At 45.8% G+C, this 144,179-nt stretch overlaps 1 protein-coding gene across 1 annotated transcript; it reads left to right on the top strand.

The window, feature by feature from the left end:
• The first annotated feature begins 36,928 nt into the window (after window positions 1-36,928).
• LOC146206780 (uncharacterized) lies at window positions 36,929-114,492 on the top strand. Its single transcript, XM_084575621.1, has 4 exons — window positions 36,929-36,991; window positions 37,110-37,235; window positions 38,071-38,140; window positions 112,813-114,492. Exons 1-4 carry the CDS (start codon window positions 36,929-36,931, stop codon window positions 113,769-113,771), a joined length of 1,218 nt encoding a protein of 405 aa, XP_084431747.1. The 3' UTR covers window positions 113,772-114,492.
• Window positions 114,493-144,179: the final 29,687 nt, after the last annotated feature.

The raw sequence follows: 144,179 nt of genomic DNA, 5'->3' as shown, positions 1-144,179 counted from the left end.
TTGGAAAGAGCTAAGTCCGTCCCCACAGCGGGTTTGACGCTGTCGATGCGTCAGTCTACTCTCCCGAACAGCCGATGAGCTCTTATCCCACCGCTGCCCATGCACGTTATATCGCTGCCAGGAACTGCCGAAGATCACGCGTGAGGGACTGGTGATCGTGCTATCCATGGTCACAAGGCCCACGAACTTGAGTAGGCAAGGCTCGCATTCGTCGACACAAAGAGAGCTGGCGTTTCGCAGGGCACTATAGTGCTTTTCCGTCTACGCAGGATCGTTTGCATCGTAAAGAGTCCGTGCTTGAGGCCCTTTCACCGCGCTTTCGTGCAGGGACGGTACAAAGAGGGGAAACCGGCAAATTGTAACGATAGCGAGGAAACGTTTTCGAGCTGTGGTGGGTGTCATTAACCGTGGCCGTGAAAAGCGCATGAACAAAGGCTCTTGCAGCTAGGCGCATTCTCGGACAAGCGCACGACCCAAATACGCGCCAAGATTTCCCTGCTGTTCTTCTTCCTGGCGAAAGCCGCGCTTATGAATAGATAGCCAACAAGGATGCTGGCCGCGATCAATAACTGCCGCTTTTCTTCCTCGCGTGCTCACTTTGGGGCAGGAGGCTTGGCTGGGGCTATCGTGTTTGCCAAAAGGCGACGTTAGCCGAATGTCTTTCAAATAATTATTTCGCTCACTCCTCATCGCATTCTGTGGGTAAGCGGCCCTATTTTTTTTTCGCTATGTGTATGTGTTTCTAAGCATTCTTTCTGAGCTTTCAGTGTTTTAAAACTGCTGTCTAGAAATTACCCGTTTTCAAAAGCGATATGAATGTACTCAGACTGCCTATCATTTCTTGCTAACAGATACATAAGTTGTATTTACCTTGAGCTCATTGTATCGGAACAATAGCGTCTCGCTCATGCAGATCCTGCGTTGACACCTGAAGCACATTCTGAAAAAAAAAATTATATATATATTTATAATACATACGCAAAAATATAAGAGGTTTGTCGTTCGGAACAATTTAATGACGGTCGAAACGTCTTATGTTTTTGCGGATATCAGTAACCGAGCTCAAGGTAGTTTCTCAGCATGTATGCATAATATATATATATATATATATATATATATATATATATATATATATATATATATATATATATATATGAAGGAAAGAAGCCAACAGTCGGCGAGGCCAAAGAAAGCGTTGGGGATGGTACTTTGTCTTTTTTTTTTTTAATGTTTACTTGGATAATCACAGAAATTAGTAGTGTAATCTGTTTAGGGGAAAGATAATTAAACACAAAGTAGAAGAAAAAACAACGTGCCGATGGTGGGAGCCGAACCCACGACCTCCGAATATCGCGTCCGGTGCTCTACCAACTGAGCTACATCGGCCGCTGTCCCCCCTGCTACTTGCTTGGGTATTTATGTTGTCTGTATACGAACCTTGAGAGTGTTCACCAGCGCCACCCTCAGCCAAAGCGGCGGACGTCGAACGTCCTTTGTTACCGCCAGCGTCACGTAGAACGTGATCAAGAGCGAGGGCGAAAGCTGTGCTATAGAACCCTCTTACGCTACCTATGGCTTCAAGACTGCCAGAACCGAGACCCTCGTAAGCTACAAGCAGATCAATTAAGGGGAAATGAGGGTGCTCGTTATAATACATGAAGGAAAGAAGCCAACAGTCGGCGAGGCCAAAGAAAGCGTTGGGGATGGTACTTTGTCTTTTTTTTTTTAATGTTTACTTGGATAATCACAGAAATTAGTAGTGTAATCTGTTTAGGGGAAAGATAATTAAACACAAAGTAGAAGAAAAAACAACGTGCCGACGGCTCCCACCATCGGCACGTTGTTTTTTCTTCTACTTTGTGTTTAATTATCTTTCCCCTAAACAGATTACACTACTAATTTCTGTGATTATCCAAGTAAACATTAAAAAAAAAAAGAAAGCGAGGCCAACGCTTTCTTTGGCCTCGCCGACTGTTGGCTTCTTTCCTTCATGTATTATAACGAGCACCCTCATTTCCCCTTAATTGATCTGCTTGTAGCTTACGAGGGTCTCGGTTCTGGCAGTCTTGAAGCCATAGGTAGCGTAAGAGGGTTCTATAGCACAGCTTTCGCCCTCGCTCTTGATCACGTTCTACGTGACGCTGGCGGTAACAAAGGACGTTCGACGTCCGCCGCTTTGGCTGAGGGTGGCGCTGGTGAACACTCTCAAGGTTCGTATACAGACAACATAAATACCCAAGCAAGTAGCAGGGGGGACAGCGGCCGATGTAGCTCAGTTGGTAGAGCACCGGACGCGATATTCGGAGGTCGTGGGTTCGGCTCCCACCATCGGCACGTTGTTTTTTCTTCTACTTTGTGTTTAATTATCTTTCCCCTAAACAGATTACACTACTAATTTCTGTGATTATCCAAGTAAACATTAAAAAAAAAAAAGACAAAGTACCATCCCCAACGCTTTCTTTGGCCTCGCCGACTGTTGGCTTCTTTCCTTCATGTATTATAACGAGCACCCTCATTTCCCCTTTATATATATATATATATATATATATATATATATATATATATATATATATATATATATATATATATATATATATATATATATATATATATATATTACCATCATCAGCAGCCTGACTATACCCACTGCAGGGCGAAGGCCTCTCCCATGTTTCTCCAATTAACCCGGTTCTGTGCTAGCTGCATCCACTTGACCCCTGCGAACTTCTTAACCTCATCCGCCCACCTAACTTTCTGCCGCCCCCTGCTACGCTTTCCTTCCCTTGGAATCGAGTTTGTTGCCCTAAGAGACCATCGGTTATCCTCTCTTCGCACTACATGTCCTGCCCATGCCGATTTCTTCTTCTTAATTTCCACTAAAATGTCGGTAACTTGAGTTATTTCTCTGACCGACTCTGCACGCTTCCTATCTCTAAATGTTACCCCTGCCATTTTTCGTTCCATAGCCCTCTGGGTTGTCCTCAACCTAAGTAGAACCCTCTTGGTTAGCCTCCACGTTTCAGCCCCATAGGTGAGTACAGGTAAGATGCAACTGTTGTATACTTTCCTCTTGAGCGATACCGGTAAGCTGCTAGTCATAATCTGCGAGTGCGTGCCAAATGCGCTCCACCCCAACCTTATTCTTCTTGTTATTTTCATTTCATGGTCCGGATCTGCGGTTACTACCTGTCCTAAGTAGACATATTCACCTACTACTTCCAGTACGTCGCTACCTAATGTAAACTGCTGTTCCTTCCAGAGGCTGTTGAACATTACCTTAGTCTTCTACATATTGATTTTCAAGGCTACCTTTCTACTTTTCCTGTCTAGGTCATCAATCATTATTTGCAGTTCATCCCCCGAGTTGCTTAGCGAGGCAATGTCATCAGCAAATCGCAGATTGCTGAGGTATTCTCCATCTACCCTTATCCCTAACTGCTCCCATTCCAAGTCCCTGAATACTTCCTCTAAGCAAGCTCTGAATAGTACTAGGGAGATTGTGTCTCCTTGCCTAACTCCTTCCCTTATGGGAATTTAGTTACTTTCTTTATGCAGAGATATGGTTACTGTGCAGCCACTATATATATATATTTCAGCACTTTCACGTACAACTCGTCTACCCTCTGATTTCGCAACGCCTGCATCACCGCCGAGGTCTCAACTGAGTCAAATGCTTTTTCGTAATCAATGAATGCTATATATAAGGGCTGGTTATATTCCGAGCATTTTTCTATCACCTGATTGATGGTATGGATACGATCGATAGTAGCGTACCGTTTCCGAAAACCTGCTTGATCCTTTGCTTGGTTGCTGTCTAAAGTTATCCTGATTCTATTAGCAATTACCTTAGTAAATACCTTATACGTAACAGACAGTAAGCTGATTGGCTTGTAATTTTTAAGGTCCTTAGAGTCCCTTTTCTTATGAATGGGGAAAATGTTTGCATTCTTCCATGATTCCGGTACCGTCGATGACACCAGGCACTGCGTGTACAGGGTGGCCAGTTTTTCTAGCACAATATCTCCCCCGTGCTTCAACAAATCTGTAGTTATCTTATCCTCTTCAGCTGATTTCCCCCTTTTCATAGTTTCTAATGCTTTCTTGACCTCGTCCTTCGTCACTGGTGGAACGTCTGACTGTTTTTCCCTACTGCCAATCTCATTACGGTCCTGACTACTTTGGCTACTGCAGAGATCTGTATAGAACTCCTCGGCTACTTTGACTATCTTGTCCATATTCGTGATGACGTTGCCCGCCTTGTTCCTTTTCGGATACATCTGGTTTTTGTCTATGCCCAGTTTCTTCTTTACCGCTTTAAGGCTTCCCCCGTTCTTTACAGCATGCACAATTTTCTCCATGTTATACTTATATCGGCCAGCTTGCGCTTATTGATTAGCTTTGATATCTCTGACAATTCTATCTGGTCTGTTTTATTGGAAGCTTTCATACTCTGGCGTTTCTTAATAAAATCTCTCGTCTCCTTAGACAGCTTACCGGTATCCTCTCCAACTATCCTACCGCCTACTTCTACCGCGCGCTCAGTAATGATATCTATGAAATTATTGTTAATGGCTTCTAGGGTATATTTATATATTGTCACGCACGTCCCGCAGTGGTCCTGTATTGGAGGAAGATGAGGGGTGGCAGGAGAAGCTGAAGAGGAGGAGGAAGCCGGTTTGGTTCGATCTGTGTGTGCTAACGACCAGCGCATCTAATACCCGCCGTGTAAATTAACCACGTAACAACTTTGGTGGAGGTGCTGGGTATCGATCACCACGGAACCTCTCCTACCCCGTCGAAGCAGAAGAATAGCTGGGCTACCCCCTCTGCTGACGGAGATGGCACAAGCAGATGTTCCAACGCAGCCAATGCCAACAGCTCAACCGACCACCACACAGCCCTATCGGGAACCCCGGCACTTCGATGGCAAGCCCTGGGAAGACGTGGATGACTGGCTCACCCACTGCAATCGAGTGAGCAAATACAACCTCTGGGATGCAAAGACCAAGTTGGCGAACGTAGTATTCTTTCTTGAAGAAACGGCGCTAACATGGTTTGATAATCATGAAGCATCCCTTATCACTTGGGATCGCTTCATGGAAGAAATGACAGCGAGATTTCGCAATGTCGATGCTCGAAAAAGGAGCGCCGAACAGACTCGGGCTCAGCGAGCGATATTACCGGGGGAGACCTGCACAGCTTACATAGAAGAAGTCCTCAAGCTGTGTAGAATAGTTGATGCTCGCCTGACTGAGGAAGATAAAGTGGGCCACCTCCTCAAAGGAATAGCGGTAGACGTATACAGGTTTCTCATCTGCAAGGATAATTTGAATACCACCGCTGATGTTACCCGACACTGCCGCACGTTTGAAGGTTGCCGTATCATCCCGAAGTTTGGTCGGCTGCCAAATGTCATAACTGTCGCCAGTGTGGATGTGCCTGAAGCGACGTGTATGGCAGAGACAAATCGACAGATTGTCCGCGAAGAGCTTCGGAGGCATCAATATATTGCGGGTCATGGTAGACCCGTCTACAGTGGAATCTCTTCGGCAGACGATCGTCCACCTTCTGCCTGTTATCCTCCCTCTGATACATCTCCTTGGGATATCCGAAGCTCTGCTGCTCAGGGCCTGAACATCCATCCACCTGCCACCATCAACGCGTGCAACAGCCAGCACGCTCGTCCTCCTCGTCGACATCCATCCACACCATGAAACGTTCGACCCAAGCCACGATGAGCCTTACTCATCGCGTGAATGTGAGCCGCCGGTGTGCTATACCTGTGAAATGATGGGCCACATTTCGCGTTTTTGCCGCAATCGCCGTGCATACCGGCAGTATTGCCGACAGTGGGTGAACTCCCGTACAAGGTTTCCCGCTGACAATGCTGATACATATAAAGGAACACCTGGTCGTAATGAGTACCGAGCAACACCTAGCCGACAAGAGAACAGAACGGCGCTAAAACGAAATGAATCACCGGCCTCTGACCGCAGCCTGACACCCCTATCTCAGCGCTTACGACGCTCACCTTCTCCCCTACGATAGTCACCACTTCCGGGAAACTAGTCAGTGCGACCGATGGAGGTGAGGCCGCAAATTATTCTAGCTTACCTATGCCTCTACCCGTTTCAATGTTAAAGAACAGAATTGAAGTTTTTGTGGACAGTGTACGTGCTATGGCGTTGGTGGACACAGGTGCAACTATTTCTATTATAAGCCTCGCTTTTAAAAACTGCCTTGGTCGTAAAGTTATGTTTGGTTGGGATAGAGCGATGACACTGTGTGGTGTTGGTGGCGAACCGCTCAACCCAGTTGGAGTCTGTTCCGTGAACCACGTAATCGCCGGCCGCACATTCCGAACTGAATTTGCAGTACTTGGTCGATCAACACATAATGTGATTCTTGGTCTCGATTTTCTGGAACAGTGTGGGGCCACCCTTGACTTTCGCAATGGGGACATTTCTGAGGACACTCGCTTTGAATCTGCTTTGTGTGAAAATTCGCCGACCAATCCTAGCACGCTTTCGGTTTCGGACGACATAGTCATTCCTGCAATGTCAGCAGAGTTTATACAAGTTGTTTGTTCAAGCTGTACCAGTGATGCCTTCGACGCTGTAGTTGAACCACTCACTCTCAACTGCGCGAAGAAAAATGTTCTGATTCCCCGTTGCATCATTTCAGTCAGGAATTGCCATTCTTCTTTGTGGACGACTAATTGCTCTAATGAACCTGTTGTATTACCACGTGGCCTAAAGCTTGCCAACTTTGACGAAGACGCTGTTGAATCAGTGGCAGTGCTCAGCACAGACAATTCCCAGCCTACCGCATGCTCAGAAGTATATAAAACAAAATTTCTTACCAATATTAACAACTCCCTGCCAACAAGTGACCGTTACAGTTTAGTGGAAGTTCTGTCGAAACATGCTGCGGCTTTCGATTTCTCTCTAGACTCGCCACCACGGTTTCCCCATTTCCCGTACTCAGCACAGAATAAATACTGAGACAGCTGATCCAATCCGTTAGAAGCCCTATCGTGTATCCCCATCAGAGCGTCAGACGATCGAAGAACAAGTTCGTGATATGCTGCATAAGGGCATCATTCAAGAATCATCTTGTCCGTGGGCTGCCCCTGTGATATTAGTCAAAAAGAAAGATGGCACATAGCGATTTTGTGTCGATTATCGAAGGCTGAACGCTGTTACTAAGAAGGACGTGAATCCTCTGCCACGAATTGATGACGCCATCGATTGTTTGCATTCTGCCTCCTATTTTTTCTCAGTTGATTTGCTATCAGGCTATTGGAAGATTCCCATGCACCCGGAAGACAAAGAATAGACGGCATTCATTACCCCAGACGGACTATATGAATTTAATGTGATGCCGTTTGGATTATGCAACGCTCCAGCCCCCTTCGAAAGATTCATTGATACAGTTTTGCGCGGACCGAAGTGGAACATTTGTATGTGCTATTTGGACGATGTTGTAATATTCGGAACTACCTTTCGTGAACACAACAGTCGATTAGAGGTTGTCTTGGAGTGTATTGAGAAATCTGGTCTGGTACTCAATTCCAAGAAATGTCGTTTTGGAGAGCGCCAGACAGTGGTACTTGGAGATCTTGTAGACAAGGATGGAGTAAGGCCTGATCCGAAAAAATTGAAGCAGTCGCTTGTTTTAAACCACCGAAATCATTAAAACAGCTCAGGAGGTTTTTGGGGCTTTGCTCCTACTTCCGGCGTTTTGTTCCGAAGTTTGCTGATCTAACACATCCACTTACTTGTCTTCTGCAAAAAGATGTGCCTTTCAAGTGGACTACTGATTGTGACTCCGCCTTTCGCCAGCTAAAATTTATTTTGCCATCAGGACCTATACTACGCCACTTCTGCCCATCAGCTCGAACAGAACTTCACACTGACGCTAGCGCAGTCGGAGTTAATGCGGTCCTGATGCAGCGCCACAATGGCAATGAACATGTCGTTGCATATGCAAGCCGTTTTTTAAGCAAGGCTGAGCGCAATTACACAGTAACTGAATAGGAATGCTTAGCTGTTGTTTTCGGTGTGCAACGGTTTTGGTCATATCTTTATGGATGTGCATTTAAAATTGTGACGGACCATCATTCCTTATGTTGGCTTGTAAACCTCCGTGACCCCTGTGAACGCCTTGCGCGGTGGGCTTTGCGCCTCCAAGAATTCACTTTTACTGTGTTTTTAAGAGTGGTCGTAGGCACGGTGTTGCTGACTGCCTGTCACGGTTGCCTCTTGAAAGTACGGATTGCGAGGGTGAGATCTTGGATGAATATATAGCTGCTACCTCTATAAGCTTCGCCGATGTTGGTGAATTCAAGATTGCACAGCGGAACGACAGCCAGTTGGCGCTGCTTTTTGATGCGGCAAGTTCCCCGAACCCTGCGACCTCATTCTGCATTCGTGATGGTCTACTATACCAGCAGAACTACTCGTCAGTAGGTGCACGGTTTCTTCTGGTAGTTCCTACAAATCTTCGGTGTCAGGTTCTTCGTGTAATGCACGACGATCCCACGGCTGGACACTTGGGTTTTGCCAGGACATTGCACAGGACTAAGGAACGTTTTTATTGGCCGAAGATGAGTCAAACTACTCAACATTATGTGGCCAGCTGCCTCCAGTGCCAGCGTTTCAAACACCCAACCTGCTCTCCGCCGGGTCATCTTCAGCCTATAACGCCACCACGAACTCCATTCGAACCGGCGGGAATTGACCTTTCTAGGACCATTTCCCCGTTCCACCAACGGAACCGCTGGATCATCGTGTGCGTAGATTACCTCCCGCGGTACTGTGAAACTGCTGCCATACCGTCAGCCACTGCTTCTGAGGTCTCAGCCTTCCTCCTACGGTCCATCATTCTTCGACATGGGCCTCCTCGTGTGCTAATAAGTGACCGGTGGCGACAATTTACGGCAGAAGTTGTAGAAGAACTTCTTCGTCTCTGCTCATGTCATTTTGGCCATTGAACTCCTTATCACCCACAAACAAATGGCCTTACCGAATGCACCAATCGTATGCTTAGCAATATTCTCGCAATGTAGGTCGATTCCCGCCACAGAAACTGGGATGAAGTCCTTCCGTTTATAACGTATGCATTTACCACTGCTAAGCACGAAACGACAGGCTACTGTCATCTTTTTCTTATTTACGCTCAACTTCCACGAAGTACTCTGGACACATTTTTACCTTTCTCGCTCCCAGCTGAAACTTCATTAGCGTATACTCTCTCTTTAGCTGAAGAAGCTCGCCGACTAGCTATACTTCGTACTTTAGCCTCCCAAGAACGCTACAAGCAACGCTACGACAAGCGTTACCAAGATGTTAATTATGCCCCTGGTGACTTGGTGTGGCTTTGGACGTCGTTGCGTAAGCGCGACCTGTCCCAGAAACTGTTGCACCAGTATACTGGTCCTTTCGTTGTGCTGGAACGCATTAGCGCAGTCAACTTTGTAGTCTCTCGCTTGACCACCCATGGTCGTCGTTCTCAGAAGACTCAAGTAGTTCACGTGGCCCGCATGAAGCACTGCTATCAGCGTGACGAACCGTGACTCGCCCGGCGGGCTTCGTCTGCGAAGGGGGCAGTGTCACGCACGTCCCGCGGTGGTCCTGTATTGGAGGAAGATGAGGAGTTGCAGGAGAAGCTGAAGAGGAGGAGGAAGCTGGTTTGGCTCGATCTGGGTGTGCTAACGTCCAGCGCATCTAACACCCGCCGTGTAAATAAACCATGCAACAAGATATATATATTGTTGTGAACCGGGAATCAGCTGGCAGGCGGTGTTATACGGCAACGAAAGACCCGTCCCATAGAACGCGAACGTGCTGTGCAAGAGTTTCGCGACCCCACCCAGGCAATGCGCTAAATCTGAGTTACAAAAAGAGCGCGACTGCATACTGATCTGTGTAGTGCAGAGCATCTCTATTGCAAAATCCTGTATAAAATTCATACAAGAAATTTTATACAGGTTTATTCTACAGGATTTGGGATTGAGGATTGTGGGCTATTTCAGGAAATTCATGTACCTCCAGGAAAGTGCGGAATGAAACCGCGCGGAGCTCTGGTACCGAAATGTTCTGTATGGTTTATGGCCCTAGTTTCCGAAAAACAGAACGCGCCGCCAGGCTGAAAAAAGCATGCAACAATATAAACACGACTACATTTAAAAAGTAAATAAAAATAATATAACAAAAAATATTAAGACAGAAAATAAACTTCCAGCGACAAGTCTGGATTCAAACGTATGTCTTTTCGCGCTTGGACCGGAAGCTCGAACCATTACTCCACGGCGGGTTATTGTTGCAGTGGCTATGATTCGGTATTGTAGCTAATTTTGCTCTTTCGTACTTTGTATATCTTCGTTGGCTGTAGTTCATCGATCGCCTTTTAAACACGCTGAATCTTTTTCCAGGCTATCACGAGGGTTAACAAATGCCCCGTATCTTTATAATGCGTCGCTTGATTGCACGAAAACCTGAAGATAGCATAATTTACTAGCGCTGATGTATTTTGTCATCGTCTACGAACGCTTGTAAGTTGTTCTACATACAGAGATATCCGGTGCACTAATACTTGCAATACTGTGCGTTTTAGCTTCACGTGCTACCAGCGGAGCAGCGACGTCAATGAATGCGCTTCCGACTGTTTTTTTTTAATATGTAAACATTCGAGAACGCGTCGCCCGGTGTGCGGCTATCTGCGCATCTTTCGACGGTCCGCGATGTTTGTTTATTTTTTCTCGAGCAGTTTTTTGTCATCGCTAGCGAAACGATACGTTCGTGCTTGCACTTTCGCGTTAAAGGCGGCAGATGTTCAGTCTCAGATATGAAGACGCACCGCAAGATCGTACGAGCTGCAGCGACTGTTGTACGCGCAAAAGCGATGCGATGCGCGTATGCTTGCTAGCGCACACTTCGACGGCTTCATATTTTCGAGGTATTTTTGAATGCACGCGTGTTCTTTATATAGAGAAAAGTTGGACAATATGTTTGGTTTCAGGCTTATTTAGTGCGCTGGCGTATCCGGCATGGTCATTCTGGTTGAGCTTCATCGATCGGCCCGGCTTCTGTTCAGAAGCGGAAATACTCTGCCCGGTATCAGTTGCACAAATGACGGGTTCGTCTTGTGTCTGGTTAATTGATACAGGATGAACCGCCGTGAAACCGCGCGGAGCTCTGATTCCGGAAATTCCTGTATGGTCCGTCGCCCGCGTTTCAGAAAAACAAAAACTGGAAGTGGAAAAAGCATGCAGAGCTATAAAACAATGCGACTGCATAACACAAAAACTAGGAAAAAACGTCCTTCGGTCTGCGCATGCACGCACTCTAACCACCACAGCTTTTTGTTTCTTTCTTTATTGCATAATTTATTATCAGTTTTTACACATAGAGAACATTACTCCACACACACACACACACACACACACACACACACACACACACACACACACACACACACACACACACACACACACACACACACACACACACACACACACACACACACACACACACACACACACACACACACACACACACACACACACACACACACACACACACACACACACACACACACACACACACACACACACACACACACACACACACACACACACAGAATATTACGCGACAAATTTGCTGCAACACTTCCATTCTCGGAAGCCACTCAGGCACTTCGTCTTGTGTCTTGAGAACTTCAATAACACTCGCAACGGCTTCGAGAAAATACTCCCGTATTTTCCTCGCATCAACGTCTGCATACCTAAACGCCATTTTGGATCGCCAGATACTGTGCAGGCCCAATAACACGATCATGTCCAGCGGTAGCCCATCATCGTCTTCAATTGGTAAAAATCGAATTCCAAATGCATCCACGGGTAGGCCTTTTTTAATTGTTCGTTGTAGAATGTCCCAGAAGAAAAAGGCTGCCCAACAGTCAAAGGAAACGTGTTCGATAGTTTCCGGTTTGCGGCATATGAAACAGTGATTTTCTCAAGGTACAAAAAAAAAAAAAACCTTTCATTTTTAAATCAGTCCTAACTTCTAGTCTATTGCTATGGAGCTTGAAAAAGAAAGTTTCTGCTCCCCCTGGTAGTGCAATATTTTTTACTCGTTTATGAACTGACTTCCATGGACCTGCACAGTGCAACGATCTGTGCAATGCGATCGGGAGAAAGACATCGCACAAGGCCTTGTAAAGTTTCTTTCGCATCATAGTTGATAAATATTCAAATGAAAAACGGGCTTGCAATACACGAGATGGCATGTACACTTCTTTAAGGACCCCGCCGGTGTGTCGCAGTGGTTACGGCGCTCGACTACTGTTCCCAAGGACGCGGGATCGAATCCCGGCCTCGGCGGCAGCTTTTCGATGGAGGCGAAAAGCAAGGCGCCCGTGTGCTGTGCGTTGTCAGTGCACGTTAAAGAACCCCAGGTGGTCGAAATTTCCGGAGTCCTCCACTACGGCGTCTCTCATAGCCTGAGTTGCTTTGGGACGTTAAACCCCACAAACCAAAACCGAACCAACTTCTTTAAGGATTCCGAAAATCCTCCCTTGCATGCTCGCTGAACTTACAACAAAATTTGGTAGCACTTTGTTCAATCTAACCTGACGCACAGTTCGTAAAAATGGGTCCTTTGTATCACGAAAGAACATAAAACGGTTAACCACTTGGCGCAAATACAAATGCGCCAAACTAACTCCTCCAAGGCGGACGCGATGAAACGGGATATGGTTATGGCGGTTATATTTTTCTTTTGTAGTCGACATTGCTCTTTCGTACTTTGTGTATTTTTATGGGGTGTAGAATTTGGGGTCTTGAATCATCGCTCGCCCTTTAAACACGCTGAATCTTCTTCCTGACTATCTCGAAGGGTTATCCGTGTCCCGCATCTTTACAATGTATCGCTTTCTTGCAGACAAACCTCAGAATGTCACAATTTACTAATGCTGATGTGTTTTGTCATCGTCTTCGAACACATGCAATTTTTGCTACATATAGATATATGCGGTCTACCAACACTTGTAATACTGCTTGTTTTAGCTTCACCTGCTGCCAGCGGAGCCGCGACGTCAATGAATTTACTTCTGACCAAGTGTTTTGCATACGTAAACACTCGAGGAAGCGACTCCCGATGTCCGGCTGACCTGTGGATATTTCGATTGTCAGCGATGTTTTTCATTTATTCTAGAGCGTATTTTTATCCTCGGTAACAAAGCGCTACGTTCTTGCTTTCACTTTCGCGTTGAAGGTGGCAGATCGTCATTCGCAAATATGAAGATGCACCGCAAGATCGTACAAGCTGCAGCGACTGTTGCACGCGCAAAAGGAACGCGATGCGCATATGTACTTTGCTAGCGCACACATACACGGCTTCATATATTCTAGGTATTTGAGAAACGACGCGTACCCAACATACACAGAAAATTTTTAACGCATTATATTGTTACGGGGCGGCAAGCCGATGAAGAAGGGAGACAGAACATGAGCGATGGCGATGGTAGATGACGTTTTAAAGAATGATGGCGGACCTAGCACGAGCGCGCCTGCCCACGCCATTGCCCGCTTCTTCTTCTTCGCCCGTAACAATATGTATGGTGTCATGCTTATTTAGCGCGCAGGCATCTTCGGATGTGGTCATTCTGGTTGAGCTTCACGATCCGCCCGAATTGTGTTGAGAAGCGGAAATACTCTGTCCCGTATCAGTTCCATTCATGACCGCTTTGTCCGGTTTCAGTTAAACTGGGTATGACCTGTCCTGTATATGAGCTCAATACAGGAATGGTCCGCCCTAATTTCATGCACCATCCTACTTGAGATGTCCTGTTTGAGATTTATAGTGGAAATGGCCTGTTTTGTATTAGCCATACTGGTCGGACCGTCCGGATTGAGATTCATACCGGACACGACCTTTCGTTGTAAACTGTTTAAGCTTTACACAGGACTGGTCACGCCAGTATGAAATTTGTATGGGAAAATACACGACCCAATAAACCCGTTTGGCACGATACGGGATTTTTCACTAGGGATAATTTGAAAGTTCATATATATATATATATATATATATATATATATATATATATATATATATATATATATATATATATATATATAAACGCCATGGGCTGCACAAAATAACGGCCAACCATCTTACAACAACGGTGCGGAGCGGACCCTGCAACCAACATCGCACCCTTATTTCCAGCAGCGTCCAGCCCATCCGGATGAAGTGCCTCGTGGTGCTCCTCGTCGCGCTTCTTTCGCGCCACCTGGGCCTCCAAGGGATCCCGAAGTTAACTACCAGAGCCGCCAGCCACCCGTATGTTACGGCTGTGGGGGCAGCGGACATATCGCCCGCTTTTGCCCGCGTCGTCAAATTACCCGACCCCCTGTCCAACGAGCACCGCGCTTCACGAATGGTGCCCAGTGGGAGCAGCAGCCACCCGCTACCCTCTATCGGCCCTCTTCCCCTCAACGCCACGCACGGAATGACTCCCCTGCGTCCGATCGCAGCATCACTCCCCCACCGCAGCGACAACCCCGTTCGCCATCCCCACGTCGCCGCTTTGTTTCTGCACCGCTGGGAAACTAGGTGGTGCGACCGATGGAGGTAAGGTCGCTGGACGGTCAATTTCACGCATACCTCTACCTATCGTCATGCTAAAGAACAAAGTGTCAGTGTGTGTAGGCAATGTTAAAACGGATGCTTTTGTTGACACTGGTGCCGCTGTTTCAGTTATGAGCCTTTCGTTTAAGAACCGCCTTCGACAGAAAGTGATGTTTGTGTGGGACAAAAACACTACGTTTTTTGGAGTTGTGGGTGAAACTTTAGTTCCGGTCGGCCTGTGCTCAGTTTCAGTTGTAATTGGTGACGAGTGCTATAGGACAGAATTCGTTGTATTGAGACGTGCCACGTATGACGTATCTTGGGTGTTGACTTTTTGCGCGAGTGGGGTGCGACTTTAGACTTTAGTGCCGGTGAAATTTGTTTACAGCCGAACATTATCCCCGCATTAGTAGATAACATGTCTCAAAGTCATCAAGGAGTTCTCGCCTTGAAGGAAGATGTGCTGCTGCCTGTGATGACGGCGACGTTTCTCCCCGTGAAGTCATCTGAATCTTTTATGGGTAAACATTCAATAGTCGTCGAGCCAGATGTCTCGAATGGAGCGAAGAAAATATTTTGGTGCCACGCTCCGTCGTGGAGACGGAGGATGGTCGCACATACCTCTGGGCTGTGAACGTGTCAGAAGACCCTGTTCGTCTTCCTTCTGGTTTGACACTCGCGAGATTTGAGAATTATGTGACTCATACCGTTGGAATTATTTCCGATTGCAGAGGAGCCGAGAAAGACAAGTCTGAATATTGTGCTGAGTTTGAGGGCATGGTCAACAAATCGCTCCCATCTAGTGAACGTCGTATTCTGCAAGACAGTTTGACAACTCATGTCCAAGTGTTCGACTTTGCCTCAAATGAATCGGGTAGCCATTTCCCAGCTTCTCGGCTACAGCACAAAATTAACACAGGAAGCGCACCCCCTATTCGCCAAAAACCTTACAGAGTCTCCCCGGCAGAGCGCAAGATAATTCAAGAACAGGTGGACGAAATGCTGCACAAAGGAATCATCCGAGAATCTTCCAGTCCGTGGGCCGCACCTGTGATCCTGGGGCGAAAAAAAGACAATTCTTGGCGATTTTGTGTAGCCTACCGTCGTTTGAATGCGGTAACAAAGAAAGACGCATACCCGTTACCTCGCATTGATGACGCTGTCGACTGTCTGCATTCGGCGTAATATTTCTCCTATGTTGATTTGCGATCTGGCTATTGGCAAATTCCTCTACATCCATCCGACCGTGAGAAGACTGCTTTTGTAACACCAGATGGTTTATACGAATTTAATGTAATGCTTTTTGGATTATGCAACGCTCCCGCGACGTTCGAGCGATTTACGGACACTGTTCTTCGTGGTCTCAAATGGGAAATATGCCTGTGTTACCTTGATGATGTTATCATTTTTGGAAAGACATTTCAAGAGCACAATGAGAGGCTCCATAAAGTTCGTGAATGCATTGGCAAAGCGGGCCTCATTTTGAATTCGAAGGAGTGCAATTTTGGAGAGCGACAAACTTTAGTTCTTGGGTTCCTCGTCAACGAGGATGGTATCAGGCCGGATCCACAGAAGATTGCTGCAGTACGCGACTTCGAAACTCCACGCACCCTGAAAAGTCTTCGGAGCTTTCTTGGCCTCTCTTCTTATTTTCGTCGCTTCATTGCTGGTTTTGCACAACTTGCCCACCCCCTTACTTCTCTACTGCACAGGGATTCGCAATTTGTGTGAACCCCAGAGTGCGAATCCTCTTTCAATCTGTTCAAGTTTTCTCCTCTAAATTCAGCACCACTGCGGCGCCACTTCGACCCTTCTGCTGTGACTGAGGTCCACACTGACGCCAGTGGCGTCGGTCTTGGGGCGGTGCTTGTGCAGCTGCATAGTGGGGCTGAACACGTTACTGCATATGCTAGCCGCACGTTGACAAAATGTGAACGGAACTACACAGTTACCGAATTGAAGTGCCTCACAGTTGTGTTCGCTGTGCACAAGTTCCGACCATACCTATAAGGACGCTACTTCACCATAGTTACTGACTACCATTCGCTATGCTGGCTAATCGGACTTCGCGATCCATCTGGTCGTCTGGCGCGCTGGGCATTACGCCTACAAGAATACAACTTTGGTGTCGCGTACAAGAGTGGACGACATCACAGTGATGCAGACTGCTTGTCACGGCACCCATTGCCGACCTCCGTTAACAATGAACACGGCTTCTACGGGTGTTTAGCCTCAATCGCGTCGACGTTTCCTAGTATGGCGACCTTTAGGCGAGAACAACACAACGACTGATCACTACAGCTTCTTATACAAGAAGCAGAAAGAAGAGCAGAGTCAGCACAGTTTACTATCGAAGATGGTGTTTTTTTAAGAAGAACTAACTATTCAGTTAACGGTGCCGCCCTCCTTTTGGTCAGTCCAAAAAGTCTCCGTGCACAAGTTTTGCATGCCACGCACGATGATATTACCTCTAGACATCTAGGCTTCTGTCGCACCAGCACCTCCACCAAATGTAACGGATGAAATGGTTTTAATACAGGTGAACTTCGTATGAAGGACGGGCGCACATGGCTCAGAAAAAACAGGCTCAGTCTGCGCGCGCCTCGCTTCCTCCGCTTCTTCGTCGGCTGCTTCTGCAGCGCTCAGTGCGCCGCTACGCGGCGTAGCAATATATATATATATATACATATATATATATATATATATATATATATATATATATATATATATATATATATATATATATATATATATATATATATATATATATATATATATATATATATATATATATATTGTTGCTGACAAGAGAGAAAGCAGAGGGCAGGGGCGCGGGCAGAAGCGTGCGCGCTAGGCCCGCACACAGATTCATAAAGTTATCTCACGACCATCGAGCATCTTCTCTTCTCTCTGTCCTCTGTTCTCCTGTTGCCATCGCTTGCCGCCACGTAACATTTGGTTGGAGGTGCTGGGTACGTCATCCCCATCCTCGCCTTGGAGCATCGACACCATCTGTAAGCCGGGACCATCAACCGAGGTCCCAGGGACATCGCTGAGCAGCTTCGCCCCAGCCTTTCAAAGCCAGAACTGACCAACTACCACCGCCCAGCCCCCAGCCCGGACTTGAAGACAAGGAGAACAAGCAGGCCAATCAGAACCGAGACGAAGGACCCGAAAGACCCGAACGACCCGAAGGAACTGATGGACACGAACACGCAACCCTCGCCCAAGCTGCCCCACGTGACCTCGAGCCATCGGTCCCATGGACTCTGGTGACGGATAGTTGACAGATCCAGGGGAGGCGGATCACCCACGCATCCGACATTGTACCTGCAAGCCGTTCTATTCTTACTTTTTCCTCTTCTTCAGGCATCCAGATACGCCCATCATCATGCCATGGAATCATCATGGGTAAACTTCCTCGTCTACGATCGGGACGATCGCTCGGTGGCCCCGGGTCATGTTGCTGACGAGGAAGGAAGAGGAGGACAGTGGTGCGGGCAAGAGCGCGCGCGCTAGGCCCGCACAGATTCATAAAACGTCATCTCACGACCATCGAGCATCTTCTCTCTGTCCTCTGTTCTCCTGTTGTCATCGTTTGCCTCCACGTAACAATATATATATATATATATATATTGTTACGTGGCGGCAAACGATGACAACAGGAGAACAGAAGACAGAGAGAAGATGCTCGATGGTCGTGAGATGACGTTTTATGAATCTGTGCGGGATATATATATATATATATATATATATATATATATATATATATATATATATATATATATATATATATATATGAAGAGTTTCCTACCTAACTTGGATCAAGATACAAAAACGGTTAGCTCAGCACAGTAAAGCCAATTCAGAGCTGTTCAGAGTTGCCTATGCTAACCTCTGATATTTTTGAGATTGAGAAATAAAGTGTTAATATCAAGGTTGTAGATCTCAATCTTTTTCTCTCAAGCCAATAATTACAAAGTATCTAATTAGTTTTCACTAATTAAATAGCTTTAGTGAACGAAAAAAATACTAGAGGTTACCGTAGACGACTCTGAACAGCTCTGCATTGGTTCCACTGTGCTAGAGTTAACCGTATATTTTAAAAATATTGGTCCAAGTTAGCTGGGACACCCTATATATTGTACAGGCCGAATCATCATTGACGTCATCTTGCGCACATTCAGTTCGCTGTGCCATCATCCTGTGTCCATCCACTCATCCTCTGCTGGGATTTTCTTCGCAATGCATCAGCAGTCATTACATGTTCCCCTCCCGCTCTTCAAGTCACTGAATGCAACACTGCTGCAGATTCATAACCCACTTGTTCCCGCTTGGCTATGGTCGCCGATCCCATCCTGTATCCTGGCTGCGAAGATATTCTTTCTGTGACTTCTGAGGCCGTGACTGATGGGCGCGTCTTAATTACACCCAGCTCCCGTCTCCTGTCGAGGGGTATTATAATCAGCATGTCACTACTTCGGATTCTTTTCTTATCGGCGCCTTCAACAGGACATCGGAGCCCATTCTTCTGTGCCGCGGCTCTACTGTTGCTTCAGTCACTCCCGCCCAGCCTGTCAGCCTTCTTCCTATTTCAACCTCCGGTCACTCCGATACATCACCTATTTCGCTTAGTACAGAACTTCCTAACACGATTAGCACCGACCTCACATCACACAAACAGAAGCATCGCTGAGTGTATTAACCAAGCATGCAGCCTCATTTGACGTGAGTTCTCGAGCATTGGGTCAAACCGCTGCAGCAGCGCATCGCATCCACACCGACACATCGGGCTCGTTCGACGCCTACCGTAACGTGTGTCTTCAATCGAGCGCAAGGTTATCCAGGAAAACGTTGCTGATATGCTCGCCGAATGAGGTAGATGAAGAATACCTCAGTAACCTGCGATTTGGTGAGGACATCGCCTTGCTAAGTAACTCGGGGGATAAACTGCAAATAATGATTGATGACCTCCCTCTTGCAAAAACCAGCGTCTCCCAGCGTCTTCCAGTGCGAAACCAGTAAGATTTTCGCGCTGGTTTTGCCCTGGATCTGCTGGGCACACTGGAGGTCTGCGATATTCACTGGAGCAGTAACGGGAAAACACTGGTTACACTGCTACGATGGGAGAAAAACGCTGGGATTAGCTTTTTGACGCTGGTTGTGTCGCTGGCATCCGCGATGCACTGGGAGAAGCGCTGTATGTGCGCTGGGGCCGCACTGGTGCCAGTGCCCCAGTATAGCCGGTGCGGCCTGCGGCGTCAGCCGGAGTAGCATCCCTCAGGGGCCAACATGGCAACAGCGTACTCGCAATCGACCATTGGGGCGCATATGAAAAATACGGTTCAAGCAAGCGCCTTTTACTGCGAAGTTGTTGCGCACCTGTAACAAAACAAATGCGGTATCTTTTTTCTAGAGTTTCCATGTTTCGATAGGTCGTTTCGAGCGTTTCGAGAGAGACCACGACCGCCGCGCCTCTGATATTTCATGACACACTGACGATTAACGCACAACTGAAACTGGAATTGAATAATGTGGGCTACCATGCATAACAAACTTCACAGCTGATCTTAAGGGTACGCTAACACAATGATTACTGCCAAAATGTTCAATGCAGGCTCAATCGCAGGCGAGCGTAGCCTGCACCACGGCCCAGTATAAACAGCAGAAAGAAAATATAAAACGAAGAAGAGAGTAGTTTACCGAGCGATGGGCCCATGAGAGAAAAAACATTAACATACAGCGCTTGTAATGCATAATATTTTGCGTGTTTATCAAGCTTTTGCGCTCCTTCTTACACTGCGTATAAAGCAGCCGAGCCCTAGGTCATCGCAATGCTTCCCGAAATGTTTACATACAAATAAGGTTTAGTTACACGGAAAATAGTGTCGTCGCTGCGGCGCTTGCCGGTATTGAAGCTTGGTCGCACGTTTTTCCTTGAAGGTTTGTACTAAAGCTCCGTGTTCAGCGAAAATTACGCCCACGGTAGCAGAGCACCACCGAAGAGCCGGAATTGGTAAATTTGCCAGCGATGTCAAACTTAAAATGATCCCAGTGCACAAAATAGCGCGCATAGGCACCCAGAACATTAGTTGCAAGTCGTGAGAGCAGGCAACTAGCTCCAATGATCAAGAAGTTGTAATTGTGAGAGCAGCAGCAATGGCCTGTAGACTGCGAAACATGAAGTCCCAACCTTATAAATGCGGGTCATGACATAAAATGCAGAAATGTTTAAAAAAAATCCAGTTCTCCGCGTGGCTGAGTGGTTAGCGTGTTGAGCTAGTGATTGAATAGGTACCTCGGGACGGAGTTGGATGCGCGCTTGGTGCACTCTTTTTTTTAATTCTTTAGGGTTTTTTTATGTACCTAACTTGTTTCGTTACTTTTTATTTTTTGATTTTTATCCCACGCCTTTTTTTCGCCAGGCGAACAGTGCCGCCAGTGGGGAGCACGCCATTATGCCGCGTCCCAGTGCGCCCAGTATCCAGCGTCATACTGGGCCCATAATCAGGTACGGCGCTGGAGCGCTGGGACCCAGTGGCACTTGGTTTTTGCAATAGGGCTAGACAGGCTTAAAAATCAATATTCAGAAGGCTAAGGTAATGTTCAACAGCCTCGGGAAGGAACAACAGTTTACGTTAGGTAGCGAAGCACTGGAAGTAGTAGGCGAATATGTCTATTTAGGATAGATAGTAACCGCAGATCCGGACCATGAAAAGGAAATAACATGAAGAATAAGATTGGGAGGGAGCGCATTTGGCGAGCACTCGCAGATTATGACTAGCAGCCTACCGGTATCGCTCAAAAGGAAAGTATACAACAGTTGCATCTTACCTGTACTCACCTATGGGGCTGTAACGTGGAGGCTAACCAAGAGGGTTCTACTTAAGTTGAGGACAACCCAGGGGGCTATGGAACGAAAAATGGTAGGGGTAACATTAAGAGATAGGAAGCGTGCAGAGTGGGTCAGAGAAATAACTCAAATTACTGACATTATAGTGGAAATTAAAAAGAAGAAATCGGCATGGGCAGGACATGTAGTGCGAAGAGAGGATAACCGATGGTCGCTTCGGGTAACAAACTGGATTCCAAGGGAAGGAAAGCGTAGCAGGGGGCGGCAGAAAGTTAGGTGGGCGGATGAGGTTAAGAAGTTCGCAGGGGTCAAGTGGATGCAGTAAGCACTGAACCGGGTTAATTGGAGAAATATGGGAGAGGCCTTCGCCCTGAAGTGGGTAGTCAGGTTGATGATGATGATGATGCTCGCCAATATAAGCATATGTTGCTGGTATGTTCTCAATGGAAGATCGGAGTAAGTAGTACACACTCTGCGTAGTCCTAAGCACAAGTCAAGCTGCATGACGGAAATAGCGGTGCCTGTATCAGTTAATACATCTAGTACATTGCCTCCAACGATTACAGTCAATATGTTGAATGGGGGCAGAGGAGAAATAGTAGCGACGGTAGGCGGTGCAGTTTTACCTCCGGAAACTGCACAAGTGAGTTTTCCGCTCGGCGGCCAGAGGTCGAAGAAGGCGAGCGAAGATGATGGTGGTGACAAACTTTATTAAGGTGAGCCTTAGCTGTAACATCCTAGTGATGGGAGCGCTCTTGGATTCGTGTCGCGGCCGGCAGGTGATGCTTCCTGGCGACTTACAAAGCCTAGTCCAGCAGCTGTCATTGGGCAGCCGGGCCAGACCTGGACACCGTAGCCTCCCATCGCTCGAGGTCTGTGAGTTGCCATTCGGCTGGTGGAAGATGCTCAGAGCAAGAATAAAGAATGTGAGCAAAATCCGCTTTGGGAGCACCACAGAGGGTGCATACCGGCGTGAACACTCCCGGGTGAACAAGGGCTAAGTAGGCAGGAGAGAGGAAAGTGCGGGATTGAAGCTGGCTCCACGTCACCTGCTGTAATTTATTGAGATACTTGTGTGGAGGGGGATAGGCAAGATGTTGTTCACGGTAGTGCATAATGATCTCATGGTAAGCGACCATATGATCTTGAGCCTCTTCCCAGGTGTTGGCAGCTCCTGCTCGGCGGTCGAAACCTCGAGCTAAAGAATGAGCCACGTCGTTACCTGGGTGGCTGGCATGGGCGGACACCCAGAGAAGCTGAATAGGTTGGATAGGGATGGGAGACCGGCTAAGCCGGAACGCGGGTTCAGAGATACGGCCTTTCGCGAAGTTAGTTTCGTACCACTGTCTTCGAATTAGTGAACATGAGGGTCGCCGATGTAGTAGCGATTGCTAACGCTATTGCCGCCTCCTCCGCTTGCACGGAAGGGGAAGCGATGACAGTACCTGCTCTAAGAGGGGTGGAGGAGTTTGACACTACCGCCAAGGCAAAAACGGAAGAAGAGGTGCAAGAGGCAGCATCAACGTAGACGGTCTCCGCCTGTGTGCCATAGTTTTTGTGTAGGGCTGCACCCCTAGCAGCACGACGAGCCGCGTGATGTTCGGGGTGCATGTTCTTTGGGAGGGGGCGAGTGGTGAGAAGGTCTCGTGTGCGGCGTGGGAGGGAGAAGGTGTGGGAGTAATATACAGGGGGATATAGGCCAATAGCATCAAGAATGTGACGGCCAGCTAGGGTGGCGGATAGCCGATCAAGTTGAGCAGATCGATGAGCCTCGGTGAGTTGGCCGAAGGTATTGTGTACGCCCATCTTAAGAAGGCGCTCATTCGACGTGTGGCGGGAAAGATTGAGGGCCGTCTTGTACACCTGATGGATAAGGCAGTTGACCTTGTTCTCCTCTACTCGAGAGAGGAAGAGAGGGTAATGAATAGACTACTCGACTAAGGACGAAAGCCTGGATCAGGCGACGCAACGCGTGTTCCTGCATGCCATGGTGTTTATTAGCGATTCGTCTAATTAGGCGGACTGTTTGCTGAACTGTAACAGTGAGCTCAGTGATCGCGGTAGTGTTCCTCCCATTGTGCCGGAGAATCATCCCCGGGATGCGAACTCTCTCCACCTCCGAGATGCGGACGGCACCAATGGTGACCTCGATGCTAGGCAGGGGAGCTTTGTCTATCCTTGCGCGATGCGGATGAAGGACCAAATATTCAGATTTAGTAGGTGAGCATGCAAGACCGACCCTATGAGCATGAGAGGCCACCACGTCTACGCCAGCTTGCAGCGTCTCTTCAATGGTTCCCACATTACCCGTGGAGGTCCATAGGGTGATGTTGTCAGGGGAAGCATATCACTAGTTACCTTGACCAAGAGAGCACACTGTCACCCGTCCAACATGGGTTCCGGAGAGGACTTTCCACCATCACTCAATTACTAGAATTAACACATGATTCGTCCCAAAGCATTGATAATCAAAAACAAATTGACTTAATTGCATTAGACTTTTCTACAGCTTTCGATAAAGTAACTCATAAAAACATGACGATTTTATTTCGCAGGTCGATAACGGCACCGTACTCCCGCAGAAAGTCAATGCCGGGAATAAGGTCACGGGAGGAGTCACCTAAAATGACACAACTGACGACGAACGTGCTTTCGTTAATCTGCACGCGAGCCGTGCACTTCCCCTTCGTTATAACGAGATGACCACCGGCAGTCCGAAGATATGCACCTGGTCATGCAGTAAGCACTTTTCTGAAAGTAGTCGCCATGCGACCACAGAAAATTGAATAGTAAGCGCCGGTGTCCACTAATGCACGGACGGTGATGCGACTGTCTAAAAGAACACATGTCCAAAGAAAAGCGGTCGTCTTCCTTAGTCTTCGGTACCAGCAGTTCTCGATGAGATTGGTGAGGCGACGACGGGAGGTCTTCAACGCAGCGACTAACAGCGGACTCACCCCCGTAGGTCGCTGTTTTCAGTTTCCCCGGCGATGGCTAGTCGAGCAGCCCTGCTCTGCACGCGAGGAGCCACGAGTAGACGGAGAAGAGCGCCTTGGCGATGGAGAGCGGTACTGACTCTGCGGAGAGGATGAGGAACGCTGCTCCGCCAGATACTCCTCAATAACTCGAGGTCGTTGGCCATACCGGGGAGGAGGGGAGTCGATACGGAAGCTCCGAAGACCGATGCGCCGATACGAGCAATCATGGCATAGATGGCCCGGTTCTCCTCCATAAAAGCGAAGCCGACGGCGGTCAGGCGAGCGCCGAACATCTGCTTTCCGTCGGGGTGGAGAGCGACCGTCGTAATACTGCACTGGATGCGCCGAAGGAAGGGGGAATGTTGACAGCACGAGAATAGGCGGTGGTGAAGGTGAAGCCGGACGCTGCAGAACTTGCACATAGGTGGGACGGGTGTAAGCTTCCGTCAACGATGGTGATTGCGTATCGGCAAGCGAGAAAGGGCTCTTGACGCCTGTGCCCCTCCTCACGCAAAAGGGTAGAAATGAAAGCTAGCGACGGCTGCGATGGGCTCCAGAACGTGTTAAGTTCTTCACGCACGACGCTGCGAATCAGCTCGCTCAAATATTCAGTATACCGCTCGAAAGATGGACACGATTCCGTGACTGCAGCTGCATGTAAAGGCCGGTCGTAAATCACGGCAATCTGCTAGCACCCTTACCATTGTGGTGGAAAAGAAATCCAGTGACAGTAGACTGTGCGTTGCGAACAAGGCATGCGAATAACTGCTCTTTGAAGCCCCGCATTAAGTGCTGCCCTTTCTCTTCGGCCATGGCGGGGTTAGCTCGCCTGAAGAGTCGTGCCATGTCTTCCATGTATGCCTGGACACTCTCGTTTGGCATCTCGACACGAGAGGGGAGGGCCCGTTCAGCCCCTTCGCGGCGATCTGCGCTGGTGCACGCCTCAAGCAGTTGACGACGGAATTCTCGCCATGATGTTAGAATTTGCTCGCGGTTTTCGAACTAAGTACGAGCGCCATCCTCCGGACTGAAGTAGCGTCGTCCCACTGGTTGAAATGGTATTACGCTGGAATCAAATCTGTCATGACCAAACTGAAATTAAGTTCTGCCTGCGGAGTTGATCTCATCAGTACGAAATACAAAAAAACACACTGTTGAGTACAGCTTCATAACTCTCCAGCGCATTTTTACTCAACATCACATTTCTGCATCATTACCTAAATACTGGAAGACAGGAAAGATAGTCCCCACTTATAAATCTGGTGAAACGCATGATCCATACCACTATCACTTACCTCAGCACCCTTCAAACTAATGGAGTATGCAATATTAAACACCTTGTTAACTTTTTAGAAGTTACGATTTTTTTTCACCATTTCAACATGGATTCCGAAAATCATTCTCATGTGATACACAACTTTTTGCATTTACCCATAACGTGAGCTTGCTTCTGGATTCAGGCATCCTAATTGACTGCATCTTTTTGTTTTTTCTAAAGTTTTTGACAAGGTTAACCACAGTCTTCTACTACATAAGCTATGGTGCCTTAGCACTGACACAATTGTATATGAGCGGATCGATGCCTTTCTTTCTAACCGCATGGAATACGTTACTGCTAACGACACTGATTCTCTTCTTGCATCCGTCAAATCCGGGGTGCCTCAAGGATGAGTTCTCGGCCCTCTCTTGTTTTTAATCTACATAAACGACTTACCCGATGTAATTTCTTCCCAGTTATGCTTGTTTGCAAATGATTGCGTATTATACAGCAAAGTAACCAACGGTCCTAACACGACAGAAAGTAGTCTGCTTCAAGCTGATCTGAATAATGGGATTAACTGGTGCCATACATGGCGAATGCATGAAACTGAAAATTAAAAATGTAAATCAATGCGTATTTCCCGCTCTAACACTCCATGTCCAACATACGTACTAAAGAATTAATGTTATAATCTGTAAAATCATACCACTACCTTGGTGTTCAGATAAATAACACAATGTACTAGAAACCACACATAGAAACCATCACATCCAAAGCCAATATAATTCTAGGTTAGCTGTAGCGTAATTTCTTTGTGGCACCATCTTCGCTAAAAATGCAACTTTACAAAACATTTGTTCGACCACAGTTAAAGTACGCTCCATCAATATGGAACCCACATCAGACTACATTAACTGAATCATTAGCAGCTATACAAAATCGATCAGTCCGTTTCATATTCGCCAACTATAACCGCGCTGCAAGTCTAACACAAATGAAAGCAGCTCTAAACATTCAACCTCTAGTAGTCCGCAGGGAGATAGCGCGCATTTGTCTCTATCCGGGTTAAGTGGAGAAATATGGGAGAGGCCTTCGCCCTGCAGTGGGTATAATCAGGCTGATGATGATGATGATGATGATGTCTCTATCACAAAATTTATTATCACAACGCGACACTGCGATCATCTTGGATTCCCCCACCTTCTTTTTTCTCTGCTCGCTATGACCACCAACACATAGTTCACATTTCATCTTGCAAAACGGTTACTTTCGCCAAATCATTTCTGCCGAAAGCTTCATCTGAATGGAATAATTTGCTTGCATCACTAGTTAATACAAAGACCTCAACCTTTTTAAATATACGTTAAATAATTCGGTAAACTGCTCCTGAATGACATCATAGCTGTTCACATTCCAGTTGTACTCAGCCCCATTTACCTTCCCTTTTTATCAATTTGTTTTTCATCCTTGCTCCTTTAGGTTTTGCGTTTTCTATCCATTAGTTCATACAATTTTTCATACTTTTAGTTTGGTACGTTTGCCAAACCTTTTCAAATTGTACTTCTAGTATTATTCTATGCTTTTATTATTTGTTATTTCTTCTATGTTTTTGTTCGCCCCTCCCTCTATAATTATTTTTACCCTGAGGGTACTGTAAATAAATAAATAAAAATCAGCGACTTGTTCCAACTGAAGCAACCAGTCCTGAAAAACATCACCGTGGAACTCGCGGTGTCTGCAAGGTGTAGTTACCAGCCGATACAACGCCGGCTGAGCAGGTGGACTACAGATATCATGGCGGTGGCGAAGGGCTGAAACAGGTAGTCCCTGGACTGAAGCGGTGCACCAGCGTGTCAAGTACTACAGGGCTGGCGCGACGTATTCCGGGTGGTGTATCTTGCATAGGCGAGTGCTTCACCCAACACCTCCAACTGCATGTCACGTACTCTGTGACCAGGGGACAAGACGCGAAAGCACAGAACTGCAAGCCAGGGAGTTTTAACCCAGGACGAACGTTGTAGGCGGCACACACGCTTAATCGCGACACACTTCTCTTCGTCCCCTCTCGGTCTTAGAGGCGTCACCTGGTAACGCTAAATGAGAATATATATATATATATATATATATATATATATATATATATATATATATATATATATATATATATATATATATATATACAACTGAAAAATTGCTTCATACTGTTTCCAAGTTTATTTGTAGTCGACGTTTCGGCAGGAGCCCTGCCTTTCTCAAGACTGAGGGTACATGTTTCTTTTTTGTCTTCTTATAGCGTTGGAAAGAGGTGATACAAACAGAATATGGGCACATACAGGCGAATCAACTGCGCACGCACAACACACACATACACACACACGCGCGGAGAGCAGGGTAAGCACAAAGGGTCATCCACCCAAGGCGCCGGCCGGGAGTCAGCTGTATACAATACAGGCAGCGGCGGAACAACCTCGGGAGAAAAAAAAATGAAGAGGTGGGGGACGGTGTTTGCTGCAGATAGTGAAAAAATGTTTGCGGTTCTCACTAAATGATGGGAGCGCCAAGCGTGAAGGAAGTTTTTGCGAGAAGTGGCCGACTATGAATTTTTTTTTCTCTCCTCCTTCCCTTTCCCTTTTCTTTCCCCTCTTCCTTTCCCCTTTTCGCTGTATCTGTTATCTTCCCCTCCCTTGCTCGGATCCGCTGGCCCAACAGAATGAAAAAAAAAATAATACGGGTAGACATTGCGAGGAACCTGTCAGCGGCGAGTGAAGTTCGTGCCTGCGGTAAGCAACTTGCGACGAGAGATCAACCTCAAAGGAGGAAAAGAAAAAAAAAATCTGGGGAACAGTAGAATGCGGAAATATTTTGAGGTTTTCGCTAAAAGATGTGAGCGCCAAGCATGAAGGAGGTTTTTGCGAGAAGTGGGGTATGAAGGGTCTCAAAGAAGCGGAGAAAAAAAAAGGGGGGCGTGGGGAGAAAACAACCCGAGGGAAACGACAACGACAAGGGACAATGATTGATATATGAGCTTAGCATTCAACTTGCAGGGCTCGTATAGAAGACATTGCCCCAATGTTTTCGTTTATTCCATTATTAATTGTCCTAAACTTATAAACGAAGTATGACTCACGCTGCTCCCGTTCCCGAGTATTATTGAATCCCCTCTGAAGACCTGAGTCGAATGAGTGCTTTTTCTGGTTGATATGTTTTCGGAAAGGAAGGTTGGGCAGAGAGCGGACATGAGCACGGTGATTATTAAACCGCATTCGTAGAGGGGTAGCCGTCTGGCCAATATACTGCATGCGGCATACACCGCATTCTAGGAGATATATAACGTTTGAGGCATCGCAATCAAAGTTACCATCTATTCTCCACTTAAAATTTGACGCTGTGCTTGTTGCGCAACTTGATGTCTGCATGTGCCTGCACACCTGGCATCTACTCTTTCCGCAAGGCCGGCACCCCAACCGCGGGTTATTACCTATTTTTGAGTGGACTAGGATGTTGCGGATGTTTTTCGGTCGTCGGTAGGCAACTTGGGGAGGAGTCGTGAAAATATTGGAGAGACGTTCGCTCTGTTCTAGAATGTTGAAATGTTTCTTTAGGATATTGTTCACGTTGGGGGGATTACTCGTGAAGGTGAGTACCAGGGTTGTTGGATGGTCTATGTTTTCCTTTCGTGGACGTCCCTCCAGTATTTCCTCTCGGTTGAGTTCATATCAAGATACTTTGTTGGGCGAGTTGGTACTTATTCATTATTGATATAAACAGCGCGAACACGAAAACAAGGGACAAGAAACACGAAAGCCACAGTACATGCGCTGACTCACAACTAAGCCTAAGCCGTTTACTGCAAGGCCCAGAAAAACAAACATGAAGAAAACGAAACAGTCACGTGAAAAACCCCTGGGTTCACCTGCTGCATAAAAATTACTTTAAAAAATCACTTAAAAAAGACACTTCTTTCCTTGAAAGAGCAAGAGACGTCTTGCTGATACACTTATTGTCCGTTGAAATAAAATACGCTTCCACTATCTCTCTCGTTATCTTCTGTTTGTGGCGATATAAAATCTTAACACTGTCAAACTTAGGAGTGCATTTCTTCTTCTCCTTCTTCATTATTTCACATGACTGGCAGTGGGATACAAGAAACGTTTTGTCCTTTCCAATTTCCAAGTTGTTACAGTGTTCCTGTAGTCTCTTATTTACACACCGTCCGGTTTGTCCTATATAACTGGCCCCACAAGAGAGTGGAAGCCTATAGACAACACCTGTCTTGCATCCAACATAGGGGTTTCTATGTTTCACCCCACATTCTTGCTTCTTCTCTTCTCTTTCCCTTTGAACAGCCGGGCAGATCCTCTTCATCTTGAGCGGGGCGGTCAGTGCGACGTCCACATTATACCTCTTGCCTACATTTTTGAGGCCATGCGAAATCCTGTGCACATACGGTACCACGGCAACCTTCCTCTTCCTCTCACCCATGCTAGGCAGGGATTTCAGTCTGTGCGTTCTTTTAAGGTTCTTCAGTACCCGGCAACTGGCCTCAATAATAACTGACTCGCGATAACCGGCCTTTGCAATTCTCTTCACTTGTCTTTCAAAACTCTTGGCCATGCCGTGGTAACAAGATTTCGTCAACGCACTTAACAAGCAAGTGTTTATCATCCCATTCTTCACTAACTTGGAATGTCCTGAATTGGCGCCTAGCAACGGCTTCATCGATCTCGGGTTGTATTCCCAACAAACATGATCATCACCGAATTGAATCAAAATATCTAAATACTGTAACTGATCGTCCACTGGTTTCTCAACAGTAAATTCCAGGCCGGATCCACACTCAGTAAAAACATCCATAATGTCCTTCATTCTTTGATTGAATCCCTCACGGCCTGTTAATACTAAAAAGTCGTCCACATACCTGAAGGTGGAATAATGCAAGCCCTCCAAGTTATCCTTCAGGTGTCTGTCCACGTACATTAAGAAGATGTCACTCAAGACCGGTGCAACACTCGATCCAATGCACACTCCAGCCTTCTGTGTATATAGCTTGTTCTTCCATCCTATGAAGGTGGATTCCAGGTAGAACCTCAAAAGTTCAAGGAAACTTTCAACACTAACACCTGAGGCGTCAATGAAGTCACATTCATTATTGTCTTCTGTAATGCACATTTGTACTCGCTTAAGGAGGCAGTCATGGGGAAGGCTATAATATAAATCCTTGACATCCATGCTGAAGCCGACACAATTTCTTGGGTTGTGTTCTTTGAGGAACACGACAAGGGCTTCAGAGTTAGGTAGCCTTAGAGGGTCTGATAAAGTCAACGAGGAAAGGTGCTTCTGCAAATATTTGGACACCAGGTGCTGCCACGTGCTCTTCTCAGATACGATGGCTCTGAATGGAACATCTGGTTTGTGGGTTTTTGCCGAAAAGAATACTTCCAAATGTAGTTGCTTGCATTTCTTCACCTGTTCACGTGTTCGTTCAAGCCCCAGATCATCTAGAAGAGCCATAGCCCTCTACAGGAACACTGTAACAACTTGGAAATTGGAAAGGACAAAACGTTTCTAGTATCCCACTGCCAGTCATGTGAAATAATGAAGAAGGAGAAGAAGAAATGCACTCCTAAGTTTGACAGTGTTAAGATTTTATATCGCCACAAACAGAAGATAACGAGAGAGATAGTGGAAGCGTATTTTATTTCAACGGACAATAAGTGTATCAGCAAGACGTCTCTTGCTCTTTCAAGGAAAGAAGTGTCTTTTTTAAGTGATTTTTTAAAGTAATTTTTATGCAGCAGGTGAACCCAGGGGTTTTTCACGTGACTGTTTCGTTTTCTTCATGTTTGTTTTTCTGGGCCTTGCAGTAAACGGCTTAGGCTTAGTTGTGAGTCAGCGCATGTACTGTGGCTTTCGTGTTTCTTGTCCCTTGTTTTCGTGTTCGCACTGTTTATATCAATAATGAATAAGTACCAACTCGCCCAACAAAGTATCTTGGTAAGCCATATTTCTTGTGCAACGGGCTCTTCGTGTGTCCTACAGAACCTTTCGTTTAATGACCCTGAGGTGTTAGCGCCTGCCATCGCAGTTTGTATCTGCCAAGCAAGAAAGGCCTCTTGGTACCTCAAGCTCGGCACAGTGCCTCCGGAGTTCCTGAAGACCTTTGGGTTCCTGAGGCCGTCTACTGGTCATTGCAGGAGACTCTGCCGTATAATGGTGTCTGAGATATGGAGGCAAGCCCGCCATTTCAAGGATTGTCTACGACTCGTGTGTGAGTGCATGTATAGCAAGCAGCGTGCGTTTCGCAAGTACACAGAGTGGTGTGCCCTGAGTGAAAGATTGACGGAATTCCTTTGGAAGGTGGTTCTACCTCTGCTTCCAAGGAAGAAGAAGATGAACAAAGATCAGCAAAGCAAGGTATTGAATTTCGCTGATGAAGATATACCTCTAGGTATTGATAAGATGCTGAGGCTGGGTCCTAAACATGCTTTTGAACCTAGAGTTGACGAGGCTGAACAGGTGACCATGTCACGCTGTATTGCAAATAGAGTTGAAGATTCTGAAAGGTCGCGGTGCATCCATGAGTGCATGGAAGTGCTAGAGCACACAAAAGAAGGATTAAAGGGGAAACGGTGCCCTATTAACTATATTGCTAAATGGATGGCCTCAAGAGACCTCAGAGTTATACTATCAGATAAAGAAGGGTATTTTACTATTTTTTCTGAGAATCAGTTTCAAGAAAAAGCCGAGGCTGCTGTTGAGAAGAATTTCAAAAGGTTTCCTATGGAAGCGACCAAGATAAAAGAGAGGGCTATGGCTCTTCTAGATGATCTGGGGCTTGAACGAACACGTGAACAGGTGAAGAAATGCAAGCAACTACATTTGGAAGTATTCTTTTCGGCAAAAACCCACAAACCAGATGTTCCATTCAGAGCCATCGTATCTGAGAAGAGCACGTGGCAGCACCTGGTGTCCAAATATTTGCAGAAGCACCTTTCCTCGTTGACTTTATCAGACCCTCTAAGGCTACCTAACTCTGAAGCCCTTGTCGTGTTCCTCAAAGAACACAACCCAAGAAATTGTGTCGGCTTCAGCATGGATGTCAAGGATTTATATTATAGCCTTCCCCATGACTGCCTCCTTAAGCGAGTACAAATGTGCATTACAGAAGACAATAATGAATGTGACTTCATTGACGCCTCAGGTGTTAGTGTTGAAAGTTTCCTTGAACTTTTGAGGTTCTACCTGGAATCCACCTTCATAGGATGGAAGAACAAGCTATATACACAGAAGGCTGGAGTGTGCATTGGATCGAGTGTTGCACCGGTCTTGAGTGACATCTTCTTAATGTACGTGGACAGACACCTGAAGGATAACTTGGAGGGCTTGCATTATTCCACCTTCAGGTATGTGGACGACTTTTTAGTATTAACAGGCCGTGAGGGATTCAATCAAAGAATGAAGGACATTATGGATGTTTTTACTGAGTGTGGATCCGGCCTGGAATTTACTGTTGAGAAACCAGTGGACGATCAGTTACAGTATTTAGATATTTTGATTCAATTCGGTGATGATCATGTTTGTTGGGAATACAACCCGAGATCGATGAAGCCGTTGCTAGGCGCCAATTCAGGACATTCCAAGTTAGTGAAGAATGGGATGATAAACACTTGCTTGTTAAGTGCGTTGACGAAATCTTGTTACCACGGCATGGCCAAGAGTCTTGAAAGACAAGTGAAGAGAATTGCAAAGGCCGGTTATCACGAGTCAGTTATTATTGAGGCCAGTTGCCGGGTACTGAAGAACCTTAAAAGAACGCACAGACTGAAATCCCTGCCTAGCATGGGTGAGAGGAAGAGGAAGGTTGCCGTGGTACCGTATGTGCACAGGATTTCGCATGGCCTCAAAAATGTAGGCAAGAGGTATAATGTGGACGTCGCACTGACCGCCCCGCTCAAGATGAAGAGGATCTGCCCGGCTGTTCAAAGGGAAAGAGAAGAGAAGAAGCAAGAATGTGGGGTGAAACATAGAAACCCCTATGTTGGATGCAAGACAGGTGTTGTCTATAGGCTTCCACTCTCTTGTGGGGCCAGTTATATAGGACAAACCGGACGGTGTATAAATAAGAGACTACAGGAACACTGTAACAACTTGGAAATTGGAAAGGACAAAACGTTTCTAGTATCCCACTGCCAGTCATGTGAAATAATGAAGAAGGAGAAGAAGAAATGCACTCCTAAGTTTGACAGTGTTAAGATTTTATATCGCCACAAACAGAAGATAACGAGAGAGATAGTGGAAACGTATTTTATTTCAACGGACAATAAGTGTATCAGCAAGACGTCTCTTGCTCTTTCAAGGAAAGAAGTGTCTTTTTTAAGTGATTTTTTAAAGTAATTTTTATGCAGCAGGTGAACCCAGGGGTTTTTCACGTGACTGTTTCGTTTTCTTCATGTTTGTTTTTCTGGGCCTTGCAGTAAACGGCTTAGGCTTAGTTGTGAGTCAGCGCATGTACTGTGGCTTTCGTGTTTCTTGTCCCTTGTTTTCGTGTTCGCGCTGTTTATATCAATAATGAATTGAGTTCATATGCCTTTTTTATGGCGTCGTCGACAATATCTGGCGGGTACCGTTGTTTAGTCAGGACTTCCCGCATACGTTTTGCGTTTCGTGCGAAGTCTTGATCTTGGGAACAAATTCCTTTGAATCGATGAGCCTGAGAATACGGAATGCTTGTATTTGAGTGATGAGGATGACAGCTTTGAAAATGTAGGTATTGTTGCCGATCCGTGGGTTTTGTGTATACGCTGGGGGTAAGCGAACCTTCATGAACCGCACTTTCTCCGCCCAGAAAGTTAATTTTGTTTCGGGAATATGTGTGCGCGAAGAATATGCTAGGATGGAGGAGATTAAATTTTTCAATGAAATGCAGGAGGGATTGCTCTGTGTCAGTCCAAATTAAGAAAATATCATCTAAGTAGCGTTTGTATAGGGTGTGGTTATTAGGGGAAGTAAGTAACAATTCAGATTCAATGCTATGCATGAAGATGTTAGCATAAGTAGGGGCCACTTTTCTATCCATGGCGGTGCCTTTAATTTGTAAGTAGTGTTCATAGTCGAATTCAAAGTTGTTGTATTCTAGTACTAGTTTCGTCAATATCTCTATGACTTCTGGAGTGGGGGATCCTTCCTTCCTTCTTATTCTGATTATAGGCCTCAATCAGAGCTTTGATCCCGTCGGAATGCGGGATATTTGTATATAGGGAGACTACATCTAAGGCTGCAAGGAAGGCCCCCTGAGGAAGATTTAGACCTGCTATTTCGCGAAGGAAGTGGTTTGTGTCACGTATGTGGGATGGGTGTGTTTCAGGTATGTGTCCAATTAATGTGTCAATGTAACCGGAGATTCGTTCTGTGATTGTGCCGATGCCGGATACTATCGGGCTGCCAGGGTTACCCCTTTTATGAATTTTGGGAAGCATGTAGAATCGGCCCGGCGACGGGTGTGAGGCGGTCAGGGCTTGAAGATTTGGCTGAGAACAGGTGCGAGCATAGATCGGATAATGTTCCCGTGTTTTCCATGAATGTTCTCAATGCTGGGACCTGTCATCTTTAGGTTATTAATTGCGGATATAATTTCTTCTGGGCAAGTGGGGGTAAGAAGGAAGGAATGGGGGCAGCGCTCAAGAGAAGGTGTGCACGACGAAGAGGAAGAATAATGAGGTGAGTTACAAAAATAATTACAAAATGTGTTCGCTATTACTTCAGGATTAGTTAAAATAGCCCCATCGTGGAAAATAGATTTAACTACATTGGGTCTCTTTCCAATGTTCAAAAATTCTTCAAGAAGCTGCCATTTTTGTTTAGAATTATTAGATTGCTTGGATAATTGGTTTTTAATAGCTTCGTTTAGCTTTTTTTAGAAGAGGTGACAGTATACTAGAATACCTGATGTATCGCGATTTAAGACGAAGATTAAATGGCTGGCGTTTAGTTTTCTTATACATGTTTTCTTTTTTCCGCAGTGAGTTTAAGAGAGCAGTAGTTATCCATGGGGCTTTCATACTTTCATATAGGGGTATCATACTTTCCCGAGGATGAACGAAGTTACGAGCATTTATTAATTGCTTATACGATTATTGTCGACAGCTCGTAAAGAGCCACTTCTGGATTCGAGATACCCAAAATGAATGAAAGATCGGCGTTAGCTATGGTTTCAATGTATTTATCACTATTGAAAACTAATTTATGTGTAGACTTATGGTTAATACCATGAGATGATAGGACGTAAAGAAATTCCGGAAAATGATCAGTGATATCACACTATCGTGCCAGCCTGAGGAGCGTGGGAAAATTGGAGAGAATGTGATCAAGTAAGGAATGCGAGCCGTGGTCAGTACACGTGTAGGGGTGTTAATCAAATTTGTGTAACCATAACTGTAGAAACAGGTCGTGTAGTCGATACTGAATGCATTGGTCATGTCAAGCAGATTAATGTTAAAGTCACCCATGATGAATGCATTACTATTTTCGAGAGATAGTTTATGAAGTGCTTGGTCAAAAGCTCGGCAGAATTCAGACGCAATATTGGACAGGGATCAGTAAATAGCGCCGCATATAATATTCTATGTGTGACCAGTAGATCGACAATCAAGTTCGATCCAAACAGACTCGCATTTGGGAACATTCAAGCACAAATCAAAGCGTCTTTTGTAGGCGATGCGCTTTGGAACGTAGATAGCAGAGCCGCCATAGGCATTATCAACACGGTTTGCATATTCGCATGAAAAAACAGGAAAAGCATACAAGTCTTAATCAAGGGAAGATAGCCAAGTTTCAGAAAATGATATGATGGAAAATTGATGTTGAATGGAATTAAGCAAAGCAGTTATGCTATCGTAATTCTTCCGTAAACTACGGGCATTGATGTGGATGGCAGATAGACTGCTTGATTCGGACAGGATCGAGAAAACATCTTTCGGTGAAAATGAAGCCATGGTGGTTTGAAAAAGTGTAGAACGTCAGCAGCGGTAGCAGTGTTCATTCACGGAAAATGTTCAGATCGTCTACCTTACTTATGCGATAGATCGTGCCGTTCTGCTCCTTCCTAGCCAGAATAGCGCCGTTTGATGTCCACAAGAAGGACCACTTTTTTTTCCTTCTTGAGCTTATGCGCCTTTGAAAAAAGGTCTTTGTTGTCGGAGGAGAGATGCTCATTGACATAAACGGGAGCATCGTGCGCTTCAGGGAAACCCAGGCATGTCGTGGTAGGGTGCGTTTTCCGAGCCTTGGCAAGGAATTCCGCCTACTTGTTTCGCGAGAGGAAATGAACAATTATGTTTTTTTTTTTCATTCTTGTTGCGGGTGGGAACTTTCTGCACTGTATCTAGATCCTCTACGTTCACGGGGCAGTCAAGCTCACTGCCGAGAGCCTCAACCATCTTGGTGCAATCCTCGCCCTGCGTCACTGGGACACCTCCGATTTCAAGGTTGCTCAGGCGCGAATATTGTTCCAGGTGGGCAACCTTGCGCACGAGGACCTCATTGCTCTCTAAGAGTCTCTTGTTTTTGGCAGCAAGACCGGCGTTCCGATATTTTATGGTTTCAAACTCATCGCTCATGAATTATAGAGATTTTTTGAACTCAACGACCTCATTTTGAAGTTCCTTGATGACATCAACACTACATAAGGCCATGGAAGATTTTACAGTAACAAGAGCATTAGTGAGCGTTTGAAGGTTTGCTTCAAAAAACAATTTACTTCTAGTTCCTTAGCGACAACAGCAACAGTTGGAGCCATAACGCAAGGAGCGATCTGAGACTTGCAGCCCAAAATTGGTATGTGCTGAAAAATGAGTACAAAGATATGCCTTTTACCTGGGCAAAAGATAGTTTGCTGGTTAGCACAGGAAGCCAGCCAGACCACAGACACAGATCGCTCCCCGCTAAATGACTTGAGACGCCGATGGGAGCCAGCTTAAGTAGCAGCCAGGCAGAGCTTCCGGTGGCGCTGAGCAGCAGCGGTGACACTTGCGTATGCTGACGCTGGCAGTCCGAATGCACGTGCAACAGTGTTGCGCGTTCCCGCAGCCACGGACTCAGTTGATGCGCAAGATGGGAAGCGCGCAGCAGGACAATCTCGCCAAAAGATGGGTTGCTGGTTAGCACAGCAAGCCAGCCAGACCGCAGTCACAGATCGCTTCCCGCTAAATGACTTGAGACGCCGATGAGAGCCAGCTTAAGTAGCAGCCAGACAGAGCTTGCGGTGGCGCTGAGCAGCAGCGGTGACACTTGCGTATGCTGGCGCTGGCCGTTCGAATGCACGTGCAACAGTGTTGCGCGTTCCCGCAGCCACGGACTCAGTTGATGCGCAAGATGCGAAGCTTGCAGCAGGACAATCTGGGCAAAAGATGGGTTGCTGGTTAGCACAGGAAGCCAGCCAGACCGCAGTCACAGATCGCTTCCCGCTAAATGACTTGAGACGCCGATGAGAGCCAGCTTAATTAGCAGCCAGACAGAGTTTGCGGTGGCGCTGAGCAGCAGCGGTGACACTTGCGTATGCTGACGCTGGCCGTCCGAATGCACGTGCAGCAGTGTTGCGCGTTCCCGCAGCCACGCACTCAGTTGATGCGCAAGATGCGAAGCTTGCAGCAGGGCAATCTGGGCAAACGATGGGTTGCTTGTTAGCACAGGAAGCCAGCCAGACCGCAGTCACAGATCGCTCCCCGCTAAATGACTTGAGACACCGATGGGAGCCAGCTTAAGTAGCAGCCAGACAGAGTTTGCGGTGGCGCTGAGCAGCAGCGGTGACACTTGCGTATGCTGACGCTGGCCGTCTGAATGCACGTGCAGCAGTGTTGCGCGTTCCCGCAGCCACGCACTCAGTTGATGCGCAAGATGCGAAGCTTGCAGCAGGGCAATCTGGGCAAACGATGGGTTGCTTGTTAGCACAGGAAGCCAGCCAGACCGCAGTCACAGATCGCTCCCCGCTAAATGACTTGAGACACCGATGGGAGCCAGCTTAAGTAGCAGCCAGGCAGAGCTTGCGGTGGCGCTGAGCAGCAGCGGTGACACTTGCGTATGCTGACGCTGGCAGTCCGAATGCAGGTGCAACAGTGTTGCGCGTTCCCGCCGCCACAGACTCAGTTGATGCTCAAGATGCGAAGAGTGCAGCAGAACAATCTGGGCAAAAGATGGGTTGCTGGTTAGCACAGGAAGCCAGCCAGACCGCAGTCACAGATCGCTTCCCGCTACATGACTTGAGACGCCGATGAGAGCCAGCTTACGTACAGCCAGGCAGAGCTTAGGTGGCGCTGAGTAGCAGCGGTGACACATGCGTATGCTGACGCTTGCAGTCCTAATGCCCGTGCAACAGTGTTGCGCGTTCCCGCAGCCACAGACTCAGTTGATGCGCAAAATGCGAAGAGTGCAGCAGAACAATCTGGGCAAAAGAGGTGTTGCTGGTTAGCAGAGGAAGCCAGCCAGACCGCAGTCACACATCGCTCCCCGCTAAATGACTTGAGACGCCGATGAGAGCCAGCTTAAGTAGCGCGCCAGGCAGAGCTTGCGGTGGCGCTGAGCAGCAGCGGTGACACTTGCGTATGCTGACGCTGGCAGTCCGAATGCACGTGCAACTGTGCTGCGCGTTCCCGCAGCCACGGACTCAGTTGATGCGCAAGATGCGAAGCGTGCAGCAGGACAAACTGGGCAAAAGATGGGTTGCTGGTTAGCACAGGAAGCCAGCCAAACCGCAGTCATAGATCGCTCCCCGCTAAAAGTTCCTCGAAGACTTCCGCTATCGATGCTTCCCATTGAAAAGGCACTTCTGCCTATGTAAGCTGCGTCAAAGGTTCGGTGAAGCGCAAAAAAGTCTCGACGAATCGTCGGTAATACGCGCACAGCTTTATCAGCGGCTTGTGGAAACTGCGATCGCTGCTGTTTTCTGTGGGTAGGGGTGAACTCCCTCCATGATGACGAGATGACTCAGAAACAAGATCTCATCGTAGGCGAAGAGGCGAAGTGGCACTTCTCTGCTTTCAACGTTAAATGCGACAACTTGATTGCGTCAAGTACTGTTCGAAGCCTTCTCAAACGGTCTTCAAATTTTTTAAAGAAGACAACAACTTCGTCTGAGTAGAATTTGTGACCTCAAGCCAGCCAAGACGGTATCCATTACATGCTGCAACGTCGCTGGTACAGAGTAGAGACCGAATAGCATTACCGTAAATTTGAAGAGGCCGTCTGGACTGATGAACGCCGTCTTCTCGCGGTCTCTTTCGTCGACCTCAATTTGCCAGTACCCGCTCTAAAGATCCATCGACGAGAAATACTTAGCGTTACAGAGCCGGTCCAGTGTGTCGTCGAAGCGGGGATGCGGACAGACATCCTTTTTCATTATGCTATTCAAGCGGCGGTAATCAACGCAGAGGCGAACTGTGCCGTCTTTCTTCTTCACCAAAACGACTGGTGCCGCCCAGGGGCAGTTCGATGACTGGATTACGTCATCACGCAGCATTTCCTCAACTTGATCGCGTATGGCCTGGCGTTCTCGCGGCGATACATGGTAGTGGATTTGACGTACCGGTCGAGCGTGTTCGTCCGTGATGATGCGGTGCTTCGCCAACGGAGTTCGCCGGACCTTCGACGCTGAAGAAAAGCACTCGCTGTAGCTTTCAAAACGAGTGAGAGCGAATCCGGTCTTCCATGTCTCAGGGGAGCTCTGGGTTGATGTCGAAAATGGGCTGCTTGGCTCGGCTGGGTGCATCGTCTTTAAGTTGGCTTGGGAGGACGATAACTTCTCGGGTGTTCGCTAGCTCGTCAAGGAAAGCAATAGTAATGTCCTTGTTCAGGTGCCGGCATTCTTCAATGAAGTTCGTGTCCAGCACTTGAGTTTCTCCATGACGGAAACGGGCGACGCCTCTTGCGCCTCCCAGTCCGCTCTCCAAAAGCAACTGTATGTTTCCTTCGGTGAAACCTTCTGCAGTTTCGATGTCGCTGGTAACCACGGAGACGAAGATGCCTGATCGGAGCGTTGCACGCAATACTTCGTCAAGGACGTTTAGAGTGACGTGTTGCGTCGAAGTCGTCGTGGAAGGCGTGGCTTTGTCCGTGGAGACCTTGATGAGCTTTCAGCAGAGGTTGTTGATGGTCTGAGGCTGTTGAACGTTACCTTAGTCTTCTGCATATTTATTTTCAATCCTACCTTTCTACGTTTCCCGTCTAGGTCACCAATCATTCTTTGCAGTTCATCTCCGGAGTTACTTAGCAAGGCAATGCCATCAACAAATTGCAGATTACTGAGGTATACTCCATCTACCCTTATCCCTAACCACTCCCATTTCAAGTCTCTGAATACTTCCTGTGAGTGAGCAAACTGGGAATAGTACTAGGGAGATCACGTGTCTCCTTGCCTAACACCTTTCTTTATGGGAATTTTGTTACCTTCATTAGGCAGAACTAAGGGTGCTCGGGAAGGAACAGCAGTTTTCGTGAGGTAGCGAAGCGCTGGAAGTAGTCGGCGAATATGTATACTTAGGACAGGTAGTAACCGCAGATTCGGATCATGAAAAGGAAATAACAAGAAGAATAAGATTGAGATGGAGCGCATTTGGCAAGCACTCGCAAATTATGACTAGCAGCTTACCGGTATCGATCAAGAAGAAAGTCTACAACAGTTGCATCTTACCTGTACTCACCTATGGGGCTGAAACGTGGAGGCTAACCAAGAGGGTTCTACTTAAGTTGAGGACAACGCAGAGGGCTATGGAACGAAAAATGGTAGGGGTAACATTAAGAGATAGGAAGCGTGCAGAGTGGGTCAGAGAAATAACTCAAGTTACTGACATTCTAATGGAAATTAAAAAGAAGAAATGAGCATGGTAAGGACATGTAGTGCAAAGAGAGGATAACTGATGGTCGCTAAGGGTAACACACTGGATTCCAAGGGAAGGAAAGCGTAGCAGGGGGCGGCAGAACGTTAGGTGGGCGGATGAGGTTAAGACGTTCGCAGGGGTCAAGTTGATGCAGCTAGTACACAACCGGGTCAATTGGAGAAATATGGGGGAGGCCCTGCAGTGGGCATAGTCATGCTGATGATGATGATGATGTCCCGATGCTAATTCAAAAAGTCCATACCAAAAATCACGTTGCGGGAGCACTGCTGCAAGACCACGTGGCTCGTTGGGTAAGTGCGTCGATTCACTGTCACCCTTGCGGTGCATTGCCCGGATGGCGTAGTAAGGCTACCACCAGAGGTGCGGATCAGCGGGCCATCCCAAGTGGTCGTCACTTTCGCGAGCTGGGCGACGAACGTTCCTCTTATAACAGAATAGTCGGCTCCGGTGTCCACCAAGGCGGTTACCGTACGACGATCGACAGCAACTTCGAGGTCACTTGTTCTTGTACTCGTATTACATGCTGGCTTCGGTGTTCGATCTTTGCTTCTTCGTGGGATGAGGTCGCGACCGGGGCTCACCGTTGTCACTTGGCTGCCCGGGGGCGTCAACTTGGAGTCTGGTCGTGTGGTCGTGGATGTTGCCGTCGCACGTAGCGGCGGTGTCACTTTGAAGTCTGGGCGCGGGATCGTCGAGGGCGTCTTCCTAAGGAGCGTCTGCGTAATAGAGGCGTTGGTCATTTGTCGGCGGCGGAGGATCTTCGTTAGTTCACCGTATAGCAACCTCACCTCCAAAGGTTGCTGCCTTTAGCTTCCCCTACGGGGGCTAAGGTACTTTCCTCGAACGTAACTGTGGCCCGGCGACGGAAATCGGGCGCTGTATGGCGATGGGGAGCGGTACCGACGGTTTGGTGCACTCTGCCCTGCGCAAGTAGGCGTCGATTCCCTGCGGTTGTTCACCTGGACGGGGTCGTAGGGCGTTGATGGCGAGGCCGCGCAGGCCGGTGAATCTGTAAGGGCAGTGGCGTAGAATGTGTCCTGCCTCACCACAATGGAAGTACAGTGCGCAGTTGTTGGAAGTCCTCCGGGCGTCGCATTTCCTTTGACTTGGAGCTCGTTGATAGGCTTGGCGGGGGGGGGGGGGGGGGGGTAAAGGGGCGGCGTTCAGATGGAGCTTATTCGTGTCGAGGGGGTTTGGTGGGTGCAAGACGACGCAAGGCAGCAGCATAGTTCTTCGCTGCTGCTTCTTTCAATGGAGGGACGCCGAGTGCCTGCTGGACTTCTTCACGCACGACGTCCGCAAGCGTAGCTATTTGGGACTGTTGGGACGATGGCAGGAGTCGTCGTAATTCTTCGCCGGATAGTATCGCGGGTAAGCTTTGGCGGATCATCTCCGCATGTCGGTGAGCCGTCATAGTGGCCTGTGGGGAAGACTTTGAGTGACCGGTTATACTGGCGGGTCCTTGCTTCCAACGTCTTCTCTACACTCGCTGCTTCCTGGCAGAATTCCCCCACTGTCTTTGGCGGCAGGCGCACAGGACCAGAAAAGAGTTTGTCTTTTACACCGCGCATCAGGAAGGTTACCTTGTTCTCCTCGGTCATGTCAGGATCGGCGCGGCGGAAAAGACGTTTCATCTCTGCAACGTAAGCAAGGACGGACTCATTAGGGAGTTGAATTCGGGATTAAAGGAGGGCCTGGGCTTTTTTTTTTTCGGACGACATTTTCAAAAGCCGTCAAAACTCTCTCTTAAATGTCTCCCAATCCTTCAATAAAGTCTCCCGATTTTCACACCAAATTTGGGCAGAATATTCAAGAGAAAAGTAGACTTGCCTCAGCTTCGTTTCCTCAGTTCAGGCGTTGTACGTTGACACGCGCTTAAACAGGTCGAGCCAGTCACCCGCGTCATTGGAAGCAGGAGGGCTCACGGGGCTGGACGAAAACCAAAGGCGGTTTCTGTTCAACAGGTGCCATCGTCGGGGGTACGTCACGCTACCGAAATTCAGCACCTCCACCAGATGACGCGTAGTGGTGACAATGCCGTTGGCAACAAATGAGGAGACTTGACATTTGCAGGAATCAACTCTTTATTGGGCTGACTTGCGCCCGCAAAAGAACTAAGCGATTCGCGGTGGCGATAACAGCAATCGTGCTCGCTGGTCGTCGAACAAAGAATGCATGTCGCACCTGTCTACGCTCAATTTATAGGCGACGAAGAAACGTCTAGGTAAAGCCGCAACCGGTGACTAGCATAACCTGGAACATTGTAGGAACAAATGAGACTGACTAGAATCTTCGAGGTACAGCTCGATGCATCTTGCGCGACAAAGGAAATGATAGCATCGTCTCGGAACGCCAGGCATGAATAAACAAACAACACAGAATTGATCTATATATATTGCAATGTGTCTTTGTTTCGAGACAACCAATGATAAGGCCATTCGATGGTAGGGCAAACAATTGTCATCGTAATTCTTTCCCGACTTGTCCAAGCCTCGTTCCGCTTACGTCGTATTTGATCTCGGCTTTCGCCGCGCGCCATATAAATGCATGATGCGGCTTTTCTGGAACACCTCCTTCAAGAGTAGGTTTCTAGGAAGTATGCTACGGGTCTACAAAAGTGAACTGCAGTGCTGGCGGGATTTAACGCAAGGCACAAATAAGTGAAACAAATAGACGCTCTGCTTTATTTAAGCCACACTGCTGCGCGATACGCGTCGCGACACAGGAAGAAAGTAAATCTTGGAAAAGGTGACCCTCCATTCACTTGAGTCTTTGAAACACTCTGGAGATCGTAAAGCGATCTGAGCGCAGCGTCGGCGAGCGAAACGTGTTCAGGCTGCAAAAGCACTAACGGATGAGAACCAGCAACGTTCAAAGGAAAACATGTTATATTGTCAACAGGAAATTCAAGAGGCAATAGTTACGTTTGAGGGTTATCAAGTCTTAGAGGTGAATATCAACTGCGCTACTATACGCGTTCTTTCAACTCAGATATTGCCAATTCAACTTTCGCATTTTATTCAACTGAAGTCAACGTAAGCGAAAACGAAAACCATTTATGGGCAGCCTAAATGTGTACACTGAAGTCTGTCGAGTGGCGTTTTATTGTACTAGTGAATAGTGAGAGCGAGCACTGACTCCGTCTGCAGTAGCACATGCTAAAGTGACCCCAAAACATTTAACATGTCAGACATGTAAAACCCTCTCGCATGTCAATCCGGCAGTAACAGCTCCTTCAACGGTTAACACTTTAGTGCGTTACAGGGACACTGCAGCGCTTTTTGCAAAAATTGGGCTTTAAGCAGCTTTTTAATGCCGCGAACTTAAATATGAAATTGAAATTAGTAGAAAAAAAGCAAAAATAGCCTTCTTTTTTAGTGTAAACACGCAGCAGGCGCCATGGGGCTCACCACTGGTCGCATTGCCGCCTGCGATTGGTCGAGACGTCGCGTGACGACGTTTTGAGGACCGGGAGAGCTGCCGATGCAGCTCTGTCATTGCGCTGCATGCTATTCGCAGTTCTCCGTGGTGTTTTGAATGTGATTATGGCAGGCTATTTCCACCCGAGCGACCTTTGGGGGTTGCATCACATGTATGGGTACCAAATGCGCCCACAAACGCAGCACTTCCCCTGTGGAGAGCGGAGGTCAGCCGTCAGCTTATACCGAATTTGCATGAAAACGTGCTGTGGTATAGAGTAAGAAATTTTGAAAAGAAGTGTGTGTCATTATTAGCAGAAACTACATGGCCCTCAACGAAAAATTGGCGCGCATATTCTTGAGAAGAAAGGGCAGCGAACAATGCACCTGCCGAATACCACCATCACACGCCTCCTGCCCGAAAGATTGCTCTGAAAAAAAGGAGTGGTGTACCAAATTCCTGCTGTCAGTGCCAGGCTTTGTACGTTGGGTAAACGAAGAATGGCATGGAAATGATGAAGCTGCCATATGACAAAAATGTGAGGGAAGCGCGGTTGCCCAGCTCTGCGAGGCACGTGAGACAGTGATGGAGCTGTTGGGCAAAACCGCGCAGAATGCTCCTTTAGCCTAGACCCGTTCAGCAGACGTAGAGAACCCTTTTCGCAAGGTATAAGAGCAGTGAGTGTGCTGGAAGGCAAGACCGCCGTCGTGCCTTCATGGGAAAATCATGCTTTGAAACTTGTTTTCCGTTGGTTTCATTTCTCACTTAATTTCCCAAACATTGCAAAAATATGTGTATAAGGTAACTATTATTCATGACGAGGCACCAACGGGTGGAAAATCATGAGGCGACATATCTGAACTTCGATGATTGCTTGCTTGGAGGCATTAAGCCAAACCTCGCTCAGTGCGTACTAGACATTGGATGGGCCCATACGCAACTGTGCAGCACACACATGATCTAATAATGCTCTCGTAGGGGTTCCTCGAGCATGTCAGGCACATGCCGTGCCCGAGACAACTCCCCAAAGCCGTCATAACGTGAGCTCGCAAAGTCATCAGCCCGTGCGGCTGTTGAGTTGTGCGATGGTTAGCGTAAAGCTGTAGCGTGTATCCTTGCGCAAGAAAGCAAGACACGCAAGTACGCCGCAGATGCTGTCTGCCGGTCCCATCGGAAGATTGCACTCCGTGAACTGATCACATACACATGGGACCTGAACCATCAAAGGAATTGCTATCAGAAGTGAAAGCCCTCCATTTTCCTCGTTTAACAGACGCGGTTCTTTGGAATGGTGACTGACAAGGGTAGTTTGAGCGAGAAAATGGAAGGAACCGCGACATGGTTCAGGCATGCCTTTTTGACAACACCCCGTAAAAATCACGTTAGGAACAAGCTCTGCACGCAATCACACTCACGAAGATGCTTCGAAAAGAACACGTTTCCTTTGGTCGGCTTGATTTTATCTCTTTCCCAGCAGCGTCCCATTGTGCCGCGTGAATTTGGCATTGCGAGAAACGATGGAAGACGACATCATCGTGCCCACAGCTGTTCGTGCATTCGAAAGCATGCATGTTGTATCGGGTTTTGCACTTCCACAACGCACCCAAGACGAGGAACAGGGCACGCCGAAAGCTCCCTTCGTTGGCTCTGAATGCCTCCTCAAAGTGATGTCACGACGGAAGGAGAAGCGAGGTTTCTCTCTCCGCTTTCCTCCTCTGTTAGCAGTCGCACGGGAGATTTGAATGACGCGTTTTCAATCGTGTATTGCGCCGGTTTTTTATGCATGATCAAAAAATAACTTCACAGACGTGATAAAATATCTACTTACAAAACTAGAATACATTTCAAAACCGCCTCAGTGTCCCTTTAATGCAATGCAGCGAACGAAATGCGCAGCCTACGAAGCGGAAGACGTATCCTGTCCTGAGAGCAATAAAAGATCAAGGTCGAATTCAAAACCCGTGCAGGGATACGTCTGAAGTGCCAGTGTGCATTCATAGCACACAAGCTGTGACATTTCTGGGCGGCGCCACCATTAGAGCACTTTGCGCGCGCTCACGCCTAGAGTCTTGTTAATACTACAAACCCAACAAAATGCGAAAACATATAACAGCCCACATTCTACGCAGGCATTTGCAAAGAAAAAAAGAAACGCGACCACAAGAACCGCCACTGCCTTCTGCAACAGGATTTGTCCACTAAACAGGGTGCGGCGACCGAGAGTATACTAAATACACTCGTTTTAACTAGGAAAAAGAAAAAGTTCCGAGAGGACTGCAGAATCGGCAGTGGACAAATGCGATAGCCTGAGCGTTTGTTCTGCACTCAGTGCATCGCGTGCCCCGCGTTGAACGCATGCAGACAGCGTTCCGTTGAACGCATCAAAGTTCACCGGCGTTCAATGGTTTACAGGAAAGGAAAGGCGCAGGATCAGTCACTCGCGGAAATTTGCTGACAAATCTTGCGGACAAATCTCGTCGAAGCGAGATTTTCATCATGAGCCTAAATTCGCCTTAACAATTGGTTCACCGGAATGCACAGTATCTGTCACACTAGTTTCTGTGAACACTTAAAGTGTTTTTGGCCACCATGAAGTCCACATGCCAGCGACCAGATTTTTGCGTTATGGGGCAAGCTTTCCTTTTAATAATCGCATTGTTTTGCGCTTATGATACTTGATAGTTGTTTTATCTTTTAAATGCAGACCAAAGGAATACCCAAGCGTTCGGGTGTTCATATAGTTCCTGAGAAAGTCGCAAGCGCTTGCGTCGAGCACGTCAAAAGGCGAAGAAAGGAGAAAAGCGAAATTGCCGCCAACTGAGAGTGTTCGGATTTACAATGTTTCATATAGAGTTGTAAAACTGTCGTAGTTGTGACACACAGTGACCTATTACGAAGGACGGCGGGGTTCGTCAAAATATAACAAATGCCCCAGTCTAAATGTTGCTAACCTTTTAAAGCAGACAGTGTCCCAGCCCCATATTTTCGTTATGCGACGTTAAATAATTAGCGGGTACTAATGACCTAACTTTATAATTATTAATTAAAAACTATGTGTAAATTCAGAACTTGTAGGTAATTTTAACAAAAAAAAGTAACTGCAGTGTTTGCAAAAAGTTGCAATTTACGCAGCTCTGTTCGAGCTATCACCTAACCAGCCGCTGGCGTACTTGGTTGGCCACAGAGAAGAGCTCTCCAGAGGTAATCGGACTCCCTCCCCTGAGCCTGGGACCGCTGTCACAGGGCAGCTTTTTTAAAGCATGTCAGCGAAGGTCTCGTTTCTGAAAAATCTGGACTGGTTGCAAGGGCCGTCCTATCACACGGTACTTAAATTGAATAAAAGCGCTTAAATTGTGACTCTAAGGTCTCAGTATGACTCAAGCGTCAATGTGGCAAGTGATAAATTATTTCTACTGAAATGAAAATGTCAGTGACGTGGGAATTAAACAATTGCGAGTCGGACACATTACCCTACAGGCCATCGAGGCATTTGGGTTAGACTCGGTTAATCGCATCCGTTGTGAATATTGTGGTAAATAAAAAAAAAATTAAAGGTTTGGCGCCGTAGCCACTGCATGACATCTCTACCTTACGTCGCGTCTCTAGCGCTCCTTTTCGGTTTTTATACGGAAAAAAGCCTTGGATTTCCCCGCGCTTCAGAAAAGAGTTCGTTTCAGATACTGATATGGCATCCTTTCGCACCCGACGTTTAAATCCCCGTTAAGATAAACCACTCACGCACGGTAATTAAAAGGTTAATTAGTGGATTTGGTCTATTAGCTGCATAATGAATATTCGTGGCTCGGCGATGTCAGCGGCTGCACTCGTCGCTTGCTGCCGACACTGTCGCCTCGTCGGTGCTCGTACATGCTTCAAACCGCTCCTAAAAATCGAACTTCGGATCTATGGCTGATGCGAACGATGTTATGGTGCAGGCCAACGGTAGCTTTAATCCCTACTGCTGCTAGAACACACCGCTCGCCAGATTGAATCATGGAGTCCGTGTTTACGTCATGGTTTGGGTCATTTAGCCTCTATGGTGTCATAAGGGAAAACTGAGTTTGAGTCACAGGGCGGGGAAGAAAAAAAACTCAGCTTTAAATCGAAATGTCTCAGCAATAACTGCCTCATTTTTTCCCGCGCAAGTGACAGTCACAACATCTCCGACTGTCGGAGAGCTGTCGTCAGTGTCTTTATAAGGCAGAACGTTGTCCTCGGAATTTTTATTATGCTAGATATCTTTTTAAGGCAGGTAAAATCTACTGTACGTAAACGGTAGCTTGACAAAAGCATTTCAGTCAGCTGTTTCTGAACTCAGTCTACTTGAATTTGATCCTGAAGCCTGTAAGTGAAGGTTATGTAAGTAGGCTTTACTAATTTAAAGTACGGAGTACGAAAGCAATACTGCAGATGGTTAGGTTACCGAACTGTCAATCATGGGCATTAATTTGTCTTGTGAAAGGGGAGGGGCAAATATGGTACATCGCATTGGGGGTGGAGAAACATCTCCTCCCCCCCGACCCCCCTCACACACGCGTACACACAAACATACACACACACGCACTTCACACACATGCTTCATACTGCTTCTTGTTGCAGTTGTATTACTTCAGCCGTACACGTTTCGGCAGACACCCTGCCGCTTTCAAGAGCAGCTTGGAAAAGCCAGTGCTCCTGCCGATATATATATATATAAAGGAAAGAAGCCAACAGTCGGCGAGGCCAAGGAAAGCGTTGGGGATGGTACTTTTATGTCTTTTTTTTAATGTTTGCTTAGATAATCACAGAAATTAGTAATGTAATCTGTTTAGGGGAAAGATAATTAAACACAAAGTAGAAGAAAAAACAACGTGCCGATGGTGGGATAACCCACGACCTCCGAATATCGCGTCCGGTGCTCTTCCAACTGAGCTACATCGGCCGCTGTCCCCCCTGCTACTTGCTTGGGTATTTATGTTGTCTGTATACGAACCATGAGGGTGTTCTATATATATATATATATATATATATATATATATATATATATATATATATATATATATATATATATATATATATATATAAGTGAAAAATTGCTTAATACTGTTTCCAAGTTTATTTGGAGTCGACGTTTGGCACCAGCCCTGCCTTTCTGAAGTATTGAGAAAGGCAGGGCGCCTGCCGAAACGTCGACTCCGAATAAACTTGGAAACAGTATTAAGCAATTTTTGAAGCAAGCAAACAGGATGAAGCAATATATATATATATATATATATATATATATATATATATATATATAGATAATTAAGAACTGAATTGAAAATGACTGCACCTAGCAATAAGAAAAGATACCGGATGGATAAAAAGTTCAACCGTCATTTGCGTTCTCCCATGAAATTTCCAGAACTAGCGAATTTCTTTCATTTAATCTCTCTTCAACCCTGTGACCAAACAGAAGAAACCTTTGCAAGCATTTAGAAGGCTTTGGATACTGCAAAAGATGAAATATAACTAAATTCAGCAAATTATAAGTAGACGTTTTGAAGCCTACTTCTCAAGTGGAAGCCATAAGGACTCTATGGAATCAAAACAAGAGGTAATTTTTAATGTAGTTTATATTTTAATTTAGGCAACTCAATACTTTTTAGTGCCTGATATTTACGAAGTACTTAGAGTAGATTTTGGGAGATATCGATAAAAAAAATCTCGAAGATGCGTTAATTTTTGAAATTCGAATCAAATCTGTTTATTTTTTGTATTTTTAAATTTTGACCGATTTCGATATAATGTGGAGAAAGAGCTCGCAATTCTAGAGCTTCAAAGTTCCCTAGGAATAAATGAAAAGGTCTGGATACTTCAGTCGAAACGTTTCAGTGGCAACACTTTATTGAATCGTGCCAGAATATAGTGTTGAATACAGGACAAGCGCTCAGTTTTATATTTATTCGTATAATTTAAAACCACATAATGCAACACTTTTTAGTCCGTAATATTTCTTTGGTACTGAGAATTTTTGAGAGGGAGTTTAACTAAAATCGAGGGTGTTTTTTTTTTTTTTATTTTGGAGTTGTTCCCCTTTTATCTGTTTTCAAATTTCGGGCAATTTTGATTCTTTGTGGGGAGTACACCTAGCGGTCTAGAGCTGAAAGGTTTGTCTCAAATTGAGAACATAATCTGCATAATGAATAGAAAAAGGTTTAGCGCAAACAATTTAGGGCGTCACTTAAGTATGTAAGGTTGAAAATCGACATTTTTGCAGCGCTTCGCTCCTGAAGTAAAGTTTGCGATTTTTTACTAAATCCACTGCAACAACAAAGCAGGTTTGTTAGAGTTACCCAAAAAGTAAATGTTGCATAAATGTGGTGAGTAAAAAATCATAAATTACAAAATTTTAATGCACGAGCAGTAGGGCTCCAAACTTGCAACATTTTGAAATATCAAAAATGGAGTTTTCCACCTCTAGTGGCATACAATTTTTTTTTCGAGAAACCTACTGCATATCTTGCCTATCTTTATGCTGAGCTTTGCTTCAGAGTGAAGTGGTTTTCATTAAGCTCTGGAGGGAGTTATCCTATTCAATGTTTCCTGTCAACGTGCTGTACCTGTTAGTAGTCCTTTATTGCGGTCGTTAAGCCCGCCGCGTAGGCCCAGTGGTTAGTGCACTCGACTGCTGAGTCTATGGATTCGGCATCGAATCCCGGCGGCCGCTTTTTGATGGAGGCAAAAAGCAAGGCGCGATGTGCTGAGCGATGTAACTGCAGGCTAAAGAAGCCCAGGTAGTCGAAATTTCCGGAACCTTCCACTGCGACTAAGTCGCTTTGGGACGTTAAACCGTATAAGGAATGCTTTATCGTATGTTTATAAAAATTATTTATTGAAATGTGGTGACATCGAATAAAATAGCGGCCCACATACAACGGAAAAGGAAATGCTTCAGCAAATATTTTTCCGTCAAAACACCCTGGCATTGTCAGTCATGACATTCTGGCAAAATACGGTTCTTTCGAAAAAAAAAGGTTGTTTATAGAATTAAAAGTCTTGAAAATGAGATAGCAATGGTCAATACTTTAAAAACTGAAGTGCAGGACCTGAAGTCGACTAACTGGAAGCCACCGTTTGATACCTGCGAAATAAAACTTGGAAAACAGGGGTCGTACGAACAACCTACTTAAATAAGAGAATGAACAATCATCTTACGGACAAAAGGAAATTTTTAGTGCGAAGTAAGGAGTAGCAGTAAACAGCATTGAAAGGTGCCACAGAATAGGCTGAAATAAAAAAAAAGAGAATCGCCCGGTCATCCATCCATCAAGTTGCAAGTACTGTTCAATAAGAATCCGTGAAGCCATACAAAAGTTATAGAAAAACGCATCTCTGGAAAAGAGCAACGGTGTCAAAGTTAAGTTGGCTTTTGATAAATTGAGCATTGACGGTGATATGTTTGGATGAGATAATGCAAGAACACTCGGTGTAAACTCGCGAGGAATCGAAAGTTACACCCAAAAGGGCTGTCAACCAAGCTGGTGAACTTGAAGGCATGCTGGGCTCACGTGACGCGGACGTAGCCGCGCTTACGGAGCGAAATATCTGAGAATGAATTCGTTCCTAAATATTATGAAGTTTTTCTTACCGACCGCGATAGAAGAGGAGTGGCAATCTTGCGACGTTTTAGAATGCTCAAGGAATTGAATGTAACTCTTGGTGTTTTTTATAGGCCTCCAAGCTCTTACAAAGCATATTTACAAAGCCATGCAAAAACAGACGATCGACTAACACTGGCTGGTGATTCCAACTTACCTAACATTGATTAGCAGACTTTTTCAACCTGCTCTTCCCATAATTCTGATAATACATACACGAAATTTTGTTCGCATTTGATTTGCTTCAAGTCGTAAATAATTTTACAAGACTGCAAAGTGCCGTAGGATCAATTCTAGATTTATTTTTTGTAATCGGTGTCATCCGCAATTTCGTAATCGGTGACGTCACTGTAACGATTCCTCAAAGCAGCATCCCACGTGTTTCCAGGAGCGTCTTCACTACCCGAACCGATCTGCGTGGGGAAGAAGCTGGAAAGAGCGAATAAAAGCTCTCCCCGGTAGCGATGTGTGCGGTCTGCTTTCTGGGCGCCTCTTCTCAGGGGTCCCTCGCATCTTGAGGATCGACTCCATAACAGTCACAAAGGGGATAATTGGTCACACAGCTGTACTTCGTACTTTGTCCAATGTGTGCCCAAAGGGTGTCCAATCCTTTTCACGTGCTGACGGTGAGTTTATTGTGGACATGCTTCATATATGTTCTGGTAATTATAATCAAACAGTGGCGGTAGTGTGAATTAAAGTTTATGGCTCTCCGATTGTATTCATCGTTTTGTTGCCTAAATGAAAAAAAAAACAAAAATATGTGTACCGTAATCTATGCATTTCTCGGCAGACGTTACGCTTACAGCAAAGGCTTAAAAGAATAAAAAGAATTTGAGCAGAAACTTATCGTTAAAACTATTCGTGGAAGAAATTTCAGTACAACTTAAGCAGAAAATAATTTGTGACAAAGAAAGATATTAAGAAACTTTGCTGCCTTCGTTCATCAGAACGTCGCACGAGAAATTATGGCGTCAGATAATACCAAAATCCTCTCTCACGAATGAATTCATAGTAAACGGGAAGTTTGCACGTGATAAGGGTGTGTTTCGTTCGCGTTCAACAAATTCTTCCGATGTGTATTTATAGAGGACAATATAGGGTTCTCCTCAACTTTTCTGTATAGCTTCCTGCCATATCTGAGGACGTTATAACGAAGAATGGTGTTTTTCAATTTGCTCTTGAACCTCGATGTTAAAAAATCACCAGGTCCCGATGATATACCAAACGCTTTTTTGAAGCGCTGTGCAGAGTGGTGCGCGAAATACTTATCAGTTGTATTCGCCAGGTCTCTACGTGAATGTTTACTGATTGACAGCCGCGATAAAACATTTGCACAAAACCGAAAAAAAAAAAACGCACATCGAGAACTACCGACCAATTTCACTACTGTCGACATCATGTAAAATTTTAGAACTTCATAATTCATAAATACTTATTAGGTTTCTTGGAAGAGCACAAGGTACTTAGATTTTCAGCATGGTTTCTGGCCTAGGTTTTCTATAAGCACGCAGTTAGTTGAGGCTAGTCGATTAAACAGGGAAGCAAACAGATGCCACATTTATAGCTTTTCTGAAACCATTCGACAAGGTATCCCGTAACAAACTAATGCATAAATTCAGTTATTATATAAAAACCGACCAGAAACTTACATGGATAAAGGCATACGTCTCGAACAGGTGTCAGTTTGTAACTCTAAACAGCATTTCATCTCGCAGTGCCAGGGTTGTGTCTGTCGTTCCCCAGGTACCCGTATTTTGCCCACTTTTATTTATATTATTTATTAATGATATTGTTGCAGGTTTTTCAGTCCTTGTGAAGCTGTACGCGCATGACTGTATTCTGTACAAAGAGATATTTTAAGTTCATTGCCAGATGTGTTTAAATAATCTAGTAAAAGTGATTGAGTGGTATAACGAACGGCAGATGTGTGCTACTTAAACAGAAATTTTTGATGAAAATTACACATAAGAAAAGGCCTCTTCAGTTTGTGTTTGGTACTAAAACATATTCGTTAATAAAGGTAACAGAGTATAAATACTTGGGCCTATAGATTACTAACAGCCTTCATGACCAAAACACATAGATACTGTTTGCAGCAAATTCAATGTGTAAAATCTTTTTCTTGAGGCGTTTACTGAAGACTGCCCCCACTAGCGTTCGTCTATAAGCGTACAATTCCCTCATATGGCCGCTGTTAGAATATTCCGTAATTATCTGGGACGCTTTCACGTTAACCAACGTTTTCAAGCTACAGCAAATACAGCACAAGGTTGTTAGGTTTGAGTTTAACTTATACGGCTGTGCGCATCTGTCAGTGAGCTAGGGGAACGCAGCGAACTGCCCCAGTGAATGAGCACAATCGTATCTGCCAAGTGAAGTTTGTCTTTCTGCTCGTAAAGGTCACTTAATGTTAATGCGTCTAATTATTGAGGCGAAAGTCTTTATTCCTCATTGTTGTCGCCAGCAAAAGTGTCACGCTTTTGCGGCGGCTCTGATTGGTCGAGACGGCATGACGTCATGGTCTCGACCAATCACAGAGCACCACCGCAGTATGCGCGAATGCGTGCCTTACATGGCCATATGCCCATCAATGAGCGATTATTAGACAATGAGTAATTAATTAAGTGCTAAATACTCATTAATGAATAAATAACAATTCATGAATAATTGAATAATAACTACTAGTTAGATTTATTGTGTAAGTAATTAATTACTAATTAATGCCGCGCGCCCGGTAAAATCAACCACACAAGAATAAACGTAGCACAACTGCGAAGATACAAGGAGCGCGATCTCGTCGCTGCCAAGCAGAATTCACTGATTAATTGCACTCGCAGAATGTGCAAGAGCAGTCGTTCGCTTTACTCGTAGCAGCATTCATCGCTACTCGCGCAACAGTCGCGTAGCAGAATGCAGCACTCAGGCTTTCGCCTTTCATCATTTTAGTCGCAAAAGTGTCCTCGAATTTTTCTGCTTACTCCTCAGGTTATAATACGAGACAAAGGCATGCACTGACATAACCCCCTTGAACACGCAAAGTAACTGCTTTAAATTGTCTTTTTTTTTTTTTTTTTTTTTTTTTGCGAGGACCATCACGGAATGGAGCAAACTTAACAGCGAGACTGTTACCCAGAATTCTGTATTAATGTTTGAAAAGTGTTATGAATGTTATGAATTTGAGATGTGTTTTTGGTCGATTTCTCACCCTGCTATGATCTGTACTAGATAGTAGTATCCATAAGTAAATGAAAATAAACCAAGTGTTCCGTAAGTCGCAGACAGCCAGCGCTTCCAACGAAACTCGCTGGCCAGGCGAACGACCGGCGGTTAGTTCGACAGGCTGCACAAACGAAGGGGGCCTTGAACTACGTGTCTTCACTGCTTTCTTTCGTATAATATTGCTCAATAAAAGCTCCGCCTTTGGCTGTCGGTGGCCTGTCCTTCACTTCACGGCTGGCGCTTTCCACATTCCGAATGAACCAGCTCGCACACAATCACGCGTTTCAATTTTCATATTTTCTCGCCTCTCTTTAAATGCCGCCAAAAAAGGCTCTCGTAGGAGACACGGTGGTAGAAAAAGATTACGTTCCTTCATTCAATAAATTTAATTAAAACGGTGCTTAATTATGTTTATCTAATTGGATGTTGTTTAGAAACTGTGAGGAGTGGCACATGGCGGTAAATAATTTACGCCTTGCTTCACCAAGTTGTGGTGTAGCGGTTTTTCCGACACTGGGTTAAAGTTAGCTGAAATGTATGTTACAAACGCGGCCAATAGAACATTCACAACCTAAACGCCCTGTGTCGCTCTTGCCAAAGTCGCCCCAGGCAATAGTTTTGGAACCCAAGAGCGCCAGTGAGGACCTGCCGTTTATTTCACGTATACTTTCTGCTCAAATATTTCAGTCTTGCTAAATGCGTTTGCGATCCGATGCGGCCGATGCTGGCTCATTCAGAAGCGGCCGGCCAGTGAGGAAGGGCTGCCCGTGATCGACTGAATACGGCGACTCGGCTTTCCTCATAGCGGCCAGGAAGTAGGAAGGGTGCGCAATTACCGGGCAGCGGAAAGTCCGCCTTTGCTCACCTTTTCCGCGTCTGCTCCTTCCTAGTGTGGCCCATGATACTAAAATTTAAACGCAACGTCGAGCGCACTGCATGAGGCCTTCCGGGATTGTTTTCACTGGCGTGCACACAAAGCTCACAATAGTTCTTTATTGGCAGAGCTTTTTGTTGTTGTTTTTTCAGTGACAAAGAATCATCTAAAAATGGCTTAGCGCAGCGTACAGGATTCTAGACATTGGGTAGCAAGCATAAAAACGTTTCTGTAAGCTGCTAAGTTCAGTGTGAGCTAGCCTAAAGATTTCTGGTTCAAGATCAAGGTGTATGCAACAGCGCCTCTTCGCTTCGGTTGTAAATAAACCCCACACTGCTTGCGTATGTGGAATGCGGACAAATATTTATAGGGGTGGTTGTTTGCGAAATAAGCAAGTTTCCTTTTTATGGAAGGATTCAAAAGAAAAAATCGGGGAGACAGAAAGCACTTTATTTCAACCTTCAGAGAGCATGGATGATCGGGTGAGACGCAGCTCGCCCTTTCACCGTCATCGCCCCCTAGACGTCGGCCGGAATCAGTTGGCTTCCGGCGGCGGCCTGGGCTTGATGGATGACTTGTTTTGGGGTTTGTTTTTCCCCAGAGCATGTGATTTAGTGCGCTACCCCACCGTCAGTTGCTTGTAGTTCCTTCTAGACATTTTATGAGTTTCATATCACATAACAAACCTTTGCCTAAAACCATGCTAGCCCAATGATGCGGGATCGAGCCGCTTTTCGATGGTGGCGAAAAGCAAGGGGCCAAGATGCACGTTCAGGCGGCCGCGTCTCTCATAGTCGGGACGTCCACAAAGCACGAAGCCATGCTGATGGAAGTAAGAGGATGCGTTACGTTTGATGAAGTTCGAGTTGAAACAATATGTGCTTAGGGATGTTACTTTTGTCTTCGCAGTTGGAAGGCTTTGCCAATTTTCCAATAGAACGTCAGCAGTCGATAGAGAAACATGTGATACAGGATTAAGCGATTTAAAGCCATAGTTTAAAATTCCATCCACGCCGTACTATAGTGGACATTTTAACGCTTTTGCTACTGTTAATTCGAGCCGTGCATCTTTGTTCAGCTGCAGTCAGGGTGCCAAAACAACCGCGGTTGATTAACACTGATGTGAAATAATTGCTAAATGTAGTGGCGCTGCTTTTGTCAGTGATGATATTTCCGGCATCATCATGTAAAGTGATCCGGTTTTTAGTGTAGGTGGGGGGATCATACACCAGGATTTTCTCGGGTGTACAAAATATTGAATCTTATGCCATAAACATCTATGCCTCACTTTGCGGATAGCACTCTTTTTCGAAGCATTTCTTTTCCAGTTCCGGGAGAATGGGCCACATTCAAGCGGTTCAGACCTAGTGAATGCGCTGGGGCGTGTAACCTAGTAGCGTATGTTGGACTGTTGGTATTATAATCATAGGTATACTAATTAATTGTCACCTAATTGAGCGGAATGAAAGGCCATGCTATGGTGGATAACTGTACAGAAGCATCTGCGCGAACAATAGGTGGCGTAGTAGGTCATGCATTATAACCTGGTGCGCAATTGGTAATTGCTGCTGATAATCAGTAATTGTGATTGGTAATTAATGATCGACAATTTTGACTTTTAATTGATAACCGAGATTATGATTGGTAATGAAGCCCGTAACCGCTACGCGTTCTTCTTTTAACGACATAGCTTAAAGGGATACTGCCACGGTCATCCAATATATTACAGTTTTGTAGTCTGGCAGATAATATTGGTCCTCATTATTCTATTTCCGATATTTGAGCTCCTGGACGCGTTCTTTATTTCGAAATAAGTGGCTGAAGTTGACACAACGAAGCTCGTTAACAGCGATCGACATGTTGAAATGCTTAGTGACGTCACAGAGCTGGACAAAATGTTACAAGTAGAGTAGCCTGGGATACCCTGCTGCGAAGCGCGAACCCTGCGATCCAGCACCGCACCGTCCATCTGGCGGAAGAGGCCGCAACAAGCCAAGGGCTACCTGCCAGCTTCGCGGGCGCACGACTCCCCGTCTTTCCCGGTACGCGAATCGGGGGTGGGGAGGAGGACGCCCATTTTCAATGGAATTAAAAGTTGTGCAACCAACCAACCACCCAACGGCCACCACATCGTCTGCCAAGGTCAATGCAACAGGTCGTGCTACTTGGAAGAAAACGCGTGCAGCTGCCTATTGCCAGCGGCATCAACTCGATGATGATAATGAACGATGCAAAGGGCCCCTGCGAACTGTGTGGCAAAATATTAAAACATTAAAAATAAGATATCTGCAAAGGACGGGAAAGTAAATATACTATTCACGCGCAGAAATGATGCAGATTTCGTTTCTTGAGTAAGAAAGAACGTGCAATATTCATAATAATATTTTAACTTGCTTTTAGCGACCTCCCTTGGCAATTAGTATCCGCTGCGTACCCGAAGCTCAGATATGGCTCAGACCGAAGCTTTTTCACACGCGGGGTGTCATGGGCCCCGATTCAACGTTCAACGTTGTGTGCTGCTTGCAAAGTGAGTTATCAGTGTCAAACAGTCAGTATTTCGTTCTGCTGGTTGTGGTAGAGCTTTACAGCAAGACGAAGACTGCGCGTGCCCGATGAGAAACTGATTGCTGTTGCATGTGCGCATTTGCGGACGGTAGGACAACGCACGCGTCACAGCTCGGCCTCCCAGGCACGTTGCAAAAATGGCGGCTTGTTTTACGGATGCACGTCTGCGCGAGCGGTGTCTCGCTGTATCTATTTTAATTGAACAGTGAAGGTGAGATGTTATTGCCCCCAAAGACGCGTGTTACATTGTGTAAAGCCTTCCGTTCCGCGCTCCCTTTTCGGCGTATTCTGCTTACTGCGTCGTATTACCGCACTAACGTTCGCTGAATGTGCTTTAGCTGGTATCACAGGGATGTTCCTGTTGTCAGTGGGATATTTCTCACGAATATGTTAAATGCCGAAGTTGTAAATTCGTAGCCTCACATTGACTCCTTTCAGTGGCAAATGAAGCGCGAGTAAAATATGGGAATCGTGAACAGGGCGAGATTTATTGGAGCGAAGCTATATCGTAGATATTTTCACTTCTCAGACGCATTAACTTCTAAATACTAGCAATCCCAATTTGAATTGCTTACCTAAGCTCTTACAGGTTGGCGTTCTAGCGCTAGCGTTAGTTATTCCGTTCGTTTGTTTTTGTTGTTCTTTGACGCTGATATGTACTTTGTTTGTTAGCAAGATCTTTTACCCTTTTATAACCTCACCGCGTCTCGTTTGGAGACCTACGCTCAGGTCATTTTGTTATCACGAGGATTTCATGAAGACCGTGACGAATGAGCGGTGGTCGCTTTCCTACACTTAAAGATTTGCATTGTCGTGAAGCGTCTATGTAAGTAATCGTAAATTAATATAGCCCGGCTTTCTATGCAGCACAGCTTCACTCATTTATGCCATCAGTGAAATCCCTCAAGCCATGTGATTCTTATCCCTTGCCGAATTCACTTGAAGGTCATTTATGTTCAGAAACGTGCCCCTAAGAAATAATCCCCAGAATGCGTTTACATGACGCGCGGCGAATGACTAGGCTAACAACGACGGAGCCAGAACGATGCCATGAAAAGATGGTTGAAGATGCTGTAACGTTTCAGTTAACGTAAAACTTGACAGTAGAAATCCATGTAAAATAAAGTTGGCTGAACAGTTACGGTGTCCATTTTTCCACCTTATTCAAGAATCGTTCTGCCTCCGTCGTCGTTCGTCTTGCTTTAGTCGAAAAGTAAAAAAAAAATCCCCACCAATAATACGTCACTGTGACGTCACGAGCTTTTGTGCCGTCACAGCGTCACTCGTTCGCTTTGCCGCACAGTTCGCAGGGGGTACCAAGAAACTAAAGCTGCGCTCAGAGTCGACACGCAGGCTTCTAAGGGAGTTACGCTCATTCTACCATGTCTGTGCCGATAGCCTGCCCATACACTGTACTGTGTTCACGCTTGCTAACATCACCCCCAATAAATGTACTCACTATGTTTCTGAAAACAGAGCACCAATTGCAGTAAAGCGCGATTTAGTTCTTGCCCAGGCATCGGCGCGACCGCCATTGTCCGATGGCAACACTACCCTCACCGCCGTAAAGCCGTGCCTTCCGCGCGAACCGTCCGCGCCCAGCGATACGTCGGATCCCTTGCTCCAGTGTCAGAAAAGAATGCTAAAATATTTTTTCTTGTAATAATAATTGGGCCTCGAAAAAGGAATTTCAAAAACGAATGCTTCTTGTGAAGCGCCGACCCATACGGTGGGAGTTTTTGTTCACAGCCGGTGCAGTCCCCATGTTCTTGTACGCTATGAAGGCGTCGCCGGAAGTAATCATTTCCTTTACTACGAAACAGTGGAGCGACGAATAGGGAGAAGCGCGGGCGCCGTTTCTGTAAGCTTGCGGCATCCGGTGCTTTAAGCCTCATGATCTTATCGCCCACTTTCATGATGCGGCTGACGCCAGAGCTGAGCCTGACAACGAGCAGTGTAAAAAATGCTGCTAAGACGGGGTGTCTCGATGTAGAGCGCGCTATTCACTCTGTTGACCTGTCGGGCGGTACCCGAGGATTGTACAAAAGCGCCGTCGATGGCACCATATACATTGCGCATTTTGTGCGTTGGTTTTGAGACGTGTTTCAGTATACAATGTGTACGCTGTTCAAGTGGGTCAACTCGTGCGCTTTTCGTTCTCGGGCGCCGGTCGACGCGCACTTGAATCTATTCCTTAGGTTAAAAGCGCTTACAGAGATCGAAGAAAAGCTCAGTTTGCGGTAACTTCTGTAAGCGGCATGACTGCTGTTTGGCCGAGATTACCACGGCTTCGCGTAACCGCGATTGTGGCTGCTTGTGCACAGAACATGCAGCAGTCGACGCGGCGTCAGCCTATGGCGTCACCGTCTGCGCCGGTTGCCAGATCAGCATGCTGTTGACGAAGAAACGAAATATTAGTCTTAAAAATATCTTCGATGCAGCTGAAAGACTGAGGTTTAGTTGCTTCAGGAATAAGATGCAATAAAGAGTTCATATTCCGAAATTGGTCACATCATCCTTTTAAGCAACCCTCAAGTTTCTTATTTTGTTGTTGGCAGAGTGGCTATGCTTTGGAGATGTCTGATCTAGAATGAAACTTGTGGTATGTGAGCATGAGTTAGTTCCAGCAGCTTTTCTTCAAATGAAGTCCTGTATTAGTGCATGGTTCGGGATGAAAAAGTGGAAAGAAACTAGCAGGAATATTCCCGCACAACGATATTAATGACATTACAGTCAACGTTTTCTTTATATTAAGGTGGTACATCGGGCTTGTTGGTAACCAACACATGTCAAAAATATCGCAGAGACAGGACAAGGAACAAGTAAGAACAAACACGAGCACTAACTTCCAACATTTTATTACGGAACCCAGGGCAGTAAATATACACGGCGTGGCAATCCATTGCGCAGACGCAGTACGCAGACAGGAGGATCAACAATTACAGCACTCGTGTGTGTTCTTGCTTGTTCCTTGTCCTGTCTCTGCGCTATTTTTTTTATAGTTCTTGAGTTTGAAAGTGAGACGGCGCATATATGATGGAGGGCTAACTGTATAACTGTAAAAAGAATGGTCACTGAACCCCTCGCTAGTAGAAATGGTGCTTGAGGTCCGAGGTATCGTATTAAAACAAGGTCTAGAATATTGGTTCTGTGGTTAAATTGTTCGACAATCTGTACGGGCGAAAAACATAGTTAAATTAAAGAATCAGGAGCAGTGAGAGATGAATTCCAGTTAGTATCATGGTAATTGAAGTCACTCATCAGAAATATATTAGCCTTGGAAAATATTGCTTCGATGGCACTGAGGTTATCACGCACATGACAAATGAAGACATCGGAGCTTTCTGGCGGCCTGTAACATGCACTTATTCCTGATCTGACAAAATATGAAGCTATGTAGATCCGGATAATTTCTACAGGACTATGTAGGCTAACAATACTGGATGTTGTTGTTGCCCTCATAAGAATGGCGTATACCCACTGGGGGGGATTGGCCATGACAGGGTGGTGATTACAGTTTCTTAGATTGCGTACTGCAGAAATGAGATATTAGAAATTTGAGCAAAGCAGGTTCACTGACAGAGATGGTTGAGTGCTTAGTGAGCTTTAAATTTATGAGATTAAACAAAGAAGGAAAACATAATTCGGAATAACAAAAAGAATATCGAAAATAAGATTTATAACAATCTTTTATAATGGAAAACGTTTTGATTCTAGATGAAAATTTTGCATGCCATTCACATAGGTACGTCTCAGCATAGGAGCGCCAAGGGACATTTGAATAACTGCTGAAGAAAAGTGCAAACTAAGCTTCTGTAATGGCATTTCTAACGGGCGCCTACTGGGCGATATGTATCGGCGACAAAAGAGAAAAAAAAATGTTCTATTGTTTCTGGCTCAGCACTACATTGACACAAAGTGGAGGTTGCAAGACCAGGTTTGTAGAAGCAAACATTAAGGTGTGGAACACGATAACGAAGTCACGTGAAGGAAAGTTTAACAGACGTTACTCCTCGAAGGGGTGTTATATGCATCGTGACGGCTGTTAGGATGTTTCCTCCTCTTTTGTTTTCTCTATATACGCGGTAAAAAACGTTATTATCGGGTCGATGTCAGAAATATCAAGGTTGCGTCACATCTCAGTTAAAGCTAAAAAGTCGCCCTCACTGTTTTCTAGGTATCGGTGGAGTTAACACATTTTCGTAGGATGACCCGCATGTTAGTGTATGATACACATGCGCATGTTTACTGCGTGACAAGTTGCCGCTTTCCTTGATCTTGTCGATCGAACTGCGGCTGTACCAGATGTCGCGTCAAACACGAAGATGATATCATTTATGTTAATTAAAAGGGATTGCTCGGCTAATTGGTGCATAGTCACATAAAGGAAAGGTTAATAGCGCAACAAAAGATACTCACAAATAGGCACAAATAGCCACACAGGACAGGCGCTGACTTGTCTTTTGCCTATTTGTGAGTGTCTTTTGTTGCGCTATTAACCTTTCCTTTATTTATGTTAAGGTAATATGAGGCTTTGAAAACTTAATCAGCTGTTTTCTAGCAACCCGTGTTTGAAGGAAAAAGCTTCTCGTGCAGCAGAGTCAGTCCTATTGATTTTGAGTAACTCTCCAAAATACGCTGTTCTTTCTTGAAGAGGGAAAATGTTACCTCGGCTCAAGCAGAGGTGTGCTCTGCTTGAGACCGCTAGACTACTTGTGTTACCTGCTTTTGCACCAAAACTATAGTGCACATTTTTTATTCACAGATCCTAAATTACTTTGCATCTGTTAACTTATTTCACCCCAACTAGCACGGATTTCGCAAACACCTTTCATGTGACACTCAACCTTGAATATTTCCTCTCGACATAAGCACTAATGTAGGCGTTACTGTTGGCGTCCTCTTCATCGACTTCGAGAAGGTTTTTGACAGTCTCTCACGAACGCAAACTACTAAAACTTTCACAAATAAACCTTACTCCACTCGTCTCCTACTAGGTATGAATTCCTCACTAACCGCCAGCAGTTGGTACAGGCCAGCAACAAAACTTATTCTCTAACATACTGCCTGGTGTGGGGCAAGACACAGTTCTTGATCATCTCCTTTTCTTAATTTACATCAGTGACGGACCAAGTAAGTTTTCATCAAGTATTCGCTTATTAGTCGACTATTGCGTCATTTGTCAGTCTAGTTTATGCATTTTATGCCCTTGACGCACACTTTGGTCTTATCACTTGATTTTTCACTTATTTTTCCACTTTCTTGTTGGTCATACGTTATCACTCCACACGCGGTTGCTTTTATCGTTTTTAAAGGTTTTTGTCTTGTGCATGGTTCGGACTTTTATGCTTTTGACGCAGACTTTGGTCTAATTGCGCATCTTGTTTAACTATTTTTTTCCATGTTTCATCTTGGTCATCATATATCATTCCTCATGCGATTGATAGTTATTGTATCAGATTTTGATGATTTTGAGTTGCTTTCTTATTGTGTGCGTCGGTTGTTTTCCTGCTTGCTTGGCTCGTTAAATATTGATTAGATGGCTCTTTCACACTGGCATTTCTTGTGATGTCAGCTGTTGCTCTTTGAGCATGCGATGTGTGGTAGTTGGCTGCAAAAAGACAGGTGTGATATGCGAAATTCACTTGTTAGTGGCGCTAGTGTGACTGCTTTGTACTCGCCCGTCTCACCGTATTATTTTTTATTCAAAATGTACCAGCTAGGCCAAAGAAGAGTTCTACTGTGAAGAAAGCCCGCGAAATAGGCGTATCATTGTAGTGTTTGGGCGAACGAAGTATGTGCTCTGACTGCGCCGAAGTCACCGGCCGTCGCTCACTTGGACGGGCACAAAAAAAGAAGCCTGCCTTGAAGTAGGCGATTTCAGTGCTTCCCTTTTGTCAGTGCTCTCGATAAAAGCTCTGTCTCGAGCTTTAAATGCTCCGGCAGAATTTGCAGTTTAGAAACTATGCTGATAGTGGCTGCTCATTTCGAGATCGTTGATTCAAAACGCGTTTGGGAGCGCTACAATACAGTAGCGGAAGACCGCAGTCACATCGTATGCTGTCCATAGCAGCCGTGTCGGCGTCTCCGCGTCTCGAGAGTTAAATTAATAAACCTTGTCTTCCACCGGGCAACCGAACTTCCTTTCGATCCCCAGCCCAGCGCTTTACCACTGCGCCACACCCCGGATCATGAAACGCCCTTCTTTTCCTTATTGCCTGGCTTTGGCATACGACATAATAAGATGGTTTGTGGGGTTTAACGCCCCAAAGCGACTCAGGCTATGAGAGACGCCGTTGTGGAGGACTCCGGAAATTTCGACCAACTGAGGTTCTTTAACGTGTACAGACATCGCACAGCACACGGATGCCACTCCGTTTCGTCCCCATCAAAACGCAACCGCAGAGGCCGGGATTCGATCCCGCTTCTTTGGGCACAGTAGGCGAGCGCCCTAACCACTGCGCCACCACGGCGGGTCGACGTAATAAGAAACTCCGATCAAAACATTAAAACAACACACAAGGCAATATACATGAATGAATGTCATGACCAGCCAGCGTTAGACTGGCATCGTCACATTAAAACTCCCGCAGCTACCATTCGGGAGATTCTGCAGCCACTTTTTGGATGACAATAAACTACTCCATACTCTCTCGAAAATAAATTCGTGCAGGTCTGGCATCCTTGTCGCAGTGATAGCCTGCCATTCTGGTGCGCCATATGCAGTGGAGGCCCATAAGCATAATTACGTCAAATGGAACCCTATCCTCATTCTCTATTTTTAATGCCGTGTGAGTCTAGGGGAAAATTCTTCTTTATGATCAGTTGTAATACATCCCAGAAATATACCCCTTCCGAACAATGTAAAGCAGTATTGGAAAGGGAAGACGCAAGAACTACGGGAGAAAGCAGAGAAGTGGAAAGGCGCCAACATTTCCATTTTCACCGGAGCTAAATCTTTTTTTCATCAGCTCGTTCGCGGGTAAACTTAAAAAAGCTTTTCGCCGTTTTCATTTGGGCCGCAGAATGGGAACGCTGCAGCACGACCAATCTGTTCCGGCGGACATCTCTTTTTACGCCAATCGATGTTTGCTTTTTCGCGACATTTCCGACCCATTCTTGTGCACCGTCTGCCAAGTTAGGCTGCGGCGCATGCTGCCTGAGTTTGTTGTCTCCACCGCGAAGAAGTAGCGTGTGGGATTTATGGATATTACGGGGAGGTCATCGAGAGTGTTAGATTTCTTTCAGTGCATTTCTCTATGGAATATTTGTTTGGTGTAAAGAGGAAAAAGTTGTACCCCGATCTGTGTGATACTGTCTTCCCAGAATCCTTGTACAGGGCCATATACAGAGGAGGCACAGATGTATTAAAGAGAGTAAAAAAAATACAAGTTCCTCCAACAGCTAAGACATTTTTTTTTAGTTACATACTGGAACATAGTCAGTAAAGAAGTTTTTGGAGGGAAGAGGCTTTTTTTTTACCGTGGGGAGCACACTGTTTATTCTGTAAGCAGCCGGAAACAATAGATCGCGAAACGCTCTTCATAATTCCCCTTTCTACATTGAGAATGATAGCGGGATTCCGCGAGTAACAGATACTGCGCCTCTCCTTTCCTGTAGAAGAATTATAGAACTGCGGTAAACTTTGATGCGTTCAATGAAATGCTGGTTGTGTTCGACAAGGGGCGCGCAATGTACCGTCATGACAGGGACGTCACAAGGCGATTCATGTGTATACGAAGCTGACCCCACCGGGCGTCCGACACAGGCGTCCGTGCGGTTTTTCATTTGGTGCTTCCTCGAACGCCGCACCACACAGCAAACAGAAGCAAACCCACATGTCTAGGAGGCGTTAGTACAGCAGGTATCAGCGGCATTTCAAATTGATTTACAGGATAGAAAAGGCGCACTATCTCCGCGGACACACGTAAAGGAAGGTGGGAGTGAAAGAAGAGAGGGAGGTGGCTACGGTCAACAGTGCAATAATGGCTTTCACCTAGCTCATCGAGCTTTAGTGGTCCAAAGTGCCCTCTAGAATTTTTTATGATCAGTGTATGTTTTCGGGTGGTTTAGCTGTCATGGTGGAAACGCAGCGCTTCAAAAAACGAGAAAGCAGTGCATCTCCTTTTTGAACCGCTGCATTTTCAGCAAATTTTAGGATAGCCCGCGTTGTCTCTTTGGGGCTGTTCTTGTTCTTGTAATGGGGCTGCTAATTTTGCAGCATGAAATTATGCGGGTGCTATACCCGAAGGGCAGCCTTAAACATATCATTGGCCGCTGTGTGCAACAAGTCAATCCTTTTCGTTTTCTAGCTGCTGGAAGTAATTTTCAATGCCTTTATAAAAGCTCGAAATTTCACTCCAATATCTGATGAGCGAGTTAAACAGGGTTTAAAATAATAAAATAAATAATAATAAAAACAACTTGATGGCGACTTGCTTGTGCACCATGGGCGCCCAAAGAGGACCTCGATTATTGTAGCCTTGGATAACAAAATAGGGTTATCACACAGCCCCCACCCTCGCTATGGACGAGGGCAAATACTCTGACCTCATATAATTTCCTCACAAATAGATTAAACAGCTCAGTTACAGCCACTTAGAAGGGAAAGACTTTGGCAGCGATGAACATCGTGCACCGCAGTTGGAATCCCAATGGCGCACAATGAATAAATGCAAATACCAATCGGACAGGCCGAAATCGACCTTGCAGCGTTTAGGATCTAGTTGAGGACAACGCAGAGAGCTATCGAACGGAAAATGATAGGTATACCGTTAGAGGCAGGAAACGTGCAGAGTGGGTTAGGCAATTAACTCAAGTTAATGACATTATAGCCGAAATCGAGAAGAAATAGACATAGGCAGGGCATATAGTGCGAAGGGAAAATAACCGATGGTACCTCTCTGCGTTGTCTTCAACTAACTATAACCATTTTAGTTAGCCTCCTCGTTTTAGCCCCGTGTGGAAAGGTAGTGCGCATAAAAAGACAATCACTAGAAAATACAGGACGGGACGAGCGCATATTGGGCAAATCGGTTTGTTCTGTGCAAAGGTAGTGAGCATAAAAGTAGAGCGTCTTCTCTCTTGATTATCGTTTTATTCGCACCCCCTTTCAATACATGAACCAATTTGCCCAACATGCGCTCGTCCCGTCTTCTCTCTTATTTTTCATTTTATGTGCACGACCTTTCCACACAACGAATCAACCTGCACAACAACGTATCCTGCTGAATTACATTTCAGTCCCGTATTGGTACGTAGTACCTGTTATGTATACACTCCTCTTGAGCGATACTGGTAAGCTTCTAGTTATAATCTGCGAGTGCTTGCCAAATGCACTCGATCCCAATCTTATTCTTCTTGTTATTTTCCTTTCGTGGTCTGGATTCTGCGGGTATGGCCTGTCCTAAGTAGACATATTCGCCTACTACTTCCAGTGCTTCGCTACCTATTATAAGCTGCTGTTCCTTTCCAAGGTCGTAGAGAATTTCCTTAATCTTCTGCATATTAATCTTTAGGCCTACCTTTTTGCTCCTCCTGCGTCAATTATTATTCTTTGCAATCCGTCACCAGAGCTATTAAGCAAGACCCTGCCATCGGTAAATCTCAGAGTACTGAGGTCTTCTCAATCAATCCTTATCCATTGCTTCCATTTGAGGTCTCTGAGTACGTATAAAGTAAGCGGTGAATAGTACTGGGAAATCTTGTCTCCTTGCCTAACACCTTAATTGGAATTTTATTACTTTCTTTATGCATGAGAACTATGGTGCAGCCATTATAAATATCTTGCTGGGATGAAAGTAGTAATAATGCTAAGGTGAGGCTAGCAACAGGGTGCAATTCGAACAGGCGATTGTGATCTTTAGGGAACCGTTTCGTTATGATGGGAGAACAGCTGCGGCCCCACTGAGCTGCCTTGAAGAGCGGGCAGATGGAATGGCATGGATCGCAGAGGACCGAATATTGTTCAGCAGTATCTGCTATGATGGCAGTGATAGGACCCCGATTTATGGTCCGGTAATGCAGGCATTTTTTTACTCGCTGGAGGCCTTTCTTGATTGTGCCTCAGGAAGCACAGAGCTTGCTGCATATTTTTTGGGAATTATTGCAGGAAACAATAAGTTTGTATTCATTTCGTTCGCCTAACAAACGTGCCTCAGGAACACCCGCTGGTCGTCGCTACTTTCCCGAAGCAGGAAGAGCATGCTTGTTGTGCCACGCGTCCAAGAACGAAACAACGGCTGCGCAAGGTGAAGAGCGGCCCGTCCTTGGCGCCGGAGAGAAGGCGACGCCGTGGCCGCATTTTCACGGTCGAGCGCCCGGGGCCACTCTCGTTCCTACCCAAGGGATACCGGAAGAGGGGAACGAACGCAGCAGGCGTTTCGACGGTGCTTCCACGAGGCGCTCCTTCACGCCGGGGGAATTCCGGCACGAGGCTCACTGACAAAGGAGTCATACAGCGACGGTGTCAGGTTGCTTATTTGGTCACTATCGGTGACATCGGGGTGTTAACAGTGGTAGTAGATATGGTGATGAAAAATTCTACAGGGTACTTTTACTAAAGTGCGATGAGGCGAAATCCATTATAGCGCGACGGATCCTCCACTGCGGCACCTTCCTCTTCCACCAAGGATCCAAGCGATGGATTCCCAGTGGAGACAAGGTTTGTTTATCTGCCGACAGCTTCTGCGGACAACGATGAGGCATTGAATGCTTCAGGCTTGAGAATGACAACGATGCTCTTGGGATGTAATTAGATCTGACAATTGGAATACTTTGAATTGATGATCAATGCGAGATGATGCGTAACTTCAAGCGATGAAGGGACTGTTTCAATAATCTATTTCTACGTGTAATATAATTTGTAGAATGTATTAAGTCTAGAAATTCGCCCCCGCATGGAAAGATCTGGGAAGTCTAGAGCTGTCTTGAAAACTGTCGGTCGGTTGGTTTATAGGGTTTAATGTCCCAAAGCGATTCAGGCTATTTTCGACCACCTGGGCTCTTTAATGTGCACTGGCATCGCACAGCACAGGGGCGCCTCCATCGAAAAGCGGCTGCCAGCATTCGATCCCGGATCCTTGAGTACAGCAGTCGAGCGCTCTAACCACTGCGCCATCTCAAAAGTATCACACTAGTTGAACAACAGTAGTTGGTCAAAATTAAACGAGCTGAAAGATACTGAATGAATAAATAATCAACTACTAGATGTTAGGATATCCCATAGGAAAAATGATATATTTATTTTATTTATTCTAGATTTCATATTCCACAAGCAGCCACTGAAAATATTAGGACGCAAGTTAGCTTTGTGAGCAGGTCGTGTTACTTTCATAGCTTTACATCTGGATACAATATGCTTCATTAACGAAGTGTCGCACCATGCAGAAATGTTATCAGCGTGAAACGGAAGATAATTATTATCGGATGGGTTGGAAATTCCTCTCAATGGGGCTCGAAGATCATTAAGCAGCGGCATAGATGATGTTACCAGATTAATGTATATTAGAAACTTCTAAGCACGGATCCTTGAGGAACGCACAATGTTATGTGATAGTAATTTCTCTCGTGTACTGAATGCGAGCACCCAACAATGTTCTTTTTAATGATGCATGGCCTACGTATATTGTACTAAGTGGATTAGACACCGCATCGAAGGAATTAACAAAATCAATGCGTACGCAATCAGTCATCAAAGAATAATCTAAAGCTGCTTAAAGGTCAGTCGTAAAACAGTAAGCTGTGTTTCACGGGAAGGATTTCTTTGAAAACTGTGTTTATTGACTGTAAAAAAAAAGAAGTGGATGCAAGATGAATGATGAGAGCATAATATATTACATGTTCAATTCGCCTGTGATAAGGGTAATGATATTAGTCTTTAACTTAATCGTCTATGAAAATCGCCAAACTTGAGTTCTGGCAGAACTTTGCCCGCCTTCCATTCTAGGAACGTGTCGGTTTGCAACTATTTAGTGAAGATCCCGGATGACATTGCACTTCAAGAGACTTCGATCATGTACCACTTGGTGTTCATCATGGCAAATGTCACTTAACACCGAAAAATGCAAGTTAATGACATTCAGCCGCAAACAATCTAACTCTTGGTTCAATTACATTCTCAATAACACCTTACTCTCTCAGGTGTCTTCTTACAAATACCTCGGTGTCCATTTTTCAAGTAACTTGTCCACTCATATACAGAAAATACCAGCTAAAGCATTCCGGACCTTAGGATACCTAAAACGAAATCTTCATGAAACTCCTGCTACTACCGGCCGTAAGCTCGCCTATCAAACATTTGTTCGTCCGCAACTCGAGTATGCATCATCCATTTTGTCACCTCACCGGGCTTATTTAATTCATTCCCTTGAATCAGTAGTTTCATCTCCAGAAACTATGACCGTCACTCAAGCATCACAAACATTAAATTATCGCTCTGTATTTGTACCTTGCAATCACGAGGAATAATTGTCCTAGTCTGCTTATTTCACAAGATAGTCTATAGTACTAATCATTTGACTCTCCCTCTTGCGCAACCTCACGCCGTTTAAACAACCACTTCAGCTTCCAGCGCCTTTCAGGTAAAATCGTTGCATTTAATTTATCCGTTTGCCGCAGGCTATTGTTCACTGGATTGGTCTTCCGGAACACATCGTCAATATTCGCCATCCAGCTTCTTTTAAGACCGAAATAACAGCCATTTTTTTCTAATTACTGACGCGTCAATAACTAATGTATAATAATGTGCTTATTGTTTTATGATGAGTGCTAACAGTTCGTTAGTATTGTGTAATGATGTCCTTACTGTTAAATGAGTACTAACAGTCAATCAGCGTTGTATAATTATGTCATTTATGCTCCCGTTATTACCCTATTTATGCGATTCCCTCCTCACACAATACTCCAACGCTCGGACCCTGAGAGGCAACCTGAATAAATAAATAAATAAACATAGGCAAATAATAAATAATGGGGCTCTTCGATAACTTGCTAATACAGTTAATAGAGAGATTTAGCTTGCCGGAGACGTACTGACGTAGACATACACCTCAGTCTGCGACGGCGAATCGGCATCCATACCCAGACTTGGTCTTCCGGCTAGTACTGCACCAGTGCGTTGCTCCTCTTTAACCCGCAGCCGGGTGAGTCGTCGGGCTTTCTCTGCACGGTGAAGGTAGACGGCCACGTCGACCTTGTCCTCCTCCGTCACGTGCGGCAGCATAGCGTCGAGCGTTGTCGTGGGCTCCCTGCCGTACAGGAGCTTGAACGGAGTTGCTTTCGTTGTCTTCTGGACGGCCTTGTTATACGCGAAGACCACGTACGGCAGGATGGCGTCCCAGGTCTTGCGTTCAGCGTCGACGTACATGGCAAATATGTCTGCGATGGTCTTGCTCAGACGTTCGTAAGTTTTCTGCGGATGATATAGGCAGCTATCCTCTGGCTCGTTTGGCTGTAGTTGAAGATAGCTTGGATGAGCTTCGTTGTAAGCGCTGTCCCCCTTTCAGCGCCTGGTCGCAGGATAATGAGTTCGACAAAAAACCGTTAGAAAGGGCTTTTGCTGCGGCTTTGCGAGTCATGTAATCGGTGGCCACGATGATCCATTTGTTGTCAGTTGATGATTTTTTTTTTCACCTTCCTTGGGTGAATGGGGGGGGGATAATTCAGGGGATGAACTGCAGAGAATGATTGATGACCTAGACGGGAAAAGCAGAAAGGTAGGTTTACAAATCAACATGCAGAAGGCAAGGTGATGTTCAACAGCCTCGGGAAGGAACAGCAGTTTATGTTTGGTAGCGAAATACTGGAAGTAGTAGGCGAATATGTCTACTTAGGACAGGTAGTAATCGCAGATCCGGACCATGAAAAGGAAATAACAAGAAGAATAAGATTGGGATGGAGCGCATTTGGCAAGCACTCGCAGATTATGACTAGAAGTTTACCGTTATCGCTCAAGAGGAAGGTATACGACAGTTGCATCTTACCTGTACTCGCCTATGGGGCTGAAACGTGGAAGCTAACGAGAAGGGTTCTATGTAAGTTGAGGAAAACGCAGAGGGCTATGGAGAAACAAAAGGTAGGGGTAACATTAAGAGATAGGAAGCGTGCAGAGTGGGTCAGAGAAATAACTCAAGTTACCGACATTCTAGTGGAAATTAAGAAGAAATGGGCATGGGCAGAACATGTAGTGCGAAGAGAGGATAACCGATGGTCGCTTATACCCTCTTTACACGGCCGGCTTAACCACGGTTACGCTTAACCGAGGTTACCGAACTTAACCACGGTTAACCGCCAATCGCGGTTAGCTGTGCTTACGCAGCTCGCCGCCGTTCTCGGTTACGGCCGCCATTGCCCATAAAGTACAACCGAAGCGACGCGGTGATCTGCGGAACGATTCAGCATTTACAAATATTTTATTTATAATGTAGTTTCCGGAGTGCCGTCCGGCAAGGCGTCAACTACGCGGTGAAGCCCCGCACGATGGCAGCACCTCATCGACCATCGTAAACACCGCCGCGTTGGCCCCTCCTCCCGCAGACCGCACGCGAACGACACGGCGGTTTGCTAGCGCCGACGTCAGAAATAAAGCGTGTTAAATTTATTGGCATCTGGAATACTGAGCCGAATATCAGAATTTAATCACTCCTGATCACTGACCAGCGGCAAATTGCTGGCAAGATCGATAACCGCGATACTATCAAGTTTCTGCTCAAGACAGCTGCCGCCGGTACATTGCGCGGCTCACCGTTCTGCTTATACTAGCTCTGCGATTAATGTATCGTCAAAGTTTATCATATCGTTATTTTACGGCGGCAGAATAGGATTCACAATAAAGATGTTTCATGAGTACACTATTTCGACAGCGTTGATCAGTTCCAAAGCGCCGATCACCGCGGCTTCGAAGAGAAATAATTTAGGCCTATCGACGACTAGGGGGTTACGCATCCCGCACTGCAAGCGTTGCGAACTTGTGCACTTTCATTATAAAGCTAAGACCGCGCATTTTTTGAAGTTCCGCGCTCAGCACCAAGCCGCACAAACGATACTGCAAGCACAGGATGGGGTTTCAGTACGCAGACGCTTGGCTGTAGGCCGTAACCGAAGACGCCGGGCGGCACAGTAGACACCGGCTATTCAATACGGGCAAACGAGTACACTGCTGAAGCAGACACGCTCGCACGCTTCGTTCACGCGAGTACCGACGAGCGGCCTCCGTCAACAGACGCCGCCATAACCTCGGTTAACGACGCAAACCGAGGTCGCCAAACTCGGTTTGCGATAACCACGGTTAGGGGTGTAACTGTGGTTTGGTCTGCCGTGTAAACGTGCTAACCACGGTTTCGCGTAACCACAGTTACGCTAACCGTGGTTAACTTTGCCCGTGTAAAGAGGGTATGGGTAACAAACTGGATTCCGAGGGAAGGGAAGCGTAGCAGGGGGCGGCAGAAAGTTAGGTGGGCAGATGAGGTTAAGAAGTTCGCAGGGGTCAAGTTGGTGCAGCTAGCAGCTCGCACAGGACCGGTTTAATTGGAGGAATATGGGAGAGGCCCTGCAATGGGTATAGTGCGGCTGGTGATGACGATGGTGTGGTTCGGCGCTGCTTCCGCATGGCCCGATTTCGTTGTAATTAATACTTAAAGGAACAGAACATTCGAATTTATATCCTGAATTTTTTTCGATCCAGTGGAAAGATTGATGTCTAAAATATTTGATTCCATAACGGTTTTGTTAGAAAAGGTGTAGAAAAATTTTACCGAGAATTGTTCGATCCGTGCATGCGTCCGTTTTTTATGTAGTTCGATGCTGGAAACCATGAGCAGCGGCCGCGATGACGACTGGCGGTTGACAACAAAGATGTAATGAAAAAAATATATAAATTTCACTCGCCAGACAGTAATCAGACATTTTTTTGCGTAGAGTAACGTCCTTTTGAGTTCAGCACTCAATGTACAATAACGCGCGCCTCGTCGACGAAATTTTTAGTGGGCACTATCATCGCTTCATTCACAGAATTGCGAACACTGTAGCGCCATCTACTGGCAAAATCTAAAAGCATGCCTCTCGCGATGCGAAAGGAGGGGTGGAATTTTTATTTAAGGACGCACTGGAGACAGCGCAAAATATAATAAATTATGACAAGCACTCCTAGAAGAAAAAAGAACAGTATACAGTTATGAAAATCTGCGATATTTTGCTGACATGTAGTCACGTGGTGTACTACATTGAAATTAATAAGGGTTCTGCGCTAGATAGCGGCTCTGTTGTTTTTATGCGATTTTCAAAGGCAAATTAAAATTGTAAAGCCTTTTTTCTTTGATATTATAGTGCTCGAACTGTACTATATGAGGCAAGATCTTTTCATCTCCACCATAATATCATGACATATTTTGGCGAGTGTACTGTCCCTTTAGGAGCGATCTCGCTATAATATCTCGGTTTTCGGGGGGTAATCTTTCTGAGGGCCGAGGCTTAGCTCAATGTCTCGCGACATGGAAAGCAATATTATTACAATCACCCAATCAAAAGGCAGTAACGAAAACGAGTCAGGCTTTCTGGAACACCTTTTCATTGTGAGGCCACTGAGGGAATATTGTAAGATGTTTTTGTGAACATAACTGATAGAAATTGGATTAACAATTCGATACGTAGCAAACTTTTGCGTCTGAAGTTTGTACTGCGCTCAGAATGATCTAAGACATTCCATGCACTTCGAAGCATATTCTGAGGTACAATTTCAATAATTGATAGGAATCGATAGAAACAGTGGAAGAAAGTCATTGCAAACATGGAGCTCGCTTCGTGCAGTAAACCGGATGATATCGGGTTCATGCGTTTGACAGATGGGCGTTTATATGCGAGCGAGGGGCTTGCCAGAACTGAGTGAATTACTAAGGTATTATCGAGCGCTGCTGTTGGTTTGTGACTGGTATGAAAGAATGCACCTGAAGGTGACCTAAGAGCGGGTAATTTCTGTTGCGCTCATGGTTTACGCCGTCAAGAAGGCCGGGGTCGAGGACTCCATGTGCTCCCCTCTTTTATCGCCATCTTCGAAGCAGCGCCTAGAGAATCAAAACTTTTGCCTCCCCCAACCCTCTGGTGTTTAAAGGAGCTCTTTAGAAGGGTGTCATACATCCTGATCAACATGTACTCAAAAATTTCATTCAAAGCTGGTGGTTATTTTGTTGTTCATTCTATGCCGGAATTATAGAAACTAACTGAATAAAAAATTACTACGTGCCAGGCCTAGTTAACTGCACTGAAAAACGATTGTACTAATAAAAAGAGAATCGACTTTAGCGATCAACACTGAGACATATTACAGAGCATTTATATTGACGTTGAAAAGATTCTAGCTGTCTCAAGGAACATATAATTCAGGAACTAGAGAACTGCATAGATGACGCAAAATAATCTCGTCTTTCGTGCTTTATATCTGTGGCAGTGATATATGGGCCGAATGAGAACACTCATAGCTGACCTTGGCTGCATTAACCTGCAAATAACCAAATGAAATAAACCCTTTATTCAGTATTTATTTTTTCAAAAATAGTAGGACAGGGACAAAGGCCTATTATACAAGTAGCCTGACGGGGTTTCTGCTATTGTCTTGGAATGGCTAGCAGACAAGCAGGAACTTGTGTACAAAACAGAATTCATGGTACCACCAAATCACACACGCACTCAAACACAACATCGCGTAACTATGGACAAGTCAGGAGGACCAGGTTAACAAGAAGAACAACAATAATACAAAACAACATCAAAGTACAGAAAATTGATATGCACATTTTGTAAGGAGCAGATTTAGTTATTCATTGTGAAATCATAGTAGGAAATGGCGGAGTTACATGTTTTCAATATAAGGTATTATTTCCGTTCTTCCTTTCAGATGTTATATATGTCTAGTGTACTACTTGCTTCTAATAGATTAAAGTAATTGGGTATTGTGAAGTGTATGCCATGATTTGTACATGAAAAGGGAATTAATTAGAATTTTCTTTTTATTTTCAAAGTAGATAAGGTACTTCGATAGTGCTTTAAGGTCACGCAGCTTCCTTCATGAAAGTGTTATTGTTATTTTTGATAGCTTCTTTCACAACACATCATCGCATAACTTTATTACCTTAAAGACCCCCAGTTCGGGGGTATTACATAAGGGCTGGGTACATGTATGAAGATTATATACAAAATAGACATAAGGGGTGGTACATGCATGAAGATTATATACAAAATAAACATATTATTGGTTGAATATGGCAGTTATACAATCACAAAATGTGGAATTTGTGGGCGTGCTGTAGGGGAAGCACTTTAAAAGAGGAACATGGTTCATCTGTATGGGCGTCACAGAGGCATTTTCTCCGTGACGAAGGGCTTTCTTCTACAGCAGGTGGAATTTGTTTGTGTTCCCTTGGGTTTTGTTAGTCTAGATAAGGCTAGAATAATTGATATGAGGGAATTGCCAAGCATCATTTGCCTGAACCAACAAAGCAAACCCATAGTTTTTGCCACATGGTTCACATGCGCGTTCCAATTGGAAGTTGGTTAAATATTACTTTTATCCTCATTCACTAGTTTCACTTCCTCTGAACCAAGATGCACATTGCACTCCCGACTATTACAGATTACGGAGCTTTTGCTTTACTAGAATTGATTTCCAGGCCATTTACTCTAGCACACCGAAACAATGTCATTACGTTTATATTAGCGGATAGTAAATGTTCATCGACTGGAAGGAAAGACTGGTATCATCTGCATAAATTATGTAATGTGCGTGGCTGCTAATATTGATTATATCGTTTATATAAACGTTGAAAGTATTGGTCCTAATACGCTGCCCTGTGGTACACCTTTAGTGATATTAAAAAAATTATATATATATATAAAACGGAACGCCATTAATTACTTACACCACTGCTTCCGATGATTAAGATGTGAAGAAGTAGGCCCGGAATTACAATGAAACCTTAATGCTCTAATTTTGTAGATAGAATGCAGCTGTAGATTATCAGAAGCCTTTGATAAATCGATAAATATATCTGAAGTAAGTGCATTGCCCCCAAAACCTTTAAGTAATAATTCTTTCTGCGTTAAAAGCGCTAAATTTGTAGATCGACCTTGATGAAATCCGAACTGCTGCTCCGAGATAATCACATGCTTATCACAAAAATACGTTATTGTCTCATCCTCTGGAGAGAAATAAGCCGCGCAGACTTTGGCCGGTAGATAGAATATCGTTGTCACCAGGTGGAACGTAATACTTACTGCATTCTTTCTGGGGCCCCTTTACCAGCAAGCATTAATGATAAAACAAATATGGGGCACTAATACTTTACGGGTTGAGTCTCTACTACACCATACAATCTCCCTGGCCTTATTTTTCAGCGACATGAAAATGAATATATTTTTTTACAAGTGGATGGCACAAAGAATGCGGTTTTAGAATTTCGTGAACCTAAAAATGTAATCGCTCCAGGGCGAACTTGAGAAGAGAGTGGCAAAATACTCATTAAACTTACCTTCTAGTTCTTGATGTGTCTATGAGATTATTTTCTGATGATTGCGTTGTTTTTAAAGAAATTTTATCCACGGATGACCATTCTCGCAAATTGCACGTGTTGAGATTGACAAATGGTGCAAGGTATGGGGCATGGAACTTAACACAGAGAAAACGGTGCTATTACGGATTACTAGAAAAAAGACGCCCAACATTTTTTGTTATAAGCTTCAGGACAATTTAGTTAAAGAAGTTGAGTTCTATAAGTATCTCAGTGTTACACTCGCGAACAATCTTTCATGGTCCCGTCACATATCAGATATCTGCAGTTCTTCATTAAGAAAATTGTGGTTTATTAAAAGGAAACCTAAAACGGCTCCGATTGAAACAAGGTTGCTTGCCTATAATGCACTTATTAGGACAAAGCTCGAATATGCGGCGGTAATTTGGGACTCTCATAACAAAAAAGACATAAATCAGTTGGAGCGGGTACAGAGAAAAGCTATTCGCTTCGTATTCAGCAAATACAAAAGGCTAGATTCTCCATCACTTATGATGAAGCAATGCGATATCCCTCTATTACAGACTCTTAGAAAGCTACAGTGTGATGTCTGTGCGGTCATGTCTGTGAAGACGCCAGCGTGTCTTCATTGCCAGGAGCACTTGAGGAAGCAGATATCAACCTGGACATAGCAACAGGCCTGCCTCGACGACGGCGGTCAAGGCCCTGCGCGAAGCAACAAGCTTGCGTTTCATCGGATACCCAGGTGTGGCGAACGCTCCGGGAGTCTGCCCTTGAAATTACGCTCTTCCCAAAGGCAGCGGTGGAAGAAAGAGGCATGCATCGCCGGCCCCGCATTGTGCGTCAAGGTCTACCAGTGGGACGATGGTGACGTATTCGCCACGTGCTGTGGCCTACGTAAAGGAATTCGGAAGGCGTGTCTTCATGGTGCTGTGTGCAAAAATGCCAAGTGGTGCTCTTCGATTGGCCAGTGCTCAAGGACAAAGGATTCCCTATCTAGGTACCTAGGGACAAGACAGTGTAGAAAAACCGGGGCATTTCTAGGGACATTGACAGACTTTCTCTAAAATCTCTACCATCATGTAAATAAAGTTGCACTGTTTTGTATTCTGTATTTGTATCATTCACCGTGGTTTTCTCCAAGATTTTTGTGTGTTTCTGCGTGTTTATGGTTTTGAGCAATGTGTATGATGTATCAAGCTGGCAGCTAGTTTTTTTGCACCACTCCCGCATGGGCCGTAATGGTTTGCACTATTTGTAAATAAATAATAAATAAAAAAGAAGTTCGCCACTGTGGCGAGTGGCTGTGTTTTGCCAAGTTTGCTGTGAGTTTGCTAAGTTCACACCATAGCACATCATTTTGTGCACAGGAACCTGTATATGGGTTCGCAAACTAAGCGTTTTTAGTTCTGCGTAAAACGTTGGTTACACAATTTCTGTGTTTCTTGAAAGCTGCAGGGTCATCCAGGATCTTTGTTTGACGAACTTCTCATACAAATGTTCTTTGCTCTTTATCATTCTAAGACATTCGTCTGTTATAGTGAGATTATTTTAAACTTTTTACAGCTGTAAGTTTAGAACGGCAATAGTAAAATGCCTTGAAAAGTGTCATAGGCTTAGTCAGCAGATGTGCATTCAAACACTGGGTCAAGCATTTGTTTGAATTTTCGTTTCGGAAGATATCTAGTCTTGGGATTTAATTCTCGCAGAGTATGTCTCCGAACAGAGTTTTCTTTTCTTGTCGGCTTCGCTATAGAGCCTGTAGCTACGAAAACGATCTATTAGGCTTGTTACAATTCTCCCCGACATCACAGTCTTGAATGTTATTTGTCACAAGCAAGGGCACGGCGAACTGGTCTAGTTGGAATGGGTTTATTTTTAGAAAAGCCAGCGAAAAAAAAAAGGGCAAGGGAGAACAATGCACAAACACAGCACAGCGAGACAGTGCTGTGTTTGTCCGTTATTTACTTGTGTCCTTGAATTTTGCTCTGGGGTTTCCTAAAATGTCACCTGCAAGGCTTTCAGAGTGATTACTGATTTGTGTAGGTACAGCTGTAACATTGCGACAAAAATATAAATTGAGAAATAACTGAAATTCTCGATTTCTAGTAAGTTAATGTTGCAGTCACCTCGTGGAATAAAATGCATCTTATTTAGAGCTGCAAAATCGAACTTTTCTATGTAGGCTGAAAATTGTTCATGTTTCCATGAGGGGGCGGCAAAGTATAAATAGTTTGCATTCGCACCGTAGCGTTAAAACTTCAAAATCATCATTAGTTTATGAAATCCCCCTTGCAAGAAACACGAAAATTTATCCGATACTAACTGTAGCCCGCCACGGCTTCGTATATTGGTCCCATACTTCAGTATCTAGGCAGATTCAACACATATGTTCCACATGTTTGTACCACTTTACAGATATAATGAAATGAAAACTGAAACGGAGTTCACTAAGGAACACAACGAGTTTATCTGCTTCGTTTCGCGCGCTTTGGGCATCACAGTGCAAGACGATGAGAGAGATGTTGTCAAGAGGCGAAGAAATATCCTTAGGTGCAGCCATAAAAACAACAATGAAAGAAAGCCGAGATACGTTTATGTGCGTATAAGCGGTGGGACCCGCATTGCGGATATTCGACATTTCTAGTTGGGCGATGATGCGGGTAACAAATGCACATGCGCAGATGTGTTCGTAACGCGGCCTGTCTTGCGGGCGCACGCACGCATCAAATCCCTGCATACGCCCGTTGCTGCATGCGTTGCGAGATGCGTTGACAACATGGCGGCGCGCCCGCTTCTGCACGAATACACCTCGCCGTTGCTTCCTTCGAAGCGATAGCTCGCTCTAAATGATTGCATTCTCTTCTATTACACTCACTCTCGCCCACACGACAAAGTATAAGCTACAAATATCCCTGATTTTTATTTTATTTACTGTTACCCTCAGGTAGGAACATTCCAGAGGGGAGTGGGTGGAGTACAAGAATACAAAATATGCACAACATAAAAAAGCATACAAGCAATATATGAGTAATAAAAGAGTTCAACATAGGGCACAATAACCTTGCGAATTTCAAGTTGCCATGCCTGTCTGTAAGCTGCGTATGCTACTATATTACGTTTGTGGTCATCATAGTATAGAGGCTATAGAGCAACGACAACCATCCTCAAGCTTCTTGTCGCTCTGGCATTCTCGTCAGTAATTACAGTTTCATTTCAAACCAGCGCGCTTTGACTTACTGTCATTAGAAGGCGTGTTCACGATACGTACAATACTCACGGATTGAAATAGGACACTCGGAGCGCGTGGCCGTCGCTGCATGCAAGGCAGTGTGGTAAACAGGCCGGCTTATTGGCGACCGGAAGGAGCAGTTGTGCTTTTTAGATGTTCTCCCCCTCGCTCTATACCACAATGCAGCACCTTGGTTCCATGAGCATCCACGGGCGGCGCTGCATGCAGCGACGGCCACGCGCTCCGAGTGTCCTATTTCAATCCGTGAGTACTGTACGTCTATCTACAGTCAATTCTTACCACGGGAAATGTTTCCGATTTACGTTCGTGCCCTTTGCCGTACTTGGTCCATGCAAAACGCCAGTTCATGTCACCTTTTCTTCTCATCGTCTTGCCTAGCAATTTTCCCACCTTCGAGCACACAGGCGCGTTTAGAAAGACTGGTTCTTAAGAAAAGCCCTGTTCATCTGATTCAGACGTCATATTTTTTGCTGTCCCAGGAAAGGCATCGCGCTTCATACGATTATTGAAAACCACCACAATGTTTGAGCCAGGCCCTTTTTTTCTGTGGCCCTTCATCATCACTTTCACTGGGTTCGTTTCTGGTAGTGCTCTGTGTAGGGACCAGATGGCAGGCTTGAACATCCTGCTCTGCTATTGGCTCTCTCACTACGTCGCCTACCTAGATGAGGACATCAGTTAGGTTTTCATTTCCTTTCTGAGGAATCCTTTTAACTTCTGTTTCTGCTGGAGTATTGGTCATGTGCAGGGATTCACAGCGAGTTTTAATCTGCGACATTTTTTTTAGTTTTCCAACTTCATCTGCCATTTCATCCTTCATTGCTATGAGAGCCGCGTTTCTTTTTTCAAGTAAACACACTCCTTTCGCAAGTCCTCGACGTCTTGGTTCATATGCTCTCAACTGGATTTTAGCTCGCAGGTGTCTTCACGCATTTCGCGTTTGAAGTCAGTTCAGTTTCCATTGCAAAGGTCACTAGGTTTGTAAGACTCAGTACACAAAAACATTAGGGAGTAGGTATAGCAGCAAAGGCCACGGAAAACACATATCGAGATCCGCCGCCTTCGATCCGGAGCTCTGATTGCCGCCGCACAGGCGTGGAGGAGGAGCGAAGAGAGCAATTAAGTTATCGGGAGGTCGCAGCAGGCAGCGCGTGGGCTCATAGGAACGCTGCGCGGCTTAGAGATAGCAGCGACTGACTGATGCGGCTGACGCCGCTAGCGAATGAAGTCAATGTGGCTCTGCGTTTCGGCTTGGGATGTACGCACCGTGATCCGCTGATGCAGAGCCGGCGCTTCGGTAACCGGAGAGAAGTGGTTCTGTTTGGGGATGATGAAAGGGGGATCGGCGCGTTCAACTGTCTCTTCAGGTATAAGGGATCACCGCCGTTGCGCCGAATTAAGGGGCGGGGGGGGGCAAAAGGAAGGGAGGATGACTGGGATAGAGGCAAGGAAGGAAGTTAAAGGGCAAGAGGATCCGGTGAGCCTTGAGTGCCGGGATAAGCGCGAGGCATGGAGACGGGATCAACACCGTCGCCGCCACGCAGGAAGAAGGGGGGGGGGGGAGATGTACACGCAGCGGCGAACGGTGGCGGCAGGAGCGCGCGCTGCCCCGGCTGCGGAGCTGGTTGCGAGGGACCACGGCGACGACGACGCGAAACGCAGGAACGAGCGCCGAAGAGCTGCGCTCTAAAACTATAATAGGAATAACAACCAAACTTCAAAGGTTCCAACTTGTGAACAAGTCGAAAAATAAGCGTCCGCTCTGTCCGCCTCCTCCACTGCGGATCATGTGGTTCCACGCTGAGCTTGCGCACACCAGTCGGCATAGCTGCTATTCGTTTATCACCTTTCAGCAGCTTTCCAGCGATCGTGCGCTCGAAAAGATGAAGGGTAGATGGGAGCGCCTGTGAACAAATCGAAAAACACAACGTCAGGAGACAGAATGAACTCATCACGTTATTTGTCATTCAGAGGTCGAAATGATTCAGTAATCGTGAAAGCCAAGTGTAGGAAAACTAAAGATTCCAAGTCCTATCAACCGGCCCTAAGACCATTGGAGAGGACCTCTTCCGCCCCGTTCTACACTCGCGGAAGCAAGTTGTTGCATTTGTCAGAGTGAAGTCTGCTAAGTGATTTCTTTTTTCGATTTAAAAATCTGCACATCTGCTCGAAACGGTGCTTTGGATACACCATCGAACACAGTTAAGGAGATCTCATAATGTGGAAATGTGGGCTTGTTGGTTCATACTTCCAAGCTGTAGCGCACACAAGACGAGGGACTGAGAACGAGAGGACACCCACAGCGCTAACTTCCAACAACTTTATTTGGAAACACGACACCTCTAGACCACGACGATGTACTGTGTATAACAGTACATCGTCGTGATCTCACAAGTCATGCACGGAATCAGCTGGAACAAAGGTAATCTATTTCTTTTTTTGAAAGATTAACAGAGGGGGTACCTACGCATGCACTTCCTAATCTGGCTATCTTTTCCGCTTTGATTATTTCTTGGGTGCGAATATCCTTACTTTTCCCGACAACAAAACACTTGTCAGGAGCGGCATACAATCTTTGCCGGTGTTACAATGTGCTACTAGTTGTCTATCTCTATCATCCTCATTTTTAACATTGCGATTATGCTCACAAAGCCGATCATTCAGGCAGCGACCAGTTTGGCCTACATACTGTTGTCCGCACGAGAGTGGAATCTGATCATCGACTCCTTCTTTGCAATCTACAAGAGGCACTGGATGTTTCTTTTTACATGCAACTGGCGGGTTTTGGTTTCGACTGTTAGATTTGCATAGCGTGTCTAACTTCTCTGGGGCTGAGAAATGCGCTCTTGTTCGTCCTATTCTTTGTGTTTCCGTGCTTTATGTGCGCTGTTTTAGATAGATCGCTGCCAACTAGCCCAAATTTCGACATTACTGAAAAAACAACTGAAACGTCTACCCATGGTGCTATTCGTTTCAAATTATGAGACACAGTATGCATGTAAGGGATCACGGCCACTTTTTTTCTGTTTTTCAAACGGCACTCGAGTACATGCTTTGTCTTGAGTATTCAATTTTCTTAGCAATACTTCAGCAACAGATACCTGCAGATGGACAGCATAGCCTGCAAGCGATAACCTATTGCACTGTTGCTAGAAACATTGGACATCAAATGTGGACACGATTTATAAAGGGCATTGTGAAGACAATGCCCTTGGACCCAAGTTTGCAGTTGAGCCTAAGCGCTCACATCCGGAGCTCCTTTCATTTGTGCGCCATGTTTCGCGATATGCATTGGCCAGTGAACACGAGCGCTGCATCTCGGAGGGCGTTGACGTCCTCTCCGGCTCAAAGCCAGTCCCATCCAGGCACCCAATCAAGCATGTTCGGTCTTTCCTCGAGCAGCGTGACCTGACTGTTCTTCCCGTCGACAAAGAATTTGCGATTTTAACATCTGAGCTTTTTAAGACGAAAGCTGATAGCGCAGTGTCGTCCGGGTTCGCTTGCCATGAAGACATTGAGGTAGCAAACGTGAAGAGCCAAGCAAAAAAATTATGTAACAAGCTTAACCTCAATAGCTTATCGAAGCGCATTTCTGAACCCAAAAAAGATTTTCTAGACGTATTTTTCAGCGCTAAAACCCACAAACCTGAAAAGCCTTTTCGTTCTATTATTTCGAAGAAAAGACAGATCTCACATTTTTTGCAAAACATCCTCAATCTGCTTGAGGTAGATAATCCGTGTACCTCATCACATGTTACTAAACTGCGTTGAAGAATGCAATGACCTGTTTGGAAATGTGGTCTTCAAAACTCAGCAGGAATTAGAGCAAGTAGCTTTTTAGAACTTTTATCGTTTTACTTGAAGTCTACCTAAGTCGTGTGGAATGATAACCTTCAAAAGGAGGGGATATGTATCGGCTCTTGTATCGCCCCGATACTAAGTGACCTCTTTTTAGTAAAACTTGACAAGTCCGTAAAGGATAGCTTAGACAATATGCAGGTAGCTAAAGGTTTTAGATACGTTGACGATTTCTTAATTTTTATTGACAATGACCAGGATTTTTTTTAATCCAGAGCTTTTAATATACTTACATTGCTGAGACAAAGGTTTAACTCTCTGGTTTTCACATTCGAACTACCTTCTAAGAACAAGCTCAGCTTTCTGGACGATAGTTTCATTTTTCATCCCGATCATACCTGTTGGGCCTACGAACCACGCAACAATAAGCCACTGTTACCCTTCAATTCAGCCCATTCCAAACTGGTCAAAAGAGCGATTGCGAATCTTTGTCTTCACAATGCCCTTCAGAAATCCTGTCCACTTTTGATGTCCAAAGGTTTCCAGCAACAGTGCAATAGGTTATCGCTTGCAGGCTATCCTGTCCATTTGCAGGTATCTGTTGCTGAAGTATTGCTAAGAAAATTGAATACTCAAGACAAAGCATGTACTTGAGTGCCGTTTGAAAAACAAAAAAGTGGCCATGATCGCTTACATGCATACTGTCTCATATTTTGAAACGAATAGCAAAACGGGTAGACGTTTCAGTTGTTTTTTCAGCCCCAGAGAAGTTAGACAGGCTATGCAAATTGAACAGTCGAAAACAAAACCCGCCAGTTGCATGTAAAACGAAACATCAAGTGCCTTTTGTATACAAAGAAGGAGTCGTTTATCAGATTCCACTCTGGTGCGGACAACAGTATGTGGCCAAACTGGTTGCTGCCTGAATGATCGCCTTCGTGAGCATAATCGCAATGTTAACAATAAAGATGATAGAGATGGACAACTAGTAGCACACTGTAACACCTGCAAAGATTGTATGCCGCTCTTTGACAAGTGTTTCGTTGTCGGGAAAAGTAAGGATAGGCGCACCCGAGAAGTAATCGAAGCGGAAAAGATAGCCAGATTAGGAAGTGCATGCGTGGGCACCCCCTCTGTTAATCTTTCAAAAAAAGAAATAGCGTTGCTGCTGATTCCGTGCATGACTATAGTGAGGTCACGATGATGTACTGTGTATATGTAGAGGTGCCGTTTTTCCAAATAAATTTGTTGGAAGTTAGTGCTGGGTGTGTGTCCTCTCGTCGTCAGTCTCTCGTCTTGTGTGCGCTACAGCTTGGGAGATCTCATAGCAATTATTTTGTCATCATTCATCACGAAAACGACAATGCGCCACACCTTTCACTCTCCTTTTCCTTTATATTTACTAACGGCCGCAGTTTCCTTCCAAACTATGCGCTCATATCCAATGTGATGTCATCATCCTGGCGCATCACACTGACATTTATATAACTGAGAATCGAGAATTTTCGTGGAGGGAGCTTTGCTTGTCGCAATTAAGTGAAGTGTAAGATGATGTATGGTACCTGTCACCACCGAATCATTATGGCTCGTTTGCCTTCTCTACCTTTTAGGTTTTTTTGTTTGCTTTTATTTTGCCTGTTGGCTGTGTTAATTTTTTTGTACTTAAAACATTCCGCCGTTATGTACTCCGACCGTTTCGACCGTCCTTCGGTCGACGCGTAGTTTTCATCATATGCAGAAAATTTCGGCAAGCTGTTTTTTCGTCCACCTGGAAGTTGTTTGTGAAAGCAGTCTTTTTCGTGTGTCGTAATACTGGCGCATACAAGTCTATGTATCTGCATAGTTTTTTGCTATTTATAGTAAGAACCGTGCCCCATGGGTTTTCTATCGTAGTCTTAGCTACGTCGCTAGCGCGGGACAACCTTTATAAGGCAATGTACCAGATAGTTACACCATTCCCTTCAATGTGTTCATAACAGTATCTTACCCCACAGTTAAAATGTTCGACTTGGATAAATGAGCTTTGAATGACGATGGCCCAATTTCCGGCGTCCTATTTATTACCACGATTGTCTCCGCTGCATTAGATGCGCCACCGAAAGGCAACCTCGATGAGCAGTGGGCCGCGCACCGGAAGCAGCCACCGCTTGCCTGCGTGAGCCGGGTCAAGGTCGACAGCTCATTCGGCATTTGTTTGCCACCACAGGGAAAAGACACGAAAGCCCCACCAACTTCACTGCACTGAGTTGCTGGTTGCACGTCTTAGAGTGGCTGAGGCGAAGCAGCGCGGCCTGAAAAATATAATAAGACAATATCAAGTACGCCGATATCAATCATCATTATCTCGAAACGGAGGCAAGGTCCCGAAACCATGCAGCTGGCTGAAGTGTCTTTCCTACGCAAAATAAGAAAAATCTCGCTTCAAACCTGCGCCCGGGCGGTTGACTCGCGTCTCGCAAAAATGTGTGAACGTTTTTCCAACATTAGCTGCACTCGCTCGGTCCCCACAGAGGTGACACCATTATGGTCACTGCTAGTGGCTGTCCAGTGTGATTCAGGCAGCCCCTAAGGTGGGAGATTTTTGGAAATATCAGAGAAATCACTCACTTGCCTCACGTCCTGCATCGTCCTGGTAAGATTAGTTGGTACAGCTTCGGAAAGCCTGTGGTCCCAGGTTCGATCCCTGGTTCATGAACGAATATTTCTTGAACCCCTGAGAACTGCATATATCTATGCTGTGGTATATCTGTGTGTAGGCAGCGGCGCTCGCACTATGTGCACCATGATCGCTTTGGGCGGCAGAGTATTGAGTCACTCGAATGTTTACCGAACCGAAGGCAAAGAGGGCGAGGCATAGCCCCATGCAAAGCGGTACTACAGAACTTGGTGTATGACTTGGCGTGAAAGCTCAACTGTGTTGCTCTTTGTCTCTTCGCAGTGCGTCCTCCTCCTCCTTCGCATGTTCCTGCTTTGTATTTCGTTTCCTACGGAGGGCCGCTTTTATAATGGGGTTAGTACAATACTTGGCCTTGTGTGGCATCTGCACACTAGGAAATTTTAGTGGCGATTGCTTGTGCGGGCACGATTGTACTCCGTACAGGTGGCTAGGGAGAGCTTTTTCTCTTTTGTCTCAACAAATATTAGTATGCAAATGGCAGGCCACAGTTTTGTGTGAAACTCGGAATTCATGAAGGAAGCACCCTGAAAGACACCGCCTCCTCTCTTCATCGGTAATGAATGTGAAAAAGCTACAGCACTAGCTTACATTCATTTCTTTCTTCATATGCCTCAACTCGAACCTCAGCGTCAAGCAGGTATTGCAGAATCACGGTGTAGATCAGCTATACGTGAAAGCGCTGGAAAATATCTGTAGTGACTGGACAGCAACCATAGTCGTTCATAAAGAAGTAATAAAATCCCCGTAAGGAAGGACGTTAAGCAAGGAGACCCGATCTCTACCGTGCTCTCCACCGCTAGTCCAGAGAGTTGGATTGGGAACGCTTAGGAATAAGGGTTTATAAATACCTCAGTAATCTGAGATTCGTTAACGACTTTGCCTTGGCAAGTAACTCAAGGTACGAATTGAAAAAATGTCAAACACGTGAAGCAGAATGGTAGGCCTATAATTAATATCCAAAAGACTAAATTAATCTGCAAAAGGCTCAGAAGGGAGCAGAGGTTTAAGATAGGTATAGGTTTTTCTTTACTCCCAAAGTCAGGCAACTGGAAATCCGGACTTGCCCAGGACTGCAGTGATTCTCTGAGGAGTGAACTTGATCAGCGACAGTGAACCTTTACGTCTTACAGACACGCTGGTTAGAGCGTTCCCACTTGAAACCTCAAGGCTTTCTCAGTTTTCACGTGTACGGAACAAATATGTTGACTTGAGACAGTTAGTGACCTCAGATCCGGACAACGAAAGGGAAATAAACAGAAGAATAAGATTTTGATGGAGCGCATTTATCAGATACTCTCAGATTATATATGGCAGCTTTAAAGGGCACATGAAACGCTATTTTATAAAATTAGAAAACCCGCACGAGCAATACGTGTTCCATCAGTGTTTTCGCAACGTAAACATTTTTAAGTTAGCTTCATTAGCACCATCGGGGATAGAAAATGCCGCTTCTCCCCCTCAAATCAGCGTTCGATAGAAAAATGAAGCGCGCGCCACCAAGCCCCGTCCCACCCGCGTCACTTTCCAATGAATGGGCGCACCCAGAAAGCCCCGATCCCGTCATTGGGTGCTGGGATGCGTCGCCCTAACCAGGTGCTTGCGGCCTCTAGGAGCACTTTATAAGAAATATTTGTAAATTATAGGCTCAAAGCTTTTAAATTTGACTCGAATGCTCTGCATCAGAATATTCCCGCAAGTACCGTTTCAGGAGCACTTTAAGGGGACCAAAACATGGCATGAGATTATGGTGGAAATGCCTCATATAGTTCAGATCGGGTACCAAAGAAACGAGGCTTTACGAATTTAATCACATTGAAAATCGCATAAAAAGAAAAGAGAAATGCTGTTACTATCACGGTAGTACCCGCGCGACCACAGCTCAGGAAAATACCACTGTTTTTCATAAGTGCAGGTTGTTGTTTTTTACAGTAGTCTTTGTCGTGTTTTGTTATATTTTGCGCTTCCTCTAGTGCTCCCTTAAACGAAAACCATCCCTCCTTTTGCATAGCCAATGGCGTACTTTAGATCCTTTGTGGCTAGGTGGCGCCACACTGTTTTGCGTTCCTTCGATGAAGTGGTGGCCAAAAAATTCTCGTCGATGAGGCATAGGTTACTGTCCCATAACAGCCTTGAGTCTGGAAACTGAAATGGATACTACCCTACATAAAATTTGTAATTACTGTCTGCCGCGTGTAAGTTATACTTTTTCTCGTTTATGTCGACGTCGTCATCGTGGTCGCTGCTCATGGCTTCCAACGTCGGGTTACATAAAAATGGGCGCATACACTGACTGAAACATTCTTGTTAAAACTTTTCTACATCGTTTCTGCCAAAAACGCTATGGAATCGAACACTTTAGACAAGAATCTTTCAATCGCGTCGAAAAAAAATTGATGCCTTAATTCTGGTGTTGTGTCCCGTTAAGGAGCAGAGTATAGTATAACCGATATTCACCTATGGGGCTGAAACGTGGAGGCTAACGCAAAGGGTTCTACCTAAGTTGAAGACATTACAGAGAGCAGTGGAACGGAAAATGATAGGTGTAAGGTTAAGCGACAGGAAACACGCTAAGTGGGCAAGGGAGCAGACTGGAGTTACTGACATTCTAGATCAAACCAAGCAGTAGACATGGGCATGGATTGAATATGTAACGCCGAGGGAGGAAAACCGATTGTCGCTAAACGGAGTGGATTCTAAGGCAAGCGTGGCCGGATAGTTTTCGAGGATTGAAAGAGCGGGTTAAGATATGAAAGAGACCATACAGCGGGTGTAGTCAAGCTGCTGATGACGATGACTGAGAGGATACCTGCTAGTCAGGTATCGCTTTCTTCGCTCGCTATCGGCACCTGGTCGCGGATAATCGGTTTAAAGCAGGCGACCGCGTCAAGACTGAGGGATGCTGCCGAATGAGTATCGTAACGACACACTGCGTGCTTTTTTTGCCTCAAGTTGCCGTCAGCTGCTACACAATACCTTTGTCAATCTGTGAGCCATGAACAAGCCATGAGGATGAAATTTTTTTCGTTGCCGGAATGCGGCTAGTTGGGCCCATCAGGGGTCCATCTTGCCCTGTATTTGCAAAGCATATTGAAAAAACAATACACTGTAGGCTCTTTGCTGATCGCTGCAGCTTAATAACGAAATACCAGTGTAGTCGACACAGTCGCCAAAACAAAACAACGATTTATTGTCCCTTCGTTTACAACACTCGCTCGCACGGTGTACAGAACACACACTGCCCGAAAAGGGACGTTTCAGTGGCGGCACGGTCCACTCGGTCCCTCTCCGCACACCCTCTCCCACCAGATGTCCGGGGTCGGAATGGCCGACTAACCCGAGATCTACTTCGCAGCGCGGAGCAGAGCACCCCCCGTCGAGTTCGAGGCGGGACCCCGGAGAGGGTCTGCGCGAAGGGAGAATGTTTTTGCAGGTGGACGATGCGCAACCACGTGACACATGGGTTACGTAGCCTACACGTCACGTACGCGTATCTCGCGCAGTCTTTCTTTTCTTTTTTTCCTTGTAAGAGGAAGCGCTCGCGGCAGTTTTGTTGAGGGGCTTTAGTTTTGTCCACGCCATGGCTCCTCCTCCAACACAGTCTTCTCCCCTCCCCCATGGCTCCAAGCAGTGCTGACATGACTATTATATGGGCAGCAGAAAACAGAATTTTCCTCCCCCGGGGGAATCAGTGAGCGCAGATTTTGTGCGTTCGCAGTCTTTTGCTTTCGTTCTTTCTTCCGCTGGTCTGGCGGGGTTAGAGCTGGTATTCGAAGACTTCGAGTCGCGAGTCTGCTCCTTCACAGCGCGCTGCAGGGATTGTGAGTTTGCTTCCTCACTACAATGAAAACATGCAAGAGTATATGCGGGGCTGCAAATATATTGAGTACCTGCGCATCAGTTATTTGCACACACGCACGCCCACACACATGCAGCTTTTTAGTGGCAAAAAGCAAATAACTTTACAGCACCTTGCGGCGCGTAAACGTTGATGTTTGGAATTAAGCTGTGAAATTATATATATATATATATATATATATATATATATATATATATATATATATATAGTTGTTGTATGTACATAATTGAGGCGTAACTTTTAAGGTGCAAAAGCGGCTGATTGAGCCAGGTAAACGACACAGCAAATCTTCAGCACTCCCTCCGCTGACTCTCAAGCCAAACCAGCCCATACCTCACAGCTAGCGAAAAGGAAGGAAGGAAGCAAGCGTGCATACTGCTTTACCGAGGGCAGCTCCAAGCCGTCACTCGTTTGAAACCACGCTGTCTACGTTGGCTATCCTGCTCGCCCATAAAGCCCCTTTACTGAGGGGCTTTACCCGCCCCTCCTTTCAACCTCTCCCTACTAATAGGGAAAACAAATACGGAAGAAAGCCTGCGGACGGCTAGATGCTCTCCCTCCGCCAGCTCGATTGATTGATTGAAAAACGTTTATTCTCGGTAAGAGAAAGGGAGAGGGAAAATACAGGAAGGTGGTGTCCTAGCCGCGCTCCGACGGCCCAGCGCTTTTCTCGCTGCCCCAGTAGAATAAAAAACAAAAACAAAAAAAAACGTCGACAGGACACGCAGAAGTGACGTAGTAGCTCACGTCACTTTTGTGTCACGTGATTGCGCGATCATTACCTACAAAAATACTCTCCCCTGCGCGAATTCCGTCCGTGGGCCGAAACTGCGTGGCGTCTCTGGTCGACAACACCAGTTTGAACTGCGGTAGAACATGTCTGCCGAATTAGCTCTGCTTCACCAAAAAGAGTGTATTTTAACACAGTTTGAAAACAAAGAAATAGTTGTCATCTATTTGCGGATTTCTCCAAAGTTTTCGACCTGGTGAGCCATGACGTTTTTCTGCAGAAGTTGGATGTTTACAGTATACAAGGTTGCAGTTTGGAGTCATTATAATCATATTTAGCCAATCTTAGCAGCTCGGGATAAAGAATGCTACCACTGCTTTGTGGTGTTGCAGCATATTGGGCCCCTGCTATTTAATCGCTATATTAATGACTTTGTTAACTTTAGTCAGAACTTAAAATTTATTATGCACGCAGATGATACTAGCATTACTTTTTCTGGTAGTAACATCGATAAGTAAGTCGGAGTGGGTCAGAGAAATAACTCAAGTCACTGACATTCTAGTGGAAATCAAGAAGAAATGGACATGGGCGGGGCATGTAGCGCGCAGAAAGGGTAATCGATGGTCGCTTAGGGTAACAAACTGGATTCTAAGGGAAGAAAAGCGTAGCAGGGGGCGGCAGAAAATCAGGTGGGCGGAAGGGGTTAAGACGTTCGCAGGGGTCAAGTGGATGCAGCTAGCACACGACCGGGTTAATTTAGGGAATATGGGAGAGGCCTTCGCCCTGCAGTGGGTATAGTCAGGCTGATGATGATAATGAATACCGATAGGTAAACTACAGTAATGGTCTTCATCGAACTATATAAAAATTAAGGAAAGCAAAACAAAAGCCGCTACCTTTCAGTCGAAAAATAAGCCTGTCACTGCTAGTGCTGATATATTTTAAATTCTCATCCTGTTGATCATTTCAAATGCGTAGGTGTAATATTTACTGCTAACATTTCCTGGGAATCTCATGTGAACGTCTTATTAACCAAGCTTGCTCGAATAACCGATGTAGTCGGTCGTCTCTGATAAGGCTAATATGCTAGTTCGGTTAATGACTACATTTCCTAACATACAAAAAATACTTGTTATGCAAAAAGGCCCACAATGCAAGTTATAACTCTGAGCAACAGACGTTTTTCAGAGTGCTCATGTTATTACAGCTCACAAACAATACCGCTATCATCTTATGTTCTAGAATCCAATACGGAGTGAAAAGTAATATACACAGCCTGGATGCATTGACACATTTAGAGAACAATGAGTATTATTATGCTACTAAACTGGAAGGTCGCAATACCACGCTTAATTCTGGCATGTGTGTTATTCTCTGCCATTACTGTTAACTATTACCAGTCAGTTAATTTCAACTTATTTTGTTGTTATACTGCTGAACCTAGAGAGATGATGGCAGATTGAAAAACTACCTTTTATTCATCGTGGTGCGTGTTTAATTTGGTCAGTGTATTTAACTTTTGTTCTGCCCTGAACAAGTGTCTTGATTTGTTTATTGCCATTGTTTATACTTTGGTGCTGTCTAGACTTCGCCTTATATATATGGGGACTTGTCAAGTCGCCTATTGTCACCCATCTGTTGCGAACATGGTGGGAATAAAAATTTCTTGCAGTTCTCCAACCGCTCCATCACAGAGTTGTCCCTCAAAATTGGCGAAACAAGCTAGAAATTGCCTTTCAAGGCCGCTTAGCGCGCAAAACGTGTAGCATCAAGTCGCCCATGCACGGCAAACAGTTTTAACGCGCCGTTCTCCAGAAAATCACCGGCATGCCTCTGTTTGTGAGATATTATGTGACAATGTTGAGCAATCAACGCTCTTGTGTCACTAGTATACGACTTGGTATGGCCCGTGCTGTCAGGTAGCCTTGTAGCTAATAATGAGAGCTCAAGTTTCCCCATTTCACCATCATCATCATCATCATCATCATCATCATCATCATCATCATCATCATCATCATCATCATCATCATCATCATCATCATCAGCCTGATTATACCCACTGCAGGGCGAAGGCCTCTCCCATATTTCTCCACTTAACCCGGTATTTCTCCCCATTTCAAACCAAAATTAAACCAAATTTCTATCCGAAAATAAGGCTCTTAGAAACCATAAGTTTGCCATACATGCAAAGTTGCAGACACCGCACGAATGTTACCGAATATTTCGAGGAAATTACAGAATTCAGGTAATGGGGATTTTCAAAACTCCTTTAACGCTTCGCCATTGCTTAATTTTGAAGTCAAATTCAAAAATGAGTTTTAGAGGGAGAGTCGTTTTTATTGCCATCATTGCACCAAGTACTGTCCACACTCTTATTCATGCAAAACGGTTGCTGTATTGTTTGACTATGGAAATAGGGGTGGATCTTTGTCCGAGGCTTCAATGCTGGCACACGCGGCAAAGGAGAGGCAAAATGTAGTTGATATGCAGTATAATTCGCCGCGTACGTACTGCTTGCTAAGAAGTAGGAATTAAAAAAAAAATGGGAAATTTTTACTTCCACGAAAAAACGAACGCTCATGATCAATTGTCTTTTGCTCAAAAATTGACCGATAAGAATCGAATTAAAATCCGTGCCCAAATCTTTCATCTGATATCTATTGCTGTGAAATTGCAGACTAGGAATGGCGGAAGTCAGACGCTTCATTCCTCGCTATTGGCGTTACACATGGCTGAAGCCTCAGTACATGTTTCCTCCACTTCCTGTCGCCTGCTACGCTAGCACGCCCTCGACCCGCAGCCGGAGGTGCACGCACCGTTATCCGCACGCTTTTCCTGTCTAAAGAAGGGCGCAGATGGTTGGCGACCGCCTACTTTCTTGTTCCTTGCGTGCGCTGTGACATGCATGAGTGACAAACAAAGCAAGTCAGCGCCGTGGCTTCCGGTGGCTTTTATTCCTTCATCCAGCTAGTTGGCGTGCGCAATTTCGTTTGCATTGGACAAGTGGGGTGCTCTTTCTGTAGAAGCCGAGATTTACAATAACTCGAGAAGCGTTCTTGTTTATATCACGTGCCCTTTCTTAGATGCTGAAAAAAAAATGGCCATTTAAGGGATACTTTCGTTTAAAATTTTGCATCGCTTTTGAAGCGAAAAGCTTCACTAGGCTAGTCAACTCCGAGTCTCGCGTGTGCTCCGTCGTTACAAAAAGCGCACCTGCGCATGGTTGGTTGGTTGGTTAGTTGCACAACGTTTATTTCCATCGAAAAAGACGAGGAGTCGTGCGCCCGCGAGGCTGGCAGGTAGCCCTGGGCTTGTTGCGGCCTCTTCCGCCACATGGACGGTGCGGTGCTGGATCGCAGGGTCCGCGCTTCGCAGCAGGGTATCCCAGGCTTCTCTACTTGTAATATTTTGTCCTATCCCTGGAGATTGCGGGCACTCCCAAATTAAGTGGTCGAGGGTCCCTCTCCCCCCACAGTGTTTGCACAGATCATTGTCCCTAAGGTCTGCATGGTAGCGCGTAAAACGTCCAGACCGGGTTCATTAAGGCATTAGTATGTAGCCGCTTCCACGCGACAGCTTCTCTATTATTTAGTCTAACATCTGGCGAGGGTACAATTGTCTACGTCCCAATTTATAATAGTCGATGATTTCCCTTAATTTTGCAGACGCTCCGCAAACCACGTGACGTCACAGGAGAGGCGCAGGTGGTCGGAGCCGTCGCTGCCGCCGCAACCGCCGCCGCGACTCCGCCGGTTGACCTTTAGCCGGTGCGGGGCGCTTATCTTATGTGATGTACGGTTGTAATCAATGTTTCATCGAGATGATAAGCCATGGAATATCTATAAGGTGTAACCGTGAACAGCAAGGTAAGCCACAATTACGCCAAGGAACCACGAGCTAAGCCATGGAATCGCCGAAACTTTTCGCTTCTGATATCCAGGCTTAACTAAGCTAGGCCACCACCAATTTGTTTCTTGACCCGTTTACCATGTTACCAAACTGCGTTGAAAATAAAGTGGTTAATCAAAAGTACGTATTCATTATCAGCCGGGCGAAGGCACTGCAGGACGAAGGCCTCTCCCATACTCCTTCATTCATGTTATAGCTGCACCCATTTGACCCCTGCAAATTTCTCAACTTCATCCGGCCACCTAACTTTCTGCTGTCCCCTACTACGCTTTCGTTCCTTTGGAATTCAATTTGTTGCCCTTAGAGACCATCGGTTGTCCTCTTCTCGCACTGCATGTCCTGTCCACACCCATTTCTTTTTGGCTTCTACTAGAATATAATCAACTCGAGGTATTCATGTGACCCACTCGCCGAGCTTCCTACCCCGTAACGCTACACCAACCATTTTAGATTCCATAGCTTCCTGGGTTGTCCTCAACTTAAGTAGAACCCTTCCGTTGTTCTCCACATTTCATCTTAATAGGTGCGTACCGGTAAGATGCAACTGTTATATATATTCATCTTGAGCGATACTGGTAACTGCAACCCATAATCTGCAAGTACTTGCCAAATGTGCTCCTCCACCAGCCCTAATACCTAATTGTTCCCATTTTAGGTCTCTGAATACCTCTACGTAAGCTGTAATAGGAGTGGGGAGGCCATGTGGTAAATAATAGTAATAAATGGTAAATCAGTAGTGCAGATATTTATAATGACAATGAATTCCACCTTGTGACAGAACGTTTGCACACTTGACAAATTTAGGACTATCAGGGAATATTTTCAGTAACGTTCAAGTGCGAGCTACTAATCAGTAGCTGTGAAGACATCTTGAAAACTGCGCTTGGTCGCTGTCATGTTCTGGCAAGGAATTTTGAAGGCCGAAGATTTCTTTGTCACTGTAATTATTGTTGATCAGTGACTCAGTCTTATGCGAAACAAAATATTTGGGTTACTTCCAAAACAGGTGCTGGATATAAAGCTATCCAGAAAGAAATGGAATTCATCTTATCATGCAACTATAAATATGTATTCATTCCCCAACTAAACGCCGATGATTAAGCAAGTATGAAGCTATTTTACTCCCCTTGTCAGTAACAACGGGTTTGCTCGAAAGACAGCACAGACGAAAAGAGAGAGATATATTTTAATGGCAACAGGGTATTCTAATTATTCTAATGGGCTCCCAGTGTAAATTGATCTATGAGTATTCTGTAATATTTAGTGTAGCAGGTACTGGGAAGATTTGTTTCTCAAACGTTCGAGCATTTCTCTAAAGCGAAACGTGCCACTACCATGCACTGTTACGGGTCCGCAGAAGCCTTCAACAGAAAAAACAAAGACGGCAAAACTGCATATATGGGCCATGCAACATCGGCTATATGACGAATTATGTCATCATCGTCATCACCATCAGCCTGACTATACCCACTGCAAAACGAAGGTCTCTCCCATATTTCTCAAATTAACCCGGTTCTGTGCTAGCTGCATCCACTTTACCCCTGCAAACTTCTTAATCTCATCCGCCCACCTAACTTTCTGCCGCCCCCTGCTACGCTTTCCTTCCCTTGGAATCCAGTTTGTTACCCTCAGCGATCATCGGTTATCCTCTCTTCGCACTACATGTCCTGCCCATGCCCATTTCTTCTTCTTGATTTCCACTAGAAAGTCAGTAACTTGAGCTAATTCTCTGACCCAATCTGCACGCTTCCTCTCTCTTAATGTTACCCATAACATTTTTCGTTCCATAGCCCTCTGCGTAGTGCTCAACTTAAGTAGAACCCTGTAGAACCCTCTTGGTTAGCCTCCATGTTTCAGCCCCATAGATGATGTAGGGGCGGGCTTCGGTGTCGTTGACCACGTGGGATTTTTTAACGTGCAGCCAAATTCCACCCCTTGAGGAGCGCCTTTCGAAACGGCCGGGATCGAACCCCCCGTTCTCGAAATCAGCCGTCAGCGCCTTACCACTGAGGCACCGCGTCAGAGGTTTAAAAGCAAAAACAAAAACAAAAAAAATATATATATAAACAAAATAAATAACCTCAGTAATACTAATACTGAGACTACTCTACTGTGGATACAGAAGGCACAGAGTAGCTTGTTCAAACTGGATTTTGCTATGCAGCAGTCTGCGGTGGCATGTTTCAGTAGTTGCGGTATTCCAAACAGAAACGGGAATATACGATTTTTGAGCATTTGCATTAAGTTGTATTGACGGCAGCAACCTGCTTTGCTTTGACACGGCGCCTAACGACAACACCGCTTCGTTTGAGACACCGCTTACCAAAGAATCTCAAGCGCTGAAGACCGCGACTGATGATGTTCTTATCCAGCATGACATACTCGATATGGACAAGTATTTTTTTTTTTTTAAGGAACGTGGGGTGGTAACCTCTTCATATTTCTTTTGCAAGAGGCAGATAGGTAAGCAAAATCGCACATGAACCGCGAAACAAACAAAAAGCACTCTTGTACACGCCGCACGCGCGCATGTAAATCACTGCGGGCTGGCACGCGACGCGAACACGCATCCACACTGAGTAGGGTTCGCCGCTATATGCCGCTAGGTGGCTACTCTGCTCGATCTCGAGGCTGTCCTCTATCACCGGTGCTGTTCATGCTTTTTATGGTAAACCTGGAACGGAGGATACAAGAGAGTAACCTAGGTTTTAACCTGTCATATCGATTAGGTGGAAAGGCGGTAGAGCAGCGCCTCCCCGGTTTGATGTATGCAGACGATATTGTGCTGCTAGCTGAGAGTCTGGAAGAATCGCAAACTCCAGTTAAGTATTGCGGAGACGAAGGGGACGCTCTAGGCTTCAGGTTCAGCGCAGTTAAGTCTGGTCTGATGATTTTCAACGGCTCAACTGATCAGGGTCTTAAAATACAGGGCCTTGAAATACCTAGAGTAGCAGAATATAAATATCTGGGGGTATGGGTAAACGAAGGATTGGCATACATTGGAAAGCATGAGCAATCACTTAAGGCCAAAGGGCGAAAGAATGCCGGAATAATGAAGCATAAGGCATTGTGGGAATACAATAGGTATGAGGTTTTGAGGGGTATTTGGAAAGGAATTATGGTGCCCGGACTTACTTTCGGAAATGCGGTTTTGTGCCTAAAATCAGAGGTACAGTCGACATTAGAAATAAATCAGAGATCCGTTGGACGATTAGCACTAGGTGCCCACGGCAAAACTACAAATGAGGCGGTACAGGGAGATATGGGCTGGGCGTCTTTCGAAGTACGGAAAGCTCAGAGTGAAATATTATATGAGGAACGCCTGAGGAAATTGGACAGTAACAGATGGGCAGCTAAAGTATTTAAATACCTGTACTTAAAAAGCGTTGACTCACAATGGAGGAAAAGAACTAAGAAACTAACTAGTAAGTATGCTAGTCACAAGGACGGAGAAATAAAGAGCATTAAGCAACAGGTGAAAAACACAGAAGGTAAAAATTGGATAAATTCGAAGGAGAAGAAACAGAGTGTGGAATTATACCGAAAGTGGAAAATGCAGATCAGGAAGGAAGATTTCTTTGATAACTCAAGAGGCAGTGCCCTACTTTTTGAAGCTAGATCAGGGTGCCTTAGAACACGCAGCTACAAAAAGAAATTTAACAATGGAGATGACGCATGTGCTGTATGTGGTAACTCCAGTGAAACAATTGACCATATTATACTCGAATGTAATGGTATCCATCCGGAAGTTGATGCAGGCGCAATCACTGTTCCTGAAGCTCTGGGGTTTAGAGATACCAGTGGCCGGGTGAATAAACCGGCGGTGGAAACTAGCAAAAAACGACTGGAAGATTGGTGGCTTAAAAGCAGAGAAGTGACATAATGTTAGTAATGTAGAAACAAAAAATTTAAGAAATAAAATGATGGTTTAGTTAACCAATCTAAATCAATAATTAAGATATAGGGAGAAAAATGAGCATGATAGCTACTGCTACCACCCCGTTTCAAAGGGGACGCACCTATATTCCATCCATCCATCCATCGAGGCCAATAATAACAAAGAAAAAAATGAACAGCAAAGAGAGCCAAAAATAGAGAGAGCGGAAAGATCTCATTGCACAAAACACACGCCTGGTGAATGAAATAATTTAAAGTGGAGTGCGTGCACTGTTTTCTGCATGAAATCTACTTAAAAAGCGTATTTGCTTGGCTATGTGTACCATACATTGTGCGATATTGAAAGGTGTTCCATGTCATGCATGTAATTTACATCTTGTTTTACTTCCTTTCTGAATCGTTCAGCAAGCCTTAAACTGTAAATTTCAGATATTTCTACAGCATCTATTTGGCAGAATAAATCGCATGTTTTCACATCATAATTGACATTTAGTACTGCACGTGTTGCTTTCTTCAGTAGGTATGCATTTTATATTTTGGGTGCCTGCAGTTGTTCCCCAAACTAGGCGGATATAGTTCACGCGGGACATACAGAGGCAATTGTACAGCGGAAGCTTGATTTTGTACGGGAGCAAGTGGCAATGCCCGTTAATGATAGCCGTGACTCGAGAAAGTTTACCGATGAACATGATTGTGTCAACCTAGCTGACTGTTAAATTTACACCTGATACCTTCATATTTTCTACAATCTCTTGTTTCGAAGCCTAGCTTAAGGACACACGCTATCGTGATGTATTTATTTTTAGGACTGAATATAATAGCGTTTTCTGTCAATTACATTATTTTCAATTGATCAGCAAGTGACCATTGGTCAATGTTCTTAGTGTCCTATTGGCCTGGTTTATCCGTTCTTCACACGAGATATACGAGAGCAGCAGAGAGGCATCCTCTGCATACATAATGCACATCACATTCGGGCATTCATCAATGATATCGTTAATATATAAATTAAAAAGTCCAAGGATACGCTCTCTTGAGGTACGCACGCAATATTTATTTTTTTTTTTAACCTAGGATATGTATTTATTAATATTAGCAAATTGCAAGAACGATAATTTCACCTGGTGGTGGCAAGGCCGATGACATAAATTAGGCATCTGGGAGGGCACTGAGGAATCATTATTGGGCTGACTTGCACCCGCAAAAGAACTAAACGATTCAGTGTTGGCAATACCAACAATCGTGCAATAGCAACAAAGAATGCCCGTTTCACTCGTCAGCGCTCACTTTAAAAGCGGCGTAGAAACATCTAGATAAAACCGCGAACAGTGACTAGCATAACCCGAAACCCTGTAGAAATACAATCGCGTGGCTGGAATCGTTGAGATACATTTAGAATCATCTGCCGCAACAAAGGAAATGATAAAGCCACCTCTCGCGGCAACCAGCATATGAACAAACAAAGAATACAGAAATGATCCGCATGCTAGATTTACAATGATAAGACCGTATTGTCAATTTAAACAGCACGAACTGGAAGACACAAGACAAGTTAAAGGAAGCCACAGTACAAGCGCTGACTCACAACTCAGCCTAAGCCATTACTCCAAGGCCCAGATAAAAACAAATATGACGAAAACGAAGCAATCACGTGAAACAACCCCTGGGTTCACCTGCTACACAAAAAGTCACTCAAAAAATTACCCACGATAACGTTAATTCCCAATGCGAAATTTGAGCGTAGCTCATCAGCTGCTTCACCTTTTCGATAAATTGAGGCAGAGATTTCGAGCAAGACACGTATGTACAATTACAGAACTTTTTTTTTTAATTTTTCACACGTATTTCTTCAATAAACACTCCACTAACAGTTCTTGACTGTCATGAAAGAAGCTTTGTGGTCGGAGAAATGAAGAGAGCAATTGAGTTATCGGGAGGTTGCGGGAGGCAGCGCGTCGGTCCATAGAAACGTTGTGCGACGAACAGATAGCAGCCACTAACTGATGCCGCTGACGCCGCTAGCGAGTGAAGCGAGTGAGGACGGGATGCACGCACCGTGATCCGCTTAGCGAGCTGGCGTTTCGGCAACCGGAGATCACCTTCCCCGCCACTCAGGAAGAGGGGGAGGGGGGGCTCCACCTCCTTTTGCATGGCGGCGACGGTGTTCTACGGAGCACGTCGTCTTGACTCGCTAGCGGCATCAGTCAGTCGCTACTAGCGCTGCCTCCGGTGACATCCCCCCCTCCTTTCCTCGTGTTCTCCGGTTGCTGCGCGCGCTCCTGCCCCCATCGTTCGCCGTTGAGTGTACCCCCCCCCCCCCCCCCTTATCTTCCTGCGAGGCTCTGGTTGCGAAGAGGCGTCCGTGTGCTGTGCGATGTCAGCGCACGTTAAAGATCCCCAGGTGGTCGAAATTACTCCGTAGCCCTCCACTACGGCTCCTCTTTCTCTCTTTCCACTTTCACTCCCACCTTCCTCCCTTCCCTTACGGCGCGGTTGCGGTGTCCACAGAAAACAAGTGAGACAGTTACCGCGCCTTTCCCTTCCTATAAATAAATCAGAAGCGCCGGCTTGAAGTGGGGCGCTGAAAGGGGGCGGAACTGGTTACGAGGCCGACGACGCCGACGCCGCCGCGAACCCAGGAACGGGCGCCAAAGAGCTGCACTCTAAAAGAAATCTCTTTGCTTGAAAGAGCAAGAGAAGTCTTGCTGACGCACTTACTGTCCCTTGAAATAAAATATGCTTCAACTATTTCTCTCGTCAACTTTTCTTTGTGGCGATACAAAATGCTAACCTGGTCAAACATGGGAGAACATTTCTCCTTCTTCATTATTTCACAGGAATGGCAATGTGAGACCAGAAATGTTTTCTCCTTGCCACTTTCCAAGTTGTTCCGGTGTTCTATTAGTCTCTTATTAATACAGCGTTCTGTCTGTCCTATAGAACAGGCTCCAATCTTATTCTTCTTGTTATTTCCTTTTTATGGTCCGGATCTGCGGTTACTACCTGTCCTAAGTAGACATAATCGTCTACTACTTCCAGTACTTCGCTACCTAATGTAAACTGCTGTTCCTTCCCGAGGCTGTTGAACATTACCTTAGTCTTCTGCCTATTGATTTTCAAGCCTACCTTTCTACTTTTCCTGTCTAGGTCATCAATCATTATTTGCAGGTCATCCCCCGAGTTGCTTAGCAAGGCAATGTCATCAGCAAATCGCAGATTACTGAGGTATTCTCCATCTACCCTTATCCCTAACTGCTCCCATTCCAAGTCTCTGAATACCTCCTCTAAGCAAGCTGTGAATAGTACTGGGGAGATTGTGTCTCCTTGCATAACACCTTTCTTTAAGGGAATTTTGTTACTTTCTTTATGCAGAACTATGGTTGCTGTGCAGCCACTATATATATCTTCCAGTACTTTCACGTATGGCTCGTCTACCCCCTGATTTCGCAATGCCTGCATCACCGCCGATGCTTCAACTGAGTCAAATGCTTTTTCGTAATCAATGAATGCTATGTATAAAGGCTGATTATATTCCGAGCATTTTTCTCTCACCTGATTGATGGTATGGATATGATCGATAGTAGAGTACCGTTTCCGAAATCCTGCTTGGTCCTTTGCTTGATTGCAGTGTAAGGTTGTCCTGATTCTATTAGCGATTACCTTATTAAATACCTTGTACGTAACAGACAGTAAGCTGATTGGTCTGTAATTTTTAAGGTCCTTAGAGTCCAATTTCGTAGGAATGAGGATAATGTTTGCATTCTGCCATGGTTCCGGTACCGTCGATGACACCAGGCACTGCGTATACAGGGTGGCCAGTTTCTCTAGCACGATATCCCCCCCCCCCCCCCGTCCTTTAGCAAATCTGTAGTTATCTGATCCTCTCCAGCTGATTTCCCCTAGCCCTAGTTGCCCTAGCAAGCTGTGCTAGAAAAAAGCTATGGAGCGCATGGTGCTGGCAAGACTTGAGTGGTATCTAGAGAGTAATGATCTTTATCCGAGTGATGACTGGATTTCGCCGCGGACGCTCTTCCATTGACAGCGTCATCGACCTTGTGGCGACAGTAGAACACGAAAAGCGTCACCGTCGACTAGTAGGTGCTGTCTTTTTAGATATAAAGGGAGCTTGCGACAACGTCCTCCATGAAGCGATTCTTGATGGACTTGACGACGTGGGAGTTGGTGGCTGGCTGTACTTGTAGATTGTAAGCTATCTCAGCGGCCGCTCTGTTTACATGACTACGCCTGAAGGAGATACTACCCGCTTTTAGGTCGGTCGTGCAGTTCCACAGGGAGGAGGTTTCAGCCCAACTTTAACGTTGCGCTAATTGGCCTGGTGAGTGAACTGCCAACTAACATCCACATAAGTGCATATGCTGACGACATCTGCATCTCGGCCTCTGGTGCGACGCGCCCACAACAACGTGCGAGACTGCAACGAGCTGTGTCATCAACATCGATGTACTTACGGCGTCAAGGTTTATTTTTAGCGGCAGAAAAGTGTGCAGTGATCGCGTTTACGGGAAAATGTGTCAGCCGCTACCCGATTACCCTTCATGGAGTCGTAATACCATACGTCTCCAGGCACAGATTCTTGGGAGTAATTATTGACCACCGACTATCTGGGTCGAAACATATTGATATGGTGAAGAAAAGGCTAATTAATTTTTGCCATGTACTTCGTTACATAGCTGTCATCAAATGGGGTCCAACTGAGCGCTCCTTAATACGGCTTTACGAGGCTCTGTTTGTTGGCTACATCCGGTACAGTCTCCCAGTACTCTCTAGTATGAGCATTTCCTGCGTGCGGACTTTAGAGAGCGTGCAAGCGCAGGCACTGAAAATATGCCTTGGACTGCCCAGATGCACCTCTAACAAATGCACAATTGAAGAGAAACACGCTCGCTGGATGAGAGGCCGGACTGCAGTTTTACAAGTGCACTCCGCTGCCATCAGTCGCAAGTACCGACAGGATATGCCCTCCCATATCGTCCCACCCAACCACCATGGACGATGGATAAACCTTTGGTGCACCTTTGTGTTCCCGGAATACGAAAGAAATCAATGGTACCAATTAGTGGACTCAAACAACTTACTCTGGCACACATCTGGTCAGAATATCCAAGTTATATTCACGTATACACCGATGGATCTGTGTCAGCACAGGCATCCGCTGCAGCTGTGGTCATACCAGCTCAGAAAACGACTCTGCATTTGCTTTTGGGACATACCTCTACATCAACCGCGTCCGAACTTGTAGCCATTCGGGAATCTATTTGCTATATATGTGGGGAACCACCTCAAAAATGGTGTATATTCACGGACTCGAAGACTGCATTACAAATTTTGGAAAACTTCTTACGCCACACTGCCTATCAGTCCCTGGAACTAAACATTATGGAGCTCATCACATCTGCCCAGCTGCAAGGCCACATGATAATGTTTCAATGGATCCCTGCCCACTGAGGCCTCCATGAGAATGAGCAGGCCGATGTTGAAGCGAAAAGCGCACTCATCAATGGCTTCCAAATAGCTGTGCCTTTTTCAAGAGTGGATACGACGTGTCTTCTAAAGAGTTGTATGAATATTGCTACAGCAGCTTACTGGGCTCAACCAGACGCCCGACACATCCGTCTAAGAAGGCTCGATTGAACATTTAAATTTAATGTTCCGCGTGATATTCCGCGTCATGAGGCATGCTTGATATATAGACTTCGTTTAAACGTGGCTTTCACGCGCAAGTACTTACATTTAATTGGACAGATGGACTCACCGGAATGTTCAACTTGTGGCATCCCAGAGACTGTGGACCATGTATTATTGGTGTGCCCAGAGTATGCGAACGAAAGAAATGTGCTAGCTGCTTCCTTGAAGCGTTTAGACAAGAGGCCTCTGTCGGAGGAACTGCTGCTGGGCGCTTGGCAGGACAAAGGGAAGGGCGTCCAGGCAGTGCGTGCTCTTTGCCGTTATTTGAGCGCCAGCGGACTTGATTCGCGCTTGTAAAGCAAGCTGCTGTGTCTGTATACATATTTCATATGCCTTCTCCCACATCGTCACCCATCATGGCCTTCTTTCTTCTCTCCTTCCCCTTCCCCAGTGCAGAGTAGCAGGCCAGATTTGAATTATTCGGGCCAACCTCTCTGCCTTTTACTTTCAATAAATCCATCTATCTATTCCCCCTTTCCATAGTTTCTCATGCTTTCTTGACCTCGTCTCGTCCTTCGTCCCTGGTGGAACGTCTGACTGTTTTTCCCTGTTGCCAATCTCGTTACGATCCTGACTACTTTGGCTGCTGTAGAGATCTGTATAGAACTCCTCGGCTACTTTGACTATCTTGTCCATATTCGTGATGACGTTGCCCGCCTTGTCCCTTATCGCATACATCTGGTTTTTGCCTATGCCCAATTTCTTCTTTACCGTCTTTAAGGCTTCCCCCGTTCCTTACAGCATGTTCAATTTTCTCCGTGTTATACTTCCTTATATCAGCCACCTTACGATATTGATTAGCTTTGATATCTCGGCCAATTTGATCTGTTCTGTTCGAATGGAAGCTTTCATACTCTGGCGTTTCTTAATCAAATCTTTCGTCTCTTTAGACAGCTTACCGGTATCCTCTATAACTATCCTACCGCCTACTTCTACCGCACACTCAGTAATGATATCTCTGAAATTATTGTTCATTGCTTCTAGGGTAATGTCGCCATCCTCGGTTAGAGCTGAATATCTATTCTGTAGCGAGATCCTGAATATTTCTGCCATCCCCCTCACCGCTAATTCGTTGATGGGTTTCTTTCCTACTAATCTGTTGCGTTCCTTCTTCAGATTTAGGCTAATTCGGGACCTCACCATCCTGTGGTCACTGCATCGCACTTTCCCGATTACCTCTACATCTTGCACAATGGCGGGGGTTGAACACATTGTTAAGTCAATTTCATTTTAGTCTCCCCGTTAGGACGTTTCCATGTTCATTTCCGGTTCTTTCGTTTGCTGAAGAAGGTATTCATGATTCTTAAGTTATTGCGCTCTGCAAACTCAACTAGTAACTCCCCCCTGTTATTCCTAGAACCGATGCCATAGTCACCTACTGCCTGGTCTCCTGCTTGCTTTTTCCCTACCTTGGCATTGAAGTCGCCCATTCGTTTTCAAGCTGCTCTTGTTTCCGAGAGTTAAATCGCGCTCTCTGATAGATGACATTCTTTCGAGGTAGGAAATGCTTTTCAAAAGCACTCACCACGGCGGAGTATGATGCCATCTGTTCGTCTGTCAGTTTCAAAGCAGCGAGCACGTCCTCCGCTTCTTCGCCCATGGCGTAGAGTAATGTGTTGATTTGCGTCGTCTCGTCCTGTCTTGTCAGACCGGAGATAAGTCGGTAGCGTTCCCACCTGCCGTGCCATCGTGTCCAATCTTCGGGCTTGCGGAAATCGAGCTTTGTCGGCAGTTCCACGGCGAGCGAATTGAACGTCATTTTCAGAGTGCTGCTCGCGCACTCTTCGTTCGCGCCGCGAGTGTCTGGCATGACGCTGCGGCCGCTTACGTTGGGCTCTCTGTCCTTCTGGGTGTCACACTGCGTTGGTTATCCCGCCGCTGCCACCATGTGGTAGACGTAGCCGGTTAACAAGCAAAACTGTTTATTTATACATCAGGTAATGGCGTCCGTTTTCGCTCTGCTTGGCGCGATTGCCCATGCCGGGGTCTCTCGGCGGTCCGCCTGGTTAGCTTGCCGCTTGGGGCGCTGTCGTCAGTGGCGTTCACAAGAGTGTGAAAGAGGGCCGTACCAGACTGTGGACTATAAATTGCTGACCGGAACCGGTTGTTTTTCCAGCGGGCTTGAAACTAGCTTCATTTAGCTCAGCTATACCGAATTACTTAGCAATCATTACTCCTTCCCCCGACAACCCCGCTTCTCACTTACCCGTTGACCAGAAGCTTGTTCCGATGATCAGCGCTTCTTTGAACGCCTCGCAATGCCAGATCTTGATGAGCCTATTGTCTCAGCACGTCTCCGTCTTTGATTTCGCGCAGTCCGACGGCTCGCAACATTTTCCTATGTCTCGCTCACGCCATAGAATTGACACGGGATCTGCCCATCCGATCCGTCAAAAGCCATCAGAGCGTAAGATCATCACCGAGCAAGTCCAAGACATGTTGAACAGGGACGTAATACAGGAATCCTCCAGTCCTTGGGCTGCTCCCGTGATACTGGTAAAGAAAAAATACGGAACATGGAGGTTCTGCATCGACTGTCGTCGCCTCAACTCCATCACTAAAAAGGATGTGTATCCTCTCCCGCTCATCGACGATGCCATAGATTGCCTTTTCTCCGCGTCTTATTTCTCTTCAGTTGATTTGCAATCTGGGTATTGGTAGATTCTGATAGACCCTGCTCACAAGAAAAAAGCTGAATTTGTTATTCCGGATGGCCTATTTCAATTTAACGTGTTCCCTTCGTCCACGGTGTAAGTGTCTTTGGCCGATGTAATGCGCCGGCCAGTTTGAAAGATTTATGGACACAATACTTCGTGACCTGAAGTGGGAAATCTGCATGTGCTATTTAGACGATGTTATTTTTGGCCGGACTTTTACTGAACATAACACGAGACTCGCTATTGTTTTAGATTGCCTGCAAAAGGCTGGCCTTGTCCTGAATTCTAAAAAGTGCCGTTTTGGCGAACGTCAAGCGCTGGTACTCCGGCATCTCGTCGACTGCGATGGAGTTCGGCCAGATCCACAGCATGCTGCAGCAGTTGCAGCATTCCAACGACCCCAGACTCAAAAGGAGCTCCGCAGTTTTTTGGGGCTGTGTTCTTACTTTCTACGATTCATCCCAGGGTTTGCCGACGTCGCCTACCCTCTGACGTCCCTTCTACAAAAGGACGTCCCTTTCTACTGGACCTCAGATTGTGACACGTCTTTCCGCCAGCTAAAGTTTCTGCTTACGGCACACCCTGTACTACGGCACTTCATCCCCTCCGCTCCGACTGAAGTCCACGCTGATGCAAGTGGGATTGGTGTTGGCGCTGTGCTTGTGCAACGTTCAGCAACGGGCGAGCATGTAATTGCGTATGCAAGCCGTTCCCTCAGCAAACCTGAGCGTATCTACACTTTTACGGAGCAGGAGTGTCTCGCTATAGTTTTCACTGTTCAGCGATTTCGGTGCTACCTATATGGATGCCATTTCACGGTTGTGACGGACCATCATGCCCTATGTTGGTAACCTTCGTGATCCTTCTGGTCGTCTGCCACGCTGGGCCCTTCGTCTGCAGGAGTACGACTTCACTGTTTCATACAAAAGTGGCCGCAAACACGCTGATGCAGACTGTCTTTCACGTCTTCCTTTTACTACGACCGAATGGGACTCTGCTGATTTAGATCACTACATCGCCTCCGTCGAGCCCGAGTTTCCCGACGCCTCGGCTCTGCGGACTGCGCAAGAGACCGACATAAGCCTCGAGCCACTGCTTGCGGTGGCGCGGGATTCCACTGCTTCCAGCCCATTTTGTCTCTGTGATGGCCTTCTGTACAAAAACGCTTACTCAAGCGCCGGCACGAATTTTCTGTTTGTGGTTCCCGAGAGCTACCGCTCGTGCATCCTACGTGCCATGCACGACGACCCCACTTCCGGTCACCTGGGTTCTGCACGAACGCTTCATCGTGCCCGCGACCGGTTTTATTGGCTAGATGCGCCAGACGACTGAGCGATATGTGGCGAGCTGCACTGAGTGCCAACGACACAAACGTCCTACGTCCACGCCACAGGGCCTGCTGCATCCTGTGACTCCACCACGTAGTCACTTGAGAAAGTCGGAATTGACCTTATGGGTCCCTTTCTGAAGTCATCCGATGGAAATCTTTGGATCGTGGTTTGTGCCGACTATCTCACCCGCTACTGCGAAATGGCAGCTCTTCCTTCAGCCACCGCTCACCACGTGGCCCTGTTCTTGCTCCGTTCTGTGATCCTCGGCCATGGACCTCCGCGAGTGATCATCAGTGATCGAGGTCGCCAGTTTATGGCAGATGTTGTGGAAGAGCTTCTCCGTTTGTGTGCGTCGCATTGTCGGCATTCCACACCATATCACCCTCAAACCAACGGCTTGACGGAGCGCACAAAACCGCACACTCGTCAACATGCTATCTATGTACATCGCATCTAACCACAAGAATTGGGATAATATACTGCCGTTTTTAAAGTTGGCATTCAATACTGCAACACATGAGACGACCGGGTACAGTACAGCCCGTTCTTCCTTCTATATGCCCGTCCTTCCCGGTATTGTCTACACACCATTCTTCCTTACTCCGTTCATGACGAACTGTGCATCGCGGAAATTCTTTGTCGAGCCGAAGAAGCTCGCCGTCTCGCCTGTTTTCGAATTTTCGCTTCGCAAGAGCGTTCAAAAGCTCGGTACGACAGCCGGCATAATCATGTGTCTTACCCCTCTGGAGACTTAGTGTGGCTTTGGCGACCTCTCCGAAAGCGTGGTTTAGCCCAGTAAATCTTGGAGCATTACGCTGGCCCTTACGTTGTGCTCGAGCGCGTCAGCGAAGTGAACTACCGAACACACGTATGACAGCCACTGGTCGTCGCTCAGTCACAACCGAAGTTGCCCATGTCGCCCGGATGAAGCCGTGTCACTCTCGTGGAAGCGAATAACTACCTCGACCGGGGGGGGCTTCGTCTGCCCAGGGGGAAAATGTAACAGTCCTGAAGAAGATGAAGCTTACAGCACAAGTGAAGGAGAACGACATTGGAAAAGACTCTCGTGCCGGACGCAGTGCTTTTGACCAGCTGAGCTGCCTGCACTATCGTCCTGTTGCTCAGCGCTCCGACGTCTTACCCCCGTCGTAACAATATTATTGTTCTGAAGTAGCATAGAATTCAGTGTCTTTTCTCTTTCTCTCTTTATAACATAGTTTTGTGGCTTAGACTTGTTACCGCTGTCGGGTTTCGCGTGACAAGCCACTATGATGGCTTAGGCGAACCTGACTTTTGTTAATGTGCAATCAGATTTGTTAATGAGGGTAATAATATTATCATTGTATTTCATTAAACATATCCCAGGCTTAAAAAGACACGAAGAAAGCTGCACGACCAGAAATAAAGTGGCCGATGGAACACGTGGCCGATAGTCCGATGGGCTGCATTTTCAAGGATTTTAGTGGAGTGCGTCACGATATGTTGCATCCTTCCGAGCTGGCGCTAAAGTGCACTGAGCCATAATTTGGTCATCTTCTATGAAAACGCTTAAGGTCTTCGGACTAAGGAAACTGAATTTCTTTGTAGCGTTGTGGCCTGTTGTTATCCCGCTTTGTAGTTACCGAAACCTGGCTCTGAAGCGATATCCCTTCTAGTGATTTCTTTTTCAATGATTATTCTGTTTTTCGAAGCGACCCCCTTGAAACAAGACCTAAACAAAAAGGAGGGGGAGTGGTCATTGCTACTGACACTCCTCTACAGTGGGTTCGACATTATAATGTGGAAACCGCTCTAGAATGTGTGTGGCTTGAGCTCACTTTAAATCGGCATGAAAAACATTTACTGGCAGCTTTCTACATTCCTCCTAATCTGCCTCCTCCTGCCGACGATGATGTACTTTACTCTATCGACCATGTTATCACTTCCCATAGTAAGCAGAAATTACTACTTTTGTGATTTTTTAATACTCCAGGTGTCAAATGAAACTCCTTGAATTCTTCTAACAATAATCATTATGTAGTAAGTAATTGCAGCCTCTTATTTGATGTTATAGTTTTAACTCTTTGCAGCAACACAATTTCATAGAAAACTGTTGAGGCAGTAGTAGGGGACAGCGGCAGGTAGACACCGCAAGCAGCACGGTAAACGCAAGTATTTTTCCATTCGCAGGAGAGCTGCGCAGCCGACCTCGGTACCCCCCTCACGTGGCCTCCTACGTCCCCGTCCTCGTGCCTAAGCACTTGGTATTGGGGGTCGGATCCCAGGAGCTGTCTGGAGAGCGCTACTCACGTCGGCGACTCGCGCCACCGAGCCCGGACTCGGCCGAAGAGGAATCTCTGCGGTCAGCCGAGGAGCCGCGCCCCTATGGCTCGTCCGGGGAGCCATCCGAGTCGGCTGAAGAAGATGGGGTGCCACGCATGCGCCTGGTCTATGCTCGTCGGCCCAATGCGGCACGCAGACCGGTGACACTTTGGATTCCACGGGCCTCCCGAGGTGCAGACCCGCCGCTGTCAACCACCCACTGGCGGGGCATGGACCAGCCAGACACCAACCAGAGAGGTCGAATACGACGGCGTCGTGCTGCGGCTCCTGCCAAACCTTTGGTGACGACGGCCAAAGCGGCGGCCTCAGGCTTTATCCCTATAGCTGGACCGTTTGGCGGCCAGGAACTAGCTTACTCGGCCTTCCTGGACGGTGGTTCGTCGGCGCCTTTTCCTGCAGGGTTCTCGAGCTACGCCAGCCCCAGCAGGCAACAGCATGCCAAGCAGGCCTATGGTGGAGGCTTCGACTATGGAAGGTCGACCACGAGCGCCTTCTCGGCCGGGTATGATTCCCTAGGAAGTGGCAACTTCCAGCTCATTCGTGGCGGAGTTTATGCAGACGACCAGGCTAGTTCCAGCCATGTGCCTTACTACGTGCAAGGGCCGAGTAGCGGTTACCCAGCCTACTCATTTGATGAAGATGCTGGTGGGCCTGTTCTGGGCTTCCAGGGCTTCGAGCACTTCGGCAGTCCTCTGCATAACGCCCTGAGCAAGCACTCTCACGTGGTGGGCGCTTCGACAGAGCACCAGACGCAAACCTCCAAGCCGCCAGGTGCCAACGAAGACCAGATACGCTCCACGGAATAGGAGTTTGTCCAAAGATCTAAGACGGTGGCCAGCTCAACTGCGAAGGTGCAAAGGTCATGCGTTGGCAGCAGCTCTGGATGTGTCGCGAGAAGACGCACCAATCGTTTTACCCGTATATGGGCCAAAGCGCGCTCAAGGCCGTTCGGTTGTGTTTTCGCCCATAGCATTGCATCTGAGCTGTAGTGAAGATGACTTAGTGGGCAGTTGCTGTGCCATCATACTGCCCGGGAGCATCAGCTACTGTGCCGACCGCAGATGCTTGATTCGAAGGCGTGCTGCATTTCAGTACGTGGTTGTGCTGTGCAGACAGTGGCCCTGGCGAGCGCCAATCGTCTTTGTATTATAACGTATTTTGTACAGTTGATGAGAAAATAATGGCACAGTATTCCCAGATCATGTTAATTATGCATCGTTTCGAATTTGGCAGCCGCAGTGATGACTTTAGATTGCAGCAGAATCTTGAAGCTTGCTTTCGCTAGTATGAGAACCCCGTTACTGACTAGACTCAGCAATGGTACATACACCAATTTCAAGTGGCTCCTCCATGTAGCACCCAAGTATTGCGATGCATGTTTAATGGATTTCATTGCAACAAAGCCACATCGTTCCTTCCGTCATTGCTTGGCGAAACTACGGTCATTGTACTGTTGTTTTCAAAATACCCCTTCCCCCCCTCCAAGCTTGCTTTCACTTCTTTGAATAAAATAATGACGTTCATGTTTCCTGCTATGTGGGCTCCTGATTTCATATTTCCTAATGTGATTATCTTCACTGCTGATAGCTTTGGCCATATTCCGACATCGTTTTGGCAGCTGCAAAGCAAGTCTCTTGTTCATGGGCTTGATATGTGCACATGATTCACAGACGTACAGTCGTGTGCAAAACCCAAGACCACACTTCCCAGTGCGATTACAGTTCCATGTAAAAAGGCGCGCCTGACGGAAGTGCTCGGGCAAGCAGGCAAGCATATCAAAGGGGGGGGGGGGGGGGTGATTCATATCTCGAACAATTCTATCCTCTAAAACAGCTGCTCCAGCGTTAGAGGAAGTTCGTTAGCATTTCTGTGAATTTGTGTGGTTTCTCCACTCTTGTGCATAAGTGCACATACATAGAACAAGTCCTTTTGAACGAACCGAAAAAAATGCTATAGAGTGGGCGCTGTTGTCGCCGTACGCGCCGATAGCGAGAGTGCCAGGCACCTTCTACTTACGAAGTGGGTGTGGCCGGCAGAAAGCAGCCGATCCCGACGTTGGCCCATTCGAAAGCCCATATCATAAGTGAAAGCTTCTACAACCCTTATCGGGACAATCAGGCACCGAGGTGGCTACCCTTCTGAGCTTGTTTTTTGCTGAGTTTGCAAGTAACGATATCTTTATCGCAGTTTTTCTTTTTTAAATTTTCAGAGTAATGCACTCAAAAGCAAAATGTGGGCTTTGTATCATAAGCTGATTTCTGCTGCGCACTGGCACTTTACGAAATGAAACATGTATTGTAGTCCCGGTATCGGCGATGAAGGCAACAATATATCCGCGTCCCGCAATTTTTTTGCTTCGGTTATGATCAGCTCTAACAATGCGAGCATGAAATGACTGCGCACGCATGCGCGCGGGCGTGCGTGCGTGCGTGCGTGCATGTATGTGTGCGTGCGCGCGTGCGCGTGCGTACATGCAAGCACACTTTGTGCACTTGCTCTTCCGTGACTGCACACATGAAGAAAACATCGATGAATACTGGGCACAGCTGTTGCACGAGTAATTTGCGCGAACAATTATCGGGTGTTGAATACGAATTAAATATTAACACGATATCGGTAAAGGCCCGGTTCTCCGAAAATCCGGCGTCGGAGGCCATTCGTGGCGCTACGAGAGAAAAGTCACGAGCATGGCTCTGGCAGACATGACCGAGCATTGACTGGTGCCAACTTGGGTCTCTCGTTTGACATAGGACGGTTATGTCAGAATCAGCCTGCCAGGACACGTTACCTTTATAGGCCACGGCAGGCACGTTAATTAGGGCGGGGTTTTATATGTTGGCTGGTAGCCTATGCTATCGCGTCAAACCCTTAAAAGCGGAGCTAAGTGTCCCGCATAATTCTTGCTTGTGCTAGATTAGAACATCGCATTCATCTGTAGTGAAAAAGCTTATTCAATGAAACGAAAAAGGATCTTGAAAGTGACTTAAGTTTCCTCTTTAATTTGGCTTCTGGCATGCTGGGTAGCAACAAAGGCATGCTCAGGACGACAACCTGACGACAGAGAGGCTTCGTATAAAGCTTGCGCGATTGTGCGCGGTCACGTGCGCTCACAGGGCTTCTTTGCGCGATGAATTTCCGAACGCCCGATGATTCAACCCCCCGTTGCAATTGCATACAAACTCTTTGAAAAAAAAATGCAAGAAAGAGCACGCACAGGAAGTGGGCAGCCAAACTGAGTCATAGGAGTAATCCAGGCTAATCGAGGAGACAATCGATGAGCTGCGAATTCGTTCCACTGTTTTCCAATTCGCCGCCAGCTTCGTAGAAAAAAGCACTTATTTCGGCTACGTTTTAGAGGTAGCCCTTAGATACATGTACGAGCGTTGACCCTGCATTTCTGATTCTAAGAACTGCAGACTTGGGTTGGGCCTCAAGACATTTTTTCACCTTTTTCCCCTGGGAACATGAGGCATATTTAAGACTAAAAATGTCATTTTTTTTGTCATGCACATCTGTTCAGTGGTGCGCGTCGCAAACAAACAAGGCAGCGTTGCGACTATCGCTAGCTCAACGGAGTAACGGAGTCTGACAAGTTTTCTATAAACCTGTGAGAGGACCCGATTAACCAGGTAGCTCCGGCAAAACACATAACCATGCTGGATCTAGGCTATTGGCATATTCAGTTGGGAAAACTTGCCCAGGCATACATAGCATCTCTCACCTGAGCTTGACAATAGGCTTCGGAAGTTATGCCATTTCGACTCAAATATTTCTCAAGCATGCACCTGATAATCAACCAAATTCTTGTGCCACATTTATATTATACAAGTACATGTAAAGATGCTATGTGAATCTTCTCACCGACGCGGGAAGAGAGCCTCACCTATCCAGCTGTAACAGGAATCGCTGTTAATGCCGCTAAGTGCTATTTCGCACAAACAGAGGGACGGTTTCTCGAGCGTATAGTTTGGTAACGAAAACAAAGCGCAGATCTAGAAACGCTCAGAGCCGTTTAAGAATTTCGGTAACTCAAAAGAAAAAAAAAAAACAGGAGGGCAATAACCTACAATTACTGGGATTATGTTTCCGAGTATGCATTGCCACTCCTAACAAGAAAAGCATGCGACGCCGAGGATGCTAACGGTAGGAGAATGCTTGGCGAAGGCGTTGGAAGACTTCATTTTTGCTACTGGTGCCTAAGATGACGCAGTCGGAGCGTATTTAGCACAGGCGGGGAGAGCAAATGGTGCCCCATTTCATTCCTGAGCATGAAGAACGAAGCCTGCAGAGGAAGTTTGACGCTAGGCTGTTCCGTGCACGGTTAGTACGTCCCACAATCCCTTGACATTTCTTGTTCCGACCACACCACTCTGCACGAAGAGGTGTGCACAGGGTATCCAGAAATAAAACAAAAAATTATGGGGGTTATGACGGATGCTACCACCCGACAAATAAAGCTCCGCTCTAACCAAGCCGTATGAGCGTGTCTGCATAGCCTATAGAGGTATCTGAATACGATATCAGAATCGGGCTGATTATGATATCCTCCCACGTGAAAGGATAGGCCCCAGTTGGCAGCTCCTGCAAAACGTAACGTCAGGCAACCATGTACGTCTAGACAGTGCATCCTTCCTTTGCTCGCTCATAACGTCAAATTTTCGGTCACCTTTCACGCTGTCGCATTAAAAAATTAGGGGGACACTTAAGCTCCGCCGTGAAGACACGGATCATTGGTTTTCGGCTTTTAAATTTAAATTTTTTATTAACTTTCTATTTTCTATATTTTTATAAATCGATACTTAGCACCAGCAAACGTTGCCTTCTATTCTGAGCAGTTCGATGCGTTGAACGCATTTTTATTTTTTTCCCTAATATTTTAAAACATTAATTTATACTCTCTAAATTTTCTTAATTAGCGTCATCAAACACTGCCTATTCATTCCAAGCATTGGCGCCTTGAACATTGCTTTTAATTTCTTACTTCATCAATTAATTACAATGTTTTCATTACCTCGTCATTGCCTACACACGCCAATCAATCATCAATCACTAGACCACAAATTATCATGATACAAATTTTTTCACGCAACCCCCGATTGTTCCGACACATTTATTTATTGTGTCGGAACAATAAACCCCAACATTGTGTCAACTGCCACTACGCCAACGGCATTTCGGCCGAACAAGCTGTATAAGCTATGACTTAAAAATGGGCTTCTGTAAACAAGATCAGGCATCAAGGCCCATTTTGCTAAACTTGCCTGCCTAGTCCAGGCCATGCAGCAACCTTATTAAAGCCTGAATTGTTCGCGTGGCGTATATAAACTCTTTGTCCTGCGTATACTGATCTCGGGAGGATTGTATGCGGCGTAGGTGTGGGCCGTTTCATTCAAGAAATTAAATTATTCGAATCACATTTTTAACGTCATTTTATCAAGTCATCATCATCAGCCTGACTATACGCCCTGCAGGGCGAAGACCTCTCCCATACTCCTCTAATTAACCCGGTTTTGTGCTAGCTACATCCACTTGACTCCTGCGAACTTCTTAACCTCATCCACCCACCTAACTTTCTGCCGCCCCCTGCTATGCTTTCCTTCCCTTGGAATCCAGTTTGCTACCCTAAGCGACCATCGGTTATCCTCTCTTCGCACTACATGTCCTGCCCATGCCCATTTCTTCTTCTTGATTTCCACTAGAATGTCAGTAACTTGAGTTATTTCTCTGACCCACTCTGCACGCTTCCTATCTCTTAACGTTACCCTACCATTTTTCGTTCCATCAAGTATTTTAAATTAAATAATCCAATAGGCAGATATTCGAGTCTCTACTGGGAATTCCTGAATATTCACAGCAATACGCATTCTCGCCTCCTAATACTGCCGGTTTACGAATACTGTGGTTTGATCAATTACACAAACCAAGGGTTTGAACATTAAAGAAACGCTGTTACCGCTTAAGGGAATGCAGAGTTACAGTACCTATGTTGAGAGTTTCCACACTCTTGTGGAGGGGCTCTGCTGAAGTGGTCAGGTTCGTTGAGTTTTGGCATCGTTTAACTAGGGACAGCCTTTTAACAAAACATTCGGTGTGATTTCAGGCGACAGCTCTAATAATGCGACAACATGTAAGCTGCCGTCGAGGGAAAATCGCGTTCTGTTTCCTTTTAGAATCATAAGGTCACAACCACGTGAACTCGCGGGGGCAATTCAAACATCCCACGACAATCAAGCACTAAAACAGTTATGTCGTCGCAACACAACGCCTACGGGGTCATGACGTCGTTCCACCACGAACCTTTTGCTTGTCACATAGATTACTACCTTCTTAGTAACTCGAGGTAGTAAAAATACAGCTAGTGAAATTTACTGCCCCAGATAGTTTGTAAATAGTACTACCGCCCGTCATTAGTAGGTTAGTGAACGCCATACGCCTTCGTGCATTATAATTACCATTGAAGGCTAGTAGAATATGCGACTTTCTAGGTAGTACGCAGTACTATCTCACTAGGGATTCGTACCACGTAGTTCGCAGTGCATATTATAATATATACATAGTTCCTATTATGGGTTGCCAATAAAAGGTAGTATAGTGTGCAACCCTTTCTTCAGTATAAAATACTACATTGCCTAGAGGTTCTCACTACGTAGGTCCTAGTGCTTACGGCAGCATTAATCTAGTATCAATTTCAGCTACCTGTATGAAGCTAAAATATGCATTGATAGCTAAATTATTTGTGGAAATAATGGGTATTTTAATGAAGTTCTGGTAATTTAGAATAATTGTATTATTTGTAATGTGTGGTCAATGGTCATTGGCTTGAAATTCGGTGCAACATTGAGCTGATGTGCAAACAAGATGTAAACTAATTTTACCTTGTTCGCTCCGGTCTTCAAGCAATGGTGACAACAAACTTTCCTGGCAGCATATGCTCACTTTATTTGTAATTAAAGGCAGCGTGTCTATGCCCTTTTCAAAGGCAGAATACGTCCTGAGAGCTAATGGGCACAGTGGCGATTTGCTCGTAGCACTGCACAAGCGCTTTCGGTGCGCGGTGAATACCCCGCGATTACGTCCAAGCACCTTGGTGTCTTCAAACCCAGTGCATATTGCGTCGTTAGGATTCGCTCGGACGCGCTCCAATGCTGGATGGACATCCTAAAATACAACATTCAAAATAATGAAATTAGAAGGCATAAATGAATTTATAGCCTTACTGGCCTCATCAGGAATTGGGGTTTTTTCTATTACAACCAGTCGCAAACGTTCCACCATTCAATAGCACAGTGATCTGAATAATTACAGAATTGACAAATTTTAAAACTACTTCTCGAATGAGAATTTAAAATAGCAAGAAAGACTTTGAACTTATGAAATTGATGTTTAAAATTTTTGTTTCTTTAAATAATGAGGTCCGCAGTGATATTAAACATACCTGAACTCTGCAGAAAAATTATTACCTTTATTTCATATTTTCAGGTCCTTTCAGATTTTCAAACTGTAAGGTTTTCTTTTAAACACAAATCAACATTCATAGCATTATAATACGACACACACAAATATAAATTTGGGGACGGAAATTCCACGCAAACATTTCCAAAAAAGGAAAGTTTCACAGCGTTAACAAATACACACACACAGGACAGGCGCTGACTCCAACTTTTTTTTCGAAACGACACCTAAATTAAACTACTTCTTCTTCTTCTTCAAAAAAAATCTTAGAATCATTACCAGAAAAGGAAATATCACAGCGCTAACAAATACACACTCCCAAATAGACAAACGCAGGAAGGCGCTCACTCCAGCTGCTTTATATATATATATTTATATATATATATGTATGTGTGTGTGTGTGTGTGTGTGCAAAATGAATCACCAAGAGTTTAAAAACATAACGGTGGATTTATTTCGACGCTTCGACTGGGGTCCGTTCTTTCTCAAGAATGAAGGAAATATATATATATATATATATATATATATATATATATATATATATATATATATATATATATATATATATATATATATATATATCATCATCATCATCAGCCTAACTATACCCACTGCAGGGCGAAGGCCTCTCCCATATTTCTCCACTTAACCCGGTTCTGTGCTAGCTGCATCCACTTGACCCCTGCGAACTTCTTAACCTCATCCGCCCACCTAACTTTCTGCCGACCCCTGCTACGCTTTCCTTCCCCATATATATTGTAGGGGTGTGTTTATTCAGTCGACGCAGATGGCTCCAGCTGCTCGGGAAGAACTCGCAGCGGGGCGTCAAGCGTAGCGAATCACGAAGACAACGACCAACTTCTTCGTTCTTGAGAGCGCCAGCACGCGTCGCATGTTAGTGGCTATAACGATGATGATTACCACACTACAATATATATATATATATATATATATATATATATATATATATATATATATATATATATATATATATATATATATATATATATATATATATATATATATAATATATATATATATATATATAATATATATATATATATATATATATATATATATATTTTTTTTTTGAGAAAGCTTCATTTTGCTGTCGTTTCGAAAAGGAATTTGGAGTCAGCGCCGGTCCTGTATATGCCTGTTTGAGTGTATTTGTTAGCGCTGTGAATCTTTCCTTTTCTGTGAACGGCACCAACTAGCCCAGCAATTGAGCCTACTTGAATAAATCATTTTCAGTTTGCGACAAGGTGTCAGCAATTTCTCAAACTGCATACAGATTACAGAAAGCTATCTCTAAAGACGTACGTAGCACTAGCATCCAATAATCCACGTTATTCTTGTGGTCCCTTAATCGCCGTGCAAAGTTCCCACTCTCCCCTATATATAAGTAATCGCCGTCTGCGCATGGGATTTCATAGATGACGCCGGGAAGCTTTTCTCTGTCTATCCTGTCTTTGACGGACACCAACTGGTGACGAAGTTTGCACGCGGGAACGTGAGACACTTGCACATCATATGTGCGAAGAACCCGCGCCAAAGACTCACTCACACCAGGCACGGCGATTAAGGGACCACAAGAACGACGTCAAAAACAAGAAGGTCAGTTTTAACGCACTTGCAGAACACGTGGAAGCAACGCAGCATAAGATCGCCTGGGACGATGCGTCAATCATTGGAAAAGAACAGGTCATCACGCCAATATCTGGAATCCCTGTTGATTCAAACGACGAAACGTACACCTAATCGCAACGCCGGTAATCTTCCGCCCACGTACGCGAGATGCCTGGGACGATTAGTGCAACGCACTTAAGGATCGTGCTTTGAACATCCAGTGAACAAGGCTTCCGTGTGGAAGCCGAAACGTCTTGTTTTTTGACAATTACCTTCTTGGTCGGCGCCCCTTAACCCTTCATGAATTTACCCGACCAGACAAGATTTCGTCAAACTTTAGATTTCAAAACAGAGTGGACAGTGAGCGCACTAGAGTCGTCTGTCTCCGACGACAGCCTGCAGGAGGAACTACAGCGGGGCTGCCGCGCTGTAGTGGTCTTCAAGACACGCTAGTACGAACGCTTTGGGTGCCGCTGAAGCTGCAAGCAGCATTGCCCAAGCGTTTTTTTTTTTTTCGGGTTTCCCCCTTTGTCTTTTAGTGGCGCATTTCGGGCAAATACTTTAAACTTTTTCTGACCCTTTCTTACCAGACCCCTCGATATAATTCTCTATAGTGCATTAAACTCCTGTCATCTTTCTTCTGGACGACGTTAACGCGAGAAGCACTCAATGCTCTCGGCTATTGTCTGAGTTGCAGCCTTGTACATATATGTAAATGAAGGGTTTTTTTGTTACTGGAAGAAAAAAACCCCGGGCGTGGCACAGCGGTAAAGCGCTCGGCTGGGGATGCAAGGGATATAGGTTGGATTCCCGGATGGGGAGTAATTTTTTTTGTAATGAGGAGGAGTTGCTCATCTCTTAAGCGCTGCTGGGCAACGCCGGCAGAGCTTGGCGAGGGGGCTGCGCAGCTGGCCTTGGTTGTGACGTCACGGCATACGCGAAGCTCGGCTCCGACCCTCGTAGTGAAGCTTTTCACTTCGAAATCGATAAAAATACCATAATGAATCACATGCAATAAAGTGTGAATGTCTGTTACTAGTTCGTGAAGTTGTGTCTAGCATGAACGCTTCGGACGAAAATCGTGCTGATTGTTTATCAGCAAATTATTTTGATTCATACGGGCCATAATGTGAGTGTAAAGAATGTGCTCGAGCAGTTTACAACTGATTTAAGTTAGCGAAATGGGCCGGTAGTTGCTGAAAAGTGTATTAGCGCCAGATTCAGGTATTGGTAGAACATAGGCTAATTTCCAGTCATCAGGCACATATCCAGAATCAATTGATTGCTGAAATATAAGGGAAAGTATAACAGCTGAAAGCTCACTTGTTAGCTTTAAAAGTTAGCACTCACGCCAACGAGCCCTGGATTAGTCTTCAACGGTGGACGGCCTATAGCGCCTTTCACGCCATGTGCGGTGATGATAATGGACGAGTATGCAAACGGGATGCTTAACTTGGGGAGCGTAAGAATCGGAGATTGGATGTTCTTGTGTGAATACGCGCTGGTAAAGTGCCGGTTAAAGTGTTCGGCGCACTCCTCTGGTGGTAGTACGTTGCCATCTGTACCTGCCATGGCTAGAATCAACTGATTTTGCTTAGGATTTACCACATTCCAGAACTTCTTCGGATCTGTTTTTAAAAGATTCGGGAGAATGCCTTTAAAATAGTCCTTTTTCGCATCAGGAACTGTTTTTTTTTGGCAAGCAGGGAAAATTTCTTTGTATTCCTGCCAATGTTCATTGGCATTTGACCGACTATATCCTGTTTAGGTGCTTTCCAACATCCAGAGAGAACCATGGAGCTAAAGATCCGGTTCTTCTTTTCTTCCAATTTCACTCCTCTCCCGATTACATGGACCATTCGCTCTAATTGCTGAATACATAATTTATTTACAGCTATATACACACTGCAGCACAACTTCTTTTCTGTCAGGGTGCGTCCTCTCGTCACGGCACCCGAAACCCGTATCCTTCGCCGCGTCGCTCGGACCCCCCGGAGTTTCTCTTCCCCCTCTACGGGTTCTCCTCTTCCGCCGTCTTTCCGGTGTCACGACTCACCGTAGCAGCAGTCCCAAGCTCCCGTCGAATTCCTGGAAAACCACTCGCTGGCAAGAGTTGGGGTGGTTGAGGGAGGATCGGGTGTCCTCGGTAGCGACGCTTTTCTACGGCCGACATCGCTGGCCGTCCATGCGGCGCCAGACCTCCTCCCACGTTCAGACAGTTCACAGGGAGACGTCACGCCCCTCCATTTGCACGCACGCACATGCACACAAACGCAGACGAATACACATATACACACGTCTTTCCAGCCGTTCGTTTGTTCTGCATGCAATCAGGGCGCTTCAAACACGCACTTAACAAATGGGTCGCTTTCTCGAGATGTTATTGTACATTTGGGCACCCATGAATGTTCTATGGACCTTTTCTGGCAAGGCTGGCGAAGACGTGGGCGACTGGCTCACCAATTACCAGCGGGTGAGCAAGTACAATCGCTGGGATGCCACTGTAATGCTGGCAAATGTTTTTTTCTTGGACTCCACAGCTCTGACATGGTTTGAGAACCATGAAGCGTCCTTAACGAGCTGGGAGCGTTTTGAAGAGGAGATTCGAAATTGTTTTGGGGATACCACGGCAAAACGGAAATGCGCTGAGCAGACTTTATTCCAGCGAGCCCAAGGGCCTGGTGAAACATGCACAATGTACATAGAAGAGGTCCTAAAACTCTGCAAAGCGGTGGATCCGACCATGTCCGACGAAGACAGAGTTGGCCACCTCTTAAAGGGCATCGCGGTGGACGTATACAACTTTTTAATTACAAAAGAAAACTTGGATTCTCCCACGGCCGTGATCAAGCCCTGTCGTACGTTCGAAACTTTAAAGCTGCGTCGCATAACCCCGAAATTAGGCCGTCTGCCTAACGTGACCACTGTTGCAAGCGTGGATTCTCACGAGCATTCACATGAGCCCCCGCATTTGGCCGACATGATTCGCCAAATTGTCCGTGATGAGCTCTCCCGCCATCAAGATGTGAACCGCAGTGCAATCCCCTGTGATAGCTGCTCCCTGCAGGCAGCTCCCATCCAGCGCTCTTCTTGGCGTTCTACCGCTCCTCCTCCCGTCCGTAACCACCCAAACGACTCATATGGCCCTGCTCCCCCAGCTCGTACCCACTACAGGGCGCCACCTCCTCCGCAACAACCCCAGCGGCTGGACTTTGTTGATCGCTTCGATCCTGTTACCGAGGACTATTATTTGGACCCGTCTTTTACCGCTGTGGTATGCCTGTCCACATATCCAGATTCTGCCGCCGCCGGAACCCGCCACCACGCTACCAGCGCCAATGGTGGAATCGCCGTTCTACTACCGTGAGTCCAGAAGTCCGTGACCCGACCTATCCCCCTCCTTCGGGCTCCTACCGTTACGTACCACCACGCAACGACTCACCAGTTTCTGATCGCAGCCTGACTCCTCCTGCCCGCCGCTCCCGACAATCGCCTTCTCCCCGCCGTTCTTCTCCGCCACCGGGAAACTAGCGTGTGCGGCCGATGAAGGTACGGTCGCCAGGTCATCGATATTGTCGCGTGGTTTGAAACTCGCCGACTATGAAGAACGGCTTTCTATGCATATCGCCGCGTTCAGTGACGGCGTTGCTCGTTCAACTAGACGTCCAGATCATGCTGATTCCCAGTTTCAGTCCATGATAAATCAATTGCTACCCACCAACGATCGCCGAATATTGATGGAGGTTCTTATGAAACATGCGGACGTGTTCGACTTTGCTCGAGATCAGCCACCACCGATTCCGCCTTCCCGCACCCATCACATGATCGACACTGGATCTGCACACCCGATTAGACAGACACCATACCGTGTTTCACCTTCAGAACGTAAGATAATTGACGAACAGGTCCGTGATATGATGCAAAGAGGAATCATTCAGGAATCATCTAGCCCATGGGCCGCCCCTGTGATTCTCGTGAAAAAGAAAGATAACACCTGGTGATTTTGTGTCGACTATCGCCGCCTCAATACTGTCACCAAGAAGGATGTTTACCCGCTCCCGCGTGTTGATGATGCCATTGACTGCCTCCATTCAGCTTCCTACTTTTCATCTGTTGATTTACGGTCCGGATATTGGCAGATACCGATGCATCCGAAAGACAAGGAGAAGACGGCATTCGTGACTCCCGATGGGTTGTATGAATTTAACGTGATGCCTTTCGGCCTATGCAACGCTCCGGCTACCTTTGAAAGATTTATGGACACTCTTTTGCGTGGACTGAAGTGGCAAATTTGCATGTGTCACCTAGATGACGTAGTAATCTTCGGGAGGACCTTCGCCGAGCATAACAGCCGTTTAGCTGTGGTCCTTAACTGCATGGAGGAAGCGGGTCTTGTGCTGAACTCTAAGAAGTGCCGCTTCGGTGAACGACGGATCGTTGTGCTTGGGCATTTGGTTGACAAAGACGGTGTTAGGCCTGACCCACAGAAGACTGAAGCTGTCAGTTGCGTCAAAGAGCCCAAGTCTGTGAAAGAACTCAGGAGCTTCCTGGGACTTTGCTCTTACTTTCGACACTTCATCCCTAAGTTTGCTGAAGTAGCCTACCCCCTCACATGCCTTTTGCAGAAGGATATTCCTTTCAAATGGACTCCTGAATGTGATTCTGCGTTTCGCCAGCTCAAGTTTCTTCTTACCTCGCGGCCCATACTGCGTCATTTCAGCCCGACAGCTCCCACTTAACTCCACACTGACGCAAGTGGAATCGGCGTGGGTGCTACAACGGCATGGCGGAAACCAACACGTTGTCGCTAACGCAAGTCGCACCCTTAGCAAGTCTGAACGCAACTATACCGTGACGGAGCAAGAGTGCCTTGCCGTCGTTTTTGGCGTACAGCGGTTTCGCTCGTACCTTTATGGACGTTCCTTTACAGTCATCACCGACCATCATTCGCTTTGCTGGCTGGTGAATCTACGCGACCCCCGCGGTCGGCTGGCCCGCTTTACTTTACAGTGTCTTACAAAAGTGACCGCCAACACGCTAACGCTGACTGCCTCTCGCGGCTGCCCCTCGCAACTACCCTCTGCGATGACAACTTTGACGACTATCTTGCCGCCGTTTCCGTACAATTTCCGGATCTTGACACTTTCAAGCGAGAACAACGAAAAGATCAAGACTTGGTATCACTTTTTGAAAAAGCTCCTGATCCGGTATCTGCGAAGCCTTTCTGCATTCGCGATGGTTTGCTGTATCGAAAAAATTACTCGTCTGGTGGTGCACGCTTTCTGCTAGTCGTTCCGGCTAGCCTCTACTCCTCTGTTCTACACTCTATGCACGATGACGTTACAGCTGGGCACTTGGGGTTTGCCAGGACTCTTACGCGCATTAAGGAACGTTTCTACTGGCCAAATATGCGTCGAACGACTCAGCGTTACGTGAACTCCTGTGTGCAGTGCCAGCAGTTCAAGCTCCCGACCACTTCTCCGCCGGGCCACTTACATCCGGTGACACCACCGACCACACCATATGAGCAAGTGGGTGTTGACCTCATAGGCCCGTTTCTTCGCTCGTCCAAAGGCAATCGCTGGGTCATCGTGTGCGTTGATCATCTCACGCGTTACTGTGAAACTGCCGCCATCCCTTCCGCCACCGCCGCTGACGTCTCGTTCTTTCTTCTTCACGCTGTCGTCCTCCGTCATGGGCCTCCTCGTGTAATTATCAGTGACCGAGGCCGCCAGTTTACGGCAGATGTTGTGGAACAGCCTCTGCGCTATTGTACTTGCCAGTTGCGTCACTCTACGCCGTACCATCCCCAGACAAATGGCCTCGTCGAACGTGCAAACCGGACACTGACGAACATGCTTGCGATGTATGTTGACTCGCGGCACAAGAACTGGGATGACGTGCTTCCTTTCATTACTTACGCCTATAACACCTCGAAGCATGAGACAACCTCCTATAGTCCATTTTTCCTCCTCTACGCCCGTCCGCCTCGACGTTCTCTTGACACCATTTTGCCGTTCTCGCTCGACACCGAGCCGTCTGTTTCGAGCACCCTCTGCCGTGCTGAAGAGGCTCGTCGGGTCGCCCGATTACGCACACTGGCCTCGCAGGACCGCTCTAAGCAGCGCTACGATCGTCGGCATCAGGATGTCTCCTATCTTCCCGGCGACTTAGTGTGGCTCTGGACACCTCTCCGCAAGCGTGGTTTGTCCCAGAAGCTGTTGTCGCACTACACAGGCCCATTTATTGTGCTCAAACGCATCAATGAGTTGAACTACGTCGTGTCTCGCCAATGTTCCCAAGGTCGCCCCTCTCGGAAAACACAGGTAGTTCATGTCGCAAGAATGAAGCGCTGCCACTCTCGCTCGGGACTCTGACTGACAGCCCAGGGGCTTCGTCTGCGAAGGGGGAAATGTCAGGCATGCGAACAGAAGAGAACAAAGTGCAAAAAGAGGCTCTCCGGGATAGAAGTGGAAGAAGAGGAAGCTCACCATCTGTTGGTTAGCACATCAGGCTAAGATGCAGAACCATTCTGTAAATAAACCTTAACAATATGTCAGCTGATCTCGAAATAAGTACCAGTTTTCATTAGTTGAACGGCTCGTGAAGACTGAGTGAAACTCAGTTAAAACACTTTCTAACATGGCATTTATTCCTTCGATATCTGCACGCGCATAGTTTAGTATTTGATTTGCTTTTTGTCTTTTCAGTGAGAGGTAGAGACAATGAGCAATGAGCGGCTCTGTGATCGCTGACTTCTTCCATGATTTTATTACATGCAAGACCTGGACGTTTTGTCAGGATGAGGTCTAATATGTGATTTCCGCGAGTTGGTCTATCGACTACCTGGGTGAGGTGACGGTAGTAAAGGCAGTGAAGAAACGCAAGATTTTCTGCGCGATCATGCTGTGTGTTAATAGATGAGGTGCTCCAATCTATGACTGGATAGTTAAAATCGCCGCATATGACTAGAAAACAGCGTGGAAATTTGATCAAGATTTGGTCAATCAGTGAAATTAGAGCGGCAGTCTGGCGGTCGGTAGCAAGCACCAAGGACGCAGTTAATGTGCCAAAAGTGAACAGAGACCAAGATTATTTCTAGAGGTTATTGAATATTTATGAGCGATGGTTGGAACTGCTCCTTTAGCGATATGAGCACGCCTCCTCTAGCCCCGACCCTATCTCGATGGAAAAGTACAATTGACGATGGAACATTAGTTCGCTGCTGGCGATGTCGTCAGAAAGCCGAATTTCAGTTCCCACAAGAATATCGGCACAAGTGCGAATTATTGTTTTTAAAACATCAAGTTTACGAAATATGCTGTGGAAATTTGCCAAGAACAGAGAAATAGGATTGGATGTGGCCCGGTTTCTTACGTGGTTTTACAAGCTGTCATTCAGTGGTTTCCTCTTGGTTTTGAGAGTCAGAAGTAGCGGTCACAGAATCAAAGGCGGTTTATTTTTGCACATGAGTGGCAGAGATACGGATAACACAGTCTGAGGCTGAATCATAGCGATAAATGCTGCCCCTCATGTGTGGTTTGCTGTAGCGCACACTGAAATGCTCCTTTTCACTGTGTTGCTCCTTGGCGAAATCGCGTAGTCTTCTTTCTTAAAGAAGTTAGGGAGACAAATTCTCATCCAACCAGACGTTTTGTGTTTTAACATCCTTTAACTTGAATGCATTACTTAGAACTTCGGTTTTCGACTTAAAGCTAAGGAATTTAACAATTATCGGCCGATGACTATCTGCACGACGCTGTCCTAAACGGTGGGCTCTGATCGATGTCGCCGACTTGAATACCGAGATACGTATCTAAAAATTCTTTTACAATGCGCTCGGATTCAGCACATCCTTATTGTTCGACTTTAGGAAGGCCTTTGATGATCAAATTATTTCTTCGCATACTGCTGTTCATGTCCTCTACCACAACGATTCATTGTTTGTTTTACTAATGTGCAACTTACATTCCTGCACAGAGTCGCTCATTGTGACAAGGCCGTTTTTGAGCACCGATACACCGATCAGACATTGTTCAATAGTGGACACTCGCGCATTTATGGTGTTGATTTGCTGATTGATTCCTCTTAACGACGTAGTGGTCTCAGCGTGGCACTCTTTTAGCAGAATCAGTACATCGTCAATCTTAGGACTGAGTTTGCCGCTACGTTGCCTGCACAGAGTAAGAGCATTGTAATACACGTGGATAGTATAAGCGAAGAAGGTCTAGGGCACACCATACCATCATACGTAGAAGGCCTCATTCTGATGCAAATCACTACAAAAATACGATAGAACTGCGATGTAAATACGTGCGAAAAAAACATTTTTTATTTAGACTTGTGCAAACCTGATTTCAAAAAATAAAAACATTACACATCACTTTCTTCGCACGAGGCATAATTTTTACGGTGTTTGATTCGTTTTACTTTCAACGGTATTTATGCTCGACAAAAATACAGCGTTTTCACAGGACACGGAAAGGTGACAACGGGACATGTGCTACTGTCCTCTCAAAAAGCGTCGTTTTCGTTGAGTATTTTGTCTGCAGCAAATGGCTCCACAGCTTACTCTGTTCAATTGCACTTCAATTGAGTTGGCAATATTTACACGACGTTTAACTTTTTTCAGGATCAGGAAACGCGCGGCAACAAATTGCCAACAATGACAATAAATAATTACTTTTACAATGCACAGGTGTTTGCATTTCAAGCAATGAAGACAACGGGGCAACTTACTTCGAGGCGCACGTTTTCTGCACTATCCCTAAAATCGCCATTCAGCAAAGCATTTATCAAATTTTCCTGCCGATGCTGCCCGCCGACTTGAATCACTCTCTTCCGGTCTTTCCAAATCACTAGACATGGGCGCCGAACACGCCTGCCTTTCCTCCGACATTGTTCGGCGTCACTTTTCCCGCCAAAATCAGTATCAATGGAATACGGTTAACAGCTCGAAGCAGAACGAGTAATAATAAGCCAGGCCCAGACTGTATAGGCTGGCCCCTGCATGCGCGACAAACGAGCGGCGGCAGAAGTAATGGGATCGTGGAGTCGGTGTATGTGCTTACTGGCGCAAGAGCAACGTTCACGTGGTGCTTGATGTGCGGACTTTCCGGTAGTGCTCATTAACTTTAAAATGTGTACAAGAACACGCAGACATTTACGAAATTATGAGACTAGACTACCACCTATCCACCAGCACAGCGACGACGCTCCCGTCCACATGTACAGTGGAAAGCATGCGTTAAGTGAGGGGAAATGATGCCCCAGTATTAGTCATCACCCAATTGTTCTTTTTATGCCCGCGCGTGAAATCGTTTCATATTTCAGTGCTTACTCCCGCCATACCTCGGCCACCAGTGCTGATGCGTTTGGAGGTGGATCAAGTGTCGACTCCACAGCCCCTGGCAGCGGTTGAGTACACGTGCATTCCTCCTAGCACCGTTGTGTTTTTCTTGCTTACAGAGGGTTGATGCTTGTACCAGAAGTAAATAAAATGGAATAAAAATTGATTGCAGGCACTGCATGTGAGGTGGAAATGTATTCAGTTAGTCTCGTTGTGCATTTCTGTTGAACTGGTGGAAAGCACTATGTTAAGGTGACGAAAACAACAGCAAACCTTGTATTATGCAACGTGGATACAAATTATTTTCAAGTTTATTCAGAAATGCCTCGCTTCTAAAGGTGCCGCCATCCGCAGTTGAGCGTTTGTCCGCGACTGACTGCAGGTCGTTCTCACAAAGCTTCACAGCCGGCTTTTCTTAGCAGAGCTTTTAACCGTCGCTCTGGATTGTTTTCCTCAGCGCATTACGCTGTCAGGAGCTCGCGTGAGGCACGAAAACTCAAATTCTGCAACGTGTTTTCTTTAGTTCCAAGTGTGAATAAAAACTCAGACTTCGAAATTATTGCCCAGTGCTTGACATGGGCGCCAGGCTTGACGTTTTCATTGAAAATTTCTGGCAAAGCCCTTTGTGAGCCAAAGCACCATAAAATGACAAAAATAATGTATCTCGTTTATTCCGGAATAAGTGCTAATGTATAACTGGCAAGGCAACTTTCAAAAACAGCCAAAGTGTGCGTCGCACAAAATTATTTCTGAAAAACTTAGTTTAGTTACGCTAGCAAGATACCATGGTAAAGTTGTCCAGGGATTCTAGCATTTAACTCGTCACATTTACTAACAGAACCTCACTCTAGTTAGTAATGGGAGCCGTTACTACCTCAGAGAGTTGTGAGTCAGTTCAAGGGTTGTAAAAAGGTAGTAAAACCTACTCGAAGTTAGTAACTGCTGCACTTACTAGAGTCTTACTAACCTTTTTTCTTAAAGTGTAGTGCATCTGAAGAGAGAAAAGCAATTTCTCTAAAAGATGATCGAACAGCAAATCAAGCTCTTTCGGTGGTGTACGCATTGTGCCTCTGCGCCACCGTTCACAGTGGTAGTTTGGAGGTGATATGCAGGAAGTTGTTAGAATCAAAAAATCCAAAATACCCTCTTGATATTTTGACGAGCTTCAGTAAGAAATAACAATTTATTTGGCAAACACCTTCGGTTATAGCGATGACAGTTCGCTTAACTTGAAGCTGTGGCAGCCCCTTCAAACTTATTCTGACTTCCGTTATGGCAGTCAAACAGCTGGCGCCACACAAAGCAACGCGGGCCTGCCGAGCTCCGCCGAACGACAACCGATTCCAGGTCACAAAAAGGGTCACTTTCGATCGCCTTTTGGGATTCTGTGCTCTCGGGTCGGAAGAAGGCAAAGATCGCGGACCACCTCGAGATTGTGATGACTGTGGCTCGACTTGTCCACGCGCAAAAGAACTTTTGGTTTGTAGGGTTCCCAAAGCGACTCAGGCCGCAGTGGAGGGGAAACTGGCATAGCACAGCACACGGGCACCTTGCTTTTCGCCTGCTTCGGAAAGCGGCCGCCGAGGCTGTTTTTCGATCCCGCATCCTTGGGAACATCAAACGAAGGGGTGCCGAACTCTTTTTCCAATTCGTTTTGCTAAATTATGAGGGTGCTTAGAATTGCGAAAATAGTCGTAATTATCGTCGTCGAGAGGAAACCTCCTTTGTCAGGAATTTCCCTGAGTGGTTGAGACTTCTGAGCTCATCAGGGCCACATGAGAATCCAATCATATGATAGCTCGAAATTTTAAGCAGGGTCAAGGATCCCCCAAAACTGGCTGTACCCCCAAAATTTTGTAGCTGGCCTAAAGTAAATATTTAAGAGATGACGCACAATGGGTCGAGGACTCCTGCAAATTGGTGGACATATACAATTTGGCACATGACAAACACAACAAAAAGTTGGCCCATCACAAAAACTGAGTTGACGCATCAAATAAAGTTTGAAGGGGGGATTGAATTCTTCGAGGGGGGATAATTTGTTGAAAAAAAGTAGATCGAGGAGTCAGCTTAGTAATTCCATCTAGTTGCGCAAAAGTTCGGGCATTTGCAGAATAGAAGGTGAATTGAGGGGTCGGATTAGTACTATGGTCATTTTGACGCCAGGCGTCGTCTGATATTGTATAATGTTGTTTCTTTCGGTATTGTGTGCTGAGTTGCGTGTATCTCAGGGAGGTTTTCTTTTTGTCAAAGTGTATTTTACACCCACTCCTGCTTAAGGCTTTGCAATAAAGCCAGCAGTCTTCTGTAAATAAATGAAAAAAATCCGTCTTTTACGAGAAAAATTGGGGATTGATAGACACTGGGTGGACTAAAGGGTTTGGATCAGTATAATGCAACAATTTATTTCAATAGAAGGTCCTAAAACATTCTAGTAGAGGTAACTAAACATGACATATGTTATCGCATTACTTCTTTAAAGAAGTACTGAAAGGGCCTGTTAAGTGCGCGTTTGAAGCGCCCTGGTCGTGGGCAGAGAACTCGTGAAAAAAACTGCCAGATGTGTGTGTATTTTGCTGGCGTTTGTGTGTGTTTTTAAGCAAACGGAGCGGCCGTGGCAGACGCCTCCTCCCTCTGTACTGTCCCAACTTGTGAGGCGGCCTGCGAGGTGGCTCCACACGGACGACCAGCAGAAGAAGAGCGTCGCTCCCGAAGACATCCGATCTGCCTGCAACCATCCCCGCCGAGCCAGCGAGTCGGCTTCTGAGAATTCGACTGGCGCTGGCGGTCAACATTTGTAACGGGGGTGGAAGGCGTCTTCACCGGCCACAGCCGCGGCGAAACGACGGGGGAAGTGAGGATTCCCCAGGAACCTGGCGAGGAGGAATTCGAGGGAGAGAACGACTTTGAAGCGTCTGAGCGACGCGGCAAAACACGGGAAACTCGTTTTCGGGTGCCGTGACGAGAGGCCGCACCCTGATTGAAGTTGTGCTGCAATTTGTATATAGTGTAAATACATTCTGTATTCTGCAATTAGAGTGAATTCCGGTCCATGTAATCGGGAGATGAGAGAAATTTGAAGAAAACAACAAGAAAAGAAGAACCTGATATTTAACTGGGCCCATGAGAAGTTATTTACTAGAATTAGAAAACGCACACTAACAATAAGAATTCCATCAACCCTCTCTGCAACGCAAACATTTTTAAGCTAGCATCATTAGCTAGCATCATATGGGTGATCGAAAATGATGCTTCTCCTCTCCCCCCTCAACTACACCTAGGACGGCGTGCAAGTATAAAAGAAAGTCATCCCGTCCCGCTCGCCTAACTTGGGAGCGTCCAATGAGCCCAACTGGAGTCAGAGGTTTGTGCGTGACGATGCGTCGCCCCAATCGGCTGCGAGTGGTCACCAGGATAAGTTTTTAAATTTTATTTGCAAATTATCGGCTCCTCGTAAAGCTTTCAAATCTGACTCGAATACTCTAGAAACCCCCCCCCCCCCCCCTATGAACTGCTTGCTTTATAATTTTACCCCAAGTAGTATACGAGGGGCCCTTTAAGAAGGCCCGCAAATTTTACGGTGCATGACAGGATCTGTCATCCCCTAGGTTTCGTGTGTTCCTTTTTACTTGCCTTGATGCATTTTTCCACGCTTTGTCGCTGGGCGAAAAGTTGTTGCCATCCCTTTCATTCATGCCCCGCTGATTAAAAACTATTTATTTGATGCCAACTGCAAGCTTTTTTTTTTTTTTTTTTAAGATAGCGATGCTTACACGCATCAATGGCCTGGGTGTGGGCGGTTATGGCAACATTTGTCGAGTTTTCACACATTCAATTAAAACAGCTTCCTCTCCACGCCTTGTAATATTGTGGACTAAGAATACCGGCCTTAGGCTTGGTTCATTATTTCTGTCACGAATTGCGTGTAACGTATGCTCAAGCTTGTTGTCGGCACAAGTGTTTCTGCCAAACAACAATGTAACTCCGAGTCGACAAGAAAAGGTCGTTTCCATCGGCTTCCGTGGTTTTTACCGTGGTTTTTAATTGTTATGGTGATTGTTGATGGTAGTTAATTATCAATAGAGGTTATAATAGACATCGTAGAGGTAATAAATACAAATAGTAACAATTATGACCCATCATGACTGCTAATGACAACAAACGACCAAGATATCAAACGACGACTTGGAATGACCGAAACTGATTGGAAACGAGCAAAAATGTTTAGCGATGAGTGGTAATGACGGCAATCATCGACTAGAGTGACCGGTCGAAGCAATCTGCCGTGAAGTGCGTCGAACATAAATGGTCGCCGTCTTTTGGCTGCCAGCTTTCCCACCGGACAGCCCGCTACCAAATACTTGGCAATTTGGGTCCTTGGGAAGCCTGTTAGAAAAAGTTGTGACCGTCAGATGTGAAAGCTGAGGGAGACTACGAGTTGTCAGCATGCGCCGCGACAGACATATACGTTTTCAATATGCTCAAATTGGTACTTACACTGTGAAATATAATTCCGGAGCCTTTTTTTCGCTCGATTTGTACAGCCGTACGCAACGCACGAAGCAACCATTTTTCACAGCAACATTCAGAAGCCCCCGCGCCAACAACGCACCGCGGCGGGCCGTCGCCATCTGCCCATGGCGGCGCGCGGATTAAGCTCAGGGGCGTCGCCTCCGCTCCAGTGGTTCTTTTTTAATTCCTTGCGCTATACTATCCTGGCGAGCACGCCTCACGACGCACACGAGTCCTTTCCTTAGTGTCGCTGGTATGATTACGTGCAGAGGAAAGACACAGCCAAAGGAACGTTCAAAACGAAGCGACCGTGTCACATGGGCTCCTAGGCCTGTCACGTAACCCAGAAAACGCACAATAACAGGTGTACGTCACATCTTGCAGGCGAACACGACTGCTTCGACTACGAGTTGCTAGCGAGGAAGAAGGCCGCTTTCGTCCTGCCAACATCTTCTGAGGTATTCGTTTCGTGCAGGAAAGCGTGCTGTCCATCTTACCAAAGAGAAAAGCGGAGGCTGACTTTTCGTGCACGACATTTGTGAATGCCATAGAGGAACCCTACATACAGAGCTGACATAACAAGGAAAGTAAAGCTACACAGAAACCAAGGATGAAGTGCGCATCTAAAAATGCGTGCCATCCTGTCAAATGAAAGCAGTTCGTGTTCACGAAAGTGCGCAGCCGACGCGGTGGCCCAGTGGCTTGGATCGGGCCAAAGAGAAGTATTGACAGGAGCCTCGAGTCCGCTTATAGCAGTTTAAGTTTGATTGTTCTACGCATTAAAAAACGTTTGGTGGCGAGTCCGCCAGATGGCACTCTGACCATTAACCATCTTATACTCGAATGTGATGGTATCCATCCGGAAGTCGATGCAGGCGCAGTCACTCTTCCTGAGGCCATGGGGTTTAGAGATACCAGTGGCCGGGGGAATGAACCTGCGGTGGAAGCTAGTAAAAAAAAAAAACGATTGGAAGATTGGTGGCTTAAAAGCAGAAAGGTAACATAATGTTGGTAATGTAGAAACAAAAATTCAATAAATACAATGATGGTATAGTTAACTGATCTAAAACAATAATTAAGATATAGGGGAAAAAACGAGCATGATAGCAACTGCTACCACCCCGTTTCAAAGGGTGATGATCCAACCATCCATCCATCATTTCATTTCATTTCATTTTATTACCTTAACGACCCCTCGCGGAGTATTACATAAGGGGTAAGATGAGCAGAAAAGGTAGAAGACAATCCAATATATGTGATCATATGAAAAAATGTTGTTTAGATTGCTAGCGAACGATAAAGGGCAGGTGATGTCGACGATATGCTCCATCCATCCATCCATCCATCCATCCATCCATCCATCCATCCATCCATCCATCCATCCATCCATCCATCCATCCATCCATCCATCCATCCATCCATCCATCCATCCATCCATCCATCCATCCATCCGTCCGTCCGTCCGTCCGTCCGTCCGTCCGTCCGTCCGTCCGTCCATCCATCCATCCATCCATCCATCCATCCATCCATCCGTCCATCCATCCATCCATCCATCCATCCATCCATCCATCCGTCCGTCCGTCCGTCCGTCCGTCCGTCCGTCCGTCCGTCCGTCCGTCCGTCCGTCCGTCCGTCCGTCCGTCCGTCCGGGCCATCCATCCATCGAGTACAAACCTCGTAGCCGTGTGGTGCGGTCGAGTGTTTCACCGCTCATCGGATTGCACGTGGCGACCGGACTGGCAACTGCGGGAGCTTCCGAAAGCGTCAAATAGATGAGTTCGTTCTTTTATTAATTTTTATTTAGTTTTGAGCTAGTTAGGTTAGGTGCAGGCTAAGGAATAGATTTTATCTCTATGTCCTGTCGGCCTAGTTTTCGTACTGGCAGCTAGGTTTTTCGGCGTTCATTGTTTAAATGAGTATAGACATCAATTTTTCAAGCGTCAGAAGGAATATGGTTGCTTTCTTGGTTATACAGAAATGCTCCCCAAGTAATCCCAACTTCTCATTTTGCCGCGAACATATTTTAATTTGATTTTAAATGCTAGCCAGGCAAACACTCGGTTTTTCAAAACCCATCGAAAGGGACATCTCTGTGACGAAAACATGTACATAGGTAAACAACATTACGCCACCAAACAACTGTGATGTGGAGTCAGCAGAGAAAAGACCAGTGACGACGCAGGATACCTCACCGTATCTGCCCTGTCTGTATCGCCTGGGCACCCCAGGGAAAGCTCTCCGCTTCTGCTCGCTTGACTCGATGGCTTTTCACACTGTCTTCGTTGCTGCATGTTACAATTACTTCACTTGACGTCGATTTCGCGGTCGGCGTGTTTTTCAAGCGCAGATCGGACTGCGAAAAGGGGAAGCACAATTTTTTTACTCGTTTCATTTACGCCGCACTCGTGCAACTTGAACCTGGTGTGCATTAGGGCTGCCTGCTGTACTCGGGTCCCAAGAGCCTTCCTGCACAAGCGCATAGCTTTCGGCTACGGCGCCGCCCCCTGGCGCTCCGGGAGACGTGAACTGAGCCGCCGCTCCCCGCCTGCCTTAAAAGTCACTGGGATAGTTGGTTTCACATCGAAGAGGCAGCGGACGGTGCTTCGGAATGGGTTAACGCCATACATGGCAAAATTACTTTTGAAAAGGAATTAAATTTCATTACTACTTACTTTGCTGAAAATCGCAGGAAAGTAATTAAATTACATTACTCATTACTGCTTTTGAAAAGTACTTAAATTACATTACAATTACTTCTACTGGGTAATTCGATTACTTTTAAATTACTTGCTTGTTTACATCCATGCAAAAACTAAGCAAAACTAGTAAACAAAACAGCAGCTTGTTCTCCAGACGCGAAGTACACACATTCTTTCGTTTTCCCGCCAAAATCCGTTCCAGAGAGCTACTCTTTTCCTCTTTCCTACAGCACTTGCCATTACAAAAACAAGACAACAGCAAAAAAAAAAAAAAAAAAAAGCAGAAGCATGGTCGAACGATCGTGAAATGACAGGCGAACCCAGCCTCTTGCTTGCCCGAAACTGTCTCCGCCATTTGAAGGCCCGAAGAAGCTAGGTAATTTATTGCTTCCGCAGTCCCAAGAATCGAAGTCAGTACCTTGTGCTCACTGCTCAGTAATGCTCAAGCCATGGTGGCTCACGCCATGGACCCTTCCGCCTATCTCCACCAACCCAAATTCTCCCTTGCCCCGTGGTGACGTGTAACCAAGCACCACTGTGCCCTAGCCGACGCAACAGGGAGTGCCACTGCGCCGCGCTCCCAACTAATTTTCAACTCAGGCCTTCTTACACCATCTGCCCCTTCGGCATTCTCTTGGCGCCTTGAATCCTGCTGCTTGGATAATGGTTGCCATGGGATAGCCGCACTAAGTGACCCTGCTACACACGAGGTCTCAGACGCACTGTTCTACTCAATTATGTATCGGTTTGCCGATCCGTTACGCTGGGTTCGGCTTGCAGCATGTCATTCTTGCTTTCGCGGCCCTATACTTTGTTGTCTATTGAAGGAGTAGTGGCGTACTTTAGTAAAAGTAATTTCACAAGGAATTAATTACTTTTCCTGCGAAATTACTACAAAAAATAATTCATTACATTACTAAATTACCGAACCGAAAACGTAATTCATTACATTACAAATTACTGAAAAAGTAATTAAATTACTGCCATGTCTGGTTAACGCTGTAATAAACGTTGGACTTTGGGGCCGCTTTACTGGGAAGCCCATCGCATAAAAGATACATTCTTGGTTCGCAAGACGCCTTCAGCAGCGGAGCTAGCACACGCCATGGCGAGTCGCACTGGACAGCAGCAGCAAAGTGGAGGTGGAAAAATAGCTCGCTTGTATCGCTGCAATCACTCTACCAGGACCTCAGTATTGGTCAAACAATCCTCCCAATTTATTCGTTAGTCATGGTCCTTTGTACGGAGTTGTTATGCATGCGAATAAACCGTGATCCGCGAGCGTTTACCGATAGCGGAGGCTATTGGAGCCGATCGCGGCGGCCACGGCCACGGCATTGCCACGGCCTGTCTCGAGGGAGAGTGCGCTTCTCTTCTCTTACGGCCTCACCAATGGGGTCTGTTACCACCTCCCGCCGCGCCTCGGTGGGGTCGCCACTACCTCACTACTGCCTCACTAAGGAAAATCAGAAACTGCTTGGACAGCTTCCTCAAATTGAAAATAAAGGGGCCGACTTTATCCTTGGAACCAACGAGGACGAGCATTCCAGTGCGGGCCACGTGGCTGGGGCCAGCACTGGCATGGAAGGCATAAGCAAAGTAGGTTAGGCGGATCCGAACCGTCAGAATTATTTAGAAGCAGCTAAGAAGCCGGAAAAAAAGGAAGACGTAAGGAAGAATGAAAATTCCAGAGATAAGGACACAGATAACCGAAAGCAGGAGCCAACAGTTGGGAGAGGGAGAGAGAAGGCCCAGGTGCTTATCGCCGGAGATTCTAACATGAACAGGTGCAAGCGAGATATCTTGGAACGTGTAAAAGGTGATAAGAGAGTGTTAGTTGGGGCCTTCCCAGGGAGAACAATAAGGCCAGTGCTGAAAGAGAGTAAAAATAGGCTGTTGAAAAATTCCGCAGAGCGCAGTATGGTGATAGTAGCCGCGGGGCTAAACGATGTCCTAAATGGTGACGCTGCAGGAGTGGTGGAAAGTTTAGCTAAGGTAGTTGACGAAATCAGGGAGATAGCGAAGCAAGCACAGATAGCTGTATGCACAGTACCGGAGGTGCTATGATTGAACGGAAAGCTGGAAAAAGACTTGGTGACAGTTAATCAGGACATAATGAAGTTAAGCATGGAGAAGCGTTTCGAAGTGGTTGAGGTAAACCGGGAGGTACATAAAGCAGGTTTTGGTAGGGCTTTTCAGCAAGATGGCATTCACTTTAACAGAAGGGTGGGAGCAGAGATCGGCTGGCGCCTGGCAGGCAGGGCTGTAGCTTTTTTAGGGGGTCCGCGAGGACTCCCTGCACAGGGGTAGTTAGAAGTGAAGCAGAAGAAAGTGTAATAATGGAGCCTGAGCCCCCATAAATGGCAAAGAGTAGGTCAAGAAAGAAAAGTACAAAAAAAATTTAACACTAGGATCAGCTACATAAACATGCAAGGAGGTAGAAAAAGAGCGAAATGGCTAGAGATAGAACAGCAGTTGAAGGATGACAAAATAGGTGTGTACGCTCTTTGCGAGACTCATCTCAGGGATCTAGAAGATCCGCTGTTTATAGAAGGCTATGTCTGGGAAGGGTGCAACAGAACGAGATCGAAAAAAAAGGGTGGCGGGTAGGTATGTTGATACACCATGGAACAAATTGGAAAAAGAATTAAATCATCTTGTAAAGAACATATCTGGGTTTCAGGAACAATTGCTGGCATAAGTACATGGCTAGGGGTAGTTTATTTAGGAACAGGACATCAATGCAGGCAAGAAAACAAGAATCTTGTTGAATGTCTCAGTGACGATATAAGCCAGTTTGGAAGCGGGGCCAATATTATTCTACTGGGGGACATGAACGGCCACATCGACGATCTGGATGTATACACGGATTGTAACGGGAAGCTAATGCTAGATTTCTGTGAGCGACACGATCTAGTTATAGTAAATAGAGAAACAAAATGTGAAGGCCAAATCACGTGGGAATTCCGTAACAAGCAGACGACCATTGACTATTGTCTAACGTCGCAGGAAATTTATAGCAAGGTCAGAAAAATGGAAATAGACGAAGAAGGGGAGTGTAGTCTGGGAAGTGATCATAAACGTATTAGTCTGCAGGTGGGGCCCTTGATGAAAAAAGAAATGGAACTTAGACAAGACGTAAACGCAAAATTAAACAACGATCAAATAGCGCAGATAGCAGCAGACATAGAGGAAGCAATAGAGAAAAGCCCCATGGAAGACTGGGATTATGACCAGGTAGAACTACTCATAAGGAGGAAAATGCAGGAGGTTAAAGTAGCAAACCGCCGGAATGGAAAGAGGAAGCCACGGAGCTGGTGGAATAAGGAAATCAGGGAAGCTATTGAACAACGACGGGCTGCTTCAAGGGAACACCGAATGGCAAAGAAAGCACGGGTATCTCACGAGGAAATCAACCAAAAATGGGAATCATATCGACAAAAGAAACTTCAGGTGCAGGCCCTCATCCAAAGTTAAATAAGGCAGTCCACCGATCGCTGGATGGCTGACATACACGATGCCTCTAGAGGCGGAGCAAGAAAATTTTAGAACCATATAAGCTGGCTAAGAAAAAGGAATCAAAGAAAGCAAGATCGGATTCAAGATAACGAGGACAATTGTTTAAAGGGAGAAAACGCATGAAACTACATTACATTACTTATAGCCGAGTCGTTTAAGAGCGACGATAGGGTAATCTCCGCCAATCAGGAAGCAACACAAGGTAGCAGAATACAAAGCAGCTTAGAACTGACCAATCTAAACTGGAAAAAGGCAGAAACAAATATTCCTAAAAACACATCTACAGGAATAGATGGAATTCCGATCAAGCTGATTAATGAACTTGGTCCAAAAAGTAAGGAAACGTTGTTAAAATCTCCGGAAACAGTCATAACGAATAAGCAAACTCCTAACAGCTGGCGGCAGAGTAAAATGAATTTGATTTATAAAGGGAAAGGAGAAAGGATGCACATAAAATACTACAGGCCGAATACCATAACATCTGTTATGTACAGGTTAGCCATGCAGGCGGTGAAATTAAAGGTGCAAGCATGGGTAGAAAGTAACAAGATACTCGGAGAACTTCAGAACGGCTTTAGAAATGGTAGGAGCTTAGATGGTAGCCTGTTCGTGCTTACCCAACGCATCGAAGTTTCTAGAGTGGAAAATAGACCTTTGCATTTGGCCTTCCTGGACATAAACGGGGCGTACGATAACGTAAGCAGGGAACTCCTGTGGAACATATTAAAAGAAGAAGGTATCGGTTATTAGATAATAGAGTTCCTACAGAAACTATACCGGGATAACAAAGTCGAAATTACGTGGGAAGGGATAAGAAGTACGGAGGATGTCAAACTATGTAAAGGATTAAGACAACGCTGTCCTCTATCACCGGTGCTGTTCATGCTTTATATGATAAACCTGGAACGGAGTATACAAGACAGTAACCTAGGTTTTAACCTGTCATATAGATTAGGTCGAAAGGCGGTCGGGCAGCGCCCCCTCGGTTTGATGTATGCAGACGATATTGTGCTGCTAGCTGAGAGTCTGGAAGAATTGCAAACTCTAAGTATTGCGGAGACGAAGGGGACGCTCTAGGCTTCAGTTTCAGTGCAGTTAAGTCGGTTCTGATGATTTTCAACGGCTCAACTGATCAGGGTATTAAAATACAAGGCCATGCGATACCTAGAGTAGCAGAATATAAATAACGTGGGGTATGGGTAAACGAAGGATTGGCATACATTGGAAAGCATGAGCAATCACTTAAGGCCAAAGGGCGAAGGAATGCCGGGATAATGAAGCATAAGGCATTGTGGCGGTACAACAGGTATGAGGTTTTGAGGGGTATTTAGAAAGGAATTATGGTGCCGAGACTTACTTTCGGAAATGCGGTTTTGTGCCTAAAATCAGAGGTACAGTCGACATTACAAATAAATCAGAGATCCGTTGGACGATTAGCACTAGGTGCCCACGGCAAAACTACAAATGAAGCGGTACCGGGAGATATGGGCTGGGCATCTTTCGAAGTACGGGAAGCTCAGAGTAAAATATTATATGAGGAACGCCTGAGGAAATTTGACAGTAACAGATGGGCGGCTAAAGTATTTAAATACCTCTACTTAAAAAGACTCACAATGGAGGAAAAGAACTAGGAAACTAACTAGTAAGTATGCTAGTCACAAGGACGGAGAAATAAAGAGCATTAAGCAAGAGATGAAAGACACAGAAGGTAAAAATTGGATAAATTCGATGGAAAAGAAAGAGAGTGTGGAATTATACCGAAAGTGGAAAATGCAGATCAGGAAGGAAGATTTCTTTGATAACTCAAGAGGCAGTGCCCTACTTTTTGAAGCTAGACCAGGGCGCCTTAGAACACGCAGCTACAAAAAGAAATTTAACAATGGAGATGACGCATGTGCTGTATGTGGTAACTCCAGTGAAACAATTGACCATATTATACTCGAATGTAAAGGTATCCATCCGGAAGTTGATGCAGGCGCAATCACTGGTCCTGAAGCTCTGGGGTTTTAAAATAACAGTGGCCGGGTGAATAAACCGGCGGTGGAAACTAGCAA

This window comes from Amblyomma maculatum, chromosome 1 (assembly GCF_055883805.1).
Source record: "Amblyomma maculatum isolate TAMU_Amacu chromosome 1, ASM5588380v1, whole genome shotgun sequence".
Lineage (NCBI taxonomy): Eukaryota > Metazoa > Arthropoda > Arachnida > Ixodida > Ixodidae > Amblyomma > Amblyomma maculatum.
Note: the sequence above shows the minus strand (reverse complement) of the source record. Positions and strands in the feature narration are given on the sequence as shown.

Bases quoted from the DNA above. Each gene is read 5' to 3' on its own strand.
- LOC146206780 (XM_084575621.1), top strand. From the start codon at position 36,929: ATGCTCATTGACATAAACGGGAGCATCGTGCGCTTCAGGGAAACCCAG. The intron at 37,236-38,070 runs GTGGGCAACCTT...GCGTTCCCGCAG, and splicing joins AGGCGCGAATATTGTTCCAG to CCACGGACTCAGTTGATGCG. The intron at 38,141-112,812 runs GTTAGCACAGGA...TTCCATTCGCAG, and splicing joins GGGCAAAAGATGGGTTGCTG to GAGAGCTGCGCAGCCGACCT.